Raw genomic sequence first — 121,592 nt, forward strand, 5'->3', positions numbered from 1 at the left:
TCTCTATCAGAATGGCATTGCTTTGTAGCAGAAGGATTCAAACTTCCTAGTGGGGTGGTGTATTGCCTTGTCTAATTAAATTTTTGTAGCTTGCTGTAAGCCCATGTTTCACCTGACCTGACAAAGAAGTTTCCACAAGATTCAATCCTTCCTTTCCTCTAAGGATACGAAAACATATACCCAGATCAGAAAAGCAGACAACAGCACAGCATCTGTGTACCTGATAAACAAGAAAAAGACGAACTAATTTATCTTATTCTCCTTTAACATATTGATTTTGGTATATGTTTTCCACTGAAATGCTAAACCATCTCATACACCGTGACTCTCAGTTTTGCATAAAGTATGCTCTATAAAGCAAGTTTTTGCTGATAAACACTTCTGGAAATGTAATGAAATGAAATTCTGTGCTGTAAGTTTAGTTCTCCCCTCAAGAATAGTGACAAATGTTAGTCACTTCTTGAATGCATTAAGGGACAACAGTGGAGCTGTACAACATTTGTTTAGTTGAAGCAGATTTAGAACAGGAAAGCTACATGACTGCTTACCTCAGCAGAAAATAAAGGGCTAGACGCAAATAACTTTGAGGACTGATTAAAAATGCCTAGTGCAACAAGAATTGCTGTAATGTACATACTGTGAAAAATGAGAATTCATCTACAGAGACACCTGAGCTACAACTTTCCCAGATATTCCAGCGTCTGCACTTTACAACTGAGCTGGTCATCTCAAGCTAGTGGATGCATTTTCAGATATGGTTTGACACCTCAGTTAGGATGAGCTGACTTGCAGCCTGGCCATGCTTGTACCTTCCCCTTAGCTGGATAAGGAATTTGACTTAAGACTGAACCCAGACTTAGAAGTCTTCAGGGTCCACTCCATTCTCTCTTGGTAGTGAGTTTAAGACAACCCATACATTTCGGTTTGTCATTCTTGCCTTCTTACAGACACCATTCTTGAAATTACAGAATCATAGAATCACAAGGTTAGATTATCTAGTCCAACCATTCTCCCACCACCACCATTACTACCACAACAATAATTTGGGAGGACATTTCATTTTGGATCATGGATAGTAATTTACCATTGATGCATTCTGTCACTTCAGCATGTTTTGCAAGATCGTAGATCTTATCTTTATATATACTGCTCTCCAAGGACAGTGGGGGATCCGGAGCTCAATGACTTTTACCATATGTTCACTCATTGTAAAGTTCAGAAAAACCATAAAACTGTCCATCCCTCTTACATATTAACACAGTGCTGAAATTAGTGCTGAGATTTGTCTTCTTAGCAAACATGTAAATATTTATACATACTTCATCAACATTTTTATCCAACTGAAATTTTCTCTAAATGGCTTTTAGGTGACTTTTAAATAAGATGTTCCATTTCAAGGGCTGTCTCATATTAGTAACACATTAGCAAATAATCTGAATGCTGTCTCTGTTTCATGTGTACTAGGTGAGAATTGATTTATTAATACACAATCCATGAAGCCTCATTTGACTTTTAATTTGCTTTGTTCCTTAACAGGTAGGAGAGGAGAACTCTTAAAGTGCCTGCTAATCAATGTATTTTATGTTCTCTGACAAAAACAAGAGTGCATATGAATGAGAAATTCTCCAGTCTCTAGAATCAGTGCCAAAATCTCCAAGCCAAATCTCAAGGCTCTGACTGAGAGTTGGTTTGTAGACCCAAAACTCATTATTTACTTTGATCATCAGTCATGACCTCTTCCATTTTATGCACTCCAGGTGGCCTTTTCTTCAGTTCACCTTTATTTATTTTTTAATAAAGAGATTATGAACTGAAGCTTCTCTCTGTATTTAGCATAAGTTACAGTGTCTAAAGTCCCAAGAGAGAATGGAGTGCCAAAAGTTAATTTATGGGAGTTCACTGGCCCCAGGTTTCTTCCCCTCTTTTATGGACTACTGACATTTCCCGGAGCTGGCTTAATGCCTGCCTGGCCTCCTGTCACTACCTCCTTGATTTTCTGTTTTTTCATGCTGCAGCTGTATTTTTCTCTGTGTTTCTGATTCTAAAAGCAGACTCACCTCCTGCATTAAATTCAAAAGCAGTATCTTAGCACTAAAGGGTGAAGCGTGAACACTGTGTTGTCAAGTCAAGTCAATAACTGCTTGCAGTTCTGCAGCAAAGGCCAGATGTGTAGGTAGAAGGTAAAGTCCAATGCTCTTTATTTTGAGATCATGTCAGGCAAGGGCAAGGCTCTGACCCCTGAACACTGCATGTTATAACCATGGTCCACATTCATTACGGCCAATGAGGCCATAGTTAAAGACACTTTTGATTTAGAGACAACAGCATTACAAAGCACAAGCAAGATGGAGCCAGGCTCTTCTCAGTGGTGCCCAGAGCCAGGACAAGAGGTAGTGGACACAAACTGCAGTGTAGGAAGTTCCCTGTGAACACTGGAAGCAGTAATGATGTGTGGGTGCCAGAGCACTGGCACAGGAAGCTGCCTGGCCATAGGCCTGGGCACTCTGCTCTGGGTGCTGCTGCTGGAGCAGGGACTGGGACGCAGGGACACAGAGAGTCCTGCCCACCTCAGCCAGACTGGGGTGCTGTGAAATAAAAGTATGTTTATATCATGAGTCACAAACAGCTTATAACTGGAATGCACCAACTCTGCATATATCTGCAACATATAGCTTCAGGGCTTCACTAAGTGAGCTTGCACTAGTTCAAGGTTCACTAGAAAAGCTGCTGTTCTGGTGGCATATCCCAGGCATATCCTTAAACACAAGGATGTTAAAATGTCAAAAGCTAGGGAACTCAAAAGGTGGCCTTCTAGACTAGATTCATTTTCCCATGAATCCATATCGAAATTTTCCATAGTTCAGTACACTGGGGGAAAAAGAGAGGCAGAAGTTCCTTGATGAAAAAGAAATGACAACAGTGCATGGCACTTTTTCTCACACCAATTTCTCACATATGCTTATCAATTTATGTCTAAAGATATGTAGTAAATAGTGTATATCTTAACTTTCCATACTCTAAAGTACCCGTCACTCTGAACTCAAGTGTCAGTAGTTGCAAATAGTGCTGTGTAACTGACAATAAGTAAATGAACAAATTTCTCAAATTTTCTTTTTATTGAAATATTGATATATAGATATCAGATTGTTCTTTAATTAGAACAACCATCAGATACCTATTTTAGTTTTCCACCAAAGTGAGATCTAGTATCCATAACTTTGAATGTAAATGTCTGCATTTTATAATCCAAGTTATTTTTATCCATTAATAATGAAACCAGCATAAATATAATTCAAAACAGAAAAAATTCACAAGTACTGGTAAGGTGTTCCTTAGTGATAATGTATAATTCACATCAAAACTAATAAGGAAATTATTAATATACAGTTATAAACAGATGTGTACATCAAAGTTAGCAGCTGATAGACTAGAAATTATTGAACATCTAAAATTAAAATGCCAAAGCTGGATCAGCTAAATAATGAGAAACTGATTGCCTCAATTACCTCCAAGGAAATGAGTTCAGCACTATAGAAACAAGCAACTGGGTCGATGGGTATCAAACAGAATATTTTATAGATTTTTGAAGAGAGCCAGCAGTCTTTCAGATGAGAAGTATATTGCGGAGCAATGCATGGCCAATGAGATGAACACCTACAGCTGTGATTCCTGAAATTAGTAAGATAGAACTTCATTCAGAGTGACAACATTTGTCTTGTTTAATTAATTAATTGTGCTTCAGAATTCTATCAGGTAGCTTAAAACAGGTCACAGATAAACTAATTCATAGAGATCAGGTTGATTTACTCCATGGCAAATTTATGGCTGGTAATTTGTGTAAATTATCTAATTTAATACGGCAAGTAAATAAATTAAACATCCCCTCTACAGCAATCCCAGTTGATACACAGAAAATCTGTAAAAGACAATTTAGTCACATTCCCCAGTGAACTGATTTCCCAAGGTCTCTTACTAATATTTTATTACTGTATTTTAATGTCACTATCTGTCTTTCGCTGGCATTTGTCTATGTATATAGTAAAGGTGGGGGAAGAGTATTTGGCCCTCCCTACCCAGATGTTGACAGGATCAGCACTGATGGAAGCAGTCCTTCTCCCCTAGAGAAACTCTTTATTCCCTGACTAGGTAATGGAGATCACTAGGTGCTTCTGATAGCCTCAGCAGCACTGGCTGCTTAGTCTGAGATACCTCAGGTTACCTCTGCCTTTTCTGAGTGCAACTTGAAAGCTTTGCGGTGAGAGCTACTCATTATTTCACACACACAGTGACATTGCTGGGGATGGAGCCATGCAATGAGCCAATCCTTGTCAAAACAAGCCAGCAAAACAATACCCCTGAAAAAAAATGTGCTGTCACCCTGACATTTGCTTTCCAGAGGAAAACAGGAAAAGGAGATGAAAACAAGCAGCCAGGCTTGCAAGCCTGCTGATGGAGAGAGCAGTTCTTCTGTCCAGCAGGCACACAGCCCACACAAGGGCTGTTTCTCACAGGAGGAATTGACAGGAGAGCTTCCTCGTAAACGGACTATTGACTGTTGTTGGTAGGCTACAACCATTTCTGCTCATGTCTCTTTGCTTTTTGTGATACTCTGATACCCAGAGTCAAACTAGAATGACTGCATGGCTTAGAAAGAGAAAAGTTCCAAACTCAATTCAAGGAGTCAAAGACTCCTTAAAGCAAGTCTTCCTTGGCTGAAATGTACAAAGGCACCAGACTCAGCAGAAAAGGCTGAGGAAACACTGTCAGATGATCTTTGTGTTTATCACAGATTCCCAGGAAGAAGAGTAACAATCTTTAGGTAGCGAAAGAAGGTGTACCTTTCTTGGCAATATCCTGCAAGAAGCAGAGATACAGACCCAGCTTGGAGACCTCCAGTGAGCAACATCTGCTCCAAAGCAGGAAAAATGAATAAAAACAAACCAGCAGCAGAAACAGCATTAAGTTGCAGAATGTACTGCAGCTTTGATAACTCACCATTGCATAGGACTAAGAGTCACGATTTGAAGGAGAATAAAGAGAATAAGACTTCAAAAGATTACAAGATAGTAAGCTGAAGAGGTACGAGGAGGAAGTGGCAGCACATCTCTTCTGGAAATCTGCTGGCTGTTCTTTTTTGCTTTGAGGTTCAATTTGGGAACCTCACACAGTCAATAAATGTGAGAAACAACCATTTTGAAAATAAGCCTGACTAAACTCTGCCTTTCCTCTAGAGCTTGCTGTCACTTTTATGTACGCCAGACTCTCAGCAAAACTGAGTCAAATCCCACGAATTATTTTCAGACAGATTGAAACTCTAGGTTGTTTTTCCTTTTTCTTTTTTTTTTTCTTTTTTCTTTTTTTCTTTTTGTAAATACTTTATTCCGAGAAAAACACTTTGCCTCAGTCTAATCAGAAACTAATTAAAATCAGCATATGCTTTTCTGCACAGTTACTGTGTCATCTGCAGCAGCTAGATATACAAACCCAGACCTAATCAAACTGAAATGCTTAGCATTAGGAGTATTATCAGCTGAAGAGTCTTCTACAGTTGACAGAAAAAGAAATAGCAGCGTGATTCAACTTACTCAAAATCTGAACCATCCTCTAACGGTGATTATTGCTCCCCTTTGATTATTGAGGGGTCTGAGAGTGTGAGTTAGCTGCCTGAGCATTGGTAGCCAGGGCTATTTTGGGTGCCTCAGAGTACCCACCTGGCTTCCACCTGCCCCTTTGGAAGAGCACTGAACTATCATACGTCCTGTAGCATATCTGCCAGGTGTCTCAAGTGTCCTGTAGAGTCCCAGAAGGCTCCAGACACATACGGGCTGCACCTGAACAAGTTTTGTGTGCTTCAGATAGGGCCTGAAGATGAGTCTGGGTCTCTGGGGCACTGCTGTAGGCACGAGTTAAGGGTAACAGGAGTGGCAAAAGCTAAAGCTGAAAGACAGCCAAACAGTGAGAGAGTTATCACAGAGAGACCTGTAAGTGTGGAGCTCAGTTTGATCTTAGATGAAGCACTATAGTATTAGCAGGTGATTGTTCAGATACTGGGGTTATAAAGCTTGTGTTTCAAATTATTTGCCTGAAATTGCTCCCAACATATATGAAGTCATAAAACACTGCATAAAATCCTTTTTCTGCAGAGTTTTTATTTCTGTACCTATTGACATCAGTAGTTATACAGTTTACACTTAATGGAAGACAGGTAACCAAAACAAAAAACAGTATTTGCAAAACCCTCATTTTTGATTACCACAAAATTCTTCTCTCTCAAATTTTTCTGCCCATTTGATGAGCTTGTACTTCTCGTGTTTTCACTTTGATGGAGCTAAATGTTTTCCTGTATCATAAAAAATTCTTCATTTTTATCATTAATCATAGAACTAAGACATTCATATGAAATAATTCATTTCATGGCAACACACAAGGCTTTTAAAAGGAGATCTGAGAGGTTTTTCATCTCATAAGGATCAATGTCATTGTACAAAAAAGAGCAATTTATGTCTATTTTTCAAGCCACCTGAAGTCTCATGTATTGAAGAAAAATCATTCAGCAAATATAGTTTCAATTCAAATAGCAATTTTTGATTCTATATGACTACAATGACATTTGTAACAGTGGCCACCAAAGTTTATCATCAAGACTTCACCAAGAAAAAATGCAACAGTTTGTCACTACAATTGCAGGTTTTCATCTAAACAAATATGTGAGATTAGACAGACTATTTTCATGACTGATCACTGTTCATCTGATTTACACTCAGTAGATAACAACATGTCTTTAAGCACGCTTAACAACTGAATAACTTCAAAGCATTCAGTCAGCTGCTCCATCCTGCTGCAACACAAGCCACTTCAAGAAACCTAGGACAGATTGCTGAGCTGGAAAACAAGTACATCTGCACAGAGAAGCTTCCTCTTACCTTTACGGGATGCCTCTGCTGATTCCTAACTGTCATCTATGTTAAATATATAAAATTAGATACTGGATTCACCCCTTTCCACATGGAATTGGTAGGCTGAGTAAGACTGAATGGAAGTGTTAATATTGAAAGACCTGTAGGAAATGGCTGAGCAGCTGCGAACAAGCAAGGATAAAAATAATTTGAAAGCATGTACTATGTCAGGACACCTCAGGATACGAGATTATAAAATCTCAAGATGCAGAGATCTGTGCTGATAACCTTCAAACCCTTTTTTCAGGCCAACCTGACTAGGAATTAAGACGATAGCAGTTTAATTTATTTAATTAATATACCTAATGCAAACATACTATTCTTTCCTCTGTGTTCAGCAATACCAAAATATCACCCACGTGTAGTGTGTTTAAATCAGCTCAATTAATCAGCATATGCTCCAGCATGTTTTACTTGCTACAGTCATTATGTAGTTGGTGAAGGTGAATGTGCTTTGTTTACAAGCTGCACAGAAGATCATTTGTGCATGATATTGAACAAGTGGAAAGAAGATCGTTTGTGCATTGACCAGATGCAATCTATGGAATCAGCCAAAGAACAATGGGTCTGTAGAGGTCCGGTCACTCCAACCTTCAGCATGTGGCACAAGAAACAGCTGCAGTGCATGACTGGTCTTAAAAAAAGACGTCATAGATGGGGCTAAGAAAAAGTTTTGCCCTTTATGAAGATGAGAGAGAGAGATTGCTGAGAAGTCTTGGGATGAGCAGCACAGTTGGAGGCCAAAAAAGAAGACATGATGTAAATGTCCAAAGGCGTCAGACTGTATAATCTGGAAAAAAATAAGAGTACTAACAAATATTCTCTGTATTTGCATCAAAAATCATACAGACACATTGGACAGAAGCCCAGCTGCATACCCCAGGACTTTGGCTGGCCACCAAGAAGTGCTGTGGGCAACTGCTGAGGTTAACTGCTGAGACCAAGAGAAAGTATGAAAGAATGCATAAGTATTTGCCTACAAAGAAATTTCAGCTAATGGGAAAACTGATACTCTTCCCCTTGTAACAGCCACACCTAAATAAAACAAAACAAAAATCCATATATATGTGTATATATATAAAACTGTCTAACTTATCTTAATTCTACTGAACTGGAATATTTGTGCATATGAGATAGTCTGAGCAGATATTCTTTTTAAATGCTCATAAATTTATTCTAAAACTTGTCCCTTAAACAAACAGAAACTGAACAGAAATAAAGCAAGGTCAATCCAAAGCTAACAAGATCAGGAAAAAAAAAATCCTCTGACTAGACCTTGAAGCTGAGTGATATGCTGGAGCTACTTACTAGTGAGATATGCAGTGCGTGCACTTGGTGGCAATAATAATGCTGCTATCAACGTGGAAATGCTGGATTTAAACTTAATCTTTTCCCTGATAAACTCTCCTTTCATCCAGCCCAAGGATTTATAGCCTCGACTTCTAAAAGCATTTCAGAGTCAAACTGAGGACCAAATTGTGCATCTGTTTGTCCCAGTTTCTTTAGGGATTGGAAGACAGCACATTTTAAAGATGAACACTTAAATTCCAGAAGCCAGGAGGGGAGCAGCAAAGCCAAAAGAGCTGAGGTAGTCTTTAGGGAGCCATGCTGTCTGCACAAAACAAATGCAGACGCCCGTGCTGAGATCTGGCCCAGGGCTGAGCTCCAGGAAATTCAGGCTACCGGAGCAGGAGCTGAGGTTGCAAAGGTAGGGGCAGCAGGATCCACCCAGCTGCGGCAGAACGGGGGAAATAAAGGCAATAAGCAAGCACTTGATGGCCGCACAATGTCTATATGCTCATAAGGAAACTAAAATCCTTAGATTAAAAATTCCAAACACAGACTTCTTATTTTTTCAGAAATATGAGAAAGATGTCTTGTCTCTTCCTGATGTTCTAAGATTCACATTAATTTTAAAAAGTACATGTAATAAATATATTCATGTTTCAAATGTTTACAGTGCAGGAGACATTTTTGTTTAAGAACTATTATTACAAGCAGTTATAGACAGATCATTTTATTTTTATTGATATAGGGTACATGCAAAACAGCTGAAAAACAAAAGGTGATTTTTGTACGCATCATTTCTGGGAGATTTTTCATCATTTCAGAGTATTCCAGTGCTTACCAAAGTGACAGACTTGTGACAAAAACAGTTATTGCCATGGGGTGACAGAAGTCTCAGAGGTGAGTCAGAGCTACAGGAGACACAGCTCTGCTTTCTACAGATGGAGAAATTCAGTCACTGAGGGATCAGTCAATTTAGTGCAATGGGCATCAAGGCCTCAGTAAATGCTTTGCACATAAGTATATAGAAACATAGAGATTTGTCCAGTGCCCCAGACAAGCAAAGGCAATACCTTTCCCGTTGCTCTTGATTAGCATGCAATGAGGGGGGAAATTTAGAATGAAACAGAGCAAAATTCATATTCTTATGGGAAAAGCAGAATGTAAAAATCATTGCTTGGGTTTTGTGGTTGGTTTACTAGTGGTAACATTTGGGTTGCCACATAAAGCTTTATAATACAATAAACTTTACTTCGTTTAATATCTTTTATTAAAAACTGTCTCCCACGTTGCTTTGCTAAATAATGGACTCAGTTAAACAATAAATACAGTAGCAGGAGAAGAGAGCAGTTCTGAGCTGTAGGCAAGGAAAACAGTATTTCAGCGCAGCACAAGCACCAGGGAGGATTTTTATTCTTCATATGTTATAAGTGAGGTCTCTTTCCAGTACATTCATGGCCACTGGCAAGCAATTAGAATGAGTTCATTGGAATAAAGAGTTTTCCAAGGAGAATTTTGCTCTACACGACATTTAATTTGCTTTTCTTCTAAACAGCAGCTGTCATGTGTCATCTTCCACATAACCTGGTGCAGGACAGTCCAAGGAGGACAAGGAGGAATTGGAACCCCACAGCAGAGGACAGCAAAACCACACTCCTTGCCCACAGTGTACTGGCAATAGGGCAAGGGGGAAGGACTGTTGCTCTCACTTTGTAGTGCTGCTTAGTGGTCTCAACACATGCCCATGATCTGGGATATTTGGTCTTTAGGCCAGAAAGTTCAAATCTGTATCTTCTCTTCTCCTCTAGCTAGAAGTGGAAAAACTGAACGCAGTCCCTTATCTGTGCTTATGGAAAAAGAACTTTACCCCACAAGTGAAGAGAGTGCATAAGCAACACATCCCTTAGAAAAAACTCCCCTGAAGCACACAGTACACATTTCTACAAGTAAAAAATATAGAAATATAAAAAGTATGCATGGATGGAAACCCGTAAACACAAATGTATGTAATACATCTTTATTATCATCATATAAATCAAAGACTTTTGCTCTTACTCTCAAATTTGTTATTATACAATATATCCAGGTATACATGTAAAATTTCACTATGCATTTTCTAATTAAGGTAGAATTCCTGCTGCCACTGGTGCCAATCATCTCAATATTAATTACTGTTGCGCTAACACAGAAAACATCACACCCCTCTCTGCTTATGTGCATAAGAAACACACCTACACAAGAAGGTAGTCATTGTCACAAGGAGCTCACCACTGAAGACAAATGAAGGCAGCAAATAGCAGGGACTGAGAAATGCAACAAAAGCAAGAGGCCCTCTTCTGATGAGTATGAAGTTCTGCACCCAGAGCCTCAGAGTAACCATTTTTGCTCTGAAACCGCATCCTCCCATGTGCGCTTCTTCCCCACATCCTTCCTCAGGGAAAATAGATCTTCTTCCCCATTTGCTTATGGTTCCTTATGGGGGCCCTCTGCCATGCTCCTAGCCATGACCATACTTGCAAGCATGTTCTCAGAAGAGATTTGGCATCAAGAGTTAAAAGGTAATGCTCAAAAGAGACAGCATGGAAGGAAAAAAGTAAATAAAGTCATGTCTGTTACAGAGTGATACATTTTCATTGAGCTTAGAGAAATACAGGTAACTTTTCCATTCAAAGCCATTCTTATTAAGAGATTCTAACCTGTGGTTTTCGTGCATGTTTGTGTATGTCTGTGTGTTTTGGTTTAGTTCATTTTTTCCTTGGAGACAGAGCCAAGACAAAATGCAATAGAGCACAGCTTAGTTTTATTTGCAGCGTGTACTGCTAACGGGAGCCCATAACAAGCACTTCTTGTTCCATTTCCCCTTATAGGAATGCTCTTGACACATCCTATAGAACTGCATTAAAAACAGTGCACAGTATGCATGTCATCGACAGAGTACTGTTTCTACATTATAGGACATTGAGGAATTCTTTATAACCAAATTCAATATTTGAGGCTGTTTACAAGCGTTTCTCTTTTTTCCCTTTTTATTAAAAATAATACAAGTTAATGTATTGATTGGGACTGCTAAGGCGAGTGAAATTAAGCATTTGCTCTAACAGTCAGAAAAGCAGGACCTTAGACTGTGAAGTCCTTGGACACACGCTGAGCTCTGAAAAGTCAAACATTACTGGAAACCAAGCTGTTCGTGATTCCCTCTGCTAAAGCTAGCCTGCATTTTTCTGATGCCAACCACAGCAAAATAAGAACTTATAGTAATAACAAATGGCTAACACTGGAGGATGGATTAATAGTTCTGTGGCACTTTGAAGTCTAGATCCAAGAGTGAAAATGAAGTGCAGTCAGACTCTGAGTATCATGGAAGTCACCAAACATAATTCTTTCCCTGCTCTCTTCAAAAGCGAGTTTAAAAGTTGAAGTAGGGAATTAGCTTCAGACTGGAGGCCTGTATTTAGACCTAGCAAGAAATCACTTAAAAGAAAGAATGGCAGCCCTGAGACACAAGTGAAATGAACTGCCAAGCAAATTTTTCACAGTCATGATAATTATTTTTGAAATCTCACAGCTTCCTTTTCTCTAAGTATAAAGCAATTCTCCTCACCATTCTCTTTCATGACAACTTGGGCATCAGCTCTCTCAAAACTGATTTTCACATGCGGTGGTATTGTTAATTATTATAATAAGGTATGCAAGAATCTAAGACTTTAAAAAAAAAAAAAAAAAGAAGAAAAAACAGATACGGTGCCTTATTGTCTATTTAATTAGAACACAATGAAGTGTAGAATTTCTCCTTTTTAATGTTTTGCAGGCAATTTTCACACATGTAGTAAGTCTGTTCGAAATTTCATGCATAGTTAGCTTTAAGGCTTCCCTGATGTTTGTCAGATACAGCTGAAGCAGTGATTTTGTGTTGTAGATATAATTAGGTGGCATATTGCCATGAGCTCCCTTTTTTCCCCCTCTTCACAGCTCAGATGTCAAAGCAAATTATTGATCAGCTGTGAGATGTGATGGGAGGGAGGTGACTGCAGAAAAGGGAAAAAAAGGGGGTTACATTTTATTCTGTTTTTCATTGAAATCTGAATGTTTCTGAAGCATATTCTTATCTAGATGGACAGTGTCCCCTGCTCTGCCCCTGTTGTTCTCTAATTCTAACGCAGCTTGTCATTGAAATGTTCCCACCTGGAAAATGATTATTTGTTTCAAGTCAGGTTCTCAGGGACTGCGTGTCCTCACAAGAGCAGTCACCCTGGCTGGTCTTTTTGGATTCCCTTGACAACAGAAAAGCCAAGAACTGAAAGAACAAGAAATATGCCTGTACCTTTTTTGTGAGCTGGCCCACAGCCATGAGAAACCAAGAGCCAAAGTCCCTGCAGGCAGAAGCTACCAGCACAGTCTAGGAACAAGTGAAGGGCACCCCAGTGAGCAGAGCAGACCCATCTGAGGGCAGCTCAGCAACAGGACCCAACCACACAGAGTCTGCAGCCCATGAGCCAGAAAGCCAATTGGAGGGCCAAGGGCCATCGTGTTAGCAAATGCTCTCAGAGACACTTGTCAAAGACTGTGCAAAAGTGGCTGGAGAAATTATCCCAGAACCCCAGGCTGGCTGGGGCAGGCAGGGTCCTCTGTGTCCTTGTGTCCCAGTCCGTGCTCCAGCAGCAGCACCCAGAGCAGGGTGGCCCGGCCCATGGCCAGGCGGCTTCTGTAGAGCTGCAGGGAGGAGAGCCCACAGCCTCTGGGCAGCCTGTGCCAGTGCTCCAGCACCTGAACTGCACAGAAGTACTTCCTGAAAAATTAACCTCCCCCTTCTTTCCTCCTGCACAGCTTTTAGAAACCAAGGGCAAGAGGAAATGGTAGGGTGCATTGGGAAGTGTTACATTGACATTTCCAACTGTATCTGCTATTTGGGGTTTCTGAAAGAGTGGGTTCACCTGCTGTGTCAGCTCCCTCTGCAGTCAAGAGAAAGAAGCAGACACCTCTGCAACATGGTTCCCATCATCCACAGGTGGGCAGTTAAAGCAGGTTGAACTAAGTTTCCAAGCACCTATTTTAAGGAACTTGGGAAGTCTGCTCTACAGCAGAAAATATAGCAAATGTTAAGTGTGTGAAATTCAGCAGGAGAAATCCCAGTCCAGATCCACAGATAGTAATCTAATCCTTTCCTGCATGCACCATTCAAGTGTCTGGGGGAAATACATTTATTAGAGCATTCCGTAATGACAGACATTAAAGGAAGTGAAAGATAATCTACCCTTGTTTTTGTTTTAAAGCCATTCCTTGTGCTGTTTGAAACATTGGTTCTTTCATGAAGAAGATGAATTCCCCTGATGGTACAATCAGTGTAATTATTACACTGTAATTCAACACAGGAATTTTGCATTTCTTTTAGTATTTAAATATGAATATCTAAATGTTGCTTAATATCTAAATGATATCACAAACTGTAAAAGAAATTATTCCAATATTAAGATCACATATAATGTTGAATAATAACAGTTCCCTTAGTAATGCATACATTTCTGATTCCCTGCTCAGAGTAGAAATTCTTAAGCTATTCTGCTTACACCTCCATTGTTTGAACTGTTACAGTATGGATAATGTGAAGATTTCTGCAGTGCTAAATCAGGTTCTCAGAATCTTAAGACTCCTCTGATAAACAAGAACAGTGGCTCTTCTTGTTTCCCATTTTTGAGCGTATCAACTCGGATTTGAGCTTTTTCAGACTGCACTGAGCCAAAATAATCCTGATGTCCTTGCAGTACCCTATCTCCTAGTGCAACTGCACCAACCAAATGTCACGCCTATTTTGCAAGGTGAAGAGCAGTGGTGAATAAATCCTAAAGGAAAATCTAATCACAGAGTTATATGATGTTTAAGCAGTTGCAGTGTGACAACACCACCTCCCTGAGCTGCAGCTGTTATTCCTTGCTCTGAACACCGAGTAATGATTTTTCTCCTTACCTATTTCTTCATACATCTGCAGCTTTCCAGTGAATCTTGTAATGTTTCTAACATTACAGCCTTCTTGTCCTCAGTCTCCTGCTGAACATCATGTCAGTAGCTGGCAGCCTATGGCTCATTAAGGCTTTTCTGTGGTGCTAAATTCAGAATAGAATCTGGATTTATGGCTTTTTCAGTGGACAATTCATTATTTGAATGCCTTTTTTCATTGTCTGTTATACTGGGAATGATGGAGTCTAGCAGTAATGTGTTTAAATCCAAATTTTACTGCAAATTGGCCAAGTGTATGTTTTCTAAACTGTGGTTCAAAGTCAGACAATATTGCTCACCATGTACAATGTGTAGTAAAAGATGGGCTGGGTATATATAGCCATAAGTTTCTGTAGTATCTGCTGTGGACAAATGAGCATAGCAGTCCAGAATACAGCCCTCAGCAATCTTTTTTAACCAAACACAAAGATTTGTTTATTTTTTGAGAAAAATCAGAATAAAAGATGAAATTCCTCTGAGGCCATTTAATGCCAAGAGAGAATATTTTGGAAGCATGTCCAAAATCGTGCATGCTGTGGCCAAAATTCCAACCACTATAAATAAGTCCTGCTAATTGCCCTCCTTCTGTGCCTTGAGCACACACACTATAAGCCACCAGAGAACGTCTCCATTGTCCTCACAAGATGTATAAACCAGAGAAGTGAGTTTATACCAGAGCAATGAGCAGCATAGGCATATGAATGGTTAAAAAGAATGGTTTTTGATTAAATAGATTGCTGAGGGCTGTATTCTGGACTGCTATGGTCATTTGCTCACAGCAGATACTGCAGAAATACATGGCCGTATGTATCCAGCCCATCTTTTACTACACGTTTATTTGCTCGTACCCTCTTTCTAAGTCTTTGTCACACTTGTGATTGAATCCTGTTAAATTGAGGAGGTGGAGATCATATATCCCAACTGTTGGCAAGATCAGAGGTAACAACTGTCCATTTGGAGGTGGTTTTGTTTTGCTGTAATTTGATAATATTAAAGATAAGAAAAAGCAACTCACAATGCCACATCTTCGAGATTCTGATAGAAAAAAGTTACCATCAAAGCAATGTCCAAATGCAAAAGAGCATTTGCTGGCTGAGAAAAAGCCCAGCCCTTCAGGACAGCCCTAACAGGCAAGAAAAAAGCCAGAGAATCTATCCCAGCAGAAAGGGAGCTAGGCTTGGAGGCAGTTTTTCCCTTCCTTGTTTTGTACCAAGATGCTCTAAGAGAAAGCATCACATCACATCCTCATCTCCAAATTGGAGGGAGGTGGATTTGATGGGTGGACAACTAGATGGATAAGCAATTGGTTGAAAGGCTGCAGACAGAGGGTGGTGGTCAATGGCTCTATGTCCAGGTGGAGGCCGGTAACAAGCGGTGTCCCCCAAAGGTCTCTCTTGGGACCAGTGCTCTTTAACATCTTTATTAATGACATCGATGAGGGAATTGAGTGCACCCTCAGCAAGTTTGCTGATGACACCAAGCTGAGTGGTGCAGTCGATACGGTGGAGGGAACGGATGCCATTCAGAGGGACCTTGACAGGCTGGAAAGCTGGGCTCGGGTGAACCTAATGAGGTTCAACACGGCAAAGTGCAACGTTTTGAACTTGGGCCGGAAGAACCCCAGGCACCTGTACAGGCTGTGAGGAGTTGTCCTTGAGAGCAGCTCGGCTGAAAAAGACCTAGGGGTCCTGATAGATGAGAAACTTAATATGAGCCAGCAGTGCGCTCTGGCAGCCCGGAAAGCAAATGGGATCCTGGGCTCCATCAGGAGAGGGGTGGTCAGCAGGGATAGGGAGGTGATCGTCCCTCTCTACTCTGCTCTTGTGAGGCCCCATCTGGAGTACTGTGTCCAGGTGTGGAGCCCTCAGTACAAAAAAGATATGGAGATTTTGGAAAGGGTCCAGAGGAGGGCCACGAAGATGATCAGGGGGCTGGAGCACCTCCCCTATGAGGACAGGCTGAGGGAGTTGGGTTTGTTCAGCCTGGAGAAGAGAAGGTTGCGGGGTGACCTCATTGCAGCCTTTCAGTACCTGAAGGGAACTTACTCCCAGGAGGGGAGTAAACTCTTCGAAAGGGCTGATAATAGGAGGACTAGGGGAAATGGTTTTAAGTTGAAGGAGGGAAGATTTAGGTTGGATGTTAGGGGAAAGTTCTTTACTAGAAGGGTGGTTAGGTCCTGGAACAGGCTGCCCAGTGAGGTTGTGGATGCCCCGTCCTTGGAGGTGTTCAAGACCAGGTTGGACGGGGCCCTGGGCAACCTGATCTAGTAAATGTGTATGTTTGTTGGCCCTGCTAGGCAGGGGGGTTGGAACTACATGATTCTTGAGGTCCCTTCCAACCCGGGTAATTCTGTGATTCTGTGATTCTGTGAAAGCCAGGACAGTCCTTCCACCTCTACATGAAGCATGGAACAACTCCACTCTTCTCACAGAAGCATCGTAGTAAAGACTATTTCTATGTTCCTGCAGTTGCTGGCAATGTTTTGGCATCTGCAATAGTCATCAGGTCACCCGAGAAGAGGTCATCACACAGCCTTGTATGGCAGAGGTGTCTGAGATCTGGAGCCAAGCTGGGATCTGACCATCACCTCTCCCACAGAACAGAGAAACCCCTTCAACTTGCTTGCATTTCAGGGCTGTCCTGGTGGAGATGACAAGCCCTAAGAAGTTTAGAAAGGAATAAAAGGTAATAACAAAACAAGGACTGTCTGAGCCTACTAAAAGGGAAAGGCTGAGAAAGCCTGAGACCACATTATTCCTTTGAAAGCAACCGCACATTAAGGAGCTAAGACAAAACTTAGTGACACTGAAGACACGAAGTGACACATCCAATTTGCACCATCACCCCTGTCTCTTATGTCTCATGATCCATAATATCTCAAGGTTTTTGCTGAACAGGGCTTATGAGTGTATGCAAAGATTACTTGCTTTAATCTGCTCATCTCCATCAGCTAGGGGTTGGATTTGTGATGACAGAAAGTGAAGAAGAACATGAGCAGCTTGAAAATACAGATCAGGAAGTTTGAGCTTTGCTCTCAGATGTGCCACCATGGTGAACATATGGGCATGTAAAACAAGAGGTGCATAGAATGAGACACGTAATAGGCTCCTTAGGGCATTCCACAAGGGGAACACATGGTAAGAGCTCAAGCAACAGTCCTTTGAAACAAAAAAAGGGAAGAACTGGTTAAAAAAAACTGGAAATACTGAATGCCTGAGAAAATCTAGACATCATAACACTCAGCAGGAAAATAATATTTGATCAGAAAACAGAGGTAGGAATGAAGACACTTCCTCAGAATCCGTCAGTCAGTTATAAATAATAAGCAAAGTCAGACTGCATGTTTGGCCTTGTTTCTTCTGAAGAGGATGATGAGGTGTTAAAGACAGACTGATTGATAATGTCTTCAAGGTGTTAGATCTCCTGTTTATGGCCGCTCTTTATACAGGAATCAGACACACTTCCTAATCAGCAGCTACAGAGCTGATTTTCCAAATGATATTGGAGGTCAAGATCAAATGTTAACCATTATAAAAAATTTCCCCTTAAGACAATGTTCTACAGTGAAATCATTGTAGTGAATCCCTTGAAAACTACCCTCTCTTCCTCCAAAATCTTTCTTTTTTTTCTGATACACAAACTGGTAGGAGAAGAATACATGCACAAAACGTTCTGAAAACAGCCAGTTTGGCTGCTGAGTTTCTGAGAGCATGACTCCCATATTCTCTCTGAGGAAGAGTGAGTGAGGTTCCTCAATACTGAGAAAGTGCACCAGCAGCCACCTTCTCTCAGGTCTTTAAGTGCCTGGTGCTGCCCTTCTGCTGCACCTCATGGCTTCATTGTCCCTTTTTCTTCAGGTCCGACCTGGAAACCTGTGAGTTTGCTCCACACTCTACCCAGACTCCTCCTGAAAACCTGGTGTCACTGCCCTCTGCTCAAGTTTTAGAGGATTCAAACACAGATAAGGAAACAGTAGCCCCAAATATATTCCCGTGTTTGATTTTAAAAGAAACAAGCTCAGAAAGCTAGAAAATCAGATCAACCTCCAAAGTCAGCATTTAAGCCTCTCCAGCTCCTGCCAGCTGGAAGCAGCAGAGCTCATACCTTGACCCTCACATGGGGTTCTTTGCACCAGCCTCTCTCTTCTGTCTGTAATCCTGTTGAGACAAGACTTGCAACAGGCAGGAATTTAGTAACTTCTTTGTGGCAAAGGATCCTTATGGCTTGTGGTACCGTTGCCCAGCAATGATACCAACCTTGAGCTCATTCCTCTATTTTTCCATTTTCACCTGATGTCTTCTAAAGCATTTTTACACTATCTTTTGTGCAGGGGACACATGCAATGAACTGTGTATCCTCCTTCAAACTGTAGCTCAGGACTCAATTCTAATGATGTATTGATCGCATTTACGCACATAGTGAAGTCAAGTATGTCAATTTTAATGTTGTAACAGCTTCTTAGATGGAGTGAGAGATGTTGTGAGAGTTTGTGAAGGCACTGAAAAACTCTAACAGATAACTTCAGCCTTAAAAATGTGCTGTCTAAAGGGCAATACTCCTAAGGGAAAGGTCAATGAAACACTCATGAAATCCCCTTTAATAATCATTCCAAGCATATCTAAATAGAAACAAAGAGGCTTAACCACTTTGTGGACATTCTCTCACCAGGAAAAATCAGACAATGCATGTTTTGAAGGGAAATGTCAAAATCTCAAGCCCAAATTCTTTGCCTCTTTGTTGAGATAGACTGTGTTGCAGACAGAAAACCAGCAGCTGCAGTATAGTAACAGTCAGAGTACACACCTGCACTAGATACCTTGAAGGGCTGTTGTGCATTGCATAAGCCCATTACAACTCTGATTTGCACTGACTGCATCAAGGCTAAACATCTATGCAGACAGGTGAACCCCCAGACTTTCACTCTAGAATCTGGTTGCCTTTTATCTTAACTCACAGTATGTTCATCTTCCAAACACATAAGCCACAACTTGTATTATCAGTGCCCAGATATGGGCATGAGAGTTATTTGCATAGATTATCAAACAGATGTCTGTGTACATATAAACAGTGGATCTTAAAGCTCACGTGGATTTTTTTTCCATTAAACTGGCTTGTTATGACCTCCCTCAGAAGAAGGTAATTGAGGGGCTCTGGCTTCTTTCCAAAAACACACCACATTTGTGACTTTTCCTGCCTTTTGTTTTGCCAAATTATGAAAGGAAATTAAAGCAGCCAGGATTGTAGCTTAGGTAGGGTGAGCACAAGGATTGTAGCTTAAGTAGGGTGAGCCCAGAACTCAGTGCTTTCAGTAGAAGTGGATCAGTAAATAGAGATGTACGTCAGTCTCTCTGCATTTTTCCTCACTTGTACTTTTCATATGCTATTTCTCTTTAGCTGAAGGCTTTTTGGAGGCAAGATCTGTGTCTTCCTGTGAAACAGCTCCAAGGAACAGCTATTAGAGTACAAGAGATGGGATATTTCATAAGCACTCTGGTACAAGAATTTAACAGATTCTACATCTTTTTAAAAGTTTTTATGTCCTCCAATTCTTATGCTCCATTTGATGTCAGGGACACATAGCCATGCCAGAGCATGAGCATATGCTAAAGTGTTCTGCAGCAGAAAAGCACTTGATGTATTACCACCACCGCTTCAGCATTCCTGAGCTGGCTTCAAGCTGGCGGCTCAACTGCTGACAGCAGTGCCACTGCAGCAAGAGACACTGCATGGGTGTCAGAACAGTGTGAAGGCCAGACAGTCTAGCCATCTATTTAGACAGGTTTTTGCAAACTTACCTGGTGCCCCTGTTATACGTGCAGGTAACAAATTTAAGTCAAGGCAGTTTAGTGACAGAATAGCTATAACCAGTTACTCTCTTGTCTATGCTTCAGTGACCAAGAGTAGCAAAAGCTGCTTTTTGGTCTTGCCCCAGGAGGGTGGGTTCCCCAGGGAGTGTGCAATTGTGGGCTGAACACATCATATGTCTTCTGAAGGGCAGATGGTGCACTTCACTGTAGAGAGGGGAAAAGGAAAAGTGTCAGAAAATCCTCCCAATACAGTAATCTGTAATTTTCCTACATCCTCAGCTATAGGTTTCCCAGAGAGGTGGTCAGCTAAGAGGAGCAGAACAGTCACAAGGAGGCTGCAAATACTCCTTGATAAGAAATTTCCTTCTTTATGCAAAGATGAGAAAATGGGCTCTAGCATGAAGCCCCCTCCTGCGCACCAAGCAACTTGAAATTTCCATAGCACGTAGGAAAGGAACATGTGGGAAGTGGACTCCTACACTATTTGCTCAAAATAAACCCTAAATATGCACAATTTGGGAAAGAAAGGGGAAAAAAAAAAAAAAAAGTCACTTTCTGCTATAGGATTTTCTTGTTTTTATCACACAGTTTTCACACCGTAAACATACATATTCCAGAACACTCTGTCTCCAAATCCTTTCCGAGTCAGTCGTTAATTAGTGGTTCTCTTTGTGTAGAGCTACAGTGACCTCCAGAGGCCAATGTGAGCTTTTTACTTTCCTAAACTTTTAAGGAATGCAAAAGCCGTCCCTGAGTAAGGTCTAAATGTGACCGGTGGGTCTGGAAATGGAGACAGATTCGTGTACTCTTGGATAAAAACTGAAGATTAACTATGTTATCTTGAATTAAGAAGCAAGAAAGAAGTAATGAATTCATTGCTCTGCCATTTCTTTAGCAGTTAAGGCTTTAATTCGACAAAGTTTATTTAACTATCATCTATAAATCTCCCTAGCAGCATCTCGTAGAATTTTGTGGGAAGATTTCATATTTCCTTATCAAAGATGAAAAGCATCAAAAGATATCAAATAAATCTTGAAACTATAAAATAGGGAGAAAAAAAATAATCAAGTTATAGAAATGTGCAGCTAATACATGTCAAAATGCAGACATGTCTATGTTAGTACATTTTCAGTATCTTTAGATTTAGAAAATATTTTTACAAGTAAGTACTTTGTATTTCAACTTTTGATGAGTGCAGCAGCTTTGTTCAGATGCTGAAAGTTTCCCATGTGGGATTGAAGAGCTTTTGTGGGATAACTGCAAGGATAGCGCAGCCCATTATAAAGACCACTGTACAGCAGATACTATTCTGTTAACAGTCACTGCCATTTAAAGTCACATAGCTGAACCAAGCAGGATCAACTTCCTTGTATTTGGCATGAGATGGGAACTATCATCTAACCCAACATCCATTTTTCTATGTAGCACTCATCATGGTTTCCACATCACTCAAATATTACTGTCAGGATAGCGGTTTTAGGAGATTTATTAACACAGATAGTAAAATAATTGTTGGCAGGCATTAATAAAAAGAAAATAATAATAATATAGTTTTAAGAAGATATCAAGCCATAGAAAAGCAGTTCTACAATATTTTATTTTATTTTTTATATATGTGCCACTTAGTTCACAAACATGATCACAAGAAGTGACAGAAATGTTTCTCTTTTGCAGTACATACAGGGGCATGCAAATGGTCTAACTTCCCTCCACAAAAGTAAATGCAGTCATTTCTCTAGACCATTCAGCTGTAGAGTGGCACAAGCACAGTGTTCCTGGACAGTCTTGTTCTCCTATTAATAAAGATCTATTTTACATTCAATATATACTAGATTTTATGACACCCTTTGCCTTCGTGGTTTCCCTTCCAACCCAAGCCATTCTATGATTCTATAATTCATCGTTGAAGTAATTCTCACCAGTCAGTACTGTGCCTTACAGCTTTGGGAAATTGTACTGAGGGCAGATATACACACTGATGACTGACCTAATATACAAAATAAATCTCTCTTCTTTTAGTTTAAAACCGTTCTCTCTCACCCTATCATTATCAGACCATGTAAAAAGTTGGCCTCCCTACTGCTTAGAAACTTCCCCAGAGCCTTCTCTTCTCTGAGACCAATAAAGCCATCTCCGTCAACCTTTCTTCATAGGAGAAGTGCTCCAGATTTCTAATGATCTTCATGGCCCTACTCTGTACCTGCTCCAACAGCTTCACATCCTTTCTGTACTGGGTGTCACAGGATCGGACACTACTCCACACGGGGCTTTACAAGGGCAGGGTAGATGGGGACAGTCACCTTCCTCTCCCTAGAGGCAGTCCCTCTTTTGATGCAGTCCAGGACACTGTTGGCCTTTCAGACAACAGTTTCAAGCTCAAGGAGTGTAGATTTAGGTTAGATATAAGGAAAAATCTTCTGCAGTGGGGGACGTGAGGCACTGGAACAGGTTGCCCAGAGATGTGGTGGGTGCCTTGTCCCTGAAGATTTTCAAGGTGAGGCTGGATCAGGCCCTGAGCAACCTCATCTAGCTGTGGATTTCCCTGTTCATTGCAGGGGAGTTGGGCTAGATGGCCTTCAGAGGTCCCTTCCAACTCTAAGGATTCTATGATTTTATGATTCTGTGACTGCAAGTGCATACCACTGGCTCATGTTCAGCTTTTTGTCCACCAGAACTCCCAAGTTCTTCTCTGTTGGGCTGTTCACAAAGAGTTCTTCTCCCAGTCTGTATAGAACACACCATGGTGGTGTTGTGTACCTCTATTGACACAAATTAGTCCTGAACATACAAGAAGTTGACCCTGTTCCTATCTTTTTCTTCCCAGTGTTTCAGCACAATTTTGTGGGGATTATACTTCACAGGAAAGCAGAAGCCATTAACTGGCTGGAAGCAAATTTCTGTCTGAAGAGGAAGAAGCATCTACCACTGTCAGCCTAGATAGCAAGGAACAGCAGAAGAGTGACGTGAAGTCCAAATACTGAGACAAATTTGCACGAGGTTTTTTGCACACCAAGAGACACGTTGCCCTCTTGTTGGAGGAAACTCTCAGAAGAAGAATCCCTGTAAAAAGACAATGGGAAGGAAGGTTTGGGGTTCAGCAGAGACACAAATATATAGTGCTGCACAACCTTGAGATACTACACCTACTCTAGCTTTTTTCTATGATAAATAACTTTCAGGCAAAGGAAAACATAGACATTTGTGCTTTGAAAAAATATCAGAGGTTTCTGTTGTCAGGAAGGAGGTGAGAAGATAATGTTCACAGCTCATGATATGTTGAAGTGTTTGATTTGATTCAGATTACTTGTTACTCAGGCAACGCACCAGTTTGAGTCCCTGTGGGAAGTTCATAGTTTGAGGAAGACAAACATTAGGAAGCATAATGAAAAAAGATGGTCAAGGAATCAGGTCAGCTGGAATGAAATGACTGGAGGTACAGACGTTGAGTGGAAGTTTTTTGTGCAGCACAAGCCTTCTTTATGTGAAAATTCAATGAATCTCTTCATGAAAAAGGGATAGATAGCTTCACACTTTCCTTTGGGAGACATGAAGTATCCAACTAAGAAATTTTTTAACTATCACAGTAGGAGAAAATATGCGCACTGAAGGTGTTGGCTGCATTTATGGAGCTTGTAACACTGCATGTAGTACTAGTTAATCAGCAGTTGACAAACATGCAAAGCCTATATGCTATGCAGTGAAAGACTGACAAACACTGTTTAGTAGTCAAAACAATTGTCTGTATGCTAAAAAAAAAAAAAAAAAAAAACAGAACTTTGTTGATATCAGGAGCATTAGCTGCCAAATGTAAATCGGGTTTCAAACATGCTTTAACAGCAGTGTTGTTGGTATCTGCATCTTTCTAGAATAGCTGTGGCTTCAAGTGATTATGCTTATCTACATAAAGAATCTACACTTCCTGTGGTAAACTGGTCTAGAGGTTGTAGTATTTCATTGAGAAGATGAATGATGGAAGTTTGAGTTCTCTTCTCATCTTGAAATTATGTGGGAACAATCTCCACTTTCCTTCTGAGGCTGGACTGCTCCAGGTTCAGGAATATAGGAGTCATGGGATCAGATCCCACAGACCCAAGAGAAAGCTTAACCTCAAATGGATTAAAATAAAAGGGGCTCCAGATCACACTTCAAGTGCACATATGTTTTATATGTATATGACAGAGTTTTCCTAAACTCTGCCATCCCTATTTGCCAAGATTACATATAGGGATCCTTACGTACTTATTAAAAGGCAGATTTCTCTTCACAAGCTGTATCAGAAAGTATTTCTTACATGAACTTTCTCCTGCCTGCATTATCCAGTTGCTTATGGCTGTTATAAAGACTACCTACTGGGAGTTTACTGAAAACTGGGCAGGAGTCTGAAAACAAGTAGTGAATACTGTTGTGCTATTTTACATGGCTTAGCAATAATTTCCATGTGGCTTCTTATCTCTGCAGTCTTTTGCACAACTTGTTCAATAGATTCCTTCCCACTGCATTTTCCTAACTAGAATTATCTAGGAATCATTTGACAAACCTATCTTGCAGTACAAAACACCGCTTCTATAGAAGATCTCAGTTGCAATGAGTGTACTTTGAAATTATTTATTTAGCTATTGTGCCGCAAGGAAAACCAGATTTCAAAAGTTAAAGATTCTCTATCCAGTGTGTCTGAAGTTTTTCAGGCACCTGTGCTACAGCGCTGTGTACACGGCTCCTCAGGCATTCACTATCATCACCCAGACTCCAAATGATTTGGGTGAACCTGGAAGTCTTTTCATCTTAATTCAGACTAAAACGCTTCCCAGAAGTTTCCTTTCTTTGATGAAGCGCTCCAGTCTGGAAGGGAGCAGACTGTCTTGATGGTGTGCACTTTGAAATATTTTGAAGCCATCCATATCAGGCAGAAATAGGCAAGAAAGTGCTCTGTCAGATTACAGTTGCTGTGATCTTCTAAATCGGATTTACCATCTACCTCTATCTGTGTTCTCACATTGTAAATCAAAGCAGAGCTGTTCAAAGTTTAATAAACTGGAAGGGAGATGTGTGATTTTCTTACTTTTTACAGCAGCATGACTGCAGAGCCTTTTGGGATTTCACTTCCAGGGCATCGAGAGCACCTTCTGTGATTGCTCACAGTTGTCCCCCAGTTGGAGAATATTGCTAACATTTTTATTTTGATAGATCAGTAGAATAAATCACAAGAAACCATGTGTTCCTAATAAAAATGTTCTCATCCACTGTCAAAAAAATCCATTCTGTTACCCTGAGTGTCCATGCATGTCTAATGCTACTATAATCTGATGAACTTCTAGCAGGAGCGCAGCCAATATCTAATGATCCTTTTACTCTGCTGCCAAGGCTGAGCACCTCAGAAAGAAGCAGTCATTGCCTCACACAGGGGTGTAATAATCACAAGCATCATGAGAGCAACAGCCTCTTCTGATTTCATGAACTGTCTTCAAGCCTGAAAGGAATGTGAGTAGAGTCAATAACATAGAGGACAGATGACCTATAGCTAATAATAGCAACCTGATAATATGTAATCTGGATAACCCAATACTGCAATAATCTGACAATAGAGATTAATCATCTGTAATACTCAGTGAGTAATGTTCTGTAGAAAAGTCTTGTAATAGCAGACCTCTTGGGACATGAGAGCTCAGGATTACAGAGCATCCAAACCTTATGTCGGGGTAGCAATAAAAAGTCTCTAGGATCGCATGCCTTGATTTACTTGTCTCTCAATTTCCAACTAATATTCTTCCCCAGAGGTAGAGAAAGAGTAATGCTGGTATATTTTAGAGCCTTTTCTCACAGGTAAACAGCATAAATGCGATGCTTCAGCTGATAGATCTTCAAGGACAGGAAGAGAGGACAAAGGGTTATATTCTAACTCTGTGTGAGACAGTGAACCTGGAATGGGGTTTGAAGATTCTGAGAAGAGTGAAGAAAGCACACAGTGGGATAAAAACATTAGCTGAAGACTGCAGTCCAGTTTGCTTCATCTCAGTCCATGAAAAGACTGCAATGAACCCACCTGAAGACATTTACAGGTACGTATGTCTGCAGACAATGAGATGGCTTCCTTCTGATTCCAGAGTTTCACTATAGCCACTGCATTCTATGTATTACATGGTTAGTTGGACTAACTACATGAAATCCGAGTGCTTACACTCACTGTGTTTTTCTTGTTTATAGAGATCCATGGGGTCTTCTTTTAGGAAATAATGAATTTAGTTTAAATTTTGTCTCCATGTGAGCAAATTCTAACAAGAAAAAAAACACAGGAAATATTGTTTTTACTGTGAAAGAACAGTACTCCATACTGTGACTATGGTTATATCACTTGGCATTTAGCTCAGTTCCCTCTTTGCTCTGCAACTGTGTCACCATATTTCCCTTACGTCACAGAGCTATTATAAGCATGAACATATCGATTTCTGAAGTACATGAGTGGAGCAATGACATCTCAACAGCCACTATCTTCCTTTCTCACTGAATTTATTTCAGATCACCTCATAGTTACCAGTGTAGTATCAAAAACTATGAACAGAAAAGTATCCCATACCTTTCAGTTCTCCAAAATTTGAAGGGTTCAGTGGGTTTCTAGATCCATCCTGTTTGCAGGATCGTCTGTTCTTTGCTCATAAATTGCAGTATTTGTTCAGGTGACTGTCAAATCTAGCAACACACTCAATAGATCTTCAATATCAATCACCATTAAAGACACCCGTGGAAGCTAGAGTTGTCGTTGCTCATTTGATCCTGACAAGTGATTGTGCAGTGACTAATATGAGATGTTCATTAATCAGCTGTCATTTATGCCATGGATAGTTATTTGAATATTTCCTGGCTGTTGTATTTCATAGTTTGGGCCTCCCTTACTGCTTCTAAATGAAAATGAGATTTTTCTCAGACAATCTATACTGTCACTTGGATGATTTTTCTAAACATTCAATGGCTATTGCTTTTTCTTACAGCTGTTATAAGAAGCAGAAGCCCAAATCAGTGAATTTAATAATGAAAATGTAACTGAATCACACAGAGCTGCCATGTCACTGTTCAACAAGCCAGAAACAAAAACTCAGTATGGTCATATAGAAACAATACAATGCTGAAATTGTTTGCTACTTTAATGTTTAGAAGCAAAATGTTTGACTTATAAAAGACCTTGACAGAAATGTTATATAATTAACATTTCTTTACTGTTTTTATATATACACAGATAATAATAATAATGGTAAAAATAAATACTAGCATATGAAAATTGTGAAGTTAGCAAAACATCTGTGGAAAACCTAGAAAATGTTGTCAAGCTGCTTATGCATATTGTCAATATTGTTGTTCAGTAACTTACTGGTAGATGAGAATATGGAAAATCAAGGAATTGACTGAATCTATGTAGTAAATTATTTGTATCTTCAACTAATACAATTTCCATAACAGTCCATAATGTATTGTAAAAGCCTGTGAGCCTGCACAGTCTCTCTAGCATTCATATAGGTGGAATTCTTTCACTCACAGTTTTAACTACAGATGCAAATGCCATGTGCATTCGCAACATGGTGCACTGCATAACAACTTGAGTTTTCTTTGAAGTTTTAGACCAAGGGTAAGTGATTACTAAAACTATAACCGCCTTTAGGAAACTGCAATATTTGACAGTCATCTGAGAGACCTGTTCTCAAAGAGCAGAAATAAACTCCACAGGCAAATGCCACGTATAACCTCCACCACCCGTCGGTCATGGCTAATAACCTGCCTATCATAACAGAGGACAAAAGGCCTTCGTACAATAGAGCAGCCAGGCTCCGAAGCTTTCCCAGGAAGCTTCACACAGTGTTGCTAGACAGACTTGTGAGAAAGGGGAGCAGTGTTAGATTACACTAAACATTACCATGCTGTTAGGCCTGAAGAGCCCAATTCTGAATCTGCTTTACAAACACAGCTCCTGTTGACTTCAGCAGGAGCTCAGTGGGGGACAGCCTCAGACAAAACAGAAGGGCTCGTTGATATTAAAAGCACTCCCACTTTACTACTTTGCTGGACTCTCTCTTTTCATCCTTAGTCTGCATTGCTTTGTAGTTCACAGGATATTTTCACTGGAGGATTTTGGTACACGCAGAGCTATCTTGCTCGTAACCCAGTGCCAATCCATTTATCTGTGAAATATTTGTAAACAGAGTTGCTCTTTGGGATGAAAGGATTTTAGTTTCAATTGCAGAGGACTGGATGGTTGCAAGTAATTGCTATTACAGAGGATGTCCCCTTTCAGTCAGTGTATCCAGCATTTTGAAGTTAGTGTCACTGTTTCAACCTCTTTCTTTATCTCACCTTATCCCTACAGCTACCTTATTTCCACACTCCTCCTTCTACATCCAGATCCCTCCTGCCAAATCCTCATCTATCTTCCCACTACTTCCTTTCAGCTTTGGGGTCCCCAAATCCCATTGGAAAATCTTAGCAGCTTGGATTCTCCTGTCTGCACCAATTCATGTCTCACAGTGGAAAGTTTTACCTCAGAAAACTGAATTTTATGCTGGGAGTAGGAACAAGGGGAAAATTCTGTATTTAAGTACATTAATCTGATCACTAAAATTGGGAACACTAAAGCTCAAATGCTCCATTTGCCCCTGCAGAAACTCTAATCTGTCCATGCCTCGGCCACACTGTGACAAGCAGGTTTCATTTTCTACCTCCAGCTACCACCAGCTGTCACTGCAAAACACTTATCCTGATCCCACTGTCATTTTTCCATTGTTCCATGAGGTGCACATACCAGTCTATTTCAGAAAGGGCAGATATCCAAAAATTTAAGGTCTCTGCAATGGGGACCTGTGGATGCGATGTGCTATTCTTATTCCAGGCCTTTGTTCAAGTAGCAAAATATTTAACTCCCTGTTGCTTCAAATGCACAGCTGTCTGTTGAAGAATCCCTGAATCTAAATAAAAAGTGGAAGGGAAACAAATGGCTTTAAACTGGAAGAGGGTAGATTTAAACTAGATATTAGGAAGAAATTTGTTACTATGAGGGTGGTGAGACACTGCAACAGGTTGCCCAGAGAGAGTGTGGATGCTCCCCCTGTCCCAGAGGCATTCAAGGCCAGGCTGGATGGGGCTATGAGCAACCTGGTCTGGAGGAAAATGTCCCTGACTACAGCAGGGGGTTTGGAACTAGACGATCTTAAGGGTACCTTCCAACCCAAACTATTCTATGATTCCATGAAAGCATAATCATTAAATCGAGGAGTAACTATTAGTCTTTCTCCATTTATTATGATACTATATCTCCCATTTTTCCTTTCAGCTAACATCATGTAAAGACCAGTTGAAGGAAGGATTTGCACATTATGGTGGGAACGAGGGAAGACAGATTTAACATCACACCTATTAAATACAAAATGTAAGAAGACTGTATTAAATCTTCGAAAGATTGGTTGGTCTCATAAGACACTGCTTTAAACTGCATTTGAAAGCCAGTGGAAATATTCATTGCACATCCCATAAAAATAATATTGAGAATCATGAAAGTTATTAGTTTTGTCAATTTAGCACATAAAAGTCAAGAAAACATCATAAATACATTTCTTCTACATATAAAACTTTCAGCAAATTGAATTTAGGAATTCTGTAGGGCTGCACTGGAAAACCAGTGTTTTGTTTTAACTTGCTTCAAAAATGTCATTCGTACAGATGCAGGCAGCTACTTATGTAGAAATTATTAAAAAGAGAACTAACTACAAAGCATCTGAGACAATCACCCCCATATATCTCTTTTTCAGACAGACAGTTTGGAAGGTCTGACTTTCATCCTGCCTTTCCTCATTGCCTTATACAGGGTTATGTTCAAACTAGGGAAATCAGAAATCACCTCCAAGTCAAAGAGTGTCTGAAATCTGTCCACAAATCGGTTCTCATTGTCCAGCCTAAACCTCATAGCCCACATAATAACAGTGTCATTCTTGCACAAGTGGTCAAAAGTTAGTAGGAGCTCATCCAGGAAGGGATGGTGGTAAACCACATCAGCAGCCATAATGTAGTCAAAGTGACATGAAGCTCTGGGAAAGTTTTTTTCCAGATCAATTCCCCAGGACAACTCCTTGACACAGGGCTGGTGCTTGCATTTCAGTTTTGTATTTTGGAGAACATTGTGCTGAAGATTTCCCAGCAGTTCTGGCAAATCAGTGGCTGTCACAAGTGCACCTGTGACAGAAAGAAAACAAAAGCAATCTTTTGACACTTCAAGACTTGAGTAAAACCCCACTTGCAAAAGCCACTGCAAAATGAACCGATTTTAGCAAATTTTCTCTCTAGGAGAATAGAACACTGTTATTGCTCCCAATAGTTATTACCCATTGTAGTTAAAATAAGTATTGGGTTCCCAGCAGTTCTGCTGCACAGACTACAATCTAAAGGCAGGTGGGCTTGGGTGGGGATAAATTAAATATCGTATCTTGATGTCATTTTGAATGGAAGTACAGTGAGATTAGGAATTGAAGAGTAACAGTTACTAACTGCAGAAAATCAACACTAGATTTAGGCATTGCCTCAGGTTCTTTCATTTTAACATATCGAGAAGCTTTCTCAGACTGCAGAAAGCTAAAATGTTGTTAAAATACAGGTGTGAATGATTTGAATTACTCTTTAGAAAGAGCGGGTTGCCATGAGAGAAAACACAAGCTTCTGTAGCAGAAAACTCAAGGATCCGTTGCTGAAAGAAAAGGCTGAACTCAAGTGTGAAGGAAGTGACCTGGCATCCAAAAGGTATCTGATCAATAGAAGATATGTGTTGGTCACGCCTGCGTCTGACTTTACCCTATTGCCACTGATGTTCTGTCAGACACTAATTTCTTATTTGTTGGTCCCCTGTGTAACACTGCTAATGGTAACTACATCCACAGGGGCCTTCTTTGTTGCATCTACACCTTTGCATTTACAGTTTTAGAGGGGAAAAATAAAACAACACAGATTTCCGAGAAACCCTGCTGGAATTTACTCCTTCTTTCTCTTAGAAAATGTCAAATAATTGTGTTTGAGAACTTCCAAGGTACTTCCTTGTTTTTCCAGTATTCATCTGAGCGACTTTTCCAAGAGTATAAGAGCAGTGGTATGTACTCACCCAGTAAACTGGCTACTATGGAGACCAATCCTGTTCCAGCTCCAATTTCAATCACATTTTTGTCAACTAAATTGTACTGTTTAGAATTGGTTTCCAAAAAATAACACAGAACGAGAGCCTGCAGGAGAGGGAAATCCATGAATATACAGAAAAAACAAATCAAATAAAAACCTTCACTAAATACACATTGTCATTTATAAGCATGCAAAAAAAAAATGTTTTATAGTTTCATGTCTGTTTAAATGAGCAATATCCATTCAAATGCTGTCCTGAAAGGATCATGACTCACTATCTTTGAGCTCTATAGGCTGACAAAACAAACGCAGCCACATGCTTCGATATGGGCTTGCAAAGTGTTTCAGCCAGAAGGAATGACTGCAATTATCTAATCTGTCATGCTGCATAACATGAGCTGTAAAATTCCAGTCAGCAATTCCTACACTTACTTCTGGTTGAGTTAAAACATGTCTGTCACAAAGACATCTGATATATGGAGTGCACGTACAAGAAAATCCACCACAAAAGGGGCAATATCTTCAGTTCAGTTTCTTTCTATTTTTAATGTCCATGCCTTGTAAAGTGTAAAAACCATTTTAGTACACAAAATCACATAGCCCTCTACAACTGACTTTTCATGTATATATATATGTGTGTGTGTATATATATATATATATCTTCATAAACTGTGACTAAGAAGCTTCTTCAGCTTTTATGTCCTATCTTCCACTGACCAGTGTTCTTTAGATCACGGTAGAAATACAGATGGCTATTTTTACTCCTCTCACAAAGATAATTTCCAGACTGTCTCCTGTATTACTTCCCACATTTAGAAAAATTATATAATCTACATTGACAAATACATGCATTGGTTGCCATATTATCTTGCAGTACAGATTACCATTTGGAAAGATAATTAGAAGTGATTCAGCTTGACACTGCAAAATTATACTTTTGGTTTTACTTTAATAGATTAAAATATAGAAGGAATGGAGAAGGAGGACTGCTGACTTAGCAAGCAATAGGAAGTCTATTTTTTGCTTTCAGCCTCTCAAATCAGAGCTAAAAGAACAAGGTCTTTTGTATGAACATACAGATATTTCAATCAACAAAACTTAGGAAGTTTGTGCACACATAATAAAAGCCAGGTTCTTTAAGACTGTGCATGATGTTAGACTGACTTTCTAAAACAAATCCTACCAAGATTTCCTTTTAGCTCCATTCATCCCCATCATTTCTTCCTTTGGTATCTTGCCATGTTCTGCTGTTGAAACCAGCTGGCAGGATCAAAACTTCCGTGACTTAAATTAGGGAACCTTTGAAACTGAGCTTCCTTTCCATACAGAAACTTCTCTTAAATTTTCTGCATTCTTAACAAATGTGACTGACATTTTTCAGAAGATTTCAAATATTGCAGGTTGGAACAGAAGGGAGAATATAGAGACAAAGTGGGGGTTTTCTTCCTTCCACAGAAAAACTGACTGAGCCCTCACATGCATTTTAGTATAGCCCTTGATTTGCGAGAGTAATTAACAGCTGGCCAACCTTGCCTTGAAGACATTCACTGAGGCTGCTCACAGATACCGTGCAAACAACTTTTTCAGTTCTGCTAAAGAAAAATGTTTGGCATCCAAAGCAGAAGGGTACACTAACTCTCCTCAGCTGGATTATGGTCACACTTCTTAAAAACAGCACAATCTTAGAGTAACGTAATTCTCATACAAGATCCCGCATTTCCTTTAAAATTTGCTTCTAATTGGCCAGTAGGACCAAAAAGTTTTGACAGGAGAAGACACCATATCATACATGCTGTGTGATGGGGCACAAACAATACGAGGGCTGCTCCAAAAATAATGCCTTCTGTTTTATTATGTTGGCACAGAACATCAGAGGTGGATTTTGGTGGTACGGCATTAGGGGTTGAACCTTTTGGCAATACTCTGTTACATTTTGTTGCTGTGTGACAGATAGCAGCAGAGGGACAGTCTAACAAAATGACCTCTAACATGAAAGTGCAAATGAAGCAGTGATGAGTTGAATTGCTCCATGCACAAAAAACTGCACCTATTGACATTCATTGATGCTTCCTGAACTTTTATAGACACCAACCAGTGAATGTGAGCACAGTGAGGTGGTAGGTAGTAGTGTGTTGCAACAACATGTAAGACAAGCCAAATTCCAAACAGCCATGTACAGCTGCCACACCACAAAACAGAGCGTCTCAATCAGCTCATCCACTCTAACCAGCAGACTATAACCACAGAACTGTGTATGGAACTGGATACCAGTTTCAACATGTTGGAAACATCAGCAGTGTTGGAATATCACAAAGTTTATGCCAGGTGGTTTCCACAAATGCTCATAGATGAACAGAAAGAGCACCATATGCAACTTTGTCAAGACCTACTGAAATAACATGAGGCTGAAGGTGACAGTTTTCTGGATCACATCATGAGCAGTGACATGATGTGGTGTCATCACTATGAGCCAAAATTAAACAGCAGTTCACAGAGTGGTGAGATATGAATTCTCCATCAAACAAAAAGGTTCAGGATGTAGCCCTCAGCAGATAAAGTGATATGCAGTCTTTTGGCATAAGTGGTGATCTTTCTGGATTTCCTGGAACCCAGAGAAACCATCAGATCTGACTGCTACATCACGACACTGACTAAGCTGAAGGTTCAAACTTCCAGATTCACATCAGAGAAAAAGACAGCCTTTCTCTTGCAAAATGATAACGCCAGGTCCCATACCAGTTTAAATACTGTGGAGAACACTGCCAGTCTTGGATCGTCTATCCTACCAGACCCATCATATAGTACTGGATTTATCGCCTTCTGACTTCCATTTGTTTGTGCTGATGAAAGATGGACTGCACAGGTAACATTTTCCTAACAACGACACTGCCATGGAGCTTGTAAAACAATGGGTCACCTCTGCTGCTGCAGATTTCTATGAGCTCACCATGCAGGCTCTTGTTCATCACTCACAAAAATGCATAGCTAACAGCAGTGACTATATTGAAAAAGTGTTTTTAGCTGAGAGCTCTATCAAGCAGTGTCATTGCGCTCTTCGTATCTATTGTGGATTGCATGGAAATAAATAAGAGGCAGTATCTTTGGAGTGACCTGCTTTAAGCTTTGAGAACCAGGAAGCCATAAGAAAACCAGGCTAAATTCAGGTTTGGGAACTGCAGAATGAAGAAAGCATAGATTCTTACCCTTAATTTTACAACATGCAATAAAAAATATCTACCACTAAAAACCAAACTAAATGTGTTAAAAGACTCCAAAACTAAAAGTAAGAATTTTATACAAATATTGTACCGATGGCCAGACGACTGCCCCATAACAATCAGTGGCTTCTGTAATCTTTATCTCATGGCCAGCAAAGTGAAAGCCTTCCCAGGCCTTGTAAGTTATAACATCAGGGAAAAAACGTCTTCTCATTATTTCAGTCACTATTTTTTCATCTTCTTTTTCTCCTGGAAGTAAAAATATAAAAGGTCACATGAGCTGAGAGGGCTGACAATTAAATCACCAATCTATATTGAAATGCCAATTTGAAGTGGGAGCTGGAATTATATTTGTGAACTAAAATGTATTTTACCATTAATGGTTATCATGATATAAGGGAAGTTTCCTGAATTCTAATAGAAGTTTTCAGTTTATGACTATATAAAGTAATTTTTTCCTCTTTTACTGAAAAAAATGAAGTTCAGGAAAAGTGCAATGTTACCATATGTTAGTTTTCATTTCATCAAACCAACAGAACTTGCTTTTTCACTTCAGGAACAGCTGCTCTCGTATTTATTCTTGTCATCTTTTGTACCTGGATATTTTGTTATTTTCCATGTCCTTTTACTGTTCACTTTCCCCATGTTATAGTAAATAAAAAGAATCAAAATATCATATATAAGTCTCTCACAAAACTTGTGAAACAGATCCTAGCAACACAAATTATGACAGACAGGAGAGAAAGCACCACTGTTGTCAAGAAAGCTTATCCACCCACCCCAACAGAGCCTTGTAAAAGGGATTCTTTCCAGCTGGCTTGATATCCTGAATGTCATACTTGCTGCTATGTGAAGGACATTTATGATAGCTAACATAATCCAGGCCAACCCTTCTACAAGAGAGGATTCATTCATTTTTTTTGCTGAATACCAAGCCAGTGTCATTTTTGCAATCATCACACAAAGCTGCACCGCAGTGTTGCAGATAACATGTAAATGAAGCTTTCTGGAGCATTTTCTTTGCAAAATCAAGAATCATTCTGAGTTTGCATGGTAAATTTGCTTTCACAGCCAGACATGATCTCTTGGCAAATCAGCTAAAGCAAAACATGTTTACAAGCTATACCTCCTAGAAAGCATGTTAAAGTTGTAGTAACTGGGTTACCATCTTTTCCAAAGCAGAATTCTTCTATCAGGCCTGCAGTTGATATCCAAATCACAAATAGAAACATGGAGATGACACAGAATGACACACAACTGGATGACACACACAGCATAGAAACTGCAGACCCAGTGGTCATTAGAAATGAATACACTGGTCTACTATCCTTCAGTAAATCTAAATGAAGAATACAGCAGTTCTTGGCACTATAGAAGAGTCTACATTTTCTTCCCCCTCAACTCACTGCTTTTCCGTACACACTGGTATTTTTCTTGCCATAACATATCAAGAGAGACAACTCTCTCTCCTTTTCTGAAAATTTAAACAACAACAGTAATAATAACAATAATAATAAAAAGGATGGTATACCATGATTTGGTTGAAAAAAAAATATTAGTCATGAGCCAGCAGTGTGCTCTTGCAGCTCAGAAAGCAAATGGTATCCCGGGCTCCATCAGAAGTACTGCGTCCAGGTATGGAACCACCAGTATAAAAAAGAAAGACAGAGAGCTGCTGGAGAGCATCCAGAAGAGTGTCACAAAGATGATCAGAGGGCTGAAGCACCTCCCCTGTGAAGACTGGCTGAGAGAGCTGGGCTTGTTCAGGCTGTAGAAGAAAAGGCTGCAGGGTGGCCTCATTGCAGCCTTCCAGTACCTGAAGGGAGCCTACAAACAGTAGGGGAGACAACTCTTTGAAAGAGTAGGTAATAGCAGGACAAGGGGAAATGGTTTTAAGTTGAAGGAGGGCAGACTTAGGTTCTATATCAGGGGGAAGTTCTTTACTATGAGACTGGTGAGGTGCTTGAACAGGCTGCCCAGAGAGGCTGTTGATGCCCCATCCCTGGAGGTGTTCAAGGCCAGGCTGGATGGGGCCCTGGGCAGTCTGGTCTAGACTTAGATATGGAGATTGGCAGTCCTGCCTTCAGCAGGGAGGTTGCAGCTTCATGATCCTTGAGGTCTTTTTCCAACCCAAGCCATTCTATGATTCTACAACACAACTAAATTAAAAATAAAACTATGTATATACCACTGGAAAGAAAGTTAAACAGTATAATTTTTAAAAGGTAATATACATAGAATAATCTGAACTTTAAAATTATGATATTTTAAAAGGTCAGATGCTAAGTAGTCACGTACAGTCAGCATATAACATTAGACGCTTGCAGGAGCTGTAAAGTTGAGAGAAAGCACATATGTCATTGAGACCATAAGCAGGAAACTCTAAACACACAGGAGTTAAGAGTGATAGAAATGCTGCTTTGGGGCCAAAGTAATTTTTTCTTATGAAAAAATAATATGAGGTTTTCTTATTACAGATATTGTAAAGTGTATTTAATTTATCATCCTGTGTCTAAGTCTACTAGATCTAGACTGCTTTTAATCTTCTCGGACCACTTACAGCAGTCTGATCTCATTCTATGATCAGCACTAGCTGCCGAAATAAAAAGCTATTCTTTCTATTACTTCTCAATTATAGCCATTTTTCTTTTTTTCTTCTTCTGATATCTGCTTTGGATCCGAGTTTGATGAAAAGCCCTAACTTATAAAGTCTTAACTTATAAAGCTTCAGCCAAAAGATCTATAAAACTTCAGAAGTATTACAGCTTCCCCTCTAGTGTTCAATAAACATTTCCCACTTATTTTTTATATTGTCAGTAATCTTTCTACTCAAGGCTTGTGTGGTACCTGCACTATTAAAAGTCTGTAGGCCACTGCTCCCTGCCTAGGGTAAATTGTTCATACTCCTGAAATAAGAGATCCAAACCTACTAGTTAATAATACCACTTAAATCACTGGCCCTCTTATTCCTTCGGTAATCCCACAGGTGGGATACCTGGAGAAGCTGACATAACACAACCTTCTCTTTGTTTGTTTCACCAGACATTTGTTTCACTATATGTATATGGAAGGTAGGCTTCAAAGCTCATCTTAGTGAGAAATCTAATCAGGACCAAGAAACTAATGGCAAAATAAACACTACAAATCTTTAGCCAGACATGCTTACTTCCATATAATCATAGAATGGAAAGGAACTACATGGTCATCTAGTCCAACCATCCTCCCATTACCACTGCTACCACAAACCACTAAACCATTTCTCATAGCTCCTCATCCAGACACTTCTTGAACACTGCCAGGAATGGCGACTCCACCATATCCCTGGGCAGCCATTCCAGTGCCTGACCACTCTCTGAGAGAAAAAATTTTTCCTTATGTCTAATCTAAACCTCTTCTGGTACAACTAGAGGCCATTTCCTCTAGGAATGTGTGGCTCTCCTGCTAGCCACACTATTCCCTATACAGGCCAGGATAAATCTCCCCTTACAATCCAAAAAGCACTCTTCTATTTTCTGCTTTATACTGTTCATTGTGACTGAGATACACACAAACACAAAAATAAAGCAAAAATCATTCTTTTCTGCAACGATCTTCAGAGCAGTCAGAACATAAAAATAACAAGTTGAAAATCTGTAATGCAAGAAGAATGTTGTTATCTGTGTAAGCAAAATGCAAGTGAAATAAAGTCTTCAAATACCTGCAAAAAGTGATGAAGTTCTGCTAGTTATGCTTTGATCAACGTCTAGTTTCTTGATAACACATGTAAAAAAGTTGATAAGAAGTTATTCTCCTATAAGTGTTCAAATCTGTATTAGTCTTTATTCTTATTCAAGTTGCAATGTTGAATTACAACTCAGTGAAGGAATTTTAATGATATTTAAAGATAGGAAGACCCATCAGTAGTTCAGGATCAGACAAGGGAAGAGGAGGCTTCACTGACCTAATTGTAAGAATGGAGTTTCATATTATGTATTTCCAGCAGTATTAATCAAGTACCCATAACAAACCATCAGAATATAAAGGTCTGCTAGAACGGGTTCCTCCCTTCTTCATCTACCTGAGTTTGATGACATGGGCTAGCACTTTCTCCTCCTTCATGTATATATATATATACACACACACACATATACATACATACATACACACACACACACACATATATATATATATATATACTCCTTCATATATACATAGAGATGTATGTACAGTTTATTCCTCTCTTTGCATTTGCATGCAAACACAGAAAGTATTGGAATTTCAGGTGCTAGAATATATTTACATCAAGAAGGGACAGTTTGACCCTATTCACTTAGCACACAGAGACTGAGATAATTTTTGTTAATAAAACAGTGCTCCTCTGCCCTTGAATTGCTCAATTGCTCTTGATCACAAGGAAATTCCTGTCTATAGATGTCTTAAATTCTTCCCAAGATAGAATTTGAATTTATGTAACTTTCATAAGATTTTCTGTCTAACAAGATAATGACTTGGAGTGTCCTTTGAAATAAGAAGTCTTCTCCAGAGGGCTGCTGGGCACTGGAACAGGTTCCCGAGGGCAGTGGTCAGAGCACCAAGCTGCATTTGGACAATGCTCTCAAACAGAGGGTTTAAACTTTGGGGAAGTTCTGTGTGGAGACTGGAGTTGGATTCAATCAGTGATCCTTGCAGGTCTCTTCCATATCAGGATATTCTATGATGCCAGGTAGTTTCATTTACCAGAAAAATCTAAAGTTGTCGGAGCAGACTCTTTAAATTCCTTTGATTTTCAGTCCTGTATGCTGCCACAACTTTGCACTATACCAAAAACATCATTAAGAAAGCAATGAAAACATCACTCACAGGCAAAGCAATTACAATTACTATTTAAAAAAACAAGCGACAACAACAAAAAACAACTTGGTTTTTCAGAGAGAGATAAGATAGATAATAAATCATGTGGAAGTCTGGTGTTCTGAAGTTAGTAGCAAGCTGATTGCAGAAATGTATGACAAGCTACAGAATCTCATGTAGAGAACTAGAGGTTTTTGCTGATGCGTTTAAACATCAAACAAAATGTTTTACACAAGAACAAAACCTTAAGAAAGAAATGGATCTGAGTGCTGCTGAGACAGAGCTAGAGAAGTGAGGAGGGGAAGGCAGAGCAAGATAATATGTAGATTAGGTTAGAATGAAACAAGCTCCAAATTACAGCATCTTTAACAATAAGGTAAATTACAGGAATAGGTCTTAGGCTAACATTACCTGCATGGAGTTTTTTTGCTAGGAAGAAGTTGAACAGTACATTTTGAAACATTCCACAGGAACATTTGTTCTGTTTACACCAGGAGTTACATAAAAATTGTACTTGGGTAGTACACAGCTCCACCAGAAAACAGTAACCTTAAAAATCACATGGGTACTGTCCCTCAATAATTAGCATACGTTAAATCTTTGAACATACACCTAGTGATACTGCCTACATCGATGCATTTTTTACTGAGCTGATAAAGGACAAGCACTGTTAAACATCACTTAAAATGCAGGAAAAGTGGCAAAAGCAAGGACTGTGAATTAAAATATACTGATAACATTATCCAGATAACTGAATTAGAATGTGACTAAGATAAAGGAAGAAAACAACCCCTGCACATGGAATCTAGGAAGAATATACTTGTAGTCGATATCTCCATTTTCTGACTCACACACAAACAGCTCAAACACTGAGTAACAAAACATCCTTCAAGCACTCTGTTAATGTATTTGCAGCTGGACTTGATTTTCAAGCTCTTTTCCAATCTGAGCAATTCTACGACTATATGATTAAGACAGCATTAAACTACAGTTTCACCTAGTGATTTATTGGGGGAGGAAGAAGGAGGGGAGGGAAACATAGACTAGACTCTTTCAAGTGCTGGGCTAACTGTACTTAATTTCCTAAGGTCAAATGGTGTCACAGAACAAGTTGATAAGGGAGCATGCAAAAGAAATAAGACCCAGTCGCCTTCTGTGTCTCTCCTGCATTCATGGATTTTCTCCAGTTGGCAAAAAGAATGAAATCCAAGCCTTCAGCATGAACTTGACCTGCCAAAGTTCAGCCCTACAGTAAACACATTCTCTCTTCTTCAGAAGCACTATACTCTCACCTGAAGAGTTTAGTTATAAGATACATACAGGGGTGGCAGAGACCTCTGAAGACCATCCAGTCCAAACCCCTTTCTAAAGCAGGTTCCCTACAGTAGGTTACAAAGGGAAGTCTCCAGGTAAGTTCTGAATATCTCCATAAAAGGAGACTCCACAACCTCTTTGGGCAGCTTCTCCCAGTGCTCTGTAACCCTCACAGTAAAGAATCACAGAAGACTTACCATTTTGATCTGTACTTAGAAATATTTTTACAGTGACACACAAGATAGATATTATAGCTATCTATCTATATTCATGCATACCAACACCAAGAAGAAACTCAAAGAAAGATCTGTAAGAAAGCAGATTTGCAACTTGCTCTGCAACTGTAAAAGCTTACTGGATAGAAGTTACATCACTATGGGAAAACCTCAAAATGTAGCCCTGTGAACTCATCTGGGTATCTCTAACGGCCCAGAGAACCCCAGATCTCCTTTAGCTTGTACTTCTAAGGGACTGTAAAGCCTCATAGTTTTTACTGAGCTACTGATGTCTTGTAGTCAAAGTCCTGGTCTTGTAAACATTGCAGAGAGCTCCATGGAAACATACTCAATCTTGAATCAGAGAACAGTCCCCAAATTCCAGGTGACATCACTTCAGTATTTCGTTTCCATCCATCTATTTCTATTTCATTCCAATCCATTGCAGCCTAAGGACCCTGAAAGGAAAGGATCAGAGAGGGAAATTTAACCATTCCCTTGACCTTCCAGAAGTCAGATGTAACCTGCGCCTTTTAGAAAACATAAATCAAAGTACTATCCTAGAAAATCCTCTTATCTAAACTACCTAGTTAATTTTTCCTGTCTTCATGCCTGCCTATGAAGGTGGTTGTCATGGTTTAATAATTTTGTAATTTTTGCTATCAGTATTCCACATCATAACATCATATTAAGCATGAATAATTTTACTGAATCTGCAACTTACAGAAGAAGACTACATCTCCCAGGGAACAACACGATAGGTCACGGGACCTGGACTCTATATTAACTCTGTCGCAGAACAGACTGACGTCTTTCGAGTTCTGGCGTTCAGGGGAGTGTGTGGGAGCCTTCAGCCGTTCGCCTAGATTTACAGTAGGCCTCTCGGTTACGGGACTCATTCTCTCTCCTATTTTGCTTGATTCGTTAGCTCAATTTTCAATTATATTGTATTATATTGTGTTATCCTGTATTTCGATATAGTATTTAGTAAATAAGTGTGCCTCCTTAGATCGTTGCCGCTGTTTTCTTTTCCTAATTAACTTTTTCCTTTCGGCCTAGGGCCCCTCCGGGGCCTACGGCCCCCTGTCACGGACGCAGGTGGATTTTTAGTTCAAACCGTGACAGTGGTGGTGATCAGTCACTCTAAGCTCAACCTGCTGAAGTGATGGCAAGGATAAGGTATATTATATAGATTAATCCGATATATTGCATTAGTGTAATATAATGCTTGAAACTTCATACTTGGAAATGTAGAAATACAAAACTGCTACCCACGAGCAGCCTAATCTCAGCCAAGAGACGAAATGCCCTTAGTACAGAGTGCAAGGAGATGAGAACAGGAGAGGGCTATGCCCTCTAGTAGCGGATTTATCCAGGTTTTAGAGGTGCATTCTCAACATGAAACTCATGTTACTGATATCACAGCCTCATACAAGTCACAGGTCATCTAAAACCATTAGAAAGCTGAAAATAGAAGTACTGTGGTCAGACTATCTCATGAATACATAATGAATTCAAATGTACCCATTACTTATTACATAACCATGTTTGTCTGTCATTGAAAATATCTGCAGGCCTATGTTCAGCATCTACATAATTGCTGATAATAACAAAATGATTTCCCGTTGACTGCAAAAGTAGGCTATTTTCTATGTTATGTTGCATAGGAAGGCTTCCAGGTGAGTCTTGAATATCCCCAGAGATTACGTAGACCTTCTGTGCAGTATTTTTTAGTGTTCTGTATGCCTCAAAGAAGCTTTTCCTCATGCTCATATGAAACTTACTGTGTTCGTCACAACCCATCTGGTCCTTTACAGTGTTCCAGTGTGTGCCTGTTGCCCCTTATTCAGAAGTTCCCTGCCTTTCTTGAACTGAGAAGCCCAGAACTGGACACAGTACTCCAGATGTAGGGGCAGAGCAGAGTGGGAGGATCACCTCCCTTGACCTGTTGATCACACTCTTTGTAATGAGCCCCAGGATACCACTGATCCTCTTGACCGCAAGGGCACACTGCTTGCTCATGGCCAATGTGTAGCCCACCTGAACACCCAGGCCCTTCTCTACAGAGCTCCTCTCCATCAGTACCTGTCCTGACGTGTGCAAATATTCCTCCTCAGGTGTAGGATTTTACACTTGCCTTCATAACGTTCTTCTCTACACAGTTTTCCAGCCTGCCCAGGTCAAAAATGAGAGAAGGGAAAGCAAGTGATAGTAAATGAGTCACTTATACGTAATATAAGTAGGTTGACTTTTTAACCAGCACTGCTAATTGCGAAGCCCAAATAACCTTTTAGCATTTTAAGCACTCAGAGAGCAGAGAAATTGAGTTCTGGGCCTTCTTTAGAAAAAGTCAAATTCACTCCTTGCACATATCTGTCAATTCTACAGAATTAATTGGATCCTCTCCCTTCCACCACCATTAAAGATGGGCCAGAAGAAAATAACGACTGTAAGGTTTGTGTCCAGAAGAAAAAACAAGCAAGTAAAAGCAAAGCTAGAAACTGGACACTCAGTTGTGAATAGTCATGGTTGGGTCTGGTACCAGAGTGTTTTTCCTATCTTACAGAAAAGTCTTTGAAGTCAGGGGAAAAGGGTCTGCAGTGAAAGGAGAAGATGAAAGTAAGAAGTGTCCTTAGAAGTAACCCAGGAAATGGAAACAAGATACTAAGTCACTCCCTCATCCCTGCTTAACTTCTTAACTTCTAAGTTACAGGGTTAGGCTGCTTCTCACTTGCTTCAATTCCAACCATGTCCCATTTAAGGCATCTTTCTGGATGTCACCCAGACTTGAAATGATGACAGGAATCACCATCAACGAGGGCATCTGTTGAGCAGGGGAAGAGAAGGAGCATGACTGTTATAAAGCTATGGAAGATATGTGAAGGTTACCAGGTCAGCATTTTCTCAGATATTTATGGATTAAAAACTGGGCCCCAGCCAAGTAAAGTGAGACGGTGAAGTGTCAAGGACAAGCTGCAAACTTGCTCTTCTCCTTTTGTCTCAGAGATAAAATTACTTTGGGATGAACGTAAATAATATAAATCTTGCAAAGTAATTTCAGGTCCTAAAAAACAAAGACAGCAGTGGTACAATCTGATCTCAGAAAAGTTTGGCAAAGGAGAGTAAAAGCTAGTGAGAAAAAGAAGTCATGAGAGGAAGGAAAAGAGACAGTAATGATGCAGGTGTGCTGGAGAACTGATTGGATGAAAGGACCAGGAAAGATAAGACCAGGTGAGGATCTACCTGTAAATTGGAACCTGGTACTAATGGTAACCATGAGCTATGATAAGGAGTTCTATTCTAGAGATATTGTGAGAAGACAGTTGAGATAACAGAACCTTGTGAGGGAATGGCAGTGAATAAAAGAAGAATGGGGTAGTGGAACAGCAAATACAAAGAGCTCAGACACTGAACCAGAGCAAGAATCCTAAGAAAGAGTCTGAGACTGGATGGGCAAAGTGAATGAAATGGAAATAGAGAATGTAGCAGAAGAAAAAGATGGAGACAAGAAAGGTACAGGCTGAGGGGACTGAAGCAGTAATTCTCCATGCAGTAAGTTCAATGCATTTTCCTCCAGAATCTGGAAGGGAACTTGATATGCTAAAGTCTACTGTTGGATAAAACTGTGACTGTAAAGATGTGCTATTTTCCACTGGTATCTCTTCATCCTCTTTAACAAGAGTTGCTAGAAGCGGGCATCCTGCTATTGCTATCAGCAGTTTGTTGTCTAAAAGAAATACATTTCTGCTTTTGATTTAAAGATTTTGTGCTACCAATTTTGCATAAATCAATCTGATGTCCCAGAACTCCATTATTTTAAAAATTCAAAAGCTTAAGTAATTACATGCAGACCCACTGCTCCTTGCCCTAAATCCAGCATGAAGAAAGTATCAGTATTAGAAAGCCAAACCTGCAGAAGCATAGCAATACCTGTGCAACTGGAACTGAGCCTTCTTGTGTACAATGTAATAAGAGTCATCAATATTGCAGTCTTTAATGGTCTGATCTTTAATATTAATACTTCTAAATATTTCTTACCCCAATCATGCCTCATCACACGTAGGATCAACTTGAGCTTTCCATTCAAGTCAGGATTATGCAATAGGAAAAGGAAATGTATTAAAGTAATTCTCCAGATTAAGGCATGCAAAACAGGGATTTTGTAACTGCGGTCTTTACCAAACTCTATCAGCCACTTTCTTGTGTGACATCAGCTTTCCAGAGAAGATCATGATTTTGGGTGCTTAATTTTCTTAGCCCTTCAGTTGTAAGGTATATGAAGACTTAGAAAAAGGGAAACAAAAAGCCATCCAGACAGCAACAGAAAGCTTCTGGAAGAGAGGGATTCCCCTGTCTTTTCTCTGCCCTCCCCAGCCTTCTCAGACTTAATACAAGAAATTTAAAAGCCATGTGTATATGAAGCAGTTGTTCTAGCAACACTAATGTTTTGGTGGCAATTTTGCTTTACACTTCATTGCAGTTCAATCAAATCTCTTCCACTCCTGACGTTTCAGGATCTTGAAAATGAGCAGCTTAAGATCTACTTAGGAATAAAGAAATAAATGCATAAAGCTGCTAACAGTCCCTGTTAAGATCAGCTGTGAGGCCATCTACACAGTAACTGGGCTTGTAATGACTGATCCTGCCTGTCACTCCACAAACAAACTTATTCTGAATAGCTCGATCATAGCCACAGCTTCATTCCCTGGAACTAGTCACAGGCAAATAGCTGAGGCAAGTTGCCAGACATGGTTAGGAAATCACTATACCAAAGAATGCTGGCATATCAGATATTTACTACATAGCTAGAATATTACAACAGCGCTATCTATTGCATTTTCTCTACAAGTGCCATAAACACAATTCTTCAGGAGAAATAAGTAAGATAGCTCACTGTCAGCAAGGTGCCTTGTTCCTTCTACTTAACAAAATTCCTAAGCATGGCAAGAAAAGACGGTGAAATAATAAACATTTTACCTCCTGCTTGTCTTTCTAATTTTCTTCTCTGTTCATTATGCAGGTGATTATGTTGTAACGATGTCAAATCCATACTAAGCCAGACGACCACGGACAGACAAACACAAGCCTGCCAACCTGCTAAAAACAGATAAAACTGCTTTACGTCCTCTTTCCCAACAGACACACAGCGTTTACATTTGTTCCACTATAAGTTACTTGTATTAAGATACACAAATATGAATATCACAGCATTTAAGAGCCAGAAGTAAGTAAGTTTAGCTGTTCTACTCTCAAAAGAGAGGAAAATCTAACTTTAAAACTGTTTTATGAATAGTTAAAAATTAGAATCAGTTCAAATCAAGATTAGAAGGCTTAAAATTGTTTGAAGGGGAGGCAGCAAAAACGTCTGAAGAAAAAACTGCACCAGCTCATGTAGTTTGATCTAGCCTGGAAGGAAAGGGAATAACCAATTAGTAAAAGTGTTACAGTAGCATAAGTAGGAAGCAGGAGCTGTTAAAAACACACAAAACAGAACATGTATGTGCAAGTGTACAGATACAGAGAAAAATGTAACAGGGAAAACATGACAGGACAAAATTTAAACAAGAAGCAGCAACATAGTGTGGTATAAAAAGAAAAGAACAGTGCAATGCTCAGGATCTGCAGAAAAACAGACAACCAGTGTTCTCAAATTCTTGGTGTTTTATTATCAAAGCACTGTGTTTACTGGGGCAATAATAATAATAATAATAATAATCAGTGCTCTGATAATTTGTAAAGGTCTTACAATCTAGTGTGGAAATTTAACTGTTGTTTTTGGTAGGGTTTTTTTGGAAGGAATGGTTGCAGGGACTGTACAGTTAATAGCACACAGATACCAAAACTCCCAAATGATGCAAATAAACGAGGCAAAAGATGAAGGACTCTGTTGATTTAATAAATAAAGAAGTGAAACCTTAGTGAAACCTTAGGGGCTGGATATCAAGGAAACATTCTTTCAGTGCAAAGCCTCGGCCAGACTTCTCTCTCCAGACATAGGATGAAAATGAATAGCACAGAACAACCCTGTCTTGTTAGAGAAGATACACGATACACCGTTGACAGTACTCTACAAAAGGCAGAGGAGTTAAAACTTATCACAGCAGTGCCAGCAGCCATTAACCTATTTCAAGGGGAAAAGTATGTGAGCTGGCTTTTACACAGTACTGTAGCGCGTTAAATAAAAACATTGCTATTGCATTTATGTCCATCTACAATCTTTGCAATATTAACAACATTACGTGGGAAAACAGAGAAGGTAGACTGAGTAGAATTGAAAAGCACTGAGTCTATATTCAGAACACTAGTGGGATGTGAAGCAGTGTTAACAGACATTCACCAGCTTATCATCTACTTCAGAAATATAAAAAGACAACTTTTCTTCCTATTAGAAGATGCAAGTAATGGGTTAATTATGAGTCCTTCAGTATTCTGAAGTACAAGCAATGCTGCACTGTAAGATCAGTCACTTATAGGAAAACTTTTATTTTATTTATTTATTTATTTTAGTTCTGTGCACTCTTTTCCACTCCTGAAAATACCCTTTTGGTCAAACAGAACTACACAACCCATCTGACTTCAGCATATTAATTCAGTAGTACCACCAGCAGCTAAAAACACAAAGGTGCAGACCAGTTTCTGACTTATGCAATCAAAGGCAAATGATAGAAAATAATTAAAGTAAAACACACAGCAAGTCACATCGACTGTGTTTCAGTTATCATTACCTGAATCTCTGCTTGTATCTTCCCAATGACGGCACTCAAACAAAAATCCTTATCTGCCAAATTGTTTGCTTCGCAGTGAGCTGCCAGGCAGTTCCAGACAGAAAAGTTCTGAAGTGTGCATTACATATCGCCAACATCCCCACACCAGCAGCAGTAATAAATCCTGACAGCTGCAGCAGGAACCCAAAGTAGGCACAAGGCACCATGGCTCTCTTATGTAAGGGAACAGATCTCATAACAGCAGTAGGTACCTAGTCAGGGGAGCTCCAACCAAAAACATAACCCAACAGTTTTGGGTTCCAACCTCTCATTGTCACTAAATAGTAACTGAAGAGCAGGATGTAATTTGTCACAAAGTCTTCTTCCAAGCACAAAGGGCCAATTTAAACAGCAGGAGCGCATTTTGTGCATATGCAAACACATACTCACACAAAAGAACACAGAACTGCAGCAAGGCATAAAACCTACAGTCAAATGTTCAATTCAGAGAGCTGTCAATGTACATAAATATACACGCATCACTCCTCTTTTCATATACACAAGATGTAGACTTGCCCAACAGACTGCAACCACTTACTGCCATTGGAACAAACGGAGGTAACTTTAAGACCCCTCTTTGTGTATAATTCAATCTATTCAGGATAGAAACTACCTCTTACTTTACCACTTTTCAGCGAAACTGAATTCCAACCTCAGCTGGTGTTCCTAGGTGACACAGGATAATAATTTATTGTACAGGAACACTGAACAAGCCTTACAGAAATCAAAGATGTATTTTACCATACTTTTACACCTAGAAGCTATTAAACAAACCTAGGCCTCATCTACCTTTTAAGGTTAAAACAGCAACAGTCTGCAAAATAAAGCTGTAAACTGGCTGTGCAGACTGAGAATACACTTATAATATGACAATCTTTTACTAAAGTACTATCAGAGGGATAATTTTCATCCAGCAAACACTGTCCATTATGTATTATACTCTTTGCAGGGTATAATTTCAACCTTAGAAGGGCCAAATCCTACCCAGTTCACCTCAACCCTTCATTCTTTCAGGAAAGGCTGATGTTTCACAACTTGGCTGCATGGACTTTGACTTTCAGGCAACAAAATAGTGAGAAATTACAAAGAAATAATAACTGAGAGACCAAAAAGCAAAAAGGACTAAAATGTAATCTAAGAACATGTGAGTGATTGGCAGCAATCGCTGTTTTTCCATCTTAACCCACAGGAGCTATAAATAAGTTCTAGAATCAGAGAGAGAGGTGAGAAAAAAAAGAGTCTGGATCTAACAAATTATTTATCTCATAAAATAAGCTGACAGGAATACTGCAACCAGTGGATCTGTATGCTGGGTTGTTGAAGTGCTAGCAAGAAAATAGGTTTTCCAGGAAGAAGTTCCTGCACTTTAATTAAAACCTCCCCATGGATAATACTGAAGAAAGAAAGGGTGGGCCGGGAAGGGAAGCGTGGAGTAAGGGGTGGGGTGAAGGTTGACAGAATCCTGCTGTGTGGAGATACAAGAATAAAGAAGAAAAAAAAAAAAAAAGGGGGGGCCTGCATTAAAACAGCTACAGAGAGGACCAGCAGAAAGAGCAACTAATGTGGCAAAGGGTTTAGGCAGGAAAGCAAATGGAAATATTTCACACATACCTACATAAATGCTCTAAGGTGAAATCTAAGGGACTTGTAAGAAAAACTCCATACTACCTCTGAGCATCACTTATGGAAACAAATGCTGTCTATATCTATGCTCAAATAATTCCATATCTAGTAACATGTAACTTACATTCAGAACATGTAATCTAGAATTATAAACATATAACCTACAATTATCATTGCATGTCAGAATTTACTGTACTATTTTCCATGACATACTATGAGGGCTTATGTTGTACCACAAATGATTCAATAATCAACATCAATTTGAGCAAGCATGAGGCAGAAAATAAGGGAAAAAGAACTAATTGAATTTATTTTCTTTCTCTCAATACCTAGAAATAAACCAAGTAATTTACAAGGTTTTACGTAAGTTCTGAAGTTCAGGGAGCAACAGGTTGCATGTGATTTTAACAGCTATTTTTTCTCAGTGAGAATGCAAATGAATAGGTACAATTTTGGGCCTAATCTTAAAATAAAGTAACATCAAGTCCAGTGTAGAGCTTTTTTGAGCAATTGTGACAAAAGTGTTTTTTTTTCCTTGTTTAAAATCCCTATTTAAATTCTGAACACAAAGACAGTTCATGACAAATGTATGATTAATAAAGATAATTTATTGCTTTTATACAAAAAAATCATTACAATGCTTACAGAGTTTAAGTAATAAAGCCCATTTACATAGCCTGTCTTTTTATGACTTCTTTTCTTCAAGACCTCCTCTTTTTTCTTCCTCCCTTACTCCGTGCTTTTTGTTTTCTGCCCTTAAATACAGGTTTGGCAGTCACCAAAATCATGTTTCCCAGTTCTTCATCCTCACCACTTGAGCTACTGCAGCTCTTTTTGTGGTCTGCTGTCTTTGTTTTAGAGGCAATCTTTCTTCTTTTGCTCTTGTCTAAATCTCGGTTTTCTGATTCTTCTGCTGAGGAGTCACTAGAAGTTTCTGAAAGATGCAAATTTCCAACAAAACCACCTCCAAATAAACAATCTTTTCTGGAATCTGAACGCCTTTTTTTCTTTCCACTTTGGATTTCTGTCACCGCAGTTTGATGATCTGAAGTACTTCCCCCTTTCATTTCCTCGTGCTGTGTAAGTTCTTTCTCCATAACAGCTGTAGCCTCTAAAACTTCATCATTTTCCTTTCTCTTCAGACAACTCACAGCTCTACGTAGTCTCTGGCTTTTAATAGCTTGTTTTTCATGTTGTTCTAATCTGAAGAATGAATCAATTCGAAGCTGAGTCTATAAAAAATAAAATAGTGAAACAGCATTGGATGTTTTTGTGACAGAAATTCGGTTGTTACCTAAGTTATAGTATAACGCGCTATAAATTAAAGCAGGATAAAGACTAATGAAATCAGAATGCACATAGATAGTAAAATGCATTATTCCAGTAATAACTGCACTTTATAATAAATTAATGCAATGAAAACTTTGATAGAAACTAAATAATGGGCAAAACGAGTGAACTTTTTAATAACATTGTGCACACAATTTTACTTAGAAACACAATTCTATTTTAAACCCTAATACAGAGAATCTCTGTAGTGCTCTTAAGTTTGTCCTTGCAAAACCATGGTTAGCTGCCAGCTGTTAAGCCAATAGAATGTTTACTAAGAAGATACTGTTATTGCACTTTGTATCTGCATATGCTACTGCAACAAATGCTGTCATTTGAATGGAGTTATTGTATCACATGCTGCTACAGGTTTGAGAGTAGAACTAGAAGTAGTCAGACAATGGATCTGTGTTAACTACAGCTAGGCTTGCCGTACAGACTACGCTAGTCTCTTTACTATCCCTAAAATTGGCTGACACAGATGCTTCCAAAGGTTGCTCTGGTCAGCCTGAAAGTATATGAATTTAACCTGTTTTGTGGTACTTTTCACTCCTTTGACTGACAGAGAGAGCCTAGAATACTGGTATAGATTACATCTATACATCTAGTGATAGAACTAGAGGGAATGGTTTTAAGCTGCGCCAAGGGAGATTCAGGCTGGACATTAGGAAGTATTACTTCTTGGAAAGGGCAGTCAGGCATTGGAATGCACTGCCCAGGGAGGTGGTGGAGTCACCGACCATGGGAGTGTTCAAGAAACGTTTGGATGTTGTGTTAAGGAATATGATTTAGCCAGGAAGTATTGATAATGGTTGGACTAGATGATCTTCTAGGTCTTTTCCAACCTTGATAATTCCGTGATACTGTGATCTCACGGACAACAAAAGGAGCCGAAGTAAACTGTTTTACAATTGTCTTTCAGAGTATCACAGTATGCATCACTGCTCACTTTTAATCTGTACGAAAGTTCACAGCACATTTATTGGTAAAGAACAATAATATCATTCAAGGGCTCTTGATAAATGGTTCATTCTGCAGTGCTCCTTAAAGAATGAGTGTGGTACCCAATGGTCCTTTTCACTTTACTAAAATGTTAGGAGCATTCTTATGAATCAGTTCAAGAGACAAGATAATGTCTTCTAAAAGCACTAAATGTACTGGACGTACTTGTAGCTCTACTTACATCCAGCACAAAACTGCAACCTGGAAATCTGGGTAGGTACGTGATAAAGCTTCATATCAGCTACTAAAATTATGAGTACTGAAATTAAGAAGAATGCCTCACAATAAACCCAATCCAAAAGAAATAAAATCTATAGAATCATTTAAAGATTTTAAAATATAAATATACTGTAAGATAAAAAACATCCAAATCCCAGTTTCTGAGAAATGGATACTATAGATGATAGCTTTGCTGTTTATTTCAAGATGCTTCTCTTACAGTTTTCCAGCCAGCCTTAAGGTATACATGGCTCTGTACTGTACCTGTTGCAAGTTCAGCTGTTTCATCACAGGCAAAAGGATTTCATCTGTCTTTGTCCTATTCCAGCCAAAGTGATCTTTACAGAATATGCAGAAAGTTAAGGAACATTTCAAAATGGCTACTGCTACTATTTTGTAATCACAAAATACAAATTCCTCAAATAACCAATGCCTAGAAGAAAGTTTCTTCAGAGACCTTACTACTGCAAAAACAGAAAATATGTTAAGTTATTAAAGCCAAGCTATGTGGATGATTCTAGTATTATGCTATGTATTTTCATTATGACATTACATCTCTGTTAGTTACAGAACTCTAGTATCAGCATTTCCAAAAGCATGTCTTCATAAAGAAAAAGTGCATTTTGGCTACGCAGCACTGTCATAAAACACAACATCCATAAATAAACTTTATTTTTACATTTACAAACACTGGAATTTTGTTTTACTCTTTAATACATTATTAGCTCTATATGCATTGCCATCTACTTTTCAGCAATCCACTGCAGCTCAAGCTGCAATAGTAGCAAGAAATGGCATTTTATATATATATATATATATATATATATATATATATATATAACTTCTTTACAGAAAGGGTAGTTAGGTACTGGAATAGGCTCCCCAGGGAGGTGGTTGAATCGCCATCCCTGGTTGTGTTTAAGAGACGTTTGGATGAGGTGCTCAGGGATATGATTTAGTGTAGGGTTTTAAAGAGTTAGGGTACTGGTTAGGCTGTGGTTGGACTTGATGATCTTCAAGGTCTTTTCCAACCTGGGTAATTCTATGATTCTATGATTATGATCTGAGTTTTTTTAGCTAGCAATTCCCATCTTATAGTTAAAGGATATTCTCTAATCTGCTCTACATCAGGCTTCCCCCAGGTGAATGAGCCCCTTGTCTCATCCACCACAGGCTTCAGGTATGCTTCTGCCACTGCTGGATTTGGGAAACCTGAAGAAAGCTGCAGCTCCCGCAATTTCTTCTTGACTCTGGTATCACGTGGATTAGGTCTGATTCTCTTATTCTTCTGAGCCTCATTCCACCACTCACTGAAAAACAGAGACAAATATTCACTGGTTCCCGTAAAATGTAACTTGAAATGCCAGGAGTCACTGTACTACCTTAAATGGCTTTAATCGGACTTCCTACTTCAGCTACTGCATGGTATGAGGTAGGAGATCTTCAAATAAAAATGGCCAAAGGGGCATAAGAATCTGGTAGCAAACATCATCATCCTGAAGAAGCCAAATGAAAGGACACCCCACATGTAACAATCATTTTTTGAGTTTGTTTTTTGTTTTTTTTAAATAAATAACAAAGTTAGAAAACAAACAAAACAAGAAAACAAAACAAAAAAAACCCACACACACACAAAAAACCCACCAACTTCTAACCACACTGAGCAACCTGGTTTAGTGAATTGAAAAGGATCACAATGATCATCCAGTTTCAACCTCCCTGCAGGGCTGCCAACCACCAGACCAGGCTGCCCAGAGCCACATCCAACCCTGGCCTTGAATGCTTCCAGGGATGGAAAGTGCCCCTGTGCACAGCACTTTATTATCTTTACAGATTATCTTTACAGCCCCTTCCAACAAAGAAACAACATTCTAGATTCTGTGATCCTCACAACTGCCAACACAATTAGCTTGCCACTCTTCAGACTTCGTTCTTCCCCACAGCCTACCTGTCTTGTCTCTTTCCAGGTCATCCATTCCTCACTCATCAAGTCTCTTTTCTCTATGGGCAAGCTACAGCACCTTCTCACATACTCAGGGAGAAACAACCTTGACTCCACTAGGGATCCAGCTCTGCAGTGAACTCAGAGGCAGTTGCACAGTTTTAAAGCTGTTCTATTGTCTTCACTAGTCTTGCTGCATCAACACACCGTTTTGATTACCTGCCATTTCAAGTACCGATACAAGGGAGTTACATATTTTATAGTTAAGTTAGCCTCCTTGATGATGGTCAAATGTTTTGTTGTATACTTAAGTAGCAGAAAGTATATTCACTAACACTGATATTACAGAAATATAAGAAAGAAAAACAACAAAATCCAGCAAAACATACGCGAATTTTATGAGAGGTTCCAAACCACGTCCAGGAAACTCATTTAAGATCTCCATTGCAGTTACAAAGCCAACATTTGGGATTCCCTCAGTGTAGTCACTTCCAAGCAAGTATGCCAAATTAATTAACTTGCTTCGATCCAACCCTGTAAAAGAAAGCGTATAAACCAATTACAGCCACTGGATTCCTCATATGATCTCTTACAAATTAAAAATACTATTAAATACAAATTAAAAATACAAACAACAAAAGAAATATGCATGCATTAACATCTGGATTTGCTAGATTATATATAGCATATTATATATATATATTATATATATACACAATATATATTATATTATTATATACAGCAGTGTTAACACACTACTGCTACCTCAAACACCACAGCTGTATTTGCTACCTAAGCACAGTTTAGCGTATCTTGCCAAAATTAAATTGTTATAATGTAGAAACTCAGATTTCCCCGATGGTCTTCAAGCAGAGAGATTATTTTACATATATTTTTCGATGTATTTACATACATACATTTTGCCATCCTTTTCTCATCTAATGCTGACCTGGATTTAATAACTGGCAATAAAAACAGCAATCCAACTGAATGTCTTTAGAGACTTCAGAATGCTGCATTTTATGCATATGTTATCTGTTTCTGTAGGAAATCCAACTTCAGAAATATACATGGCAAAAGTGTCTTATCAAAAATTGTATCTACAATGACTGGTCCTTACCCAGCTGGTTTTGAAAATCAACATACTGGTAATATTCCACGTATTTGTTTTGACTGAAGAAATTTTTATAAACATGTCGTGCACCAAATAACCAAACATCACTATCATCAGTGATTGTCCCAGAGGTCTGATCAGTGAGGTCTAATATAGCACACTGTGCCTCTGCTTCCATAGGAGCTTCAATGTACGGGATGCCGAATAGGCGGAGAAGCTCCTGTAGGATGAAGACAAAACAGTTACAATTTCATCTGAAAAATGGATTGTAATATACTAGTATGTGACTCAAAAAAGCTAAATTCACACTTAGAAGGTATCTAATATTTCACAGCAAATCTTAATTTCCACTAAAAGGTACTAGGCACAGTTAAGTCAAGGCAAAAGTCCCACTTACTCAACTCAGATAGATAGTGCTACGCAAGTCAAGCACTGCTGGTTCACACTATTACTACAGAGACTGAGAATTTCCTATTTAATAATATTAAAAAAAAAAAAAAAAAAAGCATTTTTCTTTCTATAACTGCTACTTCCACATGGACAAAACTCCATGTATTACAATTACATTTATGCAAATTCCATGAAAAAAAATGGTGTAGGTTTAAAAAAGAAAAATTAGTCATCAACTTGGCTCACAAAAGTAGTAGAAACTACATGAGAAATGTGTATCAAGCAACTAATAGCAAGCAGGCTATGCATTCTGTGAGGATAACATGTTGATATATGTATTTTGATATACTTAACACTATCTGCTTTTATATAATGCATTATTTAACCTCATATAAATAATCCACACACTAGGTTTACATGTGAGTGCTAGTTACATAGTTCTGGATTACTTCACCTCTATACTTTCCATTTATACCACTGCTCCCAACTGAGATGTAATAATCACTGCAAAACCTAAGCCCTAAATTATTTAGCATATATTTGGTAAATGTATATATATATATATATGCACATATATATACACATGCATCTATGTACCACATATATGTGCAGTAGCACTATGTGGCATGTAATATTACAATCTATTGTCCTTTAAAAAATCCGAACAAACAATGTGAGTAGGAAAGAAAAAAATCCATCACTTTATAACCATACTAATTGACCCTTCTTTACAAAGAAAATACAAGTGTTTGTATATGTTTCAGAAATTATTTAATTTTATTATATCATAGATACCATCACTAGTCTGCTATATTGTATCAGCTCAGAGATACTGTATTCAAGTAGTCTTTGTATTATGCTGGATTATCCTTTCAATGTGAATAATCAAACAGAGGCTGCAGGCTTCCACAAATATTACTGGTGTGATTCCTTAAAAAGATCACAGTGATCCACACTTAAAAATCTTGTGCTTAAAAAAATGTTGATTTACTCATAATTTTATTATTACAGTGTTATACCATTTACTTAAAATTCTTGGTACTGAAGATTCATTTCAGAACTTTAAATATTTTAAAATCAAGCAGACTGAAGAAAATAAAATCCTAAAATAAAGAAAACATTGGACTGCAGGGGTAGGAGGGCATGTCGTATACTGTATCAAGTTGAAATGATTCAATGAGTTACCTGGCTTTCCAAGAACATTTGCCCTGTTACAGAAGAAGCAACACGCTCCTGCTGCTGTTTTTGAGACTGAAGCACTTCCTGCTCAGCAGAAAGATCATTTTCTAAATCTTCTAGTTCTTCCTGAAAAATAAAACAAGTTTTTGGTAATTTCAACCACGTTATACTTTACCTAAGAATAACTATGTCCACAACTAGTAGTACAAGCTCACATCAGGTATTTCATGTAAGGAAACTGAGAGCCTCTTTTATGCAGTAAATTATAAGATCATACGTAGATCTCCTCATCAGAGTGCTAAAAACTTACTGTTCCCCTGGTTTCAGATATGGTTTAACAGTCACCTTTAAAAAATGCCCCTACAAAATTTAATTAAATAGGTGAAAGTTATGAAACAGTAATAAGATCCTTAATGCTTTTTCCTTTGAAAAGTATCTTGAGACAGACCACTTCAAGACCAGCTTAAAACAAATATCAAAGTTACCAAACTGATGTCTTGCCACTCATTTTCTGCATCTTTAATGTTATCTTCTTCTTCAGCACCCTGACTGTTTGTCAGCTGCACTTCATCAGACTCATTCAGCAAGTTCTTTGTGATAGTATCATGTCCATCTTCCTCTGCTTCAGAAAGTGCTGTCTTATCACCCAGTCTCTCATCATACTCAGTAGGAAATGCATCCTCATTACTGATTACAGCGTCCACTTCAATGAAGCTTCCTATAAAGGGAGAACAAAGAGCTCAGCTTCTTGCTGTCTGCTTAAAAAGATGTGTTTTTTTGTTTGTTTTTTTTTTGTTTGGGCAGTGAGTTTGTCTGGACTTTGTTTTGTTTTGGGGTTGGGTTTGCTGGTTTGGTTGTTCTGTTGGTTTTGCTACATGAAATAAACAGATACAAGAATTGTGAAACAAACAAACAAACAAAAGTAATTAACCATCCATATCTAAGTTAATCAAGTTCAAGGTACAGGAAAACAATCTTCCCTGCTTTTCCATACTGTGTACCCAGGCACAGCACTACTGGGAAAATACAGGTCTGATTTTCTTTCCAATTCCAGTGTGTGTAGTAATAGATGGGTTTAAAAGTATTTCTTACAAGGAAAGAAAGGTTAAATTCAATTGACTTCAAATACAGCAAGGCTTTATCTTCTTATCTTTTCACTCAATTAAAATGCACATACCATCAGAATCACTGTCTTCAGACTGTGAAGGCCCTTCTTCTTCCTCCTTAGGACCTTCTGTTGCTGTAAGAATTTCATTTTCCTTTTGTACCTCAGATGTATTCTCTTCTGTTTGTGAATGAACTTCCTCTATAATTTCACAAGTTTTCAAGTTTTCCTCAGTTTGAGAAAATCCTGCTGTTTCACCACGAATCAAAGACACTATACTAGTTTGTGAAGGGGAACAGCTTGGGTTCTGAATGCACAAGTTCACGTTGTTATCTTCCAAACAAGTTGAGTCTATTTTTGAACCATTTACTTCTGTTTCTACAACCTCTTTTCCTCTTCTAGTATCGTCAACAAAAGAGTAATTTTTATCCGTGGACATACTGGTGCCTGTGGGTGTAATATGATTTTTTCCCAACTCCTGACTCTTTTGTCCAAATACAATGTCTTGCGTAATCGCTTGGTTTGAAGAATGAACTGTAGATGTAAGTATTTCTTTATCCTCCTTAACTTCAGGAATCTGATCTTCCTCATCTGAGCTACTAAGAAGAAAATCCTTTGCTTCTGACCTTTCTGTTTGCACTCTATCAGTTCTAACAGTAACAACTTCCTCCTTTTCGTCATCATCATTCAGAGCTTGCTGAATTGCCCGCAGCGTTCTTGGAGACACGCTGCCTTCTTCCATTACAGACTGTGTCACCTTCACTCGTTCTTTATCTCCAAGTTCTTCTTCTGAGCTGCTTTCCACCATTGCCGCCTGGATAGCAAGCAGTGTCTGGGGAGAGGGTGGTGCTGTTACTACACTGTTATCTTTCTCTGTCTGCAACTTGTCAGATGCAATTAATTTCGCATTAGCTGGAGATTCATTTATTTTATTCAATTCAGACCTTTCTGATGAGGGTCCTGCAGTAGCTTCCAAGTCTTTACTAGTATCTCCTTTTGTTTGAAAACCTGAAAAAAATAGGTTTGTTTAAGATAAACAGTCAATTTTTACAGTTTTCTACATTTTCCAATCACAGTTAATTATCTCTAACAGTACTGTAAATTTCACTACATACAGCTGTAAACAATATTCAGGTCTTAAAACTGACAGCTACTGACTGCACAAGGTTTTATACAGTGAAAACCTGACATACCTTTTATTAAGATATAGTGAGAAGAGTCTTCAGAAATTATCCTCCTAGATTCCACTTCTTTCACAAAACCGCCTTCATTCTCATATTGTGTTTGGATTTGACCCGAGTGCTGCTGATTCATCTCTTTTTCTACATTTTCTATGCACCGACTGAGGTGACTTTTCTTAAGCAAACCCCTAATCTGGTACTGGGAAAAGTCACTGGAGTCCTTCATTAAAAAAATTTAACAGAAATCCAAGTCAATTTAAAACAAATGACACTAACAGCACCTTTTAAGCAAGTGCAATCACCATCCTCTGGAAAGCCTTTTAATAGACATATTTGCTTCTTTCTGTAGGTAACATTTGACATTTACTGACTGCTGCACTCACAAGTGACAATGCTATTACTGCTACAATACACAATAGAATTCTAAAAGATACCATTAAACAGTTCTGAATGCTGGTTAAGCACAGTGAGATCTAAATGATGTTATCAACAAAAGCAAGCTGGCTAACAGAATAGTCCGGATCTTAACAACAATGCAATTGTACCAGAATCCACATGTGGGTAGTTTTAAGCAGCTGCCCACCACGAAATGGTCCTTAGCTTGCACTGAGGCACAAGCTTTCATTCCATCTGGTACTGTACTTTAAAAATATTTGTGCTACAGAAAGCTATTCTATAAGTAGCACTGTAGGATTCCCCGCTCATCTGTGAATGGCTTCAGTATCACATCTGAGTTACAAACATGCAGGTCTTTTCCCAGTTGTGAATTCCCCTAACAATCCGGGGGTTTGTAATCCAAGCTGCACTCCTGCCTGATTTATCCACATTAGCAGCATGTTCCTTGAAACTGAAACACTGGGTATGATGCTGCTGAGGGGCGAGACACAGCATGCTTTCCTCATTCTTGCCAAACTGAGTTAGCTCTGCCAATTGTGGTAGGAATCAAGGGATAGGACACTGAATGCACACATGGGAAAGGATCTGTTAGGAGTCACTACTTCCTTGTTTTTCCTTCCCCCCTTATCATAACATTTCTCATTAAACAGAGTTGTGAGTAAAGCTCTCCAGATGTGATTCATGTGCAATAGAACCACTCCAATGGCTTGACACTATTTTAAATATTACCTCTGGCATTGCTTCAAATAATGTTCTTTTTCGTTTTGTAAGTTCCTTCAAATCACTCAAGATCTCATGTTTTACTTCTGGAGGCATCTTGTTAAAATCTTCTGAATCTATATCTATAGCATGAGGGTTTTCAAATAATTGTTCCTATTAAAAAAATGGAAAAAATATATACATTTATTTTGTATGACAGCCTAAGAATAGTGAAATATTTTCATCATACTTTCAAATTAAAATAAACAAAACAAACAAAAAAACTATATTATTATTACGAATCCCTATACTGTTTGATGCACACTATATAAACTACAACTTTAAAACCTGGTGTCATACTTTTTATAGAAATATATTCAGCATAAATCACAGAAGCAAGTCTTACAGCCTATCTAAAGAAACACCATACTTAAGTGATAGGATAGTTCATAATAACAAAGGAATTAGGATGCGTTTACCTGCAATAACTTTTTCTGGGTCATTCTTACTTCCCATTCTTTTTCTTCTTCCTCCTCTGAGCTAAAAATCACAGCAAGAAAAAAGATGTAGACATTTCCTCAAGTAAATGAAACTTGTATTTTAAGCAAAAGGATATCAGCCTTCCCTTCCTGACACTTAGAAGAAAAAAACAAACAAATCACACATAACAGCAAAGTACACACACACAGATAAAATGGCTTAGACTATAGAGGACTTTAGAGATCATCTAGTTACAACCCCACAGCTGTAGGCATGGTTGCCACACACTACATCAGGCTGCCCAGGAACCCGTTCAACCTGACTTTGATCATCTCCATAGATAAAGCAACCTCTCTGGGCAGCCTGTTCCTGTGCATCACCATCCTCTGAGTAAAAAATTTCCTCTTAACATCTAAGCTAAACCCCCTTTTAATTTAAAACCACGCCTCCTGTGCTGTCACTATTAGACCATTTAAAAAGTCGGTCCCACTCCTGCTTGCAAGCTCCCTTCATGTACTGGAAGGCTGCAATGAGGTCTCTCCAGAACCTTCTGCAAGCTAAATAAGCCCAGCTCCTCCAGACTATCTTCATAGGAAAGTGCTCTAGCCCTCTGATCATATTTGTGGCCCTCCTCCAAATCCATTCCAACAGCTCCATATCCCTCCTGTACTGGAGGCCCCAGGCCTGGACACAGTACTCTAGGTGGGGCTTCAAACAGGCAGATCAGTGGTGGACAATCACCTCCCTTGCCCTAATTTAAAATGTCAAATATTTAACAAATAAAAAGTCTACTTCCACTCATTGCATCTGCACCACTGGATGAGGGGACATGAACCAGCACCCAGCTGTCACACATCAGCCACCCACTTGGTCAGGTTCATTTCTCTCACAGATGTAGCCACAAAAAGTGAGGTAGAACTTTCAGCCCTTGACATGACTTTGGGGTAGAAATCTAATCAGCGGGCTGAAAGCTTGTTCTATTAGTTACTTTAAAATAAGTAACTAAATGACTTCTGGATCCAAGCTACAATCCAATCTGCCCAAAAAGAAACAAAATAAAACACAAACTGAAGATACATTACGTATTAAGGAATCACATCGGTCAAAAGTCTTCCAACAACTTCAAAAACAGTGTCTTACACTCTTATCTGAGTTTATTACAGTCATTTACAATATTTTTCTTAATCCTACCTACCTGTTCTTCTCTTCATCCTCTAAAGAAGGCAAGACATAAATATCATCAATTTCTTCTCTTCGAACTTGTGAAATACTGGGATAAACTTCACTGTATAGGGAAAAAGAAAAGATGACAATGATTTTTAGCTACATAAAACTTACCTGCCACATATAAACAAAGGCAAAATAATTTTTATTCCTGCCTTTTCCCTGTAAGAGCAGTTTTGATAGCTTGTCTCTTCAGAAATGTTCTCAAGAGTTTCTCTGCGGTTTTCCTGGAATCTCTGATGGCCAGTTCCTTTCTGTGTCTTCGCTTTGCCTGTGAACAATAAACACCAGTTAATTTTGCTGGATGCTGAAGATATGCATCAAGTGAACAACTCCTGCATGCTGAGCCTATGAGCATCTCCTAAGTCACTCTACATAGACACAGCCTTCAAATCCTCTGAGTCAGTGTCCTCTGTGGGACTCAGTAGTGGTTTTCAGCTTCTCAGTACCACCCACTTCTCTACAGTCTGTTTGGTGTGAAAATCAAACCCAAAAATATATCAGTCAAAAGGGAGAATCTGCATGTTCCAAGAGCTGACAAAGACTGGGATTATGAAGAACATCTGCTTAACAGTGTGCTTCAAGCCCCCCACCCTCATGGTTCAGAAGTACAAACAAAATTCAAGGAATGAAAAATGGCTACTCAGGATCAACAGACACACCATATTTTGTATTGCAATGACTCAGAAAAGGTACTTACCAAGGTCTGCCTCTTCAGAAGTGGTGCCTCCCCATCAAAAACAAAGACAGGTCGAATTCGAAAGAACAGCAACTTGCAGAGCCGATTAAAAAGAGTGAGGAGATGAGCATTTTGTATAGTATTACCATGACGATCTCTGACTCCTTTTACTGCCTGGTTCAACCAAATACTAATATCTTAAAGAATGGTTAAGAGGAGATAACAAGCAATCTCACATATGTATCATATTAACAGTTTCTATAAAGCACAGATTTGACTGAGTGGCTTACTGTTCCATGCTTGGCCTACTGAACCCACTGTTATCCATATATTTGTGAGCTTCAGAGAAGAATTATCACAGAATCATTCGAGTTGGAAGGAACATTTAAAGGTCATCTAGTCCAACTCCTCACAATGAGCAGAGACACTTAACAGTAGATCAGGCTGCTCAGAGCTCCTTCCAGACTGATCTTGAATGTTTCCAGGGATGGGTCATCCACCATCTCTCTGGGCAACCCGTTCTACTGCTTCACTACCCTTATGATAGAAAACTTACAAAGTTGGTTCCTCAGCCTTACTTTAAAGGATACCAATAGCAAGAATTTTTCCTTCCAGCGTTTCTGGGTTTATAGGTCTTCCAGTGCACTCCAGCAGTTTCCAAAGTCCTTGAACTCCCATAGTCCCTTCTTAGCTACTTTGAGAGAAAAAAAAAAAATCCATGAAGCATAATTCAAAGCAGAACCCAAAGACTGCAATGAACCACTTAAGTTTTACCAGAGAAAACTCAAGAACAAACAGAAACAACCCCAAAAATTCCACACCGAGACCGAAGCAGGGTTTGATTAAAAGCCGTCTGCTAAAGTAACTCAGCACCACAAGCACTGCAAGGAGAATCTATTGGGGCAAACATCGCCCAACCGCTTCGGATGACTCCCTCAGGGTTTAACACACGAGAACGCCCAGACAAGCGCGACACGGGCCTGCGCTACCCGCAACCTCCCGGTACCGGATAACCGCTCTAACCCCAGCGACGGACCGAACCGCCCTTAGAGACGATATTCAGCACACACAGCACCGCTCACCTGTGGGGCCGCCCGCACAGCGGCACAGAAGGAGCCCAGGAGAGGAATCCGATGCTAGAAGGGGAGGCCCGAGCCATACAAGAAGCTCCCCCACCCTCTCTCGGCCTCTCACTGCCGCGCTGCCCACTGGGAAGGGCGGCTGGAGGGGGTGGAGCAGACGCCATGATGGCAGCGGTGTCCCCGCCCCCATACACGTTTCTTCCCGAGACAAAAAGAAACCAGACAAAATAAAAAACAAATTTTATTGAATGAACAGAAGTCTGAAAGTCTCCCTCCCATTTATTATTATTATTATTATTTGGTTAACAATAGCATCGACCTACAAAAAACGTTGCATTTTATGTAAAAAATAAAACAGCCTTGGAGCAAGTTTGCACACAAAGTTACAAACGTCGAGATGCATTTGGGGCAAACAACTGAATAAACGAGAAAGAAAAACAAACAAAACGAAACAAAAGACCGCACGTGGGACACCTGAAAAGACTTGGGTCGTTTGCTGGCATAGAGGTATATCATAAGGGCTGCCAGCAGTTCTCGGCACTTGCATCTCCTTTATACAGAATTAAGAGAGCAGCACAAAAACAACAGGAGTTTTAAGACTGAACAAGGAAAAGAATTGGCAGCAGAACTCTCTGATCAGCCAAATCGTTGGGCTCAGGTTAAATGCAGCTTGATAAAATTGATTTTCAGGGCTCTGTGTTATGCAGTCACTGCTCACCAGAGCTCACATGATAGAAAACCTGCTACTGTATCCACAGAGCAGTAAAAGTCCATCTTCAAACCTTCCTTGTAACCACCAATTCTTCTCAGCCTAAAACAGGTATCTCGCTATGGGAAAAGTAACTGGGATCTACCTACAAAACAGGATTATCTGACTCACAGAATTCTACTGACAACGAGATTGAGAATATACATTCATTTTGTTAATCTGACAAGGTTTTCTAACTTATGCAATTTCTTTCTTCTCACTGGATATCAGCAGCCTTAACAAAATGGAGTGCTAAAAAGGAAGGCAAATGTTTACTTTTACCCTTATACCATATGCAGTATAACCCTTTTTATAAAGTCATATAATACATTTTCATGCTTCTGAGTATCAAGTATTTTCAATGAAATCTGTTTATTACATTGGCTAACTTCAATCTGCTCTTTTATTCTCACAGATCAGGATATAGTATTGTCATTTCAAAATAAGTGATTGATTTAACTGTCATATCTGCTTTTGATTACAAAAGTACAATAATCTGTGCTTATCTGTCAGTTCATGTATCAGATGTCATCCACTGCAACCATGTAACTCATAATTGATTTAAAGATTACAAAGCTGTATTTATGCCATATTTTCTATTCATATGTATCCTAGGATTAATAAACCCCTACTCTGTGTTGATTAAAACTAACTTTGATATATAAATTCTATTACCTAAAGTTAATTCTAATCATCTCCATCATAATCATTATAGCTCTGATACCCGCTGTTCCTCCTCTCACGAAGACTTGATTTTTTCCACGTAGATTCTTGGTGGAAACCAGCACTGAAAGATCGTCCCAGTCGTCCATGTTGTTTTTTAGAAATATTGTCTTCACTCTCAGATTTGGCAATACCTTGTCCTTGTGTTTGGGATTGTTTATCCTGTCTGACACTTCCAAATGGAATATTCCAAGGACCAAATCTTTGCCAGTTAAGTCTCTGGAAGGCGATGATGCAATGAAGATTTCCTCCAACCTAATAGAATTTTAGAAAGTTCTTTGTTATAAATTACAGATGGACTTTTTGTGCTTAAGTAGATATTTGAAATAAAGATCTTTCCAGGTAACAGAATCCTTTAACAAAACGAAACAAAACTAACCACCAGCACCAAACAAACCAACACCTACAGCACCAAACAAACCATATCCACAAACAAATAAATTCTGATAATTTCCCCAGAGGTGCTGGAACAGGCAGCTGAGTCACCATCCCTGGAGGTGCTCAAGAAATATTTAGATGTTCTACTGAGGGACATGTTTCAGTGCCAAAATATTGGTGGTAGGTAGACAGTTGGACTAGATGATCTTGGAGGTCTCTTCCAACCTTGGTCAGTCTATGATTCATCTGTCTTCCTTCTCATCTTTTTAAATTACCCATTTTACTCGTCATGGTTTAGTACAATCTATTGCTACTCTAACCTATGTTCTGCTAGTCTTTTTACTCTCCAGTCATCTGCACACAAATTGTCTGTTCTGGTCTTCTGTCATCATGCTGACACCATCTTCCATAGGATCTCCACATTTCAAATAATCTCTCCAGCATATTATTTCAGACTTCCAATCTGAAAATTAAAAATAGAGCCCCTCCCCCATACAACAGAACCCTATCTACAGGAAAGAAATACAGTAATACATAGTTATAATGTTACATGAATAATATATAACTATATATAAAGTTCACAGAACAGATGCACATGCATTCTCCTGTCTGATACTCTACTGTATTTTCTTTCCAGACTACAAGTAGCATTAAGAGGATTCAGGGGATCAGTCTACAGTTTATCTGTAGAATACTTCCATACTTTCTGCAGCTGCATATAAGCCAACAAGGTTAAATATTTTGACCAAATATATGGTATAGAGAGACGGCCTATATGCAAGGATGCTATTAAATTATGTCTTGTTCTTCAAGTAAACCATTCATGACTGCATGCAAGTACACAGTACATTAAAAGTTTTTAACTGCTTAAGTATGAATAGGTTTGCCAAAATCTATCACAAATTTTCTTCCTTCTAAATAGCACTTACCTTCTTTGTTTTCCGATGCTGCAGGCCTCTCTCTAGGTGTCGAATATCTAGATACTCTGGATTTTGGGTGTTTAGGTCAGTGACAATATCTGCCCACCTATGAAATAAGAATTTGAAGCCTCGAAACCATGCACCTACCATACGTACAGGAGAATATAAATCTGAGGTTTTAAACATTCTTAACAGGAATTTAAAGATAAATAAATGTGTAAAAATATAAATGCCGCTGTATTGGACACATCAAGTTAGATATAGAAACTTAACTTCTTAAATCAAAGCATTCAGATACTGTTGTGCTGCTCTTAGTTAACAGCTTCCAAAATGAATAACTGCATCACAAGTCACTTGTTGTTTTGCTTGCTAATTCACCAACTTGTGAAAGGAAGAAGCTAAATGTGCTTTAGGCAAAGAGAAAAGTTCCTTTTACTGTATTATATCTTTTGCTGTTGTATAGCATTTCAATCAAATCCTTGTTTTCCTTATCCACTAAATGTCATTACTAGACAGTTTTACCCATAACTCACTCTTCCGTCCTGTGTAAGTCTCACCTCTAATAAACTATAAACTATAAGTAATAATAAACCTCTAATAAACTAATAAACTATAAGTTCAATCATTCCCCATCTACTCAGCTCTTCAAGGTTCCACAGCTCCTTCCAGACCAGTGCAAATAAATATTTCTGTATTTTACACATAGAACATCAAATATAGCTGAGAAAATTGTTTAACAGTTACATTTGCAATGATAAATTAAAATCAATGAAACTTCAATACAGTACTTTCTAGCTGTCCTAGTCTGTGTGTCTAAATTACTCACCAACTTCTTATGAATCAGACCTCATCACGAATATATTGTTTTTATGCACATATAAACTAATGGTGCTGCAGATTACAGGCTGTACATACATCTAAGCTAGATCTTGAGATACCCAGTGCTCATTCAAGGTTCACACAGCCTATAAGTCACAACTGATAGGATTACAGGCACAATACACGTTTTCGCTGCCTGACTAATATAATCTGACACATCTAAGAGAAACAGGCTTTGGCTTTCATGTGTCCTGCCACATCTAAAATTGCAGAGCTAGTCCCAAAGTCAATATGAAGTTTCTCATTAAAGCACCTGCTTCTCTTAAAGCTACAGTATATTCATTCCATAGAAGTAGTAAGTCTGTTAGTGGCCCTTCGGAGAGGTATACAAATATATATTGCTTGCTTTTTAAAAATGCCTAATTTAAGAATTCTTACGAAGTAACAAACCTTTTACAGTGTATCGTTGGATGTTTTCTGCTCGGCTCTCCAATTAAGATCCAATATTCTACTTCTTGCTGCAAAACACGACCTCTGTTCAATAGAAGATATAATGTTAGTAAGACTTACTGTGCATACTAAAAAGAAAAAAGATTAAAATCTCTCTATATATTTATAGAGAGATGTTATACGTATCTTATTTGTTTCTAAAGGATTTTCTAACTTTACAATTGTTTTCTCAGCCAAACTAAAAACCAGTTCCCATGGTATAGTATTTACAATTGCTTACAGGGAAGCTTTTAGTTTCACAAGTCATAGGAACAAGATAGAAGTACTACTGCTTATTATTCAGAGAAAAGACAGATCTTCAAAAATAGTATCACTCAATTGAAAGGTGATCTAGTGTAAGATCTAAACATAAACATACCTATAAGAACACAAATAAGAGTTGTGAAAAGCCACGTGAGAGGGAAACAAACACTTTACTCCTCAGTTCTGACTTTTAACAGAGCCATCAATGAGCTCCTTCCACTATTTTTAAACTACAGGCCACCTAACAGTTATTACTAAAAGAAGTAGGGTAACATATAGGAAAGTAACTCTTATCTTCAATCACTTCCTCCTAAACACCTAACGCATAGAAACAAAACAAACCAACCCGTCAGCTGATATGAACTCATATTTGCTAGCAACTTCCAAGAAATTCAAGGCCTGTTTCAGTTCAACATAACTGTTTCAGGGAAAACTTGCACAGAGATATTATGGCAGATTGATGGGATACACAGCCCTGTAACTTCCTGTGGCTAATTATACAATGAAAAGCTACTTCAGTTTCAACAGTAACTAAACCTGAGATTTTTCCTGCCTAGGTAATAAACAGTATATGGCCTTGCTGCTTGCAACCATTTGCTTACTTATTCCTAATGTTCCCCATAAAGTAACAATGTACGGCATCATCTCACACCTGAGAAACTGAGACACAGGATAGATGGACTTACCTAAAATCACAATGGATGTCTGTGGTTGAACTGGGAACCCCCGAGTCCAAATCCAGCAACCTAAGATCATAGGAAGTCTATGGTTGACCTAAGAACTGTCTACTAAGCTCAATCTAGCAGCCTATCTACCCATTTCATTTGAAGCTTAAATGTTCCTTAAAATTATAGTTGATGGAAAACTTTTCTTATAACTAGAATGAAAAACAACTACAACAAAATACAAGAATTACTACATAATCTAATGACAGCACCTCTAGCATAATAACATGATTTTTCAAAGCAAGATGTTAGAAGATACAAAGAAAACAGGACGGTTCCGTGTTTTGAACCCCAGCCTAAAATAAGGCTGTAAAAGCTCCTCATTACTCCATATTACATCTTTAGGAGAGATCTGTTGTTAAGAAAAAGAAATCCAACATTGATTTAAAAACAATAGCAGTGAATGAGAATCCATTTCAAAAATGGGTGAAGTACTATAATCATTACTTTTGTTCACTACTAAGCAATATAAATTCAAACTTGATTTATAAGGCTTCAGAAATGTCCACACATTGGATCACACTACTTTTTTTAACTGCACTTCCAATCTAACTTGCATGTTTTATTTATCACTTTAACTCCTTTGCTCTTCTAGTGCATAATGTCTGTAAGTGATGGAGCAAGCAAGTCATTAACTGTAATCTTAAGTAGATTAATATGCTGAACTTCTAACTAGGCCATATTTTTCACACCTTTCTCACGTAGCATGTCAGTGAATGAAACCTCAATTTAAAAAAAAATTAAAAAATTTTAAAAAAAGGTATGGAAAAAAAAAAACCCACTGACCACTTTATATCTTCTTTTGTCCACATACTGATGAAGGAATCGAATGCACTCTCAATAAGCTTGCAAATGACAGCAAGTTGGGAGGATCTGTTGATCTACCTGAGAGTAGGAAGGCCCTACAGAGGAATCTAGAAAGGCAGGATCAACAGGCTGAGGTCAATTGTATGAGCTTCAATGTGACCATAAGCTGGGTACTGCACTTTGATCACAACAACCCCATGCAATGCTATTGGCTAGGGGCAGAGTGGCTGGAAGGCTGTGTGGAAGAAATGGACCTGGGGGTGTTAGTTGATATCCAGATGAATATGAGCCATCCATACAATAACCGCTCTAAATTCTAGAATCAGAGCTAACATTTCTTCACTTCTTGATGTGATACTACATATTTCTACACAGCCAAACACAGATTGGCTGGTAAGCAAAGTGCAAGACTGACACTCGCCTCACACCAATGACTGACACTCTTAATTACTTCATATTTCCTATTATTAGAATCTGCCAATTTTATCAGAGATTGTTTTCTTACAGTCACTGATACCGCTACTAAACACTGACCAGCAGATGAACCTTGAGAAAGTGCAATAGAAACCTCTGACACATATTGGTCACAACCACTTGAGACAGGAAAAGCAATTTGAGTACGATTATCTGAATGATGCACAAAGAAGAAAAACTACTCACAGTATATCACATACAGTAACAAGTTAATAACATCACAAAGTCTCAGATGAAGTTTGCCAAGGCTGGAAAATGTCAATCTTGAGGAAATTTGTGGTTTTATGTAGATTTGAACCTAACATAGCTATGAATATCAATGCCATCATCTTCCTTTTAAACCTATATTTAACTGAAACTCATGCTGACTGTTCCACTATTTTATCCCAAGTAATGTCAAATTACTGACAAATCTGAAATTAAAATCATATTTTTATTCTAAAACAACTGTCATATTAGATTTCCCCTGGTCTTCGAAAAGTGTTTCATCATTATAACAGTCATTTATAAAAGCCAAACATACTATGACAGCCCAGAAATCTCTTCAAGCTTCTCACCATCCCTCAAGATTCTAGATAACAAATTATTCAAGTAGCTCTACTTATTTTTCTAAGCCTTACACTCCATTTTTGTCATCGTTCTTAGTCAACACTGCAAACATATGTAAGCACAACACTACAGTACTACAAGATCCCCTGTTCTCACCATAAACAAATAGTTGTTTCAGCATTTGCAAATTTCACCACGTCTACTCCACACTGGATTAGTACCACTGTAAAGCTTTTTACTTCTAGTCCCTAAGTCACACAAGCACTTGCACTTTGCTTTTTAAATTTTTTTTAAGTCTAAATGGTTTTATTTTTCAGACTAGCTACCTGTAAATAAATACCCTTTATAAACACACATCTTTAAAAGACTTCTAAATACCACTGATGGTTTTCTGTCTAAATTCTTTCAGTCTAGCTTGTTCAGTTGTTTTTGGCTTTTTTAAACTTAACTATTTAAAAATACACAGTGTTATACTAGTTCATACATAAATGCTTTCACAACATACACTGAAACATTATTTAGGGAGACAAACATTATCAACTTGCACTAAGTTTTTCAGTACATTTCTCCACTAAAATAAGTGTAAGCATCCAATCTTACCTATATGCTTTACTAGCTTTTACTGGGGTTGCTTCAAATCCAATTGGACAAAAATAATGGTTTTGGCAATGGTAGATGTAGGCCATTGATTCATCTTTCAGTCCACGTGTTAGCTTTGCAAGGGCCCCCACAGCTACAAAAGAAAGTTGATGTTACAGCTCAGAGCGCTTTGGATCCTGTGTAACACATTCAACAACGAAGTTGTACTTCCTACTTTAAAATAGTTACATTGCTTTTGTTTTTACAGTTGAGAGTACATGCTCGGACAGGGACATGCAAAATAGTGTTGATTGAAAACTTTTAACCTAGTGTTTTATTTCAGTTCTGGTACCAAAAAGTTAACACCTTCCACAGACTGTGCTAAGGAAATGGAATATAAAGTATGCAAATACATCAAAATCATATTAAAAATACTTTTTCATACAAAAAGAAGCATCTCAACTCCCCTGCACTGAACAGGGATAACCGCAGCTACATCAAGTTGCCCAGGACCTGATTAATCTACCCCTACATTTAGAAATTAAATACCCTCAATAAACCAAATGCTAATAAATTGTACATAGAAGCATAGCTCCTCTGTGGATTGCACATTTAAAATCATGCATGAAAATGCAGTTCCAGCACCTTGTTGAAAATAACCATATCACATTCAGAGGGATACTTTAGCTAAAGGCAGGCACAATAAATCACAGAATCCTAGAATAGTCTGGGTTTAAAAGGACCTCAAAGACCATGTAGTTTCAACCCTCCTGCCATGGACAGGGCTGTCACCTACTAGACCAGGCTGCCCAGAGCCACATCCAGCCTGGCCTTGAATGCCTCCAGGGATGGGGCATCCACAGCCTCCTTGGGCAACCTGTTCCAGTGCGTCACCACCCTCTGTGTGAAAAACCTCCTCCTAATATCTAACCTAAACCTGCCCTGTCTTAGTTTAAAACTATTCTCCCCTTGCCCTATCATTATCATGGTACACAACCACTATGAGTGAGCACAACAACTTCAGAAAATTATTTTTAGAAGTACAAAACACTTAATTTAATATACTTCAATACTGTATATTCTGAATTTTTATACAGAGGCTTCCAAAATGTTGAAATAAATAAAAATTGTTGCTTCACCAGTATTACAGCAAATGCCTCTTCCAGGAAATCAGGCTACCTTAAAATTCTATAGCACAGGATATCTTGGTATTCTTTTAAAATTTCAAAGGAAATCGTTCACAAAATACAAGAAAAAATAAATAAATAGATAAAAAAAATCAGAAAAATCAGGCCATTAGGAGCTATTTGATAGACTGATAGAAACAGAAGCAATACTTAATAATTTGCCCTGCCAAATGCTGTACATTACAGATTTTTTTTTTCAACTGATGTAAATTGTAAGGTGAATGCTTTAGGATTAGCTACTTACCAGTTTCTCCAGCTGTCTTATTCTTTCCATGAGGTTTATACAGAACATATGAGCACCCCTTGATATGGAAGTGATCGTTTATTTGCCTAAACCATCTGAAACAAGACGTTTAAAGACCGTAGTAACTCAAGAGTTATTAAATGCAGTTTTCTTTTTTCTCAGTTCTCCCTGCTTGACAGTTTAGAAAAGAAGTTACAGTGTGCTACTAAGTACCCATAACACTAGTATATGGACTGTACATTGCCACATCACAAATCATTCTAGGAAGGTAAATACTCAAAGCTTTTTCCTTTGCTTTTTCAGACTTTTTATTGACCCATAATTAGCAAAGTGTTGGATTTAGAAATGTTGGCCCTATTCTGTTCAGCCCAGTCACATCTAATTTCCAGTTATTCAGCCTTCAGAAAGACCTAAGTTCTGACTTGCCAAGTTCCAGCCATGATTTGTAAGGTACACAGTGGGAATCTTTTAAAACATTAGAAGGCAAGAGACTTCAGTAGGACTTTCTGCATATCACACTGGGCTTCCATCACATACTTCATGTTAACATAAAGTGGCAGAATATCCTATAAGCTTATTCTCTTAGAGTTGACATATTCCTAAGGGATAATTAAAAAAAAAAAAACACAAAAACACCTGGGTCTCAGTCTTCTCAGGCAGAGAAGGAAGTTCTCATTACACTTCAATGATCTAGACAGCATGCCACTATTTAAGAACAGACTGCTGCCACATTTTCAAATCCAGCACCCACATTCTGTGACAAATCATACATACTGCCTTTAAGGAATATCAACTAGATGAAACATGATTCACAAAGCTATTAAGAGAACTGCAAAGTATTTCAATCTCACACTAAAGCTTTTCAGTCTTTGGTGTGTGGGTAACACACCAAGGCCTTTTCAAGACATTCAAATCTCACTGCCTTATTTAATTCTACAAGTTTTTTATGAGTTTTGTACAACAAAGAAAGGGCATGGGTTTTAGACCTTACTTCTCAAGATCAGAAAGGAGCAGAGCAGAAAGAAGAGAACTTAAAAGGTCCAGGGCTTCTGTGACTCCAGCCCCATCTTTCCCCCTCAGACTCATCCTGAAGAGTTCTGTTGCAGCAATGAAACAAATGCCTCATTTTCAACTCTCAGTTTTACTTTTTAGTAAAGTTTAGTAAGCTACTATTACAAGTGTCATTTCAGGCTGTTTTAATGGTACCACTAAGAACTTAATAAGCATTTTCAAAAACAGGAAAATGAGAGTCAATAAATTTCCTAACCAGGGAATTATATTCAGTGAAGTGTATCCATTAATCAAACTGAATTTAAAAAAAAAAAAAAAAAATTGAACATTTTAATTCATGTTTTCATGATCTATATAACATCACATCACATATAACAGATAGCATAAAAACTCTTCAGACATTCTCAGAGCACCCACATATGCTCTGCTGCTCTAAGACCTAACACATGCCAGCCACAACTTCTCTCCTTATTTAATAAATGAATCAGTGCTGTATCTTTAGATGTTTTATGATTTAATTTACATCACATTAATTTTCCAGGTAATAACTATTTGGCTGCGTCAATAGAACTCAGCATACCTCATTAAAGTTGTATTTCCAGTGAAAGGACCAAATCTAATCTCCTCAAATGGGGGTTGAAAACCTAATATATGCAAAGCTTCTTCTTGAGTAATAGGTGGTAAACTGGAAAAAAAATAAAAAGTTTTATTTGATAAAGAAATTGACACCACATTTTAGATTCTCTAGAGGCAAATGGGTATCCATGTATGACTCACCTGCCAGCTCCCAGAGTACTATACAAGAAATTCCAGCAAGACACTAATGAAGAAATTCCACAAGAAGTCTTGTACTGAGGTCGGCTAATACAATACCTAAATCAACAGCAACAACAAATGCATCAGTAAGCATTCTCGATCCAGTTACACATATGAGCAACATGAACTTCTTTGCTTTGTGCCGAGCCACAGAGGGACCAGGCTATACAAGATGTTTTACTTCACTTGTATAGAAGAGCACATCCTTCCCCCAAAAAAAGGGGAAAAAAAAAGCAAAAATACTAATAACTTTATTAATGTTTGTCAGATATTACTACCCTATCTCATAGAAAGCAGCTAAATTTCTAACAGCCTTATAGAAGTTCTACCATGGGTTCTATACAAATGTTTTCTAAAGATATGAATTTGTAGTAAACTGCATTTCCAACTATTTACTTGACATTCTGGGTTGCAGATTCTCCAACTCCCTGAAATATTAGACATACGCTAAGAACCAGATGAACTCAATAAATTAGTTATGTACATACAATATATGAAGACTGTATAGAATTGACAGATTTTACGTGGTATTTCAAACTTAAAAGAAAAATCAGGAGTAAGATATATCAGTACTATACTTGAAGACAGTTTTTGCCTTACCACACCAGTGAACTTGCCTTGCTTTAAGCGCTTAACTTCCACATAAATTGATTCCATATTAAAACAACAGGTTATTTATAAAAATAAGAAAAGGTTTTAGGATTTCTGCAGATGTGAAGCTCCTGTTCTCTCCTTCATTTAGAAAATATAAGATTTAGAGTATGTACACTTAACACACACGGTCCATACAGTGTTTCTCGTAAAATACAATCAAGATACTATCAAGTTTTAGATAATAAGCAACAGTGTTAACCAACAAACTGCATAGGGATAATATTAAATACATGTCATAAATACTACCATCGTCGGAGGTCCAACACTTTCCTCTCCTTCACATCTTCGAGAGCAGAGAGCTGAGGACACTCCTTGTGCTGTTTGCTTTTTTTGTCGGAGGACTTTTTCTTTGCCACTTGTTTCTTCATGTTCCCTGTGAAGAAGATTTCAGAAACAAATTAATACCTTGCTTACCTCTTACACCTCATTCCTGAAGCACTGATAGAAATAGCATGAACATCAAACAACAGATGCTAGCTGTGTAAGTGCAAACTGGAACCAAACGCTTTGATGAAGGATCAAATAACCAATCAAGACTTTGTAAATACTGAAGGTATTTACAAGGTCTGTAAATACTGAAGAACCCATCTGCTCTATAAGAAACTTTTTTGTTGTTTGTTTGTTTGTTTTTTTTAAGAGAATTAAATATGATCTGCTCAACTAATCTGAGAAAGCAGTCAATCGGATTACTATCTGATGAGTTACATCAGCTGTCCCAGAAATACATTCTCTGAAAGCTGGAAATATGTTGCCAGATTAACAAGCAGCCTAACACAAACTTCCCATCACATAACATTAAAAGTACGGGAAAATATAATTAAACACTTGCTTTTCACAGCCAATCTGTAACCAGCTGTTCTTTCTGATGAAAGCTTACAGGCAAAGTCAGAGAGAATAATACATCCTCTTTAAGCCACTAAGGTAGTGGAACAGCAAAAAAAATAGTTGAAGTATTTAACCTACTCTGAAACCACCATATCCAAATAAAACACACTACTTATTTTGGCTAAATTTGTCATCCTGTAAGACATAATAACTGCTTCTTATTTTTACTCAATGACACTACTTGTACACATTAAAATATAACATAAATTCACTAAAAATGCTCAAATTTTGCTAAGTTGGTTTCACAAAGAGGTGGATAGCACAGATAATTGACCAGCTAGCCAACAGAATAAGAAGAAAAAAAGCTACAGGCAGCTGTAGGTAAGCAGAGGGATTATAACAAAGAAAACCATGCAGATATGGGTGCTTGATTCACAGCTGCAATCTGAGAGAAAGAACACAGGAGGCAGCAAAGCCAGCTGAAATTGAACTGGCTCCTTAACACTACACATACAGAGAATCAAAATGTATACAACTTTGTTACAGAAACAAACTGCTCTCCTAGATACTTTGACAATATTGTTGACTTACTGTATTGAATAAAGTACACCTTTAAATTCCAAACACATCTCTGAAGTACCTGGCAACACTTCAAGTGACAAAACTGTATTTAATAGGTAAAAATAATCACTGCAAAATTCACTAGATTCTACTAAATGAAGAGCCACCAAAGCCATCACACACAGTTAAGTACATGCTACTGTTGTTTGAGGACCACTTAGTTTTGGCTTTCACTCCTCCTACCTCACTCTCCTGCTGATGAGCAAGTTGTCTGAAACACACAAGCTCTCCCATAGCACTCCTTCAAGAAATACGTCTTAACCGTGCCCCTTCACAAGCAAGTTCTGAATAGCAAACCCTTCTCTGCCACAACATCACAAACCACCATCTCACCTGCTTTGTTTTTATGATTCACAGTCACACTGTTGAATTCTGATTTGTCAATTTCCCACGCCAGCGGAAGCTTTCCAAGGCTGCCAGACAAGGATTCCAAGTTAGCATCTTCACCGTAGATTATTTCTGAAGCACCAGCTTGAATGCCCAGTAAACTAGGTGTGTTATTTCCAACATTTAAGGCAGCACTGCCTGACAGGCAGCCACTAACTGAAGCACTTGGGCTTTTACAAATAGATGTTACTCTGTTTAAAAAAGCATAGTCTGAACAAATGGTATAAAATTTCTCTCGTGTATGAGTCACAGGACAACCCCATGGGTAATGTCCATCTCCCCTGGACACCAAAGACACAGTGGAGGCATCTGAGATGCAGTACGACTTTATAGGATCACGAAGAGAAGCTTCTGAGGATTCTTTCCCAGGTTTCTTTTCAGTGTTTCCATTGTTTCCAGAACCATTCTCCTTTTCATCTTCTGAGATGTGAGGCATTGAATAATATTGGAAGTGCCTTGTACTGCGAGGAATGGTTTTTGTTTATTTTTAATTACCATATAGTTTGCATGGCTGCCTCCATTGTTAACGCAAGCTGAGCTACCTGAAAGAAAACAAGAGGTCCCAGTCAACTTAAAAATGAACACCAGGCTTATTTCTGAACACAAACACGAACAAACACAAAATACCTTTAAAGAGACACCAAAACACCCACTATAACTACCCCTAAGCATCTCCAGAATTGTAGAAACCGTGCTTATTTATCATTGCTGCAGCATCAACTGCACACACTATAGTGATGCCATGATGATGACATCATGAGTAAATACACACATAATTGTGCCTGATCATTCCTCCTCCCTTAAGGTCACGATATCACATATGGATGTAACACAAAACAATTCAAGCAACTGGATAAATCACAAACAAACATAAGGTCGCTGAATTCAGAAGAATTCCGCATAGTTCTGAGGCAAGCAAAGCTTAAGCTTACAGAATAACGCAATATCGATTACCTCTGCTTATTGCAAATCGTCAGCACTAGAATCAGCCCGTTCACTGCTTTCCTTGTACAGCTACTCACCACGATAGCCGGGGCTCGCCGGGCAGGCCTGCTGCACTGCAGACAGAGGGCCAAAGAGGGGAAAGGCCGCGCGGTTGCAGCAGCGCAGCCCCGGCTTGTTACCAGCGCGGCGCCCGCCGGCAGAGCGGGGATGTGAGCACGCCGGAAACAGACGCAGTACGGGACGCGGGGCGGGGGGGAGAAAGCACGGCGAGAGCTCACCTGCGCCCACGCCGCCCCCCGCCTCGTCGCGCTGCCACCGCCGGGCAGCACCATCTCCCGCATCACGCTGGGGGAGCGGCTCAGTGCTCGTTCTCAGTGCTGGTGCTGCGGGCTGGTACGTGGCTGGCACGCAGGAACTGCCCGCGTGTCTCCCGGCGGGGCGGCATAGCGCCTCGGGGCCGGAGAGTGGCGACTCCGGTGCTCCGGTGTCCCTCCGCCCTCCCCCAGGTCTGCGCCCTCATGGTCTCGTCCGGTGGAGGCAGCTCGTCTGTGTTTGAGCTCAGAGCTTGGGTTGAGGCCTTGTGTCCTGCTGCCCTACACCATCTTCAGATTGAAGCGCAACATGCAAGCCCTGGTGCTGCCTGTCTCAGTCCTACAAAGATTAAAAAGTATTAAAAAGGGCGTGTCCAGCAGGTCGAAGGAGGTGATCCTCCCCCTCTACCCTGCCCTGGTGAGGCCTAATCTGGAATATTGTGTCCAGTTTTGGACTCCCCAGTACAAAAAAGACAGGGATCTCTTGGAAAGAGTCCAGCGGAGAGTCACAAAGATGGTGGATCTCCCCTATGAGGAGAGACTTAGGGAACTGGGTCTGTTTAGCCGTGAGAAAAGAAGGTTGAGAGAGGACTTGATTCAGGTTTATAAATACCTGAGGTGTGGGAGCCTTAGTGGTGAGGCTGGTCTCTTTTCAGTAGCACATGGGGACAGAACTAGGGGTAATGGGATGAAACTACAGCATAGGAAGTTCCACGCAAATGTGTGGAAGAACTTTACAGTGAGGGTGACGGAGCACTGGAACAGGCTGCCCAGGGAGGTGGTGGAGTCTCCTTCTCTGGAGATATTCAAGACCCGCCTGGACGCCTACCTGTGTGATGTGGTGTAGGGAGCCTGCTTTGGCAGGGGAGTTGGACTCGATCTCTAGAGGTCCCTTCCAACCCCTATGATTCTGCGATTCTGTGAAAGCAGCTAAATCTTCCCATCTTAAAGTGTTAAGAGCATAAATCAGCCGCGGGTTCCTGCTGTGGACCAGGTGCAGAAATCCATGCACGTCCTTTTGTTCTGAGCTCCTGCTAATTGTCTCTGGCTGCAGTGAGATCAGCACAAAATCACAGAATTATCAAGGTTGGAAAAGACCTAGAAGATCATCTAGTCCAACCATTACCAATACTTCCCGGCTAAATCATATTCCTCAACACCACATCCAAACGTTTCTTGAACACTCCCATGGTCGGTGACTCCACTACCTCCCACAGCACAAGTTTAACTGCAGTGCCTTGAGAAGGTTGTACAAAGGGACAAAAGATTGTTTCAGAAAGTGGTGTCTGGAGGTGTTGGAAATATTTCACATAATCACTGAATCATAGGGGTGGAAGGGACATAGGGAGATCATCAAGTGGATCTTGTGTTGGGGGACATGGTTTAGTGGGAGCTATTAGTAATTGGTCAATGGTTGGACTAGATGATCTTTTAGGTCTTTTCCAGCCTTGGTGATTCTATGATTCTATGATTCTAAGTCCAACCCAATGCTAAAGCAGCTCCCTACAGCAGGTCATACAAGAAAGCATCCAGGTGGGGCTTGAATCATCTCCAGAGAAGGAGACTCCACCACCTCTCTGTGCAGCCTGTCCCAGTACTCTGTCATCCTCACAGTAAAGTTTTTCCCTGTATTCTTATGGAGCTTCCTATATTTCAGTTTTTGCCCATTGCCCCTTGTTGTGTTGCTGCACACCACTTAAAAAGAGCCCAGCCCTGTCCACTTGACTGCTGCACTTCAGATATTTATCAACAATAAGATCCCCTCTTAGTCTTCTCCAGGCTGAATGGTCCCAGGTCTCTTGGCCTTTCCTCATAAGAGAGATATACCTATGGCCCTTAACCATCTTTGTGGCCCTCCACTGGACTCCCTCCAGAAGTTCCCTGTCTTTCTTTCACTGAGGAGCCCAGAACTGGACACAGACTCCAGATGTGGATCCACCAAGGCAGGGTAGAGGGGAAGAATCACCTCCCTTGACCTGCTGGCCACACTTTTTCATGCAATCCAGGATACCTCTGGTCTTCTTGGCAGTTACTCTATTTTCAATATATAGTGTCTTGGAAGATGTGAATTTGGAGGGAGGGAAGGAGGCACTTGAGGCAGTGCCACAACTATTTAAAAATTGTGTTAAAATAATGATATTTGTGCCATTAAATGATCACTTACATGGCTTACTATGTACTAGAATAATTAAAAACAAACAAGAACAACAACAGAAACCAGAAATATCATAAGTTACAGCTTTTTGCTGAGACAAGATTCAGTGCTACTACAGTATAACACCCTCAGACCACAGAGCCCTAACGCAAGCAGTAGCTGCTGTGAGCAATGCTGCAAATAACTGAACCAAAAATCAAACCTCCATGGAGGCAATTGGTAGTTTTCAGTGATTAACTAGAACAAAGTGGCAGAAGCTTGATAATCTTTGCTGACAGACCCAAGTTTGCAACAAAACCCATATCAAATTCAGGATTTTATGTGACTCCATCCAGAAGCAATGTACCTCTATTGGAGAACAGCATCCCCCGTGTCCTTGCCAGCTGGAAGCCTGTTGAGCCCCAGTCGGCCAACTGCTTTTGAAGCAGTTAAACAATTCTGCCTCCAAAACATTTTTCCTCTGAGCCAAATTACAGGCATTAGGATAGCAGCAGTGTCGGCTTTGCCAGCCAGAACTAAAATTAGGTTGTGTGATTTATTTTACAGCTTGTTTGGGTGCTGAGACATAGTGCCAGATCTGTACACAGACTCCCTGTATTTATATGGAGGAAGAAAAACTGGAGGAGAGAAAGACACGGGGGTGGGGGGGAGGGAGGGGTAATACGTCAAGAAGGTAAAAGTAGGGAAGAGAGAGGAGCTAAATGGCTGCGGACATAAAATGCAACCTGCGTCAGTTTTAGATTGGCTGTAACTGCTGATGGAATGCAGTCCTGAAAAGTCATGCCAACAGGAACAGCAGGAGGTAAAAACTAAGCCTGACGATTTCTTTAAGGCATCTTTTGATAATGAGGTTCAGTGTTCTGTATTGCTTGCCTTAAGACAAGAAAAAACTATGGAGAGAAACTGTAAGTATCTCTTGTGAATGAAGCTCTTCCACAAAGAAGCTTTTGCTTTGAGAATATTTCCATAGCTAGATGACAAAATAAGCATTTTGGTATGTAAAATAATACATATATATATATAAAGTGACAGTGTTTCATGCTCTCTTTCTGTACTTGCTCTTCTGTGCAAATGGAGCTGCTCTGCTTTCAGTCTGGTATTAACTATGACCACTTTCAAGAAACAGAGGATTCTCTTTAAACCTCCTGAGCCTAAAGAAAAAAACCCATCTCTGATAGGTTCAATACCCTGTTAACCTTTCCCATGGTGTCTTCCTAATTTGGAAACCCAGGTCTTGCTTACTCAATATTGGTTAGGAAACATTCAAAAGAATCGTAGGATCATAGAATGACTTGGGACTTTAAAGAACATCCAGTTCCATCCCCCTGCTGTGGGCAGGGCTGCCACCCACTGGATCAGTATGAGCAGGACCCCCGGCCAGCCAGGCCTTGAACACCTCCAGGAGCTAAAATGGACAGGCTTCCAGTCCCAGCTGTGGCTCAGTACTGTGTTATGAAATGTTGGTAGGGTCTAGTACTAAATGTGGAGGTTGGTGGCCATGCCTGTGGCAGGAGGGTTGGAGATTCATGATCCTTGAGGTCCCTTCCAATTTCTGTCATCCAGTGACTTTCTGTGGCACAGCAGTGGACATACATACACAGGCTGCACACCTGGATACCCAGTGCCTTAGCAGTGCTTACGGCTTTGTAGCACCATCCCACCCCACCAAAGCACATCATGTCTGATCCACCAGCTCATCCATTTGGATTAATTTCTGCTTTTTCCTCTGTAGCTCAGCCTTGGTTGATCAGGTTAGGTCAAACTTGACCATCTCTAGAGGTGGCCTCCATCTCCTACAATCCTGTGTGATACTGTCACTATGTAACCATACAGCCCTTAGTTGTGCCCGGTTATAGGACGCTGAACTCCTTCACTTCTCACACCACAGTTAGATATCACAAACACTGGAGGACTTCGATGTGTACGTGTCTACAGTATAAATAGCAGACTCAAAGCAAGCTCCTCCGTGCCCTTTACACTGAGGTGACCCAGGGTTCGGTCTCAGCTGCTCAGCCGCTCGGGGCGCTGCGGGTCTGCGGGATCTCTGGGCCATCCCTGCCCAGAACTACACCTCCCAGCAGCGCCGCTCCGGGAAGTGCTGCCTGGCCGCCGGAGGAGGCAGGAGTCCGCCCCATTCCCTCCTTCCTTCCCTCCTTCTCTCCCCGCGGGATGCTGCGCTGAGCGGAGCCGACCGGCTACTCGCAGCCCCCCTCACGGGGACGCTCGGCGCTTGGTCCCGGCTTCCCCCGGCTCCTCGGCGGTTCGGTTCCGTCGGGGTTGGCCCTGTAAATGTGTAGCATATGGTGCGTGGCGCTGGGGGTCCTCGCTCTGGGCGCTGCAGTGAGCGGCGAGGGCCGGCTGAGCGCCGAGCACAGCGCAGTATGGGGGCCAGGGCTGCGAGCCGAGGCCGTGCTACCCGCTCGCTACTTCTACCTGCAGGCCGTGGACACCGAGGGGCAGAGGTAAGTGCTGCGGCTGTTCTCGCAGACTTTGCTCTTGGCTGATGGCTGGAAAACCGAGAGATCGATCGAAAAGTTACTTTTCCTCTGGTATTTGCCTCCCCACAGCAGGCATGTGGCAATGTGACCTTCCCCGAGCTAAGCAGCTTCTGATGTGTTTGCAGGAAAGACTGGTCCAGGCAACAGTTTATGATTTGCGCCAGGGCAAGTTTAGGTTGGATATTAGGAAGAACTTTACAGAAAGGGTAGTTAGGTACTGGAATAGGCTCCCCAGGGAGGTGGTTGAATCGCCATCCCTGGTTGTGTTTAAGAGCTGTTTGGATGTGGTGCTCAGGGATATGATTTAGTGTAGGGTTCTTAGAGTTAGGGTACTATGGTTAGACTGTGGTTGGACTTGATGATCTTCAAGGTCTTTTCCAACCTGGGTAATTCTATGATTTTATGATTTAAGTAGCTTTGTCAAATACATAACAGTAACTGGGGTGTTTAATTTACAGTTTAGCTATATGAGTGTCCTGCCTCTTTCCACTGTTAGAAATATGAGTGTTTCTCTCAAACATGGTGGCCCCAGATCAGTAGAGTCATTTAGGGTGTATGCTGTAGAACACCAGGTGGTGGATGCCCCATCCTTGGAGACATTCAAGGTCAGGCTGGATGGGGCTCTGAGCAACCTGATGGAGCTGTAGGTCTCTGATCACTGCAAGGGATTTGGACTAGATGGCCTTTAAGAGTCCCTCCAACTCCAGCTCCATGATTCGTAGGATTTATATACATAAACTTGTTAATAGGTAAACTTATTATGTTCAGAAGAAACATGTGGCTTTCCATTTCATCATCATACCTTCTCGTTTCCTTCTCAAGCAGGGCTGTGTGGCCTTATCCATGTATCCTTACAAGAATGGACGCCACATTACTCTGATTCCATAGTGATTGCTACAAAGTTAGGGAACAATTCTCAGTTCCTAGGTCCAGAATGATGCCTCAGCCACATCTCAGTCCAGTACTGGGACATGACAAGGTTCTCTGCACGTCTTATTCAGCTTTCTATGGGAGATAAGTCCTGACCTCACAAGCTAGAGAGGAACTCAGAGTGCTCCAGACAGGCTGTCCGGCTGACCATATATAATATGTCTACTAAGACCCATTTATTTCTGTGCTTTCTACCTTCAGGAAAATCATGCCTGCTTAGTGAACATTAGGATGTGCTGATAAAGACCTAGTACTGCTCAGTGAAGTTGCTGGATACCTGTCAGCTTTAAAAATAACAGAGAAAACTAAGAAAACTGTTGTGTGTTTACCTCTTATTTAAGCTCTCGCTTACTGTTTTGGTAGGTTCACTTCATCGCCAGGTGAAAATGCATTCCAGGTGAAGATCACTGCTCCCGATGAGCAGTTCACTCGGGTTGGTGTGCAAGTATTGGACAGGAAAGATGGTTCCTTCATTGTGAGGTATAGGATGTATGCAAGCTACAAAAGCCTGAAGATAGAAGTCAAAACCAAAGATAAACATGTTGCAAAGTCTCCATATATTTTAAAAGGTAAGAAGCAGCCACTCTACATAGACTTCATATTGTGGCTTTTTCTCAGAAACTGTATTCTGGAGTGTTTTCAAGGGTTAGCATAGAATTCTGCAGGGCCTCAGCACTTCTCTGTTGAGGACTATCAAGTCCCATTGAAATTATGGGCTATTTGTATTTGTCCTACATGTGCTATTCACTATAGTGAAAAGGAAGAAATGCTGTGAATCTAATTCCAAGCAAGTGGAGGGTTCAGACAGAAGCTGATGTAGACAGGACCATGTCTATTTAGAGCTGCTGAACATTTGGCCCTAAAGTACTAGTGCCCAGTGCCTGACTCTTCTTTCTGATCTCAGTGTCTTTATACTGTGACTTACTGAATAAGTAAAATAAAATAAAATAAAATAAAATAAAATAAAATAAAATGTTAAATGTGTTCCTAACAGGACCGGTTTACCATGAAAACTGTGACTGCCCCCAGGAGGAGAGCAGTGTCTGGCTGGAAGAGATGAACTGTCCTCAGGTCTTTCCACAGATTCAAAGAGACTTAGCAAATTTTCCCGTTGTTGATCCAGATAAGATTGCAATAGAAATCCCACAGAGGTTTGGACAAAGACAGAGCTTGTGTCATTACACCATCAAAGACAATGAGGTACAGTATGGGTTGATCTGGAGTACTTGCAGGGATTTGGTGGCAAGTGATACAATTAGGCTTCCTTGGCTGTTTCCAGCTGAAAGGCCTCTCATTATCTGACCTTCAAGAAACTTCTTTTGCTGGCTTCTCTGTCCTTGGAACTGAATTATCTGCAGTTTGTATGTAAGCTATTAATATCTGCTCTGCTTTGTACAGTGCTTTCTGCCCATGTTACAACTGAAGCACAGTGAAGGTAAATTTCTTTTAGAGCAATCACTATGAGTACTGGGAACAGAACTAAGTCTCTTAAATAGCAGTTCAGTTTTCTGTTCTCTGTGGTATTGCTGTAGAGTGTCGTGATCATCCATCAGTGAACTCGGAGGTGAAGAAATACCACCTAGCTCAATTGAGATCAGAGCTACAGTCCTCTGTAATAAAACTGTACTTACTTCAGTAGCTTGATATGGAAACTATGTGAACAGATACTAAGTTAACTAAAAGAGCTATTAATTGTGTCAGCCATTCTCTGATGTTGAAAATGCCAGACCAGTAAAATATTTGGGTTATTTTCAGGTTTATATAAAGACGTATGGGGAACATGTTGGCTTCAGAATTTTCATGGATGCTATACTTCTTTCTTTGACAAGAAAAGTGAGTATATCGATATAGTCCTTTATTCTGTATGTTCTAATTGATTAGACTTTTGCTTAACAAACACATTTTTAAAAGCATCTTGAAAGATAAGGCAGTTGGTATTGAACAACTTGGGTTTATCATCCAAAAATCAAGTGTGTTTCTTTCAAGTTGTATAGTTTTCTTCTATGACAAATATACACATTAGCAGACTGAATAAATGAAAGAAATGTATTTTTCTTCTGTATCACAGAATGACCCGGGTTGGAAGGGACCTCAAGGATCATGTAGTTCCAACCCCCCTGCCTGGCAGGGCCACCCAACATACACCTTTACTAGATCAGGTTGCCCAGGGCCCCGTCCAACCTGGTCTTGAACACCTCCAAGGACGGGGCATCCACAACCTCCCTGGGCAGCCTGTTCCAGGGCCTAACCACTCTCCTAGTGAAGAACTTTCCCCTAACATCCAAATCTTCCCCCTAACATCCAAATGTATGCTCAGAATTAATATTCTATTAGATCGTGCCACTGAAAAGCAGTTGGTCTACTGTGCTAAAGAAACAAATTTAGCCTGTTGAATGGTTCTGTCACTGAGCCAGTTCCTCAGGGACTGGTGCTGGGACCAGTGCAATTGAACATCTTTGTAGGCGACACGAACAGTGGGACTGAGTGCATCCTCTGCAAGTGCAGATGACACGCTAGAGGGAAGAGATGCTATCCAGATGGACCTGAACAGAAAGATGAGCTCATACCAACCTCATGAAGCTCAACAAGGCCAAGTGCAAGGTTGTGCGCTTGAGTCGGGGCAATCCCAAGCACAGATACAGGCTGGGAGGAGAATGGCTTGAGAGCAGCCCTGAGAAGGATTTGGGGGTGTCAGCTGACGAAAGATTCAACGATTCCATGATGTAGATAAAATGTAACACATAGCTTTTCTATGCCCGCTATAACCACTAGATGGCACTGTACTAATAAAGTTAAGTGACAAAGGTTAGAAAGAATAGCCAACCCAGTCTGAAATGAAGGCATACGAATCCTTTTCTGTCAGAGTGCATACTGAAGACAAGAAGTATTGTTTTGGGTCTTTGTCTTTAGAATTTCTGGATGTCTCTGCTGAGTTATGAGAGGAAAACATCATCGATCATTTGGAGGGTTTTTATATTCAACACATGATTAATTTCTCTGTAAATTTAATTAGAAAATCAGTGAAACTTATTCTATTCACAGAAGAACCTTGAAATGTTAGACTGTAACCAGCCATTGTGCAGTGAAGAGTAAGGGTGTTTTATGAGGAGAAATGCTTTGAGATATTTATATGTGGTGGCAAGTCAGCAGTGGGTTTTAATTCTATTTTTACACATGCATGTATATTTTAATATGAGAATTTGTGCCTCCTTTGTGTCTAGGTGAAAATGCCAGATGTAGAATTTTTTGTCAACTTGGGGGATTGGCCTCTGGAGAAAAAGAAACCCCCACAGAACCTGCACCCTATCTTCTCATGGTGCGGGTCCAGTGAATCAAAAGACATTGTCATGCCAACATATGACTTGACAGATTCGGTTTTGGAGACTATGGGACGGTAAGAAATCTTTTAAGTTGCTCACAAAGTTCACAATGAATGTACTTCCAAAAAGATATTTTCAGTAAGTTAACTGCTTTACTTATTTATTGAGATGTTGGCATATTGCAGGTAGGCAATAGCTATGTGGTCGGTATCTTCGCATTGATCAATTTGTGCGTTATATAACATTTAAAATACACAAAACCAGCACTTAAGAGTGTATTTTTAAGGGTAGACACTTTGTTTGCTTCCCTTGTTTCACCGGAGTGAATATGATGACCAGGACTCTTCCTGATTTTTCTAGAACACTGTGCCTTTCATAGTTTTTTGTAGCCAGAATTCTCAACCAAGGATCTGCCATCTCCCACTCAGTTTACTGATGGTAACAACCCTGGTGTTGTCTTGGAGCACTACAAAATCAGCTTCTAAGATACCTTCGTTAGTTATTTTTAGCCTATTTATCGCTGCAGTGCATTAAATTTGGGTTTCTAGCCTTTGCTTACCCCCCACACCCATAGTTTATGTGCCTTAATTCAGCAGGGTTTTTAAATAAAGTAAATATAATCTATTAAGCTAGTTACATACAAACTTTGTTTTGGACTAATCACAGCTGCCTCATCACCATTATCAGTTACTGCATAACCCTCCATCACCCATCTGTCTGGCAATCATATCCACCTCTAGCCACTCTTTTCCGTGGCAGCTGATGGGTCCTTTTTCCACACACAGTGTTGTCACTGGTGTTGTTTTAGATGCTATCTTGGTATAAAGCTGTGAACTTGGTGGCCAGGAGAGAGGGAGGTGATTGTGCTCTTCTACTCAGCTCTTGTGAGACCCCATCTGGAGTACTGCGTTCAGGTCTGGGGCCCCCAGCAAAAGAAAGATACTGAGCTCTTGGAACAAGTCCAGAGGAGGGCCACTAAGATCAGAGGGCTGGAGCAGCTCTCCTGTGAAGAAAGGTTGGGGGAACTTGGCTTGTTTAGCTTGGAGAGTAGAAGGCTCAGGGGAGACCTCGTTGTGGTCTTCCAGTACTTGAAGGGATTGTATAAACAGGAGGGGAAATGTCTGTTTACAAAGGTGGACAGTGATAGGACAAGGGGGAATGGTTTAAATCTAACACAGGGAGGTTTAGTTTAGATATTAGGAGGAAGTTTTTCACACAGAAGGTGGTGACACACTGGAACAGGTTGCCCAAGGAGGCTGTGGATGCCCCATCCCTGGAGGCATTCAAGACAAGGCTGGATGTGGCTCTGGGCAGCCTGGTCTGGTGTTTAGTGACCCTCCACATAGCAGGGGGGTTGAAACTAGATGATCATTGTGGTCCTTTTCAACCCAGGCCATTCTGTGATGATTCTATGAACTTTACATTCCTTATCTTTTTTATCACTGCAAGAATTACAATACACATATGGGTGTATTTAGGACTTAACTTCATCTTTGGTATTTACCTATTAGTACTCAAGTTATTTCAAGTAACCGCACTTAAATAAATTAAAATCATATGTAAGAAAATTCCAGAGGCATCACCTTTAATCATTTCTTTCTCTTCCAGTGTCAGTCTGGATATGATGTCAGTTCAAGCAAATACTGGCCCATCATGGGAAGACAAGAATACCACAGCATTCTGGAGAGGACGTGACAGCCGCAAAGAGAGGCTCGAACTTGTAAAGCTCAGTAGAAAATATCCAGAGATTATAGATGCTGCTTTCACAAATTTCTTTTTTTTTAAACATGATGAGAACCTTTATGGCCCCATTGTCAAGCACATTTCATTTTTTGATTTCTTTAAGGTAAGACACTACTCATTTGTGTAGAATCAGGTTCTCAGCGTTTCCCATTATCAAATAACTTTGTAAATATTAGTTATAATAAAATGATTTTAGTTTTTCAGCACAACACCAATGACAAGCATGAATAGGCATCCCTCCACCGGGATTAACTGCTGTGTAGCTCTTAAGATTGAGAATAATGATACTTGATTTACATCTGAAGGTTCTGTAGAACCTTTTGTAATCTAATAACTCCAAGTTCCTTTTTATTTCTTTTTCCTGATTCAGCGATCAGGACTACTAACATAACTAACATAGTGGGAAAATCAGTGGATGAAGTGGCACATCTACCCTCATATCCAAGGATGAGCGTCTAAGAATCCTGGACAACTTAACTGATGAAGAGGGCATCTCTGTGTACCCTGCACTGTGATGAATTCCAAACTAAATAACTAAAGCTACTTAAATTCTGGTGCTTGCCTAGCCAATCCTACATATCTCAATATCAGCAAGTCAGTAATACCAGTGCCCTCAGATTAATACATTCTAACCAAGCTACTTGCGTCTTGTCTGTTAATAACATATGGCCTTTTTTTCTTTTCCCAGTATAAATACCAAATTAACATTGATGGCACAGTGGCAGCATATAGATTGCCTTATCTACTAGCAGGAAACAGTGTAGTGCTAAAGCAAGACTCCATCTACTATGAGCATTTTTATAATGAGCTGCAGCCGTGGAAACACTATATTCCATTTAAAAGTGACCTGAGTGATCTACTAGAAAAACTACAGTGGGCGAAAGAGCACGATGAAGAGGTAAAATACACGCTTAGAAGTACTCAGCAATGTTGCTGGACAAAATAAAGGAAGTAAAAGTGCATTTCTTTTTTCTAAGAAACCTATTGTTTCCTTCTGAAAGGACATCAGAGTAAGTGTCATCAATTGCATAAAAGTACTTTTTAAAGGTACACAGTACTGCACTTAGTTTGGAAACTATACTGTATTTCGGAGACTGCCTTACTTATAAAGTTAAGAGTGCATAAAATTCTGGTCCTTTCCATTCATCGGTAAAAGATTTACATTTATCATTTACAGTGAGGGTGACGGAGCACTGGAACAGGCTGCCCAGGGAGGTGGTGGAGTCTCCTTCTCTGGAGATATTCAAGACCCGCCTGGACGCCTACCTGTGTGACATGGTGTAGGGAACCTGCTTTGGCAGGGGGGTTGGACCCGATGATCTCTAGAGGTCCCTTCCAACCCCTACAATTCTGTGATTCTGTGTCCATTTCATGGACAATTCAGAGCAGGGACTTTTAAACATCAGACAAATATCAATGCTAAGTTATCCTAAACTGCCAACGCTACACATGACTCTGGAATCAATCCCAGCACCCTGCAAGGACTGTTTTTACATAATTGTTATAAAACCTTCTATTATCTTTGACAGGCAAAGAAGATTGCAAAATCTGGACAAGAATTTGCAAGAAACAACCTCATGGGAGATCACATCTTTTGCTACTATTTCAAACTTTTCCAGGTTAGTATATTTTTAACTGCTACCACTACAGAAATAGAAATCCCAGAAGGAGAACTCTCACAAACACAGCTGCTAGAAATTGGCCAATCCAGTACTTGAAGACACAAAGCACGCAGCAGCAATTAGGAACTTTGGTTGCTGTATAAGCATTGTTTGCAGTTGTTTCCTTTGAAACTCCTTAAGACGATGCTGGTGGTGTGAGAGAAGCACTCAGATCCTATAAATCTTGATTTAATCTGCAATAACATGTTGCTCACAATGATCAAAGAATTCCACATCAGACACACACTCCATGAAGCACAGCTGAAAATATCTGTGCATTAGCACCGAGGTATTGAAACTGCAGTGAGGCACCCGAAGGGGGTTCCTGTCAACAGTTAAGTATCTGCTTACTCTTTCTGTGCCACAGTGTGGATGGAGTAACAGACTGTGTAGCTCTAGAATTCTTATGGAATTATTCAGCTGAGCTGTTGCACTATTTACAACCAAGTATATAATGTAATACGTGGGTGCTTCCGGTGGCGCAGTGGTAGGAATGCCGTTTTGCAACACCGGAGGCCCTGGGTTTGAATCCCCCCTGTGGCGCAAGTGGTAGAAGTGCCGCTCTGCTACACAGGAGGCTCGAATCCCGGGGGTTGGACTCGATGATCTCTAAGGTCCCTTCCAACCCGCACAAGACTGTGATACGTTTGTGAATTGATGTCACCTTCCTTTCTAAAACCTAGGAATACTCCCGTTTGCAAGTAAGCGAGCCAAAAATCAGAGATGGAATGGAGAAAGTGCAGCAGCCGGATGATGACCTTTTTCCATGTACTTGCCACAGAAAAAAGGTACAACACATCAAGTGTTAAATGTACAGTGCTGAATGCATTTAGTTCTGATTCAACCAGACTGGAACAATCATTGCTCGATACCACATAGTATCTATCAGTTACCGGGCTGTTAATGTCTTAGAAACATTTATTACTGTATTTGCAGGACTAGGAAGTTGAAATTTGAGTTTCCAATTAACTGAAAAATGTTTATTCTTTCTCTATTACAGACCAAAGATGAACTCTGACAGAAAGATTTCTATTCTTTTTTTTGAGTATTTACCTACATTCAAAATCACTTCTTAAGGAAAGAAGGAAAACGTTAATTAAAACCTCATTGAATATTACAAGGTTTACTCTGCCATGATCTACATATAGAAGAAAATCAGCCGCCACTTATTTCCTTTTTATCCAGCAGTAGCGATGGAGCCTTGTTCAAAAAAACACTACAATTTTTATATATTTTTTTTAAATAAAAACCATGTTTGTAACAGTCATTTGTTACACTTCTGAGCTACTTTTCAAGTAGATACCCTCAGTAAACTGAGACAGAATGTTCAGTATGCTAAGACTAGTTACAAGTATGTTCTGCAAAAGCATCCAGATGAAACCTGCAGATCTATTCCCTGGTGTATGTACCCAAAGTGGCCTTTCTCAGACCATAATTGTGTTCCTTCTGAGAGAGGCAATATTCCCAAAGACAATTATCTGGGGTTTGTAAAGTATTTTTTAATCTGAAGCAAAAATACAGCCTTTCAGAACACTATAGGTGTAGCAGATACAAAAATAAATAAAGAAAGTAGCATAGAGCACTGACTAGCAAAAATAAACCAGAGTCCCCACAGGAGCAGCCTTAGGCTGGAGCTGCAGCCCATGGAGAGGAGCCTGCAGTGGGGCAGGAGGGCTCTGGTAGCTCCCACCTGTGGGGACTCATGCTGAAGCAGTCCTCTCCTGAAGGGTAGGACCCGTGCTATGGAGCTGCATTGGAACAGTGCACGGAGAACTGCAGCTGGTGGGAAATCCACTCAGGGTCAGTTTGGGAATGATGGCATCCCATGGAGGGGACCCTACATGGAGCAGGGGCAGAGATGGACCATGGTAGAGCCAAAGGGACAAAACATTAGGGCCTAATGACAGTCTCCATACCGTACTCTCCTGTGTCACTTGGGAATAGGATGTAGAAGGGGGTGATTGGGCAATAGATGCTTAGGTTCAGCTCTGGGGCCTGCAATGTAAGGACAAGGAGCTGTCTGAGCAAGTGCTGAGGAGGACCATGAAGATGATCAGAGGGCTGGAGCATCCCTCCTACAGAGAAAGGCTGAGGGAGCTGTTTTTCCACTGACATTAAGGAGCTCAAATTCATTTTATGAACACAGACTCATAGAATTACTCAGGTTGGAAAAGACCTCAAAGATCATCAAGTCCAACTGCAGCGTAACCAGCCTCATCTCCAAATCCTCTTCTGTTGGACTTGAAGTCGACTTTAAATTCAACCAAGTTTGAACATAACTCCCCCATCAAAAGTGAGGATTTATTTTCTCTGTAACACTGTCACCTTCAAACCTGTAGGGCTACTTTATGTTCCTTTAGAAATTGACTGTAAACATTCAGATATGTACCATGCTTACTACATGTTATTGTTGGGGGATGAGCATTCTTGAGGCATCTTGTGATGGAAGACTACTGTATCTGATTAACATGCCTAACTTTCATCTTCCTGTAAGAACCTCCAGGTTAGAACTGGCAATTCAGCCTAGAGAAGAGAAGGTTGCGGGGTGACCTCATTGCAGCCTTTCAATACCTGAAGGGAACTTACTCCCAGGAGGGGAGTGAACTCTTTGAAAGGGCTGACAATAGCAGGACTAGGGGAAATGGTTTTAAGTTGAAAGAGGGAAGATTTAGGTTGGATGTTAGGGGGAAGTTCTTCACTAGGAGAGTGGTTAGGCCCTGGAACAGGCTGCCCCACCAGGGAGGTTGTGGATGCCCCGTCCTTGGAGGTGTTCAAGGCCAGGTTGGACGGAACCTGGACGGGGCCCTGGGCAACCTGATCTAGTAAAGGTGTATGTTTGGTGGCCCTGCCAGGCAGGGGGGTTGGAACTACATGATCCTTGAGGTCCCTTCCAACCTGGGTCATGCTGTGATTCTGTGAATTCACACAGTTCACAGCCATTCACACTGTAGCAGCAAGCTGAAAGCCGTAAGAATGCTGAACAACCAGAGGAGGTTTTGGGGAACTCTTGGTAGTGGGAATGAGACAATCACCACAGAAGACAGCATCAAGATGCTTTGCTCAGGACCAGCCCAGCTATTTCAACTCGCAGGTACTAATTCAGCTGATAAATGCATCGAAAGATTTGCTATCAAAATAATATTTGAAGATTTAAAAGACAACAACAATATTTACTTGGTAATGCAGAACATTAAATATTACATACTTTCCAAATGGAGTTACTAAAACTGTCCAGACTAATTTGATAGATTTTCCATCTTTCCTTTAATATGTTCTTTATTGTCTTAGATATTTTTTACACTCCTAAAAAAATATTTATACTTTAGACCTTGGAAAACCACTTGCTTTCAATAACACATCTTCAGCTGATGTGCTGCGTTTAGGGAAAGCCAACTGAAGATATTACTTAACCACTGCAAGTCATTTGTGCTCCATTTCAATATTCTCTCTAAGCCAAGAAAAAACTTGTACATTTATTTCTTCCATGACATCATCTTCTGTTCGGCCTTTAACTGCCATCCCATGGTTTGCCTTATCAATCCAATGGATTCTTTTAGGGGCTTTCATTTTGCTCGCCACGCTTTCTAACAGTCGCTACAGGGCAAATAAGAATGAGAAAGTTAGAAAATCAGCTGCTATTCACAGTATCACAGTCTCGTGCGGGTTGGAAGGGACCTTAGAGATCATCGAGTCCAACCCCCGGGATTCGAGCCTCCTGTGTAGCAGAGCGGCACTTCTACCACTTGCGCCACAGGGGGGATTCGAACCCAGGGCCTCCGGTGTTGCAAGTGGCATTCCTACCACTGCGCCACTGGAGGCACACAGGCGCCACTTAATTTGTAAAATCTATCCTACTAAAAAAGGACAAAATGTTATAATCAGAATTATTTATTTACAAAAAGGTAAGTTTCCTAAAGCAGATGATCAAGCATGATCCAGACACGCTAAAAAGGAATCTGCTCAGGTTTCTCTAAATCCAATGAAGTTTTCTACCTAAAACTTCCATCAGAGGAGATATATATTTAGAAAAGACTGCTAATCAAAGTTACAGCTGTGGATACCAGTAAAAACATCACTCAGACTCATTCCTGTTCCTACACACTATGCTGTCACAGCAAGATTTACAAGGATACTCACTTTTTCACACATCTCATCTGCTGATCCTGAGACAAACAGCACCGGGCACCTGATAAATAATAAATCTTCATCCCGAAGCTTGGACTGCAGTTTTGGTCGATGCAAAGGGTATGATAAGCATATCAGACCCTGAATGAAGTCATCTTTATCACCGTCCTGGCTAAGCTGACGTATCACAGAGGCAGCAGCTCGTGAGCCCATGGAACGGCCTTTCTCCCATATTAAAATAAAGGAAAAAAGTATATCTGCTATCACATCATCTGCATTCATAGTGTTAACAACTTATAAAACCAATCGATATGAATGTATTTAAGTGAACTGGTAGTACAAAATGCTACATATGCTTATCTACTCCATGAAAAGTACAGAGTCTAAATTTAACCTTTTTCTGCTGAAGACAATTGTCTGGTTGTAATGATTTCATTTAAAAAAGAAAGAAAAAGATAAATTAACAGGGATCCTTTGCAATATTGAGAAGAACAGCAGCCTTTCCCATTGGTGGGGGAGAGGGAGAGAAAGGCAGGTTCTATGCTAAAGCCCCCTGGAATTTCAAACAACAGTGCAATTACCTTGCATTGATTTATTTTTTTTTTCAAACAGCCTTAAAATTCATAAAACAAAACACAAGTTTGATGCTCCTTAATAACAGAACTAACCCAACAACTGTTCATGCACACAATAAATCTCAACTTAAATGCAAAAAGGGTTAAAAAAGTAAAGAAAGAAAGAATGAACCTGTAAACATGAGGTCAGTTAATAACAGAGTGGATATCAAAATACCTCCTCAAAGAAGAAGCAAACGAGCTGACAATGCTCTATAATTGAGTGTCAGAAGTGGCTGATTCCAGTGGGATTAACTTGCATCAGGGCAGATTTGGTTTCGCTTAGTCGGGCAACATTCTAAGTTTCCAGTATCAAGTTATTCCTAGTTACCCCCATCTACTTCCCTTTTTCACACAATGTGGCTGATATTCTATCTGCCACTAGAATTATACATTGAAATCAGCTTTGGGAAAATAGCTGTTTATGAGTAACTGGGATTCTTCAAGAAATTTAATTAGGAAAGTCCGTGGGAATTATCAGAGAACTCAGAGTTCTATCAGAGAACAGTCTTGCAAGTTACAAGTGATAAGCAAGTTTCCTCCCAATGTATCTGCAAAACAGTCTTCTGAACCTTTCCTCATCCTTCTAAGAGATCGCCACTATTATGAGGACAGTGAATAGATCTAGATGATCACACTAAAATAAATTATGTGAAAATGTCAAGCTACATATTCCCACCCATGATCCAGAAGCAGTTTTGTTCAAGCCAGCCATGACACAGCTAAGCTGTACGCCCATTGGGCTCACAGAATCACAGAATTACCCAGGTTGGAAGGGACCTCAAGGATCATGTAGTTCCAACCCCCCTGCCTGGCAGGGCCACCAAACATACACCTTTACTAGATCAGGTTGCCCAGGGCCCTGTCCAACCTGGTCTTGAACACCTCCAAGGACGGGGCATCCATAACCTCCCTGGGCAGCCTGTTCCAGGACCTAACCACTCTCCTAGTGAAGAACTTCCCCCTAACATCCAACCTAAATCTTCCCTCTTTTAACTTAAAACCTTTTCCCCTTGCCCAGTTAAAGAGCTTGTAGGACACCTAAATCCAGATCTCTAAATGGGCTTGGCACGTATGTTCCCACTGCAATCAGTGGACTTGTAGTCAATTTACAGAGATTACAGAGCATTCAATTCTCTGTGAAGACGCTTCTAACTGAACTGCTCTGTCTAGGCAATACTGACCAGTGGGAGTTTTTTCAGCTTGTGCCCATGTTAGACACCGAGCTTTGAGTGCCTCCTGAAAAAAATGAAAGCTGCCACCCATATCTGTTCTTTCACTTCTTACCAAAGCAGGACAGACTCCTAAGAATGGAGAAATTAAGATCATTTTCATTACAATCAATATACAAGAAAATTACAGATAACAAAAACCATACCTGCAAGGAAGACACCTGAAAGCTTATAATCATCAGAAAGCTTCAAGTATTCCTAAAGAAATGCAACAAGAAACATTGCAGTCAAAATTAAGACAGCGATAAGGTTGAGCATTTTTGTTTGCTTGCAGACACTAAACACACTGGGAGGCACTCTCAGCACTGCAGGTTAAACAAGGGACAGTTATTAGAAATTACTTGATTTTTTTCCCATAAAAATCACCATATTATCAGTTGCAGCAAAAATATAACAAGCAATTTCACACTAGCTCTCAGCAAAAGACTTCAGACAGCTCTCAGCAAAATTTCAGACACATCATCAAGTTACCAAAATGGTAAGCGAATCAAGTGTTAAGTGTATCAACTTACCTACCTACATACTCTTAGTTCAGCAAAGTGCAAAACAAAGAAGTAATACAAATATCCAATCCTGAGGCTTAAGGTAACACATTTCCAACAAAAAATAAATAACAAAAACATTTAAGAGACACTCAGATAAAATTCAGCAGCAATTTTTTCTGTTTTCAAGTAATAACTAATTGGATGTTATCTTAGCAGAGCTCCTTAACATTACCTTTACATATCAGCGTATTAATATAAACTCAATGACAACACTCTGTCTCCACACACACACACAAAAGAAAACAGACCCACATTAAGACTAGCCAAGTCCAACTTCAAGGTAACATACAACTGTGTAATATAATTACAGTGACATCATGCAAATTAATTCCTCAACTGAATTTAGTTCTACAATGGGAGCATCTGATGCTGGATACAAGGTGCTCAAGCTACATTCTTATACTTCAGTAAAAATAGCTAATCAGGAGCATTTCCACTCCCTCCTCCATGCTCCAGAACAAGACTCTAGGCTGATACTACTACAGCAAAACATTGCAAATTTAACAAAATCTGGGTATATAAAAACATTCTAAATAAAGTAGTAGCAGCAGAAATAAATAAATGTGGCCATTTAACAATTGAAATTGATTTTGAAATCAAAGAGTACTTAGATTCCAGGGATCTCATACACTACACTCAACTACGCCAACCGCTTGCTTCAAATTCTCCTTCATCTGTCCCCTACATATCTGTCCTCCTGCATGTCTCCTTGAAGTCTTCTTCTCTCATTCCTAAATCTACAGAGATCCAGAATTCCAAGCTCAGCTTCCTTCCTCTGAAAAACCTCTCCTAAAGCCATATATTTTCACTTACCCTCCTCAGCCAAACCTTTCTGCACTACCTACCTCCCATTTCCAGCCTAATCAAATTCTTTCATCTTTCCCACCTACAAATTTCCCCACAGAACTCTCTGTTGCCCTCTTCAAACACTTTTCTCAAGCTTTCCTTTCTCTCCTTGAGCTCATATGAGAACTGTCCCTGCTCTTTTTGCACATGGGCACTGCTCCATTGAGCTAACTGTATCAGCTATCACTTCTCATCTTCCCATTGTTGCTTGACTAATCTCTGATGGTAACTTTAGAAACCCAGAAGCAGAGAGAATGTAAATATATTTATATATTTAGATATATACGTAAATTCTTTGCATCCATGGATCTAAGCTTTGGCAGAATTTGATCACTTCTTACCACAACTGTTCTGTAAGCTTTCGTCCTATAAGCAATGTTAAGGCCTTTACAAGTAAACCGCAGGCACAGAATTCCCTGCGATGCAAGGTAGGCTGACAAAGAAACTAACTGAGGAAAATTCATATCTCCTCCAGCTCCATGTGTAAGAATCACTCCATATCTTAATTTCTTCCTTGGGACATTAAAGATAGCATCAAGTTGTTTGTTTCCAAAAGGTATTTTCACTTTAACCTGCAAATGAAACAGAAAAAAAAGAAGTCATCAAGAAGAAAAAGTTATTTTTCCAGTCTGCACATTATGATGAAGAATACTGGATAATAGTTGGGGGGAAAAGATTACAAGTTCACTCTTATTCCCTCTGTTTAAGAGTACTGGATGGGTAACTACATATGGCTGGACTGGGCTCTGAGCAACCTGATCTAGCTGAAGGTGTCCCCATTCATTGCAGGAACACTGGACTAGATGGCCTTTAAAGGTCTCTTCCAACTCAAAGGATTATACAATTCTTCGAAAAGACTAAACTGGAATATTATAGAAAATAGTTTTGAGTGCACTTGTTTTAGATATTACAAACAATCATAAGAAAATAACAAATAAGTGCTGGTTGTTTTTTTTTTTCACTGAGTATTCAGTCACAGGTTTCATACATGTTTGTAACTGAAATTCTAAGATGAACTAAGGCACTTGCTTTTTAATTGGCATCCAAGCCCACAGAAATGTAAAATACAAAGACACATTTTGATGTTTCCAAGACACACAGCAGTAACTGCTCAACAAAGAGGCAGGCTGCGTACTGTCACAGACTGATTTTTCCCCAGGAACAGGGGAGAGACAACCTAAATACAGTTAAAACCAGCATCGTGCTGCCTGTCCAGAAGACACCTGGACAAGCTGATGATGATCTTCATACAGAGGGTGGTGACACACTGGAATCCCCATCCCTGGAGGCATTCAAGGCCAGGCTGGATGTGGCTCTGGGCAGCTCAGTCTGGTGGTTGGCAACCCTGCACATAGCAGAGGGTTGAAACTAGATGATCATTGTGGTCCTTTTCAACCCAGGCCATTGTTTGATTCTATGATATGTAAGGCCAGCTGACAAAAAGGGGGCTGGAACGCACGCATAGAACCATATGCACTAGAACTCTCAAAAGTAAAGGAAGGCTGGGATAAAAAGCCTGTTCTGCACCACAGCATGCCCTACTACCACTGCTGCCCAAAGTGTACGGTTCTCAGTGGGCACATACAGAGAGTGACAGAGGTCTGAATGTCCAGCGCTTCTGCTTCTTCTCTACTGGGACGTTGCTCCCAAATCTCCTGCACTTCTGAGCCTGACGCTGCTCCTTTCAACATTTTCCACCAATATCAAAAACTCCGGATCTTAAGCGATGGAGAGGAGAGGGAGGAGTGCCGGCCATACCTCTGCGTGCCCGCTCATTTCTCTCCGAGGGGTTGAGGTGCATCCAAGCTAAGGCTGAGGCACAAAACCCGGCCGAGATTTCAGGAGACAACCCACAACACAACACCCCTACAACAGAAAGAGCGCATGCACGGAAGAATCAGTCCCTGGTATGATCCCGCCCCATGTTGAGCGACAGCTCGCCTCCCCAATCATCATCCCTTGGTAACGCAAGGCAACGCTTGTGGTATTTATGGATGAAGTATTTCACGGATACGTTCAAAATAGTGTTCTAAAATTGGTGGGCAACTGGTCAGTTTGCTTTCATTAGCAAAGCAGCGTACAAAATGCATGTAGGTTAGGACGCCTCCTCAGCAGCCAGCTCCTCAGACCCAGGTATTCAGTCCTCCTCAGAAAGTCCATCTGTAACTGCAGGCGAGGAGGTCTAAACTCCTCTAAACCTTATTTATTTCTCTTATTCACCTTATTCTTATTTTTGGTTTTAGAGCATTCATTGTGGAACACATATCACATTAAATCACATTTAACTCCTTCCCACTGGAAAAGTGTTTTCTTCTGCTTCCCATATCTGGTATCGGATCGCTTCCTATTTTCTCCATCACTTTCTTAACCCTATCTTCAATACAGTACTTAAAACTCCTCTACATATACACAGTGTTCAAGGGGGAACATATAACATTTTTAGGGGAACATATAAGCAGATTCTGATTGATTTTCACCTATGCTGAGTAACTCCTCTGAAATCTATGTGTTCATGACCAGGGGTCTTTAAAATTGGACTGTTTTTTCTTTACATGCTTAAATATGAATTTCATTTCATAACCTTAACCTTACATCACTTCTGGAAATTGAGGTTTATTCTCAAATCAATATATGATGCTCAATAATCTAAATTTATCATCAAATATGAAAATTATGACAGATACGTGGTTTGATGTGTGTCACTGAGAATATATGTTGTGTGTTATAATAACATATATGCTGCTGTAGGCACCTGTGATGGATTTGATATGCCAAAGACAGCTGGGTTTGAAGAAACAATGGCAGTTTATCAAAGAATGACATTATCCAGAATCTAAACTTGGAACTTGTTAGATTTTGGGATTGCATCACACAGATGCTTATATTCTGCTGTTAGTAATGTCATCTGCCAACAAAGTCAGTGAGCTTCTTTGTTAGAGCTTTATTTGAGACTAATCAGAAGGTGAATTACTACAGCTGAACTTAAACCTTTTCTGCTAGTTGTAATTTTGTAATTAATAAATAAGCTATTGTGTTTACTGGGTGATTTGACCATTTCACATTGATAACGTTGCTGTTTTGTTGTTTTAGTTTTCATTGGGATCTCAGCTTACTCATTGCATCCATCATTAATTAGCTTTACCACACTCCTGGGGAAGACATTTGGCTTTGTAAGTGTAGTGCTAAACAGAAGGGCTATACTTTGAGATGTGCCATCAAAATATGTACTTCTGGGATTGCAAATTTTGGACCCTATAAATTTCTCTTGGTCTTCATGAGGGATTTTGCATTCTTTCATTATTTTTGATCAATGCAACCACTTCATTTTCAAGCAGCAGCTGCTATAGTTCATTAGTACACTGAGCTGGGGATTGCTGGCAGGAGGTAATCCTGGCTATTCTTTCCTTGGCTGTCAGCAAAGTGACCTGGCTAGGAAACAGTGGAACAAACTTTTCTGCTCCACTGCTGCATTAGAAGAATTAATACTTTTGGCACGCTCATCTAAGCTGCAAATGCTAAACTCTGTTCCTTACATGTTTTCATTCTGAAATTTCACTCCATTTCTATCTATTGCTCTTAATCAGATAAATAAGCACGTTCAGGAATGGTAACAAACACTGTTGTCACTGCTAGGGTTACCTTCATTTGAACATTATATGAACATTAAGATATGAGACATTTAATTCTCACTCCAAAAAAAAACAACAAACTAGTACCCCCTGTGGTTTTGTCATCAGCAATCCAAATGAGTTACCTATTTAGATGTTATTGCTACTTATAATTTTAAACACTGCATTACAGACCCTAAGCATGAGAACTCGGAACATTTTTCTTCTCACTGTAAGTTCCTAGGCCATTTTCATTTGCATTAATAAACTGATTCATTCTAAGGTATAGAAAATGATATTATGCCTCTCTAACTCATACAAAATCACTTAGATTAGAAAATAAAGTCTTTTATTTATTCCTAAATTGTCAGAGCATAGGCAACGCCTGTGTAATCCTGAGCATGCGGCAGATGTCTATCATATCTTCCACAGTTACCATTTCTCCAGATCATTTATTCCACTTATGAAAACCACTGAATTAGAACCCTGCTATGCAAAGTACTCTATCAACCCCTCTCAGTATCACGTCACCTGTCAACTCTATCATTGACTTGTTTTTTACAAGTGTACTTCACATTTTTTCAACAGCTACCTGCAAAGCAATAGTTGAGTATTATGTTAATGATCACTACTCCAATTCTTTGTGTTCTGTAGTTTTAGTTGCAAAATTTATGAAAGAGTTGAGGAGAAATTTGAGTGACCAGCCCAAGATACTCTTTGAGTAAGGCTGAAACACCTCATCTGACAGTGCTGTTTCCATCTTGTACTGGAAGTCATTCAGCTAGAACTCAGCTGAGATTAATGGGTCAAAGCAAATACAAAATCATATAGAAATGGCTTTTAAAGCAACTTCAAAGTCTTTGGTAGTCTGGAAGAGGATATCATTTAAAATCAGCAAGTTAGAAGAGGAGAGGGCAGAGAGCAGAAGAGAAAGTAGAATATGACTATTAACTCCAACAGGGCTCTCTTAAGAGACATGAACACCATAGGATCACTCAGGCTGAAAGGGTCCCCAGGAGGTCCAACGTCCTGCTCAAAGCAGGGCTGGCTGCAAGATCAGGCCAGGTTGCTCAGTGCCTTGTCCAGTCAGGTCTTGAAAACCCCCAGGGACAGAACCTACACAACCTCTCTGACCAAACTTCTCCAATACTTAATTATTCTCCCTATGAAACTGCCTCCCTGTACATCTGTAGTCTTACAACCCTGAAATTGCACTGTGTTTTGTCTTAGGCCTCAGGCTGTGTTTTGTCTTAGGCCTCAGGCTGGGTGTTAATTTACTGGCACAGGCTTGTCAGAGTTTTGTCTAAACTTCTCCTCACCTTCCTAGACATTTGTTTCAGCTTGTAGCAACAAGTATATAACAAACAAGTGATCATTAACTTACCTTGTTTTAGCTTTTTATAAGCTTTGTAAATTTGTGTTGTGTAAACTTCTTGTCACATAGCTTTGTGCTAGTGTAGCAATGATAGGCAGTTGTTTTGCATAGGTTGAGCTGTGATTTTATTAAAGTGCAGTGTATGGGAGTGAAGAACTGACAGCAGGGGCCTTCAGAGCACAGACAGGAGAATGCTGGAGGCGCCAGGGCTATAAACAACTCACAGATGGCAATTACTGGGCATCAGAGAAATGCAGTTGTGTCAAACTTAGAGATATCGAAGGCAACAAAGGCATAGATAAAACACACCATAAGTGGTAAATGTAGGTGTACCGGGCAGTAACAGTCTTATGAAGAGAGTATAAAGTGTGTTAGCAAACCTATAAAAATAACTTTGAGTGGATCCCAAAGTGAGAAAGAAGGCAACAACAATGCTCTGAAAGATTTGAGATAGTAACCTCTCATGGTATCACTCATGACTCAGCAAATGCTTTCACTTAATAAACAAACACTGCCTCTTTTTAACATCTGTATACCTATGTTTGCTGGCACAAGTGTAGTTTGGGGCACTATCTCATAGCAATAAATGTTTTATATCTCTATTAAATTACTTTTGTAAGCCTCTTTGTAGCCCTTATTCCCACGGGTATCCTTTTGGGATCAGTTTTTCATCTTGAATATCATTTTGTTGTTTTTAGACTATGTTACTATCCTTCCTAAGTCCTCTTTATGATTTCCTATTGTGCATTCTTTTTTTCCCCATATTCTCCATCTCAGCTAACCACAGATATAATATGCAGTGTATATTAACTTATCTTCCAAGTAAGGAACGGCTCTACATATGGCTAAACCTGATAACAGTTTCTCTGATACAACACTGAATGTGTCCTGACCTATTTATTTTTTAAGCTTATTGCTCTGTGAAGTTAATAATATCAGGTATTCTGACTTCTACTTTAAGTAATAGGATGCATGTCAAAAAATCTGCCTTCCTTTTATGAGGCTTAGTGCCAAGTGGTATTAATCGCTTCCATGAAATTCTGCAGGGGCAGATTCCACATGGCAACTTTCAGCTTCAGAAATGTTTGGCACTTCTTTTCCTCAGCACTTGTAAATCAATAGATTATATGACATGAATGCTTAGAAGAAAGATGAAACAGGACTTCATCCACAGTGAATGCTTCAAAGATCCCATGCTATCACACAGGTTTTATTTATTAGGGACCAGTCATCCCAGTTATAACCCCTAAAGTGGGCAAGCAGCCTTGCCTTGATCACCTTGTTACTTTAGCTAAGCCCAATCATTTACTTCGAAGACTGTATCAAAGATCACAGGTCCCTCATGTCTCTTCTGCAATCAAAATCATTAGATGGAAAACAACTCAAAAGAAGTTCATTGCACTTTAGCCTTCTGTGAAAATGCTAAGGATAGTAACATTACACTTGAAGTTAAGAGAACATAGGAAATCTGTACGTCTTTGCCAATGGCAGCAAATCAGAGGATGCCTGAGCAATGACATCAGGCACAATGACCCTGCGGTCAAGAGGCATGCTAGTGATAAAATCAGAAGGAGGCAAGCTTGGCAAACTGCATCATGTGTATGTTAACTTGATCTGGTGCACGCAGCAAGGCTTTGGCCTTCTGCTTTATAGCATGATGGACAGGAGCAGAACTGATGAAAGGGGTGGTGAAAAGGGGACCTGGAAAAAGATCGGCTACAGGTTGGAATTTATAGTGCTATTTATTTTGTAGTTTAATTGCTGCTTTCAGTCATTCCAATTTATATACTCCAAAGAGAGTATTTTTCCCTGTGTTTTTATTTTTATTTATTTTTCTCATTTTCCAAAGTGAATAAAAAGTTTCTAGTCAGTGAGTTTAGAATTCCGCCCCTTAAGATAGCAAGTCAATTCCAGATTACAAGAGACCTATTCGTCCTCAGTTTGGACTGAGGTCAGGTAGACCAGTGTTGTACTATTTCAAAATTGGTCTTATGATCCAGTGATGTCATTCTGTGCTTGTAAACATTTTATTCTCTTGAATGCTAGGTTCTCATTGAGCTCTTGACCCCATCCAAATGCTGGGCTGAGATTACAGGCCCTCACACGGATTGTACCCAATCCAAAGCAGAAGTCGTATAACAGTTTTTATCAGCATAGATCAGATTAGTGAACTCGTGAGATCAGTCAGCTATAGTGTCAAAGAAGAGTTGAAAAAAAACTAATGCTTTTGTGTCAGTGTTGCACCAATGCATCATTCTGTTAAAACTCTTACAATTTTTATTTCAGTTTATTTTAGTGGAAACCATGGAAGGAGATGCAGCAGAGCTTTATTTCAGTAGATGCTTTGACACACTGAAAGGCTGTGCTGCCATTCAGCGAGACCTGGACAGGCTGCAGAGGTTGACAGAGATGAACTCTATGAGGTTTAAGAAGAGAAGAAGTTAAGATCTACACCTGGAGAGGAATAATCACGTGCAGCAGTGCAGGTTACGGGCTGACATGCTGGAAAGGAGCCCTGCAGAGAAGGACCTGAGTGTTTTGGTGGGCAGCAGGTTGGCCGTGAACCAGCAGTGTGCCCTTGTGGCCAAGAAGGCCAATGGCATCCTGGGGTGCATTAAAACGAGCATGGGCAGCAGCAGGTTGAGAGAGGTGAGACCTCCTCACCCTCTCCTGAGGAGGTCTCATCTGGAGTATTGTGTCCAGTTCTGGTCTCCTCAGTTCAAGAAAGACGGGGAACTTCTAGAATCTGGCATAGGGCTATTGAGATCATTAGGGTCCTGGAGAGCGTATCCCTTATGGGGAAGAGCTGAGAGGCCAGGGCCTGGAGAAGACTGAGAGGGGATCTTATCAGTGCTTACAGATATCTAATGGGTGAGAGTCAAGTGTGCAGTGAGCACAAACTGGAACATAAGAAGTTTCATCAGCATGTGAGGCAAAGCTTCTTTACTTTGAGGGTTACAGAACACTGGAACAAGCCACCCAGGGATGTCATGGAGTCTCCTTTGGAGATATTCAAAATCCACCTGGATGCTTTCATCTGTAACCCACTACAGGGAACCTGCTTTGGCAGTGGGATTGGACTAGATAGCCTCCAGAGGTTCCTTCCAGCCACTGTGATTCTGTGATTCTGTGATATCACTGCAGTTGTGACTTTGTAAGTGGCAGGGCATTTTTCTATAGAATCAGAAACCACTTAGGTCATCTACTTCTTTACCTGCAAGTGCAGCATTGGCCCCTTTCAAGTCCGAATATTTCAAAGCCTTTTATCTCCAGGACTAACTTCACGATACCACTTCTATAGTGCATTACCAGATTTTGCATGTGATAATCAAGTACCTTGATAGTTCTTTGCTACAATGTCCTTCTGGCATCTCTTTTTTTTTTCCAGAGGATTAAAACCACACCTTCCACACCTCCGGAGCTCTCGTCAGACAGCTGTGACATTATTAGCTCTGAATATCTTGTGGACTACACATTGTCTAAAGCCTAAATGCAATTTTGTTTTTCACCCACTGCTAAACATAACAGCATATCAGATGTGGCACATTCCATGACTGCTTCCTTTGTACCATTTACTGTTTCCATAGTCAAACTGGGCACAGCACTTCTCTCTGGAAAGTATTTGCATGCATCTTTTTGTACCAGATGTGTTGAGATCTATCAGATGCCTTCTTGGGCAGCAAAGGCCCACAGAGTGCATAGCACTCTGAAGAAGTGTGAATGGAGAATCACCTCCATACAGTGCCAGCAAGAATATAGAGAGGACCCCATGAGAAAAGCAGAAATTGTGGCCTTTTATCCTACAGAATGCATCAATCTAACCCTGCTGCATGCATTTTAACTGCATCTACTGTGAATTTCCTGTGTTACAAAGACTTTGATATGAGTTTTCTCCTTCATCACACATGAGACAACAAATGCTGATGAGGTCTTTACCTGGCCATAGTACAACCCCCTCTGGTAACAGCAGTATCTGCTGCTGTCATGTCAGATATCTTCAACTGAAGAAAAGTCTGATACTCACACTGACTTTAAGCCATGCTGTACCACAGCATGCTTGTTCACTCTTGCACTGATCAATTTGTTCAATTTGTTGTTTTCACATATTTCTTGTAAACCTATGTAAGAAAAAGGGCTGCAAATGGAGGAGCTGAAATATGGCCTTTCCCAAATAAAGTCATCAAAGAGTTACATCTCTTTTGAAATAAAATCAATGACTATTTAAATACTTTGAGCACAACACACTGTATCAAGGTAACACAGAGAATCTTAGAAACTCACACAATAGGTCTATTTAAATAATTCCTTATATCCTCAGCTATATCTATATCAGCGACTGAGGCAATACCAGTGTATACTCTCAAGCTGACAATCATTCTTGCTATTTAACTGTTGGTATGAGCCTTGGCACAGTTCTGGCTGATGCCAACTAGCCTTCTCCCAGTCATAACTTGGGACATAGCATGAGGATGAGGTTACCTTGTTTTTTTGCAGAGAAAGAGATGTCATGGTTGCTTTCCATATAATTTCACCTATCTTTTGAATCAAAGCCCAAGACTTTTATTTATCAGAATGGACATAATCACTGATGAGGTAATTTGTAATTTCTGTAATGTTGATATCTGACATGCACTCTAGTATCTGCGGAGAACTTATGACAGCAGTAGTCATGCTTGCAGAAACACAGCTCCAAACAGGGGAAGGAAGAGATTATGCCAGTTCCAAACAAACTACGTAATCTGTTAAAGTCCTTTCTGCCCTCTCCCTCTCAGTTATATTAAAGATCACCATTAATATGATGCTTGTTTCCACTGTGTCAAAGGGTAATGTGCAACTTTGTTTCTTCTTTTGAAATGGATTGTTTTCTAGTTGCACACACAGCACATGTTATTACATATTTATTTTTGTGTTTGTATGCTGAAGTATTTATGCTCCAAGTTCCAGTCACGGGGCTTGTCTGTATAGTAATGAATAATGTCTAATAAAGTTTAAGACTTACTTATATTTAAGTTCCATTCTGAGTTTGGGAAGTATCCCAAGGAAATTAACTGCAGCAAGTCAGAAACCAAGCTGGCTGGCAGCCCTCACTATTGAGTACAATGACAACTGTGTGGAACCAAGCAATGACTTGCAGATCTTGCTGAGAGGTTTCTCTCCCCCTTTGGTCAAACACCTCAAGACTCTGGGAAGATGAAGGTTTCACAGCTTTATGGAGATTTACTCCTTTAAGTTCTTCTGCTTATGGGTTCTGTGTTTTATAGTAATACTTCAAGTACACCACCAACGTAGCAGCCATGCTCCCAAAGCCAATAAATCTTACAAGTTTGGTGTTCATATGGAAAGCCTATTGCTGGCTCAGGACACGGGAGCACATGGACTTCCTAGATCCTATGGTGTTTTTGTCTTAGCCACAAGAAATGGAAGAAATTAACTTCCCCCTGAACAACACAAGCCAGAACTTAAGTACCATTAATGCCCTATTTTGAGAGTTTAAATAACACTAGAAGTTGCAAGGGGAGGAGGTAGAGTTCATTCACTCTGAAGTAATGCTGGTGTTAATAGTTACAGGTGGAATGACCGGGAATCCATGCCTAGAAGTGTGTGATCTTGATGATTTCAGTGCCCTCTCTGGAATGCTCTGAATAATCTCACATGACAGCTTTGAGAACTGCTGGATGTCTTGCTGGTCAGCTGCTCATTTTAGAAAATTATTCTTTGGGTACTCCCTGGATGGCAGAAAACTCCATCAAAACAGCATTTAGAAGGGAAGGAGCCGAGGTGCTGCAAGAACAGACAGAGGAGTGTCTGTAGCACCCTTGTTTCAGATCAATGCATAAGAAGCACCTCTAGGTTAGTAGCATAAAAACAGTAATATGCTCCATGGGACATGGAGCTCAGCTTGAGTTGCTTTGTTCATTTGTGGGGTAGGTTCTGAAGCCCAATCAGAACCCATGATGCCATGGGTAGCCAGCAGTGCTTAGTGTAATGAGCTTGAATGTGCATCCATGGGGCAGAAACACAGATCCAATATCTCCCTGGTATCCCCGTCCATTGGGATCAATCCATCAGTAACATATAAATAGATGTCTTTGTGCAAGGGACACCACTTTTACAAAAGGCATCTAAATGTGTGACTTAGGCAAAATGTGTATTCCAAGTCCAAAGAATGCAGCCATGGCACATCCTCTCATGCACTGCAAGTTTTCCAAGTAACCTCAGAAAATGCCTGCATCTTGGCAGGGCTGCATGTGTCAGTAGTTGCGTCCTAGGTTTGAGCATTCAGAAGCTGCAAGTTGTGTGTTCACAATGGGGAATATGCTTTTTTTTAGATATACTCCTCAGATCACTCTTAATATACATAGCGTTGATAAGCAGCCTTGTGAGAAAAAGGTTGGCAGACCAAGGAGTTTACTCTGCTGATATCAAATCATATCTGAGGCCATATTTGAGATAAGGGCAGTCTAGATGTAACACAACTCTCTTCTGTGCCCTCTAGACCCACTTCCCTAACTGCTTGTAATGTCTAGATGTGGAGGAGCCTCCCACACTGTCACATCAAAATCCCAAATCGTAGCTTGCTGGTACCTGGCCCAGTAGAATAATCAATTTTGAAATGATGCCAGAATATGATCAAGAAATTGTAGGAGGGACAAGCAAAGCAGTGCTGAGTACAGTTGCAGGAGAGGTCAAGAGCACAAGATAATCTCTATCATAGCCGTGCCCAAGTGTCCCCTAGGCAGCTGAGGTATCCACAGAAGCCCAGCTGTATCGTGTCTCATATCTCTGGTTCCCTGGCTGGATCCTTCCTTCCTTGGTGAAAGAGCGTGCACTATTTTGTCCACATCAGCCTGAAGTGATGTTACCAGTAGGTCAGGAGCACAGCCCGGCACTTTTCCCTTGTCATGTAATTTTAAGGAATGGTCCAGCACCTTCCCCTTCTTTCATTTTCCTTTCTACTGTGTTTGGAAAAAGTTCTTCTTTTGTGTGAATCTAAATTGGTTCAGAGGGCTTCCAGGTGTCCCCAGCTCTCAAGATTTTTCCTAATCACAATAAGACTTAAGAGAGACTTTGTGCTGATGTAAAGGTCTAACAGTACTAGGCTCAACTGTTGGTGGAATAAGTCTTTGAAATTACAGTTTCCATTTTCTTCTGACTTCCAGGAGTCAAAAGCGTGTTGTTTGGCCCCTGATGAGACAAGATATCCATATCAAATTGTAAAGTAGAAATGTAAGGTTATCACCCCTTCAGTTTGCCTGCCTCTGTTCATACCTACTTGAGCCTCTTCCAGCTTTCTTCTAGAGAAGAGTATCACTTTTTTTCTGCCCCATGTGACTAGTTTTCTGCTCAGTCTGTTTTCTGCATTAGCCCATTGTGGTGTCACAGAAGCAGATGGGAGCAGTGGGAGCATCACAGATGGCAGTTCCCAAAGAGACAGCACAACTTCGATCACCCTTGGGTTGCACATGGGAACACAACACAGGGTACAACATCTCCCACTTTCCCCGAGGGCAAAGGAAGGTACTGCAGCTCAGCTGACTTCTCAGCAAGGCAGAGACCCCAGACTTCTATTAGACAGCAAAGAAAGCAGCTATGTTTGCATGTGCCTGTAGTAGATTTAGTTTCACTGCTGCTTATTTTGGAAAGCTGGGAAGTGGTCTGTCCCCAAGATATTTTTGACCATGAAGGCTTTCTTACTCACCAGTAACTTAATCTCCACAGAGGCAGGGAGATCCTAAATACCAGTCTGCAAATCTGATGCCATTCTTTACTCAGCCATTTTAGCTCACGTAATGAAGCTCACCGCGAATCCTGAAAACTGCAAGTAGAAAAAGAACTTGCCAATAATATGTCAAATGAACACCACAAAAAATGGAGAAAGAGTAAATTTGTTGCTAATCTTTAGTGAGTCCCAGATACTAACATCATTTTAATATTCTTTTTCATAAGTACCAAGCAGGCTAATTTCCTCATTCTCATTCAGTAGCAAAACCCTCCTATGCACAATATCCCTTGTTCTTTGGAAGAATATCTTCACAATGAAAAAACAAACAAACACAAAAATCTGTTTTCAATTTAATGGAAAACATATCACATCTCGCAGTAATTTTATTTATAGCATAGTTAACAAAACCACTCCACCCCACCCCCCCACACCCCAGGAACAAAAATCTCTTATGGAAAGCCAGCCTTCACTATTTCCTTAGTTGCTAACCTCATTTTTTTCCCTGTAATTGGATGTTAGCTTCTCTGACACTGTGAGAGATACAACAGACGATGTCCTGGCACCATTCTGACTGATCTCCAAGGCAGGCTATGGCAGTGCTTTAACTTGTGCTTCTAGCTTTCTAACTTCAGGTGTCAGTTTCCCAAGGAAGGACCATGCCAGTGTATTTCCTCTTTGATCTAAGGTGTGGGAAGAGGAATCAGATGAAAGTTGGCCTGATGGTCTCTGGCCAGGTCAGGTAGCTAAATTCTGCATGCTTCCTGGTGCTGTGGGGTCTCTGCTGCATAGTTAAAAATCTAGATCAGTTTTGGGACTGCCTGAGCTGAGCTTGAATATTCACCTGCATTCAAAAATCGGTGTACATTTTAAAAGAGATAGATATATCTCAAATGCTTTTCAAAGTATTTTATTTTAATATATATATGTTGTTTGTGCTTGCATATGTATGTGTGGACTTGAAGTACACACTTAAGCATAAACATATTTCAACATAAACTTAACTTCTTTTAAACATATGTACAGATAGGAAGGTTAACTATGATTTCAGGGATATTCCAGGAGTATAATACATCTTAAGTGCATCAGCATAAGGAAGAAGATTAACCCTAGTACTTTCAAGACCCTTCTGTACAATGAAGTCGAAGGATTTTAGAAGAAGCTGTTTAAGAAGGCAAAATAATCAGATGAAAACTTCTTAAACTTTACACTCATAGAAATAACTGTTCCCACATTCTTATAAAATGAGAAGTAATGTGGAGACCTTCCCTAACAGAATTCGCAGCTAGTAAACGGCTGTTTTCTAGGTTATACTGAACTGAAGAAGGGATTTCTTGCAACGCGATCACATCCACTTCAGATCCCAAGAAGTTCTCTTCTAGGGATCAAGATCAAACATAAACTCTTAAGCTCTTGCATCACTTCAGCATACCATGTGCTACTTGATGCTTATAGTTATACATGCCCAAGTGATAACCATACCTGTGTCACCACAGGGGTGCGGGTTTAGTGAAATGAAGCCTTAGTAGGCTTGGTTTTTGTAGTAATCTTTATTCTAGTAGGATTGTGTTTCCATTCCAAGATGAATGGGTCCCATTACGCTGGGCTACTTTGAATCAGAAAGATGATGCTGCCTGTATATTGAAATCTGGCATTCAGAGGAATTATCACCTCTCTATCCTCCTACCCTGGGTCTGAAGGAGGAGAGGAAATCCCCATCCTAATGGGAGTCTGCAACTGCATGAGATGAAAAGACACCCTGCCAGAATTCCTGACACAAAATGGGAGGATAACTGTTCACAAAGGCCCTTCTCCATCATGATAACACTTATCCTAATGCTTTCTAAATCACGGGGAAATCACTTTTCTATTTATTTCAGGTGTCTATAGTGGCTAGAAAGCAAGATGAACTGAGATATACAGGTGTTCGTAACTGTGGCATTGTTGTAGAAATATGCACTATGGCCTGAGCATACTCATCTGCTGTTTTTTGTTTTTTTTGTCTTCACTCTAGGATTAAAAAGGTCTCTTGAAGACAAATGTGCAAGGGGACAAATGGCTCAACAAATGGCTACAAACGCAAAAGCTTTTCAGAGAGCAATGCATGCACTTAGATGATAGTGTTTCACAGTGATACCTAGTGTTGAACAAGGATTTCCATGCATAAAATCCATGACCTCTAACATCTGAACTTGCTCTCTTAGAAGCACAGATGGTCTCTTTCAAGGAAAGATTTGAGGGACTGAAAAAAAAGCACACAACAAAACCCATCATAAACTAGTACATGACAGAGCATGTCAGTAAATAGCAGCAGCTCCACTAACATGCTTAATTCAGTTTCTGTATGTTCTTTTCTGGCTCCCAGTTATCAGAAGTAAAACTGGAGCTCACCACCTTGTTTAAGAGGATGAGGTGGTAGTCCTAATTTTTATCTAAGCAGCTGAACAGAGCTGCAAGTCTCCAAAGCAGGGAGAGGACAAGATTAGGTGATATGTTTCTGTGACGTAAGTGTTTAAAACTGCAGAATTATGCCAATGGACTTTTTTAGCCAAGAAGCAAGGAGTGTGTTCTGAAAGCACAATGGAGTAAGGGGGATGATGGGAAAAGAACAGTGAGAGAGATGACTCCCTAACATCTCTATTGCCTTCTATGTACAACATTAATGTGTTGGATCCATGTACTCCTGAATCCATTTGGAGAAAGGCCTTCTGCAGCACTTCTGCAAAACACAAATGAGGCCTTCAAAATGCAGGGTTCATTTCCAGTGCACAAGTGTCCCATTTAATTGATTTAAATGAGTCAGCTGCAGGGCTCTTGGCAAAACTGGAGCCTTTATTACCAGCACAGGATGGTGAATGGAGGCAACAGGCAGTTGTGGGAGACAAGAGAGGGAAGATGTGGTTTTTCTTCCTCTCTCTGCTCCTCCTTCATTCCACTTCCTTCCACGCAGTCCTGCTTTCCTCTTGCCCACACTGAAGTGTCCGCTGGCCACTGTGGCACATGTGAACCTTATCCTGTGGGGAGAAGGTTGGAAAGCTGGGTGGTATCACTGGCAACCACCTACTGGCGAGGAGCTGCCTGGATAGGCAGGCCTAGGTGTGGGGAGCCTAACCTCCTCCACAAGAAGCTTCTGGATGCGGCAGTCACTGGTGCTATGAGCCCTGGCCTGCAGGCAAACCCTTAAATAAAGATCTTTTCAACTTCCAGTGCTGAGCCACTGGTAACAAGCTCAGTCATCTGTGGACATTCTTTTCTCATGCTCCATGATAGATTGAATAGGTCAGATCTAGAATTGGGCAGCTGAATCTGAACTGTTACACTCAGGAGTGTCTCAGAGCTCCTTTAGACTAAGCCAGAGCTGATTAGTCTTAGAAAACAGAAGGCCAGGATTGCTTCATCTGTCTGGATGACATGGCCTGAGACCAGGCTCAGGAAAACTCACCTAATCCTGCTTCTGCATTTTGGCAGCTGTTCATTGGGCACAGGCTGCTAAATCTGTGTTAATTTGCTCAAAACTAATCCAGGTTTCTCCCTGCTTGAGCCTGACTTATCTGCAAAGGAACCACAGAAACATATGTTGGGCATTGTTTGGCTTAATTCCATGTGCGGAACTAAATTCAGCCATGAAGAAAAGACCAGGGTATGTGAGGGCCTTAACATCATCCTTCCTACCTACCAGCAGTGGGAGTGTGAGGTGGGGCGGCTCCTGGCCCTATCTTCGTATCTGTGTTGGCCTTGATCAATTCTACAGAGCTGAAGTTGAAATGAAGGGACCTAGCTGGAGACAGGTGCCATCAACCATTTAAATGGGTCCAGTAAATAGTTAAGAACTGGTCCTTTTAATGGAAATACTTAATAATACATTTTTATTCAGAGATCAGAGCAATGGAATGAGCACAAAGCTCTCTTCTTAAGCAGCCCATCAGCCCAATGTTATATTTAGTACTATATACATGACATATAAAATGCCTTATTATGTATACTATGTATTACAATAGAAAATTTATTATTATAAACATTGTATATCATTATAGCACTTCATTACACGAACATCAGTATTTCCCTCTCATACGCAAAAGATAGATAGGTTTTGATTTTTCTTCTTCTGGATGAGGCAGGCTGTTGCTACCATGCTATCTTTATGATTTCGAACTTGGCTTATGCAATGAAATCAAAAACCAGTCGTCAGTTTGCAAACATGTGGTCATGCTTTTTAAATGAAACTGTGTGATGCTCAGAGTATCAGGGCTGTAATTCAAGTTGCTGATCACAAAGCGTCCAAGTCATTTTTCTTTCAGGATATTGCTTTGCACTCAACCTGAAGATTAACTTACGACTTGTTGGGCCATCCAGGATATCTGTTACAGTTAGGAAGAGTGATTAGCAAATACTGGCAGGGCTTCCTCCTAAATAATGCTAGTATTGGTGAACTTAAATGAAAAGATATTACAAACAACAAACTTTGCTGTATGTGTGTTTTCCCTTAGCTGTTTATTAATTGTTACTTAGAAGCAAATAAGAATTTGGATGTTTTGTTAATGGTAATTTAAAGTCAATAAATAAAGAACCTGTTTCAAGGATCTTCTGAGCATAGAAGCAAACCTTTAGATCAGGCAGATGTTAAACTACAAGTGCAGACGTAAACCTTTAGAACTCTGTGAATAAGTAGCATGTTTGCAGAAATTGCCCCCTTCAACTGAGGTTATATTTGCTTTTTTGGTCATTAAAAAATAAAATAAAATTGCAAGTGGTATTCTCTGAAAGGATTTCATGTTCTTTTTGCTGCTTCCAGTTGACTCTGGTAATAGTCATAGTAATAGGTGAATGGTTGGACTGGATGATCTTTTAGGTCTCTTCCAACCTTGGTGATTCTATGATTCTATGATCTTACCTCTTGCCATACTGGTCCCAGATAATAGTGGCTGAAAAAACCTGTGCTGCCAGTGCTCCTAAACAGTTGTGACAGCACTGATTTTGGAGATGTATTCTATCACCGGGAACTGAGGCAATGACTCACCGCTCCCAATTTCTTCTGCCAGTAGAGGAGCAGGGAAACATTTTTCTGGTCAGGCAAGATACAAACCAGGGATATGGAGAAGGGATCTTTGTGGCAGATGCCAGAGAGGTCCTTCAGAAAAGAGCACTTTGCAGTTTGTTATTGTAGAGGGAGGCTTGAAATGATGGAATAGCCTGAATGTGCCTGGGGGAGTTGACGTGAGGGAATGGAGGCAACCGTACCCTCATTAGCAACATCTTAAACTAGAGAGAATGTCCTTTCTCATGTTTCCTGCACAGATGCTGGAGATAATCCTGAGTCTATAAAACTTTGCTGGATATAGCACTGTTTGCAGAGTCTCCTTCCAAGATTGAAGAGTGAGCACATTCTTGTCCGGTCTTCAGAGCTGCAGTTTGGAAAAAAACATAACTTGCCAATGTTTCCTGCCACACAGTCTTCTGACAGCGTAGATATCTGCAACAGTAGGCAACATATACATGTTTTACTTTAGAAATAGATTGCAGTTTAGAAACATAGTGGGAACTGTGAATAGAATAGTGTATCTATCTATCCACATCATTTGTTTTGTTTAAATGAATATTTTCTATATGATATTGCTAAGAAGCACTGTTTAACTCTGAGGACATTCAACACTTACCATCCCCTGTGAAACTCGTTGGCTTATTAGGTGTAGAAACTACTTGCCACATACTTTTGGATCTAGCAAGGCTAGGTATCAAGGCTAGTGACAAGATAAGGTGGCAAGCTGCCCCATGCTCAAACACATCTGTAGCTGTCACACATTTTCAATTTAATTTTATTGATTTTAATGAGATTTGCTTTGCCCTTAATTATTGTGTTACAGTTGAGGGATCTTCTGATGTAGAACTTCAACCAGAGTCTGCACAACACCTTCCAGGCCTGATCTGACCCTTGCACCTGTAACCCACTGTTTATTGTAGACCCCAGTAAAATGAAGACTAAGTCATGTTTAAGAATGGTTTGGGAATGGTTTATGTATAGTTGCTTCTGCCTTGGGCAGGAAGAATATCTTTCAAATGCAATTGCAACCCAGTTTGCTGTGTCTTCTCCCTGGGTGAGAGGGGAGAGCAGGAATGGCTCATCCCAGTTAACTGTTATTCACAGTATGTTGTCACCAACTTTCCAGTGAGATTTACTTGGCAAATACACGCAATCTTATGTGCATATAAGCACTCATACATACTCTTGCTTATGAGCATGTCTTTCCATTGTGATAGTGGCTCACACAGCTCTGATCCCTTATTTTATCTCACCAAGCAGGTGAGAGGATAACAAATTCACTCCAACAAAGCCCTTAATGCTGTGTTGCTGTTTCATGACAGGCAAGGGGATAAAAGGTGATCTCAGTGCTGAGGTGATGAAAAGTTTCCATTGACAGATCCAGGCACAACCATTTGAGCAATATGGGATTGTAAAGACAACAACTGAGCTGAGGTGGAGAAACCTGTCATCTGAGAACCTTGGGCCCTAACCCAGCTGCTTCAAAAATGGAAGCTTTCAATTAACAGTTCTCACCATGACAGGCAATGGATGGGGCAAGTATTTTCCTATGTGCAGATAAAAGTGAACTTATCTTCTGTATCACTAAAATAATCAGTTAACTAAAAGGAACACATTCTGCCACTTTTCAACTACAACATGACAAATTTAAGTCGAAGGACTATATGACATCAGAACTCAGATAACATCATTTAAAAATAAACACAAAAAAGTGGTTCTAGTGGACCTGCACACACTGCAACAGGGCAAGCCAAAGAAACTCACCCAGATTAAGAGTTCCTGCTGATAGAAACCATGTCCTAACCTTCCCTTCCCTTCAAACACTCAGACCTTGCTGTATGTCCCCAGAAGGCAACATACCCAATTGGTGCTTCACATCTATGTTGTTCACCTCCTATTTATTGTCACAAAAACCTCAATGGATACAAGTAGCACAATAACACTGTTTGATAGAGCAAATTCCCAGCTATAAAACATTCTTTTTCAATATAGTCACCACCACTGCTGCACCTTTTCATCAGTGGTGAGCAAGAGCCCACATGCTGCACTCACTAAGATCTGCACCAGCAGAGGTGGCCCATTGTTGCTGCCACTACTGCTGAAATACACCAACCATCACAGCACTGAACTCACATCCACTTGTTTTGTCTCCATAAACATTCAGAAAGCATCAGTAAATGTTAATGAGTGCAATAAACTGAATGGAATATTGGTGGGAAGGTTCAGTTTCTGCTGCCATACCAACTTCTACTTCTGACATCATGGGCCAACATAATAACATAGAAAACATTCTGGGGTCCTGAGACAGCTGGCTGATGTGACTGTCAAGATACTCTCTGCCATATTTGAGAAGTTGCAGCTGCCCAGAGCAGTCCCCAGGGACATGGAAACCTCACTCCCATTTATAGAAAAGGGAGAAGGGAAGACCTGAGAAACTACAGGCTGTTGAGTCTCAAGTCTGTGCCTTGGGAGACCATGGAACAGATCCTCTTGGAAGACATGTTAAGGCATATGAGGATCTGAGATAGTGGAGCCACTGTTTCATGAGGTTGTGCCTGACCAATATGGTGGTCTTCTATGATGGAGTGGCAGCACTGGTGGACAAAGGAAGGGCAAATGGTGTCATCTACCAGGACTTCTGCAGGACTTCTGACATGATCCCACACCACATCCTTACATTCAAATCAGAGAGATATAGGTTCAAAGAATGGACTATTCAGTGCATAAGGAGGTGGCTGGATGGCCATAGCGAGATGACTGTGGTAAATGTCTCTACATTCAGGCGGACACTGGTCATGAGCAGTGCCCTCCAGAGGTCCATCTTGTGACTGGGGCTCTTCAGCGTCTTTATTGATGACCTAGACAGTGGGACTGAGTGCATCCTAAGTAAATTTGCTGATGGCTCCAAGCTGAACGGTGTAGTTGATGCAATACAAGGAGGGGATGCCATCCCAAGGGACCTGAACAAGATTGAAAAGTGAGCCCGCATGAACCTAATGAGATTCAACAAGGCCAAGTGCAAGGTGTTGCACTTGGGTTGAGGCAGTCACAGATATGTGTACAGACAGGGAGAAAAACATCTTGAGAGCAGCCCTGTGGAGAAGGACTTGGGGGTTCTGGCAGACAAAAAGTGCACTAATGTGCACTTGAAGCCTAGAAGGCCAACTATATCCTGGGCTAAATCAAAAGAGGGATGGCCAGCAGGAAGAGGGAGGGTTTTACTCCCCTCCATTCTGTCCTTGTAAGGCTCTACCTGGAAAACTGCATCCGGGCCTGGGGCCCACAGCACAAGGATGACATAGAGTTGTTGGAGTGGGTCCAGAGAAGACCACAAGGATTACGAGAAGGCTGAAGTACCTCCCATGTGAAGACAGGCTGTGGGAGCTTGGCTTGCTTGTTCTCAAGAAGAGAGAGCTCAGGCCTATCAGTACTTAAAGTAAGCTTGTAAACAGGAAGGAAATTCACTTTTTACATGGGCCAGTAGTGACAGGAGAAGGGGGAACAGTTTAAAATGAATAGAAGGGAGATTTAGATTAGAAATCAGTAAAAAATTGTAACTAAGATGTTGGTGAGGCACTGGCAAAGGATGCCCAGAGAAATTGCAGATGCCTCATCACTGGAGATGTTCAAGTCCAGTTTAGATGGGGCCCTGGGCAACATGATCTAGTGCCTGATTTAGTGGCTGACAACACTGCCTATGGCAGAGGAGTTGGAAATAGACGATCCTTGAGGTCCCTTCCAATCCAAGCCATTCTATGATTCTATGACTTTTGGAGCAGCCCATGTATAAGTGAAAAACAAAACAACCAACCAAAAAGAAAACAACTAGCGAAGCAAAACAAAACAAGAAAAACAAAATGCCAAATACATAAGAGCCATCTTACAGCTGTGGCTGAGGTCTTACATTCCTTGCAGTTCAAGGCAGAAGTTGCACTGACTCCAATGACACAATATTTTACCGTATAGTCACAGTATGACTTTATCACTTTAGTATTAATACCATCATTAGGTTGGAGGACTAAGTCAGGCACAGAGCTGCTCTGACTGCCAGTTGATTTTTTCTTTCAATGCGCACTATTTATGATCTCCTATTGCCCTTTGAATTTGTAGTCAAGCTCATCCAGGGCTGGGTTTGTTATAAAAGCACTGCACTCAGGTGGCTGCCAAGTCAATAGAGCTGCTTCCATCTGATGCTTTTTAATAAGGCCAAGTTACTCCTTCTAGTATGTAGAGAACATAACTTCTAAACTTAACTCTTGTTGCAAGACTAATTGCTTAATTACAGTGTTGCTTGAGCTACTCATTAGTTGCTGTACTGAAACTACTTCAAATCCATTTTGGCCTTCCTTCCAGGGAAACACCACATTTATCACAAGGGGCAGTTAAACAAGGAATATCTTCAGTGGGGTTCCACTTATGAGCAATTCCATCAAGTCTTACCACAGCAAAACTCCCTGACTTCAGTAGCTTCTCCTGCATAAGGACTTGCTTAATTCAATCCCAGACAAATACTATTGCAACAGAATATAACCATGTATCCCATGACAAAAAATGATTGTTAAAATGCCCTGCCAGCTTCATCTCCATGTGGTGTTGGCTGCAGTTGACCAAAGCCTATAGTGCTGTGAATGGTGTGTTCACCCTTAATGTAACCAGCCCTGTTTGGTTCTTCATCTGTGTATATAGTAACCAGCCCCAAACAGATCAAATAAATCAGCCCTGCTGTAAAACTTCCAGTTCGGTAAATTAAGACCATTGCAATCTTTGTTCTATAAAAAGCTCTGTGGAATTTGTTCATGATCTTTTGCCATAAGGAAAAAATAGCAGATGGCATTGAGTCTTCTTCTGAGACACCAGCTGAGAAATGGCAGAGGGGACCAAGAAAGTAAGGCAGCACCCTGCCTGCAGCAGGACTGAGAGCTCCTTGGTGAAGGGGTAGAATTCTTCACTTAAAAACTGCAACAGTTCTGCTCCAGTGACTTCATCCCTAGGGAGTGGTGTATCTTCAGACAAAGAGATGAACAAGCAGTGAGGAGAAGGTGGCCCTGGGGGAGAAAGCTGTCCTGTGAGGGACAGTGCCACCCCAATACAGAGGGAGCATGGTGGAGGACTGAGATCAATGAGGAAGTGCAAACCAAAACAGCCCCTCAAGGGCTGCTTTGAGTTTTGTAAAGTTGCCTAGGCAAGAACTGGAGACATCACCGTAACTCATTGCTTAGAGAAGCACGAGTATGTGGCTTTACGTAGTAAATAGGACATCATCAGATGCAACAAGCCCCACAGGCATCTTTATTTTCTCTGCTGTCAGTACTGCCAATGCAAAGGTGAATGATCTGGTTCACCAAAAACTTCACACCGCCAACTGCACTCTTCACATCCAGCTGTACCAGATATTCGTCCTCCCTCCCCACATACTCACCACCACCTTCCCTCTCCAGCCATCTCCTTGACATGAGTGTGTTCTACCTAATAAAACTGTTATGATGCATTCACAGAATCACAGAACTGTAGGGGTTGGAAGGGACATTCAGAGACCATCAAGTCCAACCCCCCTGCCAAAGCAGGCTCCCTACACCACGTCACACAGGTAGGCGTCCAGGTGGGTCTTGAATATCTCCAGAGAAGGAGACTTCACCACCTCCCTGGGCAGCCTGTTCCAGTGCTCTGTCACCCTCACCGTAAAGAAGTACTTGCACCCTTGGCTGTCGCTGATTTGGAAGGCCACTGGTACAGCTGGGTGCTGAGGGCTCATCCCACTGCTTTAGGAATGGGGAGAGCAGCACACTGAGTAAGTTAACCTGGAGCCATCTTCACCTGGCAGTTGGTTGCTTGCTGGCAGCTAAGGAGTCCCTGCAATTTGGGGAATGAAGACATGCTTCCTACTTCCAGAAGAACTCAGCAGGTGCCTCCAGCAACAAAGATGAGAACCTGTTTTAGGGCTGGCATCTGCCATTCTTCTTCAGTAGTTCAGCTGTTGACCAGCATAGCTTGGAGAAGAGAAGGCACTGGGGATACCTCATTGCAGCCTTCCAGTACTTGAAGGGAGCTTATAAACTGCAAGAGGAACAGCTGTTTATGAGGGTGAATAGTGATAGGACAGGGGGGAATGGTTTTAAACTGAGACAGGGGAGGTTTAGGTTAGATATTAGGAGGAAGTTTTTCACACAGAGGGTGGTGACACATTGGAACAGGTTGCCCAATATCTCTTTCCTAAGTGACACCAAGCTCAAGCCTGCCCGTATGCATGATGCTGTGCCTGTCAGCGCAGAGCCTCATTTATCAGTTTCACACCTCTCACAATGTATCAGAGATTCCTTTGCAATTCTTCAGCTTACTTTTAATTTCACCGTCCTGAATAATTGCATTACATCATCACCGTGCCATCTCCTTCACACATCTTCTGGGCACTCTCAGCAGCCCTGCTCCCCATGATGTACTGCACACCTGCCAACTTTCTGCTTCCTCATTGTTAATGAGGAAATTATCAGACCAAAAGATAACTCCCTTCTCACCCCATCAAAGCTCGATTTCTTTAAGGATCTTT

The 121,592-nt window shown here is 40.1% G+C and overlaps 5 protein-coding genes across 25 annotated transcripts; 1 reads left to right on the forward strand and 4 right to left on the reverse strand.

Annotated features, from left to right (window-relative positions):
* Positions 1-21,619: 21,619 nt before the first annotated feature.
* On the reverse strand, positions 21,620-48,931 carry LOC107307964 (methyltransferase-like protein 21E). Of its 5 annotated transcripts, XM_015851476.3 has the most exons (6): positions 47,480-48,916; positions 45,732-45,851; positions 34,487-34,644; positions 31,164-31,281; positions 29,916-30,247; positions 22,947-23,101 (listed from the first exon to the last, which is right to left on the reverse strand). In XM_015851476.3, exons 2-6 carry the CDS (start codon positions 45,802-45,804, stop codon positions 23,087-23,089), a joined length of 696 nt encoding a protein of 231 aa, XP_015706962.2. In that variant the 5' UTR covers positions 45,805-45,851; positions 47,480-48,916; the 3' UTR covers positions 22,947-23,086. The 5 variants fall into 5 exon arrangements, with proteins under 5 accessions (XP_085408828.1, XP_015706962.2, XP_015706958.2 ...); XM_085552702.1 differs by lacking the exon at positions 29,916-30,247 and having other exon boundaries at positions 21,620-23,101; positions 47,480-48,931; XM_015851472.3 differs by lacking the exon at positions 22,947-23,101 and having other exon boundaries at positions 26,529-30,247; positions 47,480-48,914.
* Positions 48,932-49,729: 798 nt separating this feature from the next.
* On the reverse strand, positions 49,730-63,299 carry ERCC5 (ERCC excision repair 5, endonuclease). 8 transcript variants are annotated; one of them, XM_085552709.1, is made up of 16 exons: positions 63,163-63,299; positions 62,671-62,771; positions 62,102-62,277; positions 61,557-61,672; positions 61,373-61,462; positions 60,177-60,237; positions 59,728-59,871; positions 58,615-58,822; positions 57,494-58,429; positions 56,802-57,034; positions 56,323-56,442; positions 54,754-54,967; positions 54,023-54,167; positions 52,799-53,001; positions 51,956-52,038; positions 49,730-50,373 (listed from the first exon to the last, which is right to left on the reverse strand). In XM_085552709.1, the coding sequence occupies exons 2-16, from the start codon at positions 62,756-62,758 to the stop codon at positions 49,843-49,845; spliced, it is 3,348 nt and encodes a 1,115-aa protein (XP_085408835.1). In that variant the 5' UTR covers positions 62,759-62,771; positions 63,163-63,299; the 3' UTR covers positions 49,730-49,842. The 8 variants fall into 8 exon arrangements, with proteins under 8 accessions (XP_085408835.1, XP_085408839.1, XP_085408853.1 ...); XM_085552713.1 differs by having other exon boundaries at positions 62,671-62,774; XM_085552727.1 differs by lacking the exon at positions 61,373-61,462 and having other exon boundaries at positions 61,516-61,672.
* A 91-nt stretch (positions 63,300-63,390) lies between these two features.
* On the reverse strand, positions 63,391-77,644 carry BIVM (basic, immunoglobulin-like variable motif containing). Of its 6 annotated transcripts, none has more exons than XM_015851469.3 (11): positions 77,606-77,644; positions 76,329-76,924; positions 74,796-74,922; positions 73,857-73,952; positions 73,660-73,764; positions 72,069-72,163; positions 70,659-70,791; positions 68,190-68,249; positions 67,201-67,284; positions 65,941-66,037; positions 63,391-64,888 (listed from the first exon to the last, which is right to left on the reverse strand). In XM_015851469.3, the coding sequence occupies exons 2-11, from the start codon at positions 76,816-76,818 to the stop codon at positions 64,598-64,600; spliced, it is 1,578 nt and encodes a 525-aa protein (XP_015706955.2). In that variant the 5' UTR covers positions 76,819-76,924; positions 77,606-77,644; the 3' UTR covers positions 63,391-64,597. The 6 variants fall into 6 exon arrangements, with proteins under 6 accessions (XP_015706955.2, XP_015706954.2, XP_015706953.2 ...); XM_015851468.3 differs by having other exon boundaries at positions 77,405-77,644; XM_015851467.3 differs by having other exon boundaries at positions 77,337-77,644.
* A 4,305-nt stretch (positions 77,645-81,949) lies between these two features.
* On the forward strand, positions 81,950-91,212 carry POGLUT2 (protein O-glucosyltransferase 2). Its single transcript, XM_015851479.3, has 10 exons — positions 81,950-82,255; positions 83,585-83,790; positions 84,216-84,421; positions 84,977-85,054; positions 86,443-86,615; positions 88,150-88,387; positions 88,973-89,182; positions 89,814-89,903; positions 90,629-90,733; positions 90,946-91,212. Exons 1-10 carry the CDS (start codon positions 82,083-82,085, stop codon positions 90,961-90,963), a joined length of 1,497 nt encoding a protein of 498 aa, XP_015706965.1. The 5' UTR covers positions 81,950-82,082; the 3' UTR covers positions 90,964-91,212.
* Positions 89,783-99,189, reverse strand: TEX30 (testis expressed 30). Of its 5 annotated transcripts, none has more exons than XM_015851481.3 (5): positions 99,066-99,189; positions 97,649-97,879; positions 96,063-96,114; positions 94,083-94,291; positions 89,783-90,139 (listed from the first exon to the last, which is right to left on the reverse strand). In XM_015851481.3, exons 1-5 carry the CDS (start codon positions 99,081-99,083, stop codon positions 90,026-90,028), a joined length of 624 nt encoding a protein of 207 aa, XP_015706967.2. In that variant the 5' UTR covers positions 99,084-99,189; the 3' UTR covers positions 89,783-90,025. The 5 variants fall into 5 exon arrangements, with proteins under 5 accessions (XP_015706967.2, XP_085408933.1, XP_085408921.1 ...); XM_015851480.3 differs by lacking the exon at positions 89,783-90,139 and adding an exon at positions 93,087-93,539; XM_085552807.1 differs by lacking the exon at positions 94,083-94,291.
* Positions 99,190-121,592: the final 22,403 nt, after the last annotated feature.

This window comes from Coturnix japonica, chromosome 1, assembly GCF_054131305.1.
Source record: "Coturnix japonica strain WE chromosome 1, WE-NBRP24, whole genome shotgun sequence".
Taxonomy (NCBI): domain Eukaryota; kingdom Metazoa; phylum Chordata; class Aves; order Galliformes; family Phasianidae; genus Coturnix; species Coturnix japonica.

Coding starts and splice junctions, on each gene's coding strand:
- POGLUT2 (XM_015851479.3), top strand. CDS start 82,083: ATGTGTAGCATATGGTGCGTGGCGCTGGGGGTCCTCGCTCTGGGCGCT. Junction 83,791..84,215: donor GTCTCCATATATTTTAAAAG/GTAAGAAGCAGC, acceptor TGTTCCTAACAG/GACCGGTTTACCATGAAAAC. Junction 89,904..90,628: donor ACTATTTCAAACTTTTCCAG/GTTAGTATATTT, acceptor TCTAAAACCTAG/GAATACTCCCGTTTGCAAGT.
- ERCC5 (XM_085552709.1), bottom strand. CDS start 62,758: ATGGGAGTTCAAGGACTTTGGAAACTGCTGGAGTGCACTGGAAGACCT. Junction 57,035..57,493: donor TGAAGACAGTGATTCTGATG/GTATGTGCATTT, acceptor CTCCCTTTATAG/GAAGCTTCATTGAAGTGGAC. Junction 54,168..54,753: donor TGATTTTCAAAACCAGCTGG/GTAAGGACCAGT, acceptor TTTCTTTTACAG/GGTTGGATCGAAGCAAGTTA.
- TEX30 (XM_015851480.3), bottom strand. Junction 96,115..97,648: donor AAGCTTACAGAACAGTTGTG/GTAAGAAGTGAT, acceptor GCATTTCTTTAG/GAATACTTGAAGCTTTCTGA. Junction 93,540..94,082: donor CAGATGAGATGTGTGAAAAA/GTGAGTATCCTT, acceptor TTTGCCCTGTAG/CGACTGTTAGAAAGCGTGGC.
- LOC107307964 (XM_015851472.3), bottom strand. CDS start 45,804: ATGGATTTGACATCGTTACAACATAATCACCTGCATAATGAACAGAGA. Junction 34,645..45,731: donor ATTAGAAAGACAAGCAGGAG/GTAAAATGTTTA, acceptor TTTTACTTCCAG/GAGAAAAAGAAGATGAAAAA. Junction 30,248..31,163: donor CATAGTAGCCAGTTTACTGG/GTGAGTACATAC, acceptor TTTCTGTCACAG/GTGCACTTGTGACAGCCACT.
- BIVM (XM_015851469.3), bottom strand. CDS start 76,818: ATGCCTCACATCTCAGAAGATGAAAAGGAGAATGGTTCTGGAAACAAT. Junction 68,250..70,658: donor AAAGCTAGTAAAGCATATAG/GTAAGATTGGAT, acceptor CTATGATCTTAG/GTTGCTGGATTTGGACTCGG. Junction 66,038..67,200: donor CCAACGATACACTGTAAAAG/GTTTGTTACTTC, acceptor CTTATTTCATAG/GTGGGCAGATATTGTCACTG.